Source organism: Mauremys mutica, chromosome 26, assembly GCF_020497125.1.
Source record: "Mauremys mutica isolate MM-2020 ecotype Southern chromosome 26, ASM2049712v1, whole genome shotgun sequence".
Classification (NCBI taxonomy): domain Eukaryota; kingdom Metazoa; phylum Chordata; order Testudines; family Geoemydidae; genus Mauremys; species Mauremys mutica.
The window spans coordinates 14,171,138-14,303,345 of NC_059097.1; the positions used below are offsets into that span (position 1 = coordinate 14,171,138).

Sequence of the window (132,208 nt, forward strand, 5' to 3'; positions counted from 1 at the left end):
GCGCGCGGGGCCTTCTGGACTGAGAGTCTCGGAGTCAGGAGTGGGGGAGGGGCAGACGGTGTGATATGGGGGGGTCAGGCGGGGGGGGCTGGAAAATCAGCCAAGGGGTGGGGGAGGGGCAGAGGGTGTGATATGGGGGGGGGTCAGGCGGGGGGGGCTGGAAAATCAGCCAAGGGGGGGGGAGGAGCAGATGGTGTGAAATACGGGGGATCAGGTGGGGGGGATGAGAAATCAGCCAGGGGTGGGGGGGGGCAGACAGTGTGAAATGGGGGGGGCAGGCGGGGGGGATGGAAAATCAGCCAGGGGGTGGGGGAGGGGCAGACAGTGTTAAAGGGGGCGCAGTCAGGCAGAGCGGGTGGAAAACTGTTGCTGTGAATCCGTCTCAGGATATGGGAGTGAGGGTGGCGGAAGGAGGTTTGATGCCCCTGCTGCAATGATCCCTTTAAAAGGAGTCTGGCCTCCTCCTTCCTGAGCTAGGTTTCAGGTCTCGCAGAGACGCATGTTAATCCGGAGTCACTGCAAGTGAGAACAGGGAGTGACTCCAAATTAACATGGGGGCAGATAGGATTAGGATGTGTCTCTGTGGGGAGGAGGTTTCAGTTGTTACTAAAGGGGGGAAAGTTACTCAGTTTCTCTCTGTCTCTTTCTCTGCCTCAGGATATTAGGATTGAGCTTCCTGCTTCAGACGCTGCTGCTACCATTGCGATCTGAGAGCCCAGGCTGAGCAGCTGCTGCTCCCGCAGCAGGATCGGGGCTGGGGAGTGACCGTGAGTAAAGCTTCCTCTGTGCCCAGCCAAGGTGAGGATTTTCTCCTGCTGTAATTAGCCCCATAGGTCAACCCAAGGCTCTGCCCACACCAACATCTGAGTCAGAGACGCTAGGTGATTCATAGAGACTTCAGGGACTGGGCATGAGAGTGACACTGCATGACAGCTCCTGCCCACCCCATACAGGGACGTCCTTAGGATTTAAGAAGTGAGCTATAGCTCACGCTAAAATAAATTTGTTAGTCTTTAAGGTGCCACAAGTACTCCTGTTCTTTTTGCGGATACAGACTAACACGGCTGCTACTCTGAAACTATAGGATTTATGGTGCCCTAGGCAGACTTATTAAACTGGTGCCCCTGTTAGGGTGACCAGACAGCAAGTGTGAAAAATCGGGATGGGGGTGGGGGACTGTCTCTATAAAATCGGGACATCTGGTCACCCTAAGCCCTGTGCCTGTCTTGCTCCTAGCAACACAAACATAAGCTTACAGTATTGGAAAACTTGCCACATGCATGTTATTAAAGCCAATTTAACTTAATGAAGCACACTGTAATGCTGATGGACTAGCACTAAAGAAGTAGCCCTATAGAAAAAATTCTGATTGGACAGAATGATGCAAATAATATATTTTTTTAATTTGTCAACATTTTATTGGAAATTTCTATGAAGAGGTATTGAAACAAGGATTTGTTTTTAATTAAAAGCATCTTTCCGGCTTTTTTGGCTGCAAAATCAGTAATAACGTCATCGTATGACAAAGACAAAGTGATGGCTTGTTCAATTGCAAGAATAGCAAGACCAGTCAAGTGTTCCTGACTCATTGTAGAGCGGAGATAGTTTTTAATGAGCTTTAGTTGAGTGGCAATGTACACATTAGGATAGAGATCAACAAGTTTGCTGGTATTAATAAACTGTTCAATGTCCATCATCGATTTTGCATGTGGCAACAACTCAATTCTTCGTTCAGTTAAAGTACATTTAAATCAAAAGGATCACCTTGCTTCAGAAGGCTCTCTAGGTCAGGGGTCCCCAACGCGGTGCCCGCGGGCGCCATGGCGTCCGGAGGTGCCTCTCAGTGCACCCACATACTGGCTGGAGGACGAGCATCTGCCGAAATGCTGCCAAAATTCGGCAGCATTTCGGCACCGACGCCTCTGGATGACGCCGCTTGCTGCCGACAAGCAGCGTCATCCAGAGACGTCGTCGCCGAAATGCCACCACCAAATTTCGGCAGCATTTCGGTGGATGTTCGTCTACCACCACGGTCCTTCACCTGGCGGGTGCCAGACGAAAAAGGTTGGGGACCACTGCTCTAGGTTCCTGCACTTTGTCATTAGTTGCTCTTGATTTTCTATTTCGTTAAATTTAGTCCCACTCAGCCCGCTGCCAGCTGAGTGAATGGAACCCCAAGCCAACAGTGGGTTGAGTGGCTCAGCCGGGGTCTCAGCCGCCAGCCTGCTCAGCCCGCTGCCAGCCTGGGATTCCTTGGGGGTCCCAAGGCCAGCAGCGGGTGCTGAGTGGGGCCGGAGGCCAGGACCCTGGGTGGCAATGGGGTAGCAGCCGGAACCCCAGAGCAGTGGCGGGCTGAGTGCCGCTGTGTGCCATTAAAAATCAACTCACGTGCCACCTTTGGCACATGTGCCGTAGGTTGCCCATCCCTGCTCCATACACTAGTAAGGAGATGAGCATATTACAGTTGTTGGAGGGCTCTATTTAGCAGTAACAGGGCTATAGGAAAGTCAGTCGACATTTTTTCTTTCTCTGATGAAAACTGTCCCACACCCTTCCCCATACCAAACTTGTCACAAATAATTGTCAACAACTTAATTTTCTGGTTTTGGCTAAGATATTGATTTAAAAAAAAATTGAAATTGAATTCAGGATTGTTAGCAAGCATTTTTGGCAAACAAATTTGATAAATGACACTCTAAATGGCAACACAGCACTGCTTTCATGCTTAGTTCACCCCCCAGCTTGCTGGTCCAACAGCTGCAGTAGAGGAGGAGATAGGGGGAAAACTGCAGGACCCCAAAATCCACCTCTTGGGGTGCAGAGTGGCAACAGCAGCAGCACACTCTCAGGTCCAACCACACGCCAACGGGCACCACCGCCAGCCCAACGGACCATGGTGAAGTTAGCACAGCATCTGATCTCAGGGACGGGGCACCCATGGAACCACTGCAGCTCATCCTGCCCTGTGCAGCTCCCTCTGGATGAGATGGATCACTGGCAGCTCGGGGGAGAGAGGCGCTCCCCAGCTAGGGTGACCAGATCCAGATGTCCTGATTTTATAGGGCCAGTCCTGATATTTGGAGCTTTATCTTATATAGGCACCAATTACCCCCATCTAGGGTGACCAGAGAGCAAGTGGGAAAAATCAGGACGGGTGGTGGGGGGGAATAGGAGCCTATATAAGAAAAAGACCCAAAAATTAGGACTGTCCCTATAAAAGTGGGACATCTGCTCACCCTACCCCAACCCGCGTCCTGATTTTTCGCACATGCCATCTGGCTATTCCCAGCCCAGGCCAGTGCGACCATTCCAATCCTGGCTGCCTGCCCTGCGAGGAAGTGAGTTACTTTCACTGCCATTCCTCAGCAGGCAGCCAGCCAGCCAGCCTCCCCCCGCCCCCAGCACCTCACCCAACCCAGCCCTGGGAGAGAGAAAGGCCGAGGGCTCCATGGGGCGGTGGGGGAGAAGAACAGACATTATGGGGGACAACAAAGGATACTGCCAGAGCCGCCGAGCCTGCCTCACCTCACGCCAGGGGAAAGAGTCACACCCACAGGTGAGTTCCTTCCCCCACCCCTCCTCCCAGGGCCAGCTCCAGACCCCAGTGCGCCAAGCACGCGCTTGGGGCGGCGTCCCGCGGGAGGGCGGCAGGCGGCTCCGGTGGACCTCCCGCAGACGTGCCTGCAGAGGGTCCCCTGGTCCCGCGGCTCCGGTGGAGCATCCGCAGGCACGTCTGCAGGAGGTCCACCGGAGCTGCGGGCCCGGCGACCGCCAGAGCGCCCTCCACGGTGTGCCGCCCTGCTTGGGGCGGCGCAAATCCTAGAGCCGCCCCTGCCTCCTCCCTCCCCTTCCCAGAGACTTCCCAGCAGCCAATCCCCTCCCTCAGCCTGTGCTGCATTCGGCTCTCTCTAGGACCCAGCAGCCTGCTCTTACGTGATCCACTGCTTCCCATCTGTCCGGGCTCCCAGCAGAGCAGTGCCCCCAGACCTAGTGGTGCCCTAGGCGGCTGCCTGTTCTGCCTATGGCTAAGGACGGCCCTGACCCCATATCTCTCCTCCCCTTAGTAACTGCAGGAACCGATCCAGCTATAGGAGAGCAAGCCCCCAGGGTTGGCTGTCATCCAGAGCAGGAGAAACAGGGGACGGGAGACACAAGAAGAAAAAGGAGACAGAGACTGAAAAGGGCAGTGAGAGAAATAATTGGGGAGAGAGATTCCCCAATTTTCTGACCGGCCCCCACACACTTATTGTCGCATCCCTGGGCAGATTCACTTTGCTATGATCAAGGTGAGGTGCAGGGGGAGGAAAAGCCAGTTCCTGACTCTCCCTGTTCCCCCTGCGATGGGAGTGTGCTGGTCTGGGGACGGTGTCAGGGGAAATGCCCCAATGTCACACTTTTTGTTCTGCTCTTCTCTCCCATTTGGTTCCCAGACTTTGTTACTGGGAGAGTTTCAAAATGTCTCGGTGGTTTCGGGCTAGTGGGAGGGGCTGGTCAGTGCTGTAACCAAGTGACCAAACATTTCCCCAGCATAGACTCATAGTACAGTGTCTCCTCACTTAACGTCCTCCCGCTTAACGTTGTTTCAAAGTTACGTCACTGCTCATTTAGGGAACATGCTCGTTTAAAGTTGTGCAATGCTCCCTTATAACGTTGTTTGGCTGCCTGCTCTGTCCACTGCTTGTAAGATTCTGTGGAAGAGCAGCGACTTTACAAGGGAGCATTGCCCAAGTTCCTCTTCTCCGCCTCCTCTCCCTCCCTCCCAGCGCTTCCCGTTTGGCGACGCTTAGAACTTTCTGGGAGGGAGGTGGAGGAGCGGAGAAGTGCTGCGTCTCCACTCCTCCCCCTCCCTCCCAGAAAGTCCTAAGTGCCGCCAAACAGGACGGCGGGGAGGGATGTGGCGTGCTCCGGGGAGGAGGTGGAGTGGAGGTGGGAAGAGGTGGACCTGAGGTGGAGCAGGGACAGGAAGAGGCGGCCCTGGAGCATTCCTGGCAAAGTCGGCACCTGTTCTTCTCCGGGGAAACTGCTGCTGCTGTAAAAGGTGCTTCCTGGCCTCCTTACCTGTAGCGGGCTGTGCCTGTGTGGGGTAAGCCGGGGCACTTCCCAACCACAGTACAGTACTGTATATGCCTTTTGTCTGCCCCAAAAAAATTTCCTTGGGACCTAACCTCCTGCATTTACATTAAATCTTTTGGGAAAATTGGATGTGTTTAACATTGTTTGCACTGGAAGTTGCATTTGTCAAGAACATAACTACAACGTTAAGTGAGGAGTTACAGTCCTTTAGGGCTGGAATGAACCTTGAGAGGGCAATTAGTCCAGTTCCCAGCACTGAGCTATTTGTTGTTGTTGGCAAAAGTTACTGCCTGTACAGGCTCTAGTCTCCTGTCCTTATTTCCTTTTCCTGCCTGTCCGTGTGTGTCTCGAAAAACTGTCGCTGCTCGAAAAATATCCTGCTTTAACTCTGGGTATCCCGTACCTGGATCTATGGGTCCTAGAATCACTTAAATTCATTGTTGAATTTAAACCATCGAGCAATGCAGTCTTAAAAGCCACTGTATCAAAATCAGGGGCAGTTCCTCGAACCACTGGCACAACCCCAGAGGCCATGGCCAAAATCTCCTCCTTAATCCCATACAAGTACTGCCCAATCAGAGGCATTAGTACAGGCCTGGGCCAGAACCTCATAATCTGCCAGCCTCCACCCAGTCTGGGAGAACACCTTCACCATCCAGTCCAGACATGTGTCCTTCTCTAGGGGTCCCAGGAGCTGAGCAGATGCCTGGACCTGATCTGGGGTAAAATCAGAAACCTCAGTAACGGTTTTCCTGGTTTGCCTTTGCTGTTGTGCATCATCTGGGTTAGGTTCCTCACTAGTTACCACCCTTGTGATCACTGGAGCCACAGGATTGAGCTCCTGTGTCTTTAATTTCAAATCCTGCACTTCCCTGTGTGCAGGGGCATAGGGCCCCTCAGGAAGAACATCTGGGGGGTACGGGCATCCAGGATCCTTCCAACTAGTCCTATTCCAAGTGTCTGTGTCCCTAGTGCCCATGCTCACACTCCCCTGTATCGCTGCCACAATGCCCCTCTGGGCCCCCAACATGCTTTCCGCTTCTCTATTCGCTGCCTGCAGGCTGTGTGATCACTGCCTGTCTGGGCCCGATCCTTATTTTCCTGTAACACTGCTCTGACAGCTGCCTGTGCATCTCCCAGATTCATTTGCAACTCAGAGAGCTCCCTATTCAGGCTTTCCACTGTCAGCTTTAGCTGCTCACACTCTCCCGTTTTTTGCTTGCAGAGTGGTTGCATTCTGTAATACAGAGGCTGCACTGGCCCATTCAGATGCCTTATACTGAGCCAGAGTGTCCTTGACTACAGCCAAATCAAATTTGTAATCCTCCAGTTGCCTTTCCTGGAGTGCTACCAGGCTGGAGAGATTGGTGACTGTTTTCCACAATGCCCAGGCTGCTGCTGCTTTGGTTTTGGTTTCATGCACTTACAGAATGCTTCAAACCCCTTATAAGCAGAATCCAGGGCATCTCTCCCCTGGAACAAATCTTGTCCCCATGGGCATGGACCCCTTTCTGCTACCTCCTCAGCTAATACCCACCCCTCCTGGTCCCTTTGCCTGGTTTCCATTGCCTCCTGTTGCTTCAGGGTGAACATTCTGCCAAGCAGGTGGTCGCCCTTTAACACAATGCCACAAGTACTCTGCTATTACTGTGTTTGGCTGGATCAATTCGGTCCAAATGACCTTAGGCTGCCTGCATTCTCTCCACCAAATGTGTTACCCACAAACATTTCTCTAACTCTTCCATGCTGCAGGGACACACGCACCTTTACCCAATTCCTAGGGCTCAGGGTGCACCTTCCTGCGGGTTGGCAGGATCTTTAGCCACTGAAAGAGCCTCACACAGTAATATCCTTATCCTCTCTTTATTGACAATTCCCAAACAAGCAGAATACACATACTAAGCACACAGTGTCATGCTCACCAATCCTGGTACAGGCAGGCAACCTTCCTCTGTTGGCCAGGCAAGGTCAGTCTCTGGATCTTAGCTGCCGCACATCAAGGTTGTACAGGAGAGTCCTGGCAGCTGTTATCTTAGGCTGGGTCTTGGAGGTGAATTCTTCTCCTTGGGGTTCCTTGTCTCCTTTGGTCTTCTTCAGACTTCAGACTTCAGAGAGAAACTGCTGAGCTTCAGTTCATTTGCAAATTTGACTCCATCAGGTCAGGATTAAACAAAGACTGAATGGCTAGCCAACTACAAAAGCAGTTTCTCCTCCCTTGGTGTTCACACCTCAACTGCTAGAAGAGGGCCTCATCCTCCCTGATTGAACTAACCTCGTTATCTCTAGCCTGATTCTTGCCTGCATATTTATACCTGCCTCTGGAAATTTCCACTACGTTCACCCTCGAAAGCTTATGCTCCAATACATCTGTTGGTCTATTAGGTGCGACAGGACTCTTTTTTACAGATCCAGACTAACACGGCTACCCCTCTGATACTTATCAGAGGGGTAGCCGTGTTAGTCTGGTTCTGTAGAAGCAGCAAAGAATCCTGTGGCACCTTATAGACTAACAGACGTTTTGCAGCATGAGCTTTCGTGGGTGAATACCCACTTCTTGCATCCAAAGAGGTGGGTATTCACCCACGAAAGCTCATGCTGCAAAACGTCTGTTAGTCTATAAGGTGCTACAGGATCCTCTGATACTTGACAATGTAATTTCTTACTCTAAATCTTATTTCAGGCAGGTTGCAGAGTGTCTCTGGTTCAGAGTTCCAGTTATATTTCTTTTCAGACTGGACCCCTGTCTCAATCTGGACTCCCCGCCGCCCCCCCCCCCCACCCCCGGCCTTCTCTTCAGTGGGCTTTAGCAGTCTTTCTTCTTGGGCAGACAGGCCATGGAGAAGAGGAATCTCATTTGCCTTCCTACCCTTCAATAGGATTTACATAAGCTGGAAATCCTTTCTTTCCCAAACTTGGTCCCCCTTCCCTTCCAGTGGAAAGTTACAAGAAGTCCCAGGTAATGTTGAGTATCCGGTGATGAGACCACCTGACTCTGTAGTATCACAGGGTCCAGGAGTCACTGGCAGTATGGAGCCTTTTCACAGTCCATTGTCTTCGCTGATGGCCCATCCGCCCTGTCTGGCTTTTCCATTGTTCTATCTGAAATGTTAGCAGTGGGCGTTACCCAAAGTAGCATAGTTGAAATACAAATACATAGTCAATATTCCCAGCTTCAGATACAGAAATGACATGTGCATACAAATTGGATAATCACAGTCAGTAAATTCAGCAAAGAGTCCTGTGGTACCTTATAGACTAACAGACGTATTGGAGCATGAGCTTTTGTGGGTGAGTACCCACTTCGTCGGATGCATGTCAGTAAATTATAACTTTTCCAGTGATATCTGACAAAACCCATCTTGCACAAAGTACGTCTCTGTTATCACATATTCACCTCCGTAAAGAATATTGAGGGAAATGTCGCACTCATATACCAGTTTTCAGAGTTCATTGACGTCTGTCTTTTTGAAGTCCGTTGTCCTTATTTTCCTGCTCTAACGCCTTCCTTCTCTTAGAATCACGAAATCATCATTTCATGAACGATTTTGCCCATATTGCTTTCCACTAGGGTTACCATACGTCCGCATTCTCTCGGACATGTCCGGCTTTTTGGGTTATAAAGTCCAGGGGTGAATTTGTAAAACTCTCAAAAAAGGTCTGGGATTTCCCTCCCCATGCAGAGCGAGGCGCAGCTGACAGAGAGGCCGAGCCGGATTGAGCCTCTCTCATCGCGTCCTCCAGCAGCCAGAGCCCCTCCCCTTCTCCCTGGCTCCTCCCCCTCCTCTGCAGCGTCAGGGTAGAGGGAGATGATGGGTTAGATGGGTCGGAGGTTTGGGGGGGCAGTCAGGGGACAGGGAGTGATTGGATAGGCGTGGGAGTCCCGGGGGGTCTGTCAGGGTGTGGGGGTGTGGATAGGGGGCGGGGCAGTCAGGGAACAGGTAGGGGATGGAGTCCTAGGGGAACAGTTAGGATGGGGGGGGTCTCAGGAGGGGGCAGTCGGGGACAAGGAGAAGGGAGGGTTAGATAGAGGGTGGGGTCCCGGGGGATGGTTAGGGGCAGGAGTCCCGGGAATGATCAGGGGACAAGGAGCAGGGGGGGTTGGATGGGTTGGGGGTTCTGGGGGAGGCAGTCAGGGGGAGGGAAGTGGGAGGGAGTGGATAGGGGGTGGGGCTCCCCCCCATGGAGTGTCCTCATTTTTTTGAAAGTTCAAGTATGGTAACCCTACTTTCCACCTTCTGTTTCCTAACAAACCCCTGCCTGTTAGTCAGAGTCAACCCTACAATGCCCGTCCCCCTGGTTACTACGTCCATCTTCTGAAGCAAACAGGTGTCCCCAACACATTCCAAGAACTTACTGGACACTTTGTGTTTGTTTAATTCCTTTTCTAACAGGTGTCTGGGTAGCTAACCCCCCCCCCCCGCCCAATTACTAATTCTGTTCTGAATATTTCTGTTATTTGCATGATAGAGTCTAGAACATCCGTCTGCGGGGAAAGAGCCGGGGGGAATTGAGATGTGATGTGACTGTCCTGTTCTGACACGTCCCCTTCTTGCCCTGACAGGCTGCAGCGTCACGTCCCACCCTTCCAGGGAGTAGGGAAGGGAAATGGCTGCCGTGGAGCCAGCTCAGGTAGGGATTATCGGGGAGTTGCTGGTGGGCCCCTGTTGGCAGGAGAAGGGCAGTAAAGACATAGGAGGTGGGTGCTTCTGGGGTGGTCAGGAGCTGGGAGGGGACAGGAAATACCCAGGGTGGAGAAAGGGAGGGGGACAGAGCGTGACAAACCTGCTGGGATTAGTTTACGTTGGGGCCTAGATTCTAGCAACAGACCCATGGGATTTGTGGCTGGAAATTCCCTAATTTGTCAAGAGGAAACACCCCCCCCCCCAAACTGGGCTGGGGAAACGTACCAGACTCCAATACTGGGGTCTGAACCTACTAGCCAGAGGGCAGCCCACAGTGAGGCCCAGGGAAGACACCCCATCCCTTCCCATCCAAGTGCTGGCAGTGGGGAGGGTGTTGGGATTCCTGCCAGGGGGCCTGTCCCTGGGCCCTGCTGGGGGCTCCATCTCCTGTATCAGCTTCTGGCAGGTAGGTGAGTGATGAATGTTCAGACCCCTCCCATCTCTGTCTGCTAGAAGGGGCGAGGGGCTCTCTCTCTCTTTCTCCCCTCCCCCTGATGCCTCCTGGCTGCTCTGATGGGGAGGGGGTGGGATCCTGCCTGCCTCCCAGAGCTTCCATGTGATTGGCCCTCTCCCCTGTGACCGGTGGGGTTGTCACTTGGCAGCAGGTGCAGAGTGGGGGGCTCTTGCTCTTTCAGGGGCCGGTGACCTTCGAGGAGGTGGCTGTGTATTTCACCAGGGAAGAGTGGGCTCTGCTGGACCCCGCTCAGAGAGCCCTCTACAGAGACGTCATGCAGGAGAACTACGAGAACGTGGCCTCGCTGGGTAAGGATTCCTGTCCCCTCGGTTCTTAGAAGGGGAAATGAAGAGTGAAGGTTCACAAGGCACCCTCAGCTTTGCCCTGTTTCAGCGACACCCCGACAGGCCAGTGACCCATAGACCAGCGCTCGGCCCTCCCCGCTACAGAACACTTTGGGAGCAGAGCACAGGCGCAGTAGCACAAACGCTGACACAGTCTCTTTGCTAAGGCAAAACCTGGGGATAAATCCGATGTAGGGAACAGAAGCTGCCTGCCCTGGCCTGCGCTCAGACGCTGAGCCTACTGCACACAGTCCATCTCAGACTTTCGTAATGTCACCACCTCTTTACCCTTCCAATGAGGATTCCTTCTGAGTCGTTGCCTTCGCTTACCCTCCCTGAGCCCCGGAGACCCCTAGCATGTATGGCACCAGCCTGCTGACAATCCTTGTGGCAAGAACACACCCTTGTGCACCTTTATTGACGCCGTCTACGCCAGTCAGCACTGAAATGAGGAATACCTGCTCCTTCCAGTTTCACGTGCACCTCTCTCCGTGTCACAGCTCTGCCAGGCTGCTTCAGTTAGTCCCTCCACCGTTCATGTAAAGGTACAGGGCAAGGTGCATGCTGCTGGAGTGCCTGTGGATAAATGCTGCTGTTCAGCTCTGAGGAACATAAAACACACAGTGGCATGTTCTTAGTCCTTCCTTCTGTCGATCAATAAATTTTAAGGCCAGGGGAGACTATTAGATCATCTAGTCTGACCTCCTGTGTAATACAGGCCATGGAGTTTCGTCCAGTTACCATTGCAGTGCACTGAATACCTTGTGTTTGATGAAAACATCTTCCAGAAAGGCATCCTGTCCTGACTTGAAGCCTTCAAGAGATGGAAAATTGGCCCCTTCCTTGGATAGTTTGTTAACCTTTGCACCACCCTCCCAGTGACATTTGCCAGCTCCAGGGCTAGGGGGTAAGGGGAGAGTTAAGCTTGCATTGCAGGGGTGGTGTGTAGTTTAATTCTTCATTCCCTGGTTTTCAGAGGTTTTATTTTTCACCACCATCCATGTGCTGGAAGGGCCCGAGGCAGCACTAGGCAACCTTAACTCTGCTTCATGTACTTTATGGGCGTTTAATTTCCTTGATTTTCTGTTTAATGGACTTTTTTGCCACTGTAACTGTGTCGACACTACAGCTTTTGCTGCAGTTTATGTCAGGTAGGGATGAGATTTTTCACATCGCTAACTGACAGAGCTATGGGCTCAGAGGTAGTTCCAGCATCTCAGGTGACAGTCCCAAGGGCGACTCTGTGACCCAACCCATCACAGGAGGATCTGGTGGGGGGGAGGAAGGGAAGGAGTCAGGGAGTCAGAGATTGTAGCACTTAGGGTTAGGGCTGAGGCTGCTTTTGCTGAAGTCTCTAATGACCTGTCCCTAGGCAAAGCTCAGAACCAGCATTCCATCCTCCTCCTCGACCTGTCAGCTGTCTGACACCACTGACCGTGGTCGTCTTCTTGAAATCTGGTCTTCCCTTCTCCTCGCCTGGTTAGGGTTAAGGTGGGGAGAAGTAGTAACTGGCTTGTTGTGCAGCATTGGATGTTTAGGTTGGGTCTTAGGAAAAACTTTCCAACTGTGAGTACAGATAAGTACAGGAATATGTTCCCAAGAGAGGTTGTGGAATGCTGGTCGCAGAAGGTTAGACAGATGGTCTGTGTATACTTGGTCCTGCCTCAGGGCTGGAGGATGGACTAGCTGACACCTTGAAGTCCTTTTACCCCTGTGTTTTCTGTGATTTTATGATTCATGATCCTAGCCCTTCACTTTGACCTTGTCTCCCTCTGGAGAATGGGGGCTTTATTTAGTATGCCTGGGTCAGCTTCCCTCTCAATGTGCTTTGTTAGTCACTGGGTGGGAAGGAGTGAATTCCTCTCCTGGGAAGGGGATGTAATTCATGTTGAAGTAGCATAGGCCTGTCTCCATTTACACTGAACAATGGAAGTCTCAAAGACTGGAGATTAACGTGTAATGACTGGGTTCGAGGGAAGCAGAACATGGGAACACAACTGCCCTGCCCTTTTGGACACAGGAACTAGGGTACAAACAGACTGGGCTTAAGTTTGCTGCTATCCAGGGCAAAAAGACAAGGCGACAGAGAGAGAGCGGTTGCAGATTGGGCTGGAGCTCAGTCTCTTAAGCCTGAGCTGCAGTGTCTACACCAGCGGTAGGTGTACCCCTGGGTTACGCAGAGGTCTTCCAGAGTTGCTACGGAAAAATTACTAGCCAACTCAGTACAAAGTAAAATTTCATACAGTGACTTGCTTATGCGGATCTATATACTATACACTGAAATGTAAGTACAATTTTATATTCCAGTTGTGTATTTTACAGTTATATGGTAAAAATGAGCAAGTCAGCAATTCACAGTGTGCGGTGACCCTTTTGTATTTTTATGTCTGATTTTGTAAGCAAGTCATTTTTAAATGAGGTGTAACTCGGAGGTACGCAAAACAAATCAGACTCCTGACGGGCACAGTAGTGTGGAAAGCCACCAGTCTACACAGCTGTTTTTAATGTGCCATCCCCTACAGTGGAGCACCCATAGGGAGACACATCTCAAAGAACCATCATTGATGCACAAGTTGAGTAACTTCTTCTTTTGCGTGTTACCTGATCTCACTGGTCTTCTTTCCTCTGAGCAGGGTTCCCAGTTTCCAAACCTGATGTCATCTCCCAGCTGGAACGAGGAGAAGAGCCGTGGGCCCCAGATCTCCAGGGCTCAGAGGAAAGAGAGATCCTGAGAGGCAGCTGCATGGGTGAGGGATCATTAAACCTTCTCAGTGTTTGAAGGAAACAGCTGGGATTCCCAGCAAAGACCTTGTGAGGTCTCTGGGTTCAGGATGATCCCCAGCAGGTGTCATATCTTTAGGGCAGATACTGTTCATGGCTTCCTACCCATCCTAACTCCTGGCACTAGTTCCCTCCCCAGACTCCCTTTTCTCTGGGGAATGTTTGGATGTGAACTGGATGCAGAATTGATCCCCTCCTCTCGCCCCTTTGGGGAAGAATTTGGGGAAATTCAGTCCCTGGTTTTTCTCCATCTCCAGCTATTCTCTTGGTTTGTTCCCCCCTTTTGTCTTCTGCTTTCTGAGGTTTTTCTTTCTCTGTCCCATCAGGTGAGGGGATGGTCAGAGAGACCATGGAGCAGACTCCTCAGCAGGAAGATGATCAAGTGGAAGCGCATGGGGCGTTATTGCAAAGAAGCAAAGGGAGTGTGTCCAGGAGTTGTGAGCAGGGAAAAGGCTCTCAGTGGCAGCACAGGCCAGAGAAGCGGCAGGGAAACCAGCCAGCGCAGAAAGTTGGAATATCTGTTAATTATCAGGGAACTCACAGAGGGCTGAAGGAAACCACAGCCCAGCAGAGAATCCTGACGGAAGAGAGAGAGAACATGGGCTTTGAGTGTGGGATAAAGTTCAGGAGGCGCTCACACCGTCAGAGGATCCACACAGGAAAGAAACCCTATAAATGCTGTGAGTGCGGGAAAACCTTCACTCGGAGCTCACACCTCATTGGCCATCAGAGGATCCACACAGGGGAGAGACCCCATAAATGCTGTGAGTGCGGGAAAACCTTCGCTTGGAGCTCAGCCCTTATTCGCCACCAGAGGAGTCACACAGGGGAGAAACCCCATAAATGCTGTGAGTGTGGGAAAACATTCGGTCAGAGATCAAACCTTACTGTACATCAGAGGATCCACACAGGAGAGAAACCCTATAAATGCTGTGAGTGCGGGAAAACCTTCGCTTGGCGCTCATACTTCATTGGCCATCAGAGGATCCACACAGGGGAGAAACCTTATGAATGCCGTGAGTGCGGGAAAACCTTCGCTTGGCGCTCACACCTCATTGGCCATCAGAGAATCCACACAGGGGAGAAACCTTATGAATGCCGTGAGTGCGGGAAAACCTTTGCTCAGAACTCAAGCCTTGTTATACATCAGAGTGTCCACACAGGAATGAAACCCTATAAATGCTGTGAGTGCGGGAAAACCTTCGCTCGGCGCTTACACTTCATTAGCCATCAGAGGATCCACACAGGGGAGAAACCCTACAAATGCTGTGAGTGCGGGAAAACCTTCACTCAGCGCTCACACCTTATTCGCCATCAGAGGAGTCACACAGGGGAGAAACCCCATAAATGCTGTGACTGTGGGAAAACATTCGGTCAGAGATCAGGCCTTATTGTACATCAGAGGATCCACATAGGAGAGAAACCCTATAAATGCTCTGAGTGCCGGAAAACCTTCACTGAGCGCTCAACCCTTATTCACCACGAGCAGATCCACACTGGAGAGAAATCCTATAAGTGCTGTGACTGTGGGAAAACCTTCACTCACAGATCAGGCCTTAATACACATCAGAGGATCCACACAGGAGAGAAACCTTATAAATGCTGTGAGTGCGGGAAAACTTTCAGTGTGCGCTCAAACCTTACTCGCCATCAGAGAATCCACAAAGGCTAGCGCCCCTATGAATCCTGAGTGCAGGAAAACCTTCGCTGAGAGATCCCACCTTATTCGCCATCAGGGAATCCACACAGGAGAGAAACCCTATGAATGCTGTGAGGGCGGGAAAACCTTTGCTCGGAGCTCACACCTTATTCTCCATCAGAGGAGCCACACAGGAGAGAAACCTTATGAAATTCTTCCATCACAGCTCTTCTCTTATTTATCACCAGAGAAGCCCATGGTGTTTTTCATCAACTCCTGTGTCATGGAAGTTTGTGTCCCTCCAACAGGAATGTCCCTCAGTCCCAAGTGGGGGAACCAGGAGTGACCTTTACTAGGTACATGGAGGTTAAATCTACCTGGGCTTTGGCTCCACTAGGGTTTTGCATGGAGTTAGCTAGATTGAGTTAGCAATTCTGATATAAAAACACAACTATTTTTTCAAGAAAGAAAATAGCCCATATAGTGTCCAGGGTAACATAGCAAATCTCCTCACCACTGGACACAACCTCCATCGCTTTTCCTGGTCTAACCAAATTTGGGGCATCATGTTTATACTTTTCCTCCCACTGCCAAGTGATTGTTGGTCATCAGGTTCCCCTACTAGGGACAGATTGGCTTATTCCCAATTGTTCCCACATTGCATTGGGTTCTGCTGAATAGCAGTTGGGTTTTGTACCATTTTTCTCATAAGAACATCAGAACGGCCGTACTGGGTCAGACCAAAGGTCCATCTAGCCCAGTATCTGTCTACCGACAGTGGCCAATGCCAGGTGCCCCAGAGGGAGTGAACCTAACAGGTAACGATCAAGTGATCTCTCTCCTGCCATCCCTCACCTCCTTCTGGCAAACAGAGGCTAGGGACACCATTCTTTACCCATCCTGGCTAATAGCCATTAATTAACTTAACCTCCATGAATTTATCCAGTTCTCTTTTAAACCCTGTTGTAGTCCTAGCCTTCACAACCTCCTCAGGTAAGGAGCTCCACAGGTTGACTGTGCGCTGTGTGAAGAACTTCCTTTTATTTGTTTTAAACCTGCTGCCCATTCATTTCATTTGGTGGCCCCTGATTCTTATATTATGGGAACAAGAAAATAACTTTTTGTTATTCGTTTTCTCCACACCACTCATGATTTAATATACTTCTATCATATCCCCCCCCCTTAGTCTCCTCTTTTCCAAATTGAAAAGTCCTAGTCCCTTTAATCTCTCCTCATATGGGACCAGTTCCAAACCCCTAATCATTTTAGTTGCTCTTCTCTGAACCTTTTCTAATGCCAGTATATCTTTTTTGAGATGAGGAGACCACATCTGTATGCAGTATTCAAGATGTGGGTATACAATGGATGTATATAAGGGCAATAAGATATTCTCTGTCTTATTTTCTATCCTTTTTTTAATGATTCCTAACATTGTCTGTCTTTGCTTTTTTGACTGCCACTGCACACTACGTGGACTCCTTCAGAGAACTATCCACGATGACTCCAAGAACTCTTTCCTGATTAGTTCTAGCTAAATTAGCCCCCATCATATTGTATGTATAGTTGGGGTTATTTTTTCCAGTGTGCATTACTTTACATTTAACCACATTAAATTTCATTTGCCATTTTGTTGCCCAATCACGTAGTTTTGTGAGATCTTTTTGAAGTTCTTCACAGTCTGCTTTGGTCTTAACTATCTTGAGCAGTTTAGTATCATCTGCAAATGTTGCCACCTCACTGTTTACCCCTTTGTCCAGATAATTTATGAATAAGTTGAATAGGATTGGTCCGAGGACTGATCCTTGGGGAACACCACTAGTTACCCCTCTCCATTCTGAGAATTTACCATTAATTCCTACCCTTTGTTCCGTCTTTTAACCAGTTCTCAATCCATGAAAGGACCTTCCCTTCCCTTCAGTCTGTGACTGAACCCATCACACGGTGCCTTTGTAGCCTGCGACCCAGGAATGGGTTGCAACCAGATGACTCTTTGCCCAAGAAGAGACACAAAGACAAGGAGGAGGAGCAGTGGGAGTGTCTGACTTTGGGTTGCTGGAAGCTGGCAGTTTGCTTGGGGGGCTGGAAGAGCGGGAGTCCAGGGCATCTGGCCCATGACTCCCCAAGATGGACTTGGCCAAAAGTCACTGATTTCTGTGCTAACAAGTTCTGTCCTGCGCTGTGTTCCTGTCAAATAATAAACCTTGTTTTTCCGGCTGGCTGAGAGTCACTGCTGACTGCGGAGCTGGGATGCAGGGGCCTCTGGCTTCCCCGGGAGCCCTGTCCAGGTGGACTCACTGCGGGAAGCGCACGGTGTGGAAGGGAATGCTGAATGCTTTGCGGTCAAACCCAGGAAGGTCAAAGTTGTGTAAGCTTCTTGCCCTGGTGACAGTGTGCTCAGAGAGAGGAGACAAGCTCCCCCAGAGTCCTGACTGGCTTCATATGGAGTCGTTCCAGAGCATCGCCTGGTGACTGTGTCTGACGGGGGGGGGAAGTGTTTTTTTTCAACCTCTGACACCAGAAGAAGTGGTGAGTCGGAGGATTCCCACTTTCTGAATTACCCCAGCAGTGTTTCCTCTTTTTGAGCCATGTAGAATTATTTCACTTCCTACAGTTCCACCACTGAATGTGTCCTATGATTCAGGGTTCTCAGCCCTCTGTTTGAATGGGTGTCAAATACAGTGCGATCATTTGGAGTTTAAATCTTAGATTCCGGCTGTTGGCAAAGCTTGTTGTAGGACTTTTCCTACTGAGATGGGATTGTTTGCAGATGGGGAGGCTGTCTGTTTAGTTTGTTTTTTGATTTTTTTTTCCGTTACGACAATACTAGAACTTTTGTAAGTAATATGACTCCAAACTAAGGAGTGAAGGAGGTTTGAGTGGCTCAGAGGCGAATGCAATGGGAGAATCTCCTGTCCTGATTCTGAGTCATGTAGCCTATAGGACTAACCTGCTGGCTTGCTGGGTGGAGGGCAGCTGTGGGCTACAGCTGCTGGATGGTGGAGGCTCGGGACTTCTGCCCTGTGGAGTGGGGAGCATTGGGGCTTCAGGTTTCTGACCTGTGGGAGACACGGGGACTTTGGGCTTCAGCTGTGGGGCCCTGCAGACCACCTGAAACCAGCTCACAGACCCCCGGGGGTCACACTGCCCTACACGGTATTGCAGTAATGTTTGTACAAGGTGTGATGCTGGCAGAGCAACTTACCTCAGAGTGTATTCAGGCCAATTGATGTGTGTATTAGTAGATATCAAAGCGATTGTTAAATGTAGAAGTGTATTGGGTGTTTAAGGGTCCTGAAAACGAGTGGAATGTTGTTTGCATTGTTTTCACTTATCTGTCTTCTGTTACAGTGTAATACCAAACAGTTACATTGTGTAAACCCACTAAATAACCCATCCAACGCCAATTAAGGTTTTTGGAATGCAAAGGAAGAAAAGGTTCGTTTCAAAACCAGTGGTGGTAAGAAGCAGGATTCCTGGGGCGTTTGCACTGTTGTTGCACAGGGTGGGAGTGGGGAACTGGCTCCGGCTTAAAGTGGTGTCAGGCTTAGAGAGGCTGGATTCAGAGCTAGAGATTAGGGTGGGGGTGAGGATTGGGCTACGGTTTTGGTTTAGGGTTGGGGACCAGGTTATAGGGTGAGGGTTCAAGTTGGGTTCTGGGTAGGGGGTGAGGTTGGGGTTTATATTTTGGGGGGAGGGTTTGGCCAGCAGCTGCATAGAAGTGCGGGTGATGAGGGTGCCAACCAATAGTAATTTATAAGTAGGTTTTTTGAGGTTGTTTTAGTGTCAGTAGCACCCTAGGGAGGGGGTAGGGTCATGTTTGCTACAGTGTTGGGGCAGAGGATGGCAAGTTGACCCATCATTGTTAAGCTAAGGTTTTTGTCATGGTTATTTGAATAAAAGTCAGGGACAGGTCCTGGGCACTGAATCTCAGTAATAAGGTGTAGAAAGATCTGTTTCTCCAGCAGGATTTTTACATCACAAACTACTAAACATGTGGGAAGAGGGGGCAGGTTACTCCCCTTTCCCTTCACTCTGAACCACCTGTACCGTGCTGGAGGGGAGACAGCTGCAGGTCCCCTTTTGCCCCAGCTCTGTATTGAGATGTCATAGCGGGGGCCAGGCACTAAGCAGGGGGGTGGATCGCGGGGAAAAGGGTACAGGGGTGCACTGTGAGAAGGGGCGGGGCTTGGGCAGAAGGGGTGGGGCCTCCACAAGCCAGGGGTTCACCCACCACCCATGCTTGAACTATCCTGCCTGGTAACAAGGCAGAGGCGGGAAGGTTTGAAGAAAAAGGGTGAGAAAGGGTCACATGACCAGGAGGTTATCTATCTGGCACCAGGAGATGTATACAAGGGACTTGCAGGGTATGCTGGCTGCCGAGGAAGCAGCCTGTATTTGGTCACGTAATCATCGAGAGGAAAACATCAACCGTTTACCTGTTCCATCCCACCAAGCAGTCCTGATCCCTGGTGACGTGGTCCTCGAGCTCCTGATCCTAATTCCCTTGAACAAGAGAGAGAGGAAATATGAGCTGACTCCATGCAGTCTAGAGCCATTTACAGCAACAGAGTAACACTGAAACTTTATTCATAGTTGGGTCTAAGCTTCAGGGCTGCTTGTACTCTGTAAACCACTGAGCTGTTTTGTTCTATTTTGCATTTACCGCCCTGTCTATCCTGCCCAGTTACTAAATCCCTCTTAGTTCATCCCTTTCAGAGCGTTTCAGTTTAATTTTCCCGCTGCGACCAATAGGTGAGAGGCTTCCTCTGCAGAGTGGGACACGGGCCACTTGCTGGAGGATTTTCTGCACGTTGAGGTTTTTAAACCACGATTTGAGGACTGCAGTAGCTCAGACATAGGTTAGGGGTTTGTTACAGGAGTGGATGGGTGAGATTCTGTGCAGGAGGTCAGACTAGACAATCATAACGGTCCTTTCTGACCTTAACGTCTATGAAACTCTGAGATATATGGGGTGGGGGCTGCACTGTGATGTAGAGGAGTGTCGGGTTCCCAAGGTGTGGGAATGTGGGATTCAGAAGCCCCAGGGAGTAAGGGCAAGGTGAAGGGGGCTTGGAGGACCCCAGTGGGGCTGGGAAGGGGAACCCGGCAGGTTCGAGGGGGAACAGGAATGGGAGAGGGGAACCTGGCAGGCTGTGGATGGTGTGAGGGCGTGCAGTGCTGGGAAAGTGGGGCCCAGCCATGGAGAAATAGGTTGGAGCCAACTAGGGCTGAGATGTAGGGATGGGGTGTCATGGAGGATGTTGGGGTGCCCTGAGATGGATCAGGAGGAGCAAGGGAAAATCCAGGTAAAAGGGGCAGGTCGAGGCGGGTGGGCAGATTGTTGGCAAGCCTGGGGATGTGGGAGCAGGTTGGAGGATGTTGAATGGGGCCTGGTAGCGGGCGCCGAAGGAGATGCTGGGTGCGCTACCTCGAGTAGCCACCTGGGGTCACTAAGCATTTCCCACGTGGAGCAAGAATGAAACCTGGTGGCCAATCCAGGTAATGCACCAGCCATTTCCCTCATCAAGGGACAGTGGCACCATGTGGCCATTTGCTGTCGTGCACAAAGCGTTTCCCTCACACTGCAGGAGTGACACTGGGAGAGGCGAGTGAGGGACTTGGCCCACACACCACAGGAGAGAGAGAAAAGGAGGGAGGGAGAAAGGAAAAACAGCGGAGGAAGGTAAGTCGTCCTACTAGATTCAACCTTCCGCTGCGGAGGACACACTGCTCCTGGCCAGAGAAATGAGCAGCCCCTGAAACCGGGAACGTTGTCTCCCTCGTAACCACAGCTGGTCAGGAACCTTTTCTTACACACCCAGCCAATGGGGCGTCCCTACCTGGAGCCAGGTGAGCCGTGAGCAGAGTCCTCACCAAAGCAGACACTTATCTCACTGACAATAGCGGCGGCTCCACTCCCAGATGGACGGCTTTTGCCTGGCATCAACAATTCTCGCGGTCTCGTCGCTCTGGCTCCCTTCCCATCGCAGGAGGGCAGCAGACTGACGTGTGACCTTACTTCCCTAAACCCAGCACAAGGGGGGAAAACAGCTAAGTTCCCACCTTGGCAATTGGGGTTGGGGTGTAGGGATGGAGTGGAACCCCCAGCGGCCTCAGCTGGGCGCATGGCAATGGGAGGGGGCTGCGGCTGGGCACCGAGGGTCGGAGGTTTGGGCGGGGAGGGGGCTGGGGGGACTGAGGCAGCGGGGCTATGTAGGGATGGGTTTATGGGGGGGTGAGCAGAGGGATTGGGGCTCCTGGTGGTGCTGGGAGGGGGGATTGGGGCGAGGCCCAGCTGGGGTGATGTGGTGGCAGGTTCGTTTAGGGCCCACTCAGGGGCAGGAGGGATGCAGGTGGGGGGAGGGGAGATGAGATAATTTTGGATGAGCAGGGTGGGGGGGTGAAGATGTCCCAAGGGGAGGGAATGAGAGGGGCCAGGGGGTCTTTATCTAGGTGAGTGGGGGAGGGTGTGAGTGCCTGGGGGGGCAGGAGCAGGAGGTGAAGTGGTTTCAGAGGAGGAAACTGAGACCCATAAGCCAAGGGGGGGAATGGCTAAGGCTGCCCCCCTGTAGCCTCCTGTCCCCAGTCCTGGTGGGGGGGAGGGGTGACCCATCCCTCTCACTGTGAGGTTGGCTGCTCCTCTGGGTAAATTTGGGGTAAATACTCCACTGCGCTTTTACCATTTACACTGGATCAACTCCCTCCCCACCGTGTGGGGCCCCCGAGGCCAGCATCCGAGACACCTGCGCTGCAACTGTATTGCCCCACGGCCCAAGCCCGGGGCAGCAGACCCAGGCCAGGTGCGGGTGTTTCACAGCAGTGTGAACACACCCTCACATCCTGTCTACACTGCCATTAACCCCCCCAGGTCCCCTGTCCCCAGGCCCGGGGCAGCAGACCCAGGCCAGGCGCGGGTGTTTCACCGCCGTGTGAACACAACCCCTCCCATCGCGTCTACACTGCCATTAACCCCCCCAGGGCCCCTGTCCCCAAGCCTGGGGCAGCAGACCCAGGTCATGGCGCGGGTGTTTCATGGCAGTGTGAACACACCCTCCCATCGCGTCTACACTGCCATTAACCCCCCCAGGGCCCCTGTCTCCACCAAACGTCACTTCCGCTCTGAGGAGAAGCGAGCGGTGTGACGCCTTCCGCCCTCTCGAGCCCGGGTAAGGGAGGAGCCCGGGGTCAGCCTGAGCCTCGGCCCCTCCCCCCCCCGAGACTCCCCGGGGCGCGCGCCCCTCAGACCCGCCCCCACCGGCGCCTTCCCGCGCGACCTCTTGTGTCCCTCTGGGGGGGGCCCCGCCCCCAGGAACGGGCAGTGCCCAGGGGCCGGGACCCTGCTGGGGGTGCCAAGTGTCCCCTCCTCCCCGGGTCAATATAACCCCCGTGCGCGGGGGTGTCTCTAGTGTGCTCACGTGCCCGTGCACGGGGGTGTCTCTAGTGTGCTCACGTGCCCGTGCACGGGGGTGTCGCTGGTGTGTGCTCACGTGCCCGTGTGCAGGGGTGTCGCTGGTATGTGCTCACGTGCCCGTGTGCAGGGGTGTCGCTGGTGTGTGCTCACGTGCCCGTGTGCAGGGGTGCCACTACTGTGTGCTCGCGTTCCCGTGCACGGGGGTGTCGCTAGTGTGCTCACGTGCCCATGCACAGGGGTGCCGCTAGTGTGTGCTCACGTTCCCGTGCACGGGGGTATCGCTAGTGTGTGCTCACGTGCCCGTGCACGGGGGTGCCGCCAGTGTGTGCTCACATGCCCGTGCGCGGGGGTGTCTCTAGTGTGCTCACGTGCCCGTGCACGGGGGTGTCGCTAGTGTGTGCTCACGTGCCCGTGTGCAGGGGTGTCGCTGGTGTGTGCTCACGTGCCCGTGTGCAGGGGTGCCACTACTGTGTGCTCGCGTTCCCGTGCACGGGGGTGTCGCTAGTGTGCTCACGTGCCCATGCACAGGGGTGCCGCTAGTGTGTGCTCACGTTCCCGTGCACGGGGGTATCGCTAGTGTGTGCTCACGTGCCCGTGCACGGGGGTGCCGCCAGTGTGTGCTCACATGCCCGTGCGCGGGGGTGTCTCTAGTGTGCTCACGTGCCCGTGCACGGGGGTGTCGCTAGTGTGTGCTCACGTGCCCGTGCACGGTCCGTAGCACGGCACGCACAAGTCGTGTCGGGTCACTTTGGGGTGTGACTGGCTTCGCTAGGGCTTTCTGCCTAGCCGGGTGTAAAACTCGGGCAATCCCCTGAAAGACCCCCAGGGGGGCCTGTGCCCCCCCGGTTGAGAACCACGGATGTGGGGGAGCCCGGACCCACCCGCCGTACCCACTCCCAGCCCAGGACCCCGGGTTCGTTACTTTGCATCGGCCTCAAGCCATTTGCTCTGGGTCCCCACTTCCTACCCTGCGCCCCAGGGGCCGGAGTCAAAGAAAGGGCGTCTCCGTTTAGGTGACAGTGAAGGGTCGGTGCTGATAGAGCCATTATCGACCCTTTCCCTAGTCTCCTTCTCAGCCTTTGCCCCCGTGACCCCTGGTGGCTAAGTGGAGCAGCCCCCCCGTTACTCCCCCCACAGACACACTCACGGGGGGGGCAGTGACCCCTGGTGGCTAAGTGGGGCAGCCCCCCCCGGTTACTCCCCCCACACACACACTCACGGGGGGGGGCAGTGACCCCTGGTGGCTAAGGGGGGCAGCCCCCCCCCGGTTACTCCCCCCCCACACACACACTCACGGGGGGGGCAGTGGCCCCCGGTGACCAGCCGGGCTCCCTGGGCAGCGGGGGCTGCGCTGTGGGAGGGGGGATAAAAAAGCCCCCCCAGCCCCTCCCCCTGCCGGGGTTCTGCCCCCCCCCGCTTAGCCCCAGCTCCCCTCCCCCACCCCTGACTTGGCTCCTCCCCTCTCCCCGCCTCCCGCTGTTTAACCCCCCCCCCCCCCCCCCCGCGCACGGTCAGTGTCCGCCCCCTGCCCAGACCCCGCCCATCCCCGCACGCGACTGGCCCCTGGCAGGGCAGAGTGAGGGCGCAGCGGCTTCAGCGTGTGCTACTGAGCATGCGCCTGCCGTGCTCCGCGCGCCTGCGCAGTCCCAGCCGAGTCTGAGCGCGCGCGTGGTGCGGCGTGGTGGGGGCTCAGCTCCGCCGAACCCGCCTCCCGGGTCTGACCCGGCGTCAGCGCGTCCGCAGGGGCAGGGGCAGGGGCGGGGGCGGGGCGGAGCGGGGGCGGGGCCCGAGAGTTCGGCGGCGCCCGGGGCAGGCTGGGAGACGTAGTCCCTGACGCATCTCGGGCCGGAAATGACGTTTACCCAACCGACAGGCGGAGGCGGTTAGCGGAGCGCGTGAGGCCGCCCCCCCCCCCCCCGCTCTCTGATTGGCGGAGAGACCCTGGAAGCAGCAGCGCGCGCGCGGGGCCTTCTGCACTGAGAGTCTCGGAGTCAGGAGTGGGGGAGGGGCAGACGGTGTGAAATGGGGGGGTCAGGCGGGGGGGCTGGAAAATCAGCCCGGGGTGGGGGAGGGGCAGATGGTGTGAAATGGGGGGGTCAGGCGGGGGGGGATGGAAAATCAGCCCGGGGTGGGGGAGGGGCAGATGGTGTGAAAGGCGGGGACAGGCAGGGGTGGGGGAGGGGCAGACGGTGTGAAATGGGGGAATCAAGGGGGGGATGGGGGAGGGGCAGACAGTGTGAAATGGGGGGGTCAGGTGGGAGAGGATGGAAAATCAGCCAGGGGGTGGGGGAGGGGCAGACGGTGTGAAATACGGGGGATCAGGCAGGGGGGATGAGAAATCAGTCAGAGGTGGGGGGGGCAGACAGTGTGAAATGGGGGGGCAGGCAGGAGGGAATGGAAAATCAGCCAGGGGGTGGGGGAGGGGCAGACAGTGTTAAAGGGGGGGCAGTCCGGCAGAGCGGGTGGAAAACTATTGCTGTGAATCCGTCTCAGGATATGGGAGTGAGGGTGGCGGAAGGAGGTTTGATGCCCCTGCTGCAATGATCCCTTTAAAAGGAGTCTGGCCTCCTCCTTCCTGAGCTACGTGCATGTTAATCCGGAGTCACTGCAAGTGAGAACAGGGAGTGACTCCAAATTAACATGGGGGCAGATAGGATTAGGATGTGTCTCTGTGGGGAGGAGGTTTCAGTTGTTACTAAAGGGGGGAAAGTTACTCAGTTTCTCTCTGTCTCTTTCTCTGCCTCAGGATATTAGGATTGAGCTTCCTGCTTCAGACGCTGCTGCTACCATTGCGATCTGAGAGCCCAGGTTGAGCAGCTGCTGCTCCCGCAGCAGGATCGGGGCTGGGGAGTGACCGTGAGTAAAGCTTCCTCTGTGCCCAGCCAAGGTGAGGATTTTCTCCTGCTGTAATTAGCCCCATAGGTCACAACCCAAGGCTCTGCCCACACCAACATCTGAGTCAGAGACGCTAGGTGATTCATAGAGACTTCAGGGAGTGTGCATGAGAGTGACACTGCACGAACAGCTCCTCCCCACCCCATATCTCTCCTCCCCTTAGTAACTGCAGGAACCGATCCAGCTATAGGAGAGCAAGCCCCCAGGACTGGCTGTCATCCAGAGCGGGAGAAACAGGGGACGGGAGACACAAGAAGAAAAAGGAGACAGAGACTGAAAAGGGCAGTGAGAGAAATAATTGGGGAGAGAGATTCCCCAATTTTCTGACCGGCCCCCACACACTTATTGTCGCATCCCTGGGCAGATTCACTTTGCTATGATCAAGGTGAGGTGCAGGGGGAGGGAAAGCCAGTTCCTGACTCTCCCTGTTCCCCCTGCGATGGGAGTGTGCTGGTCTGGGGACGGTGTCAGGGGAAATGCCCCAATGTCACACTTTTTGTTCTGCTCTTCTCTCCCATTTGGTTCCCAGACTTTGTTACTGGGAGAGTTTCAAAATGTCTCGGTGGTTTTGGGCTAGTGGGAGGGGCTGGTCAGTGCTCTAACCAAGTGACCAAACATTTCCCCAGCATAGACTCATAGTACAGTGTCTCCTCACTTAACGTCCTCCCGCTTAACGTTGTTTCAAAGTTACGTCACTGCTCATTTAGGGAACATGCTCGTTTAAAGTTGTGCAGTGCTCCCTTATAACATTGTTTGGCTGCCTGCTCTGTCCACTGCTTGTAAGATTCTGTGGAAGAGCAGCGACTTTACAAGGGAGCATTGCCCAAGGGACTCTAGTCCGGCCTGTGCTCCGGAGAGGAGGTGGACCTGAGGTGGAGCAGGGACAGGAAGAGGCGGGCCTGGAGCAATTCCTGGGAAATACGCACCTGTTCTTCTCCGGGGAAGCTGCTGCTGCTGTAAAAGGTGCTTCCTAGCCTCCTTGCCTGTAGCGGGCTGTGCCTGTGTGGGGTAAGCCGGGGCACTTCCCAACCACAGTACAGTACTGTATATGCCTTTTGTCTGCCCCCAAAAATTTTCCTTGGGACCTAACCTCCTGCATTTACATTAAATCTTATGGGAAAATTGGATTTGTTTAACATTGTTTCACTGGCAGTTGCATTTGTCAAGAACATAACTACAACGTTAAGTGAGGAGTTACAGTCCTTTAGGGCTGGAATTAACCTTGAGTGGGTGTGTGTGACGTTATTGATATAAATGGGGACCATATAGAACATGGGTTGCAACCAAGGTCCTGTAGTGGCACCAAATCCTAAGTAAAGGGGGTCATATAAGGTGTCTAAGACCAGGTTCTGGGTTGCTGATTATAATTATGCTGTCTATATGTCTGTATCATTTTTAGTTGAAGTTATGAATGTTGGCTCTATGCTGTCTGTATTTCAAGTTTGTGCTGTGCTTCTGGGGGAAGCCTCCCAGACAAGCTGGTGTTAGCTCTGCCTAGCCTGTTTGATGGCCCATTAAGGACCGTCAGCTACACAATGGACCCATGGAGAGAAGGCAGACACGCCTTGTGACTCAGCAAAGTATGCAGGGACTGGCCCATGTGACTCCAGGCTCCATTTTGCTGTAAATTTCCACAGTGAAGACAAAGAGATTCTTACACCTGGAAAAGTCTATATAAGGCTGATGCTTCATCTCCATCTGGTCTTCAATCCTGCTTCTGACCTCTGGAGGGATTTTTGCTACAAACTGAAGCTCTACACCAGGGACTGAATGACCCATCCCAGCGGGGGATGTTCCAGAGACTCAATTTGAACCTGCAGTTTACTCCATCTCTGCTGCAAGCCTAAACTAAGAACTTTGCCATTACTGTATGTAATTGATTCCATTTAACCAATTCTACCTCTCATCTCTACCTTTTTCCCTTTGTAAATAAACCTTTAGATTTTAGATTCTAAAGGATTGGCAACAGCGTGATTTGTGGGTAAGATCTGATGTGTATATTGACCTGGGTCTGGGGCTTGGTCCTTTGGGATCGAGAGAACCTTTTTCTTTTATTGGGGTGTTGGTTTTCATAACCATTCATCCCCAGGACGAGTGCACTGGTGGTGATGCTGGGAGACTGGAGTGTCTAAGGAAATTGCTTGTGTGACTTGTGGTTAGCCAGTGGGGTGAGACCAAAGTCCTTTTTGTCTGGCTGGTTTGGTTGGCCTTAGAGGTGGAAAAACCCCAGCCTAGGACTGTGACTGCCCAGTTTAAGCAATTGGTCCTGATTTGGCACTCTCAGTTGGGTCCCGCCAGAATCGCTCCGTCACAGTGGCGTAGTCGGCAGGATCCACAGAACCAGGTCAATTAAGCTTTGGGTCAGAACCCCACGCTATCCAAAATTTAAATGTGGGATTGAGAGTTTGGTTGGTTAAAGATCAGTGACCATGAGACAAAAAGCAAGGAAACTGCAAGCCTTGAGAGACAGCCTGCAGTTTGATTATGAGCAAGAACTGGCAAAAATTCGAATGGAAGAGAAGCAAGTCTTGGCCCAGCTGGAGAGAGAGGCGGCTGAGAGAAAGAGAGAGGCGGCTGAGAGAAAGAGAGAGGCTGCTAAGAGAGAAGAAAAAGCTCGTAAGGGACGTCTGGAGGTGCTGGCTGCTGAGGAGGAGACTCGCAAGGTGCAGCAGGAGACTCACAAAATACAACAAGAAACTGCTAGACTCCAGCTCCAAGTCAAAAAAGCAAGGGAAGAACGGCAGAAACTGTATCCTCTTGGAAATCCAGTTTATAACTGTGTTGATATATGGGGTTACTCTGGGCAGTTTTCTGTGTTTAACCAGTTTTGCTATGGCTGGGGAGATGGAAGTTCTAACCTGGGGAGAAATATCTGTTTGTCTGTACAAGAAAGCAGTTTGTCTGGGAATGAAGTTTCTGAATGTCTGTCTGATGTCTCAGAAGTTAATCTGGAGTTAGATCAAGAGCAGAAAGATCTCATTGGGGAGGAAAATGTTTCTCAGGAGCAGATTAAAGTAGATGGTCAGGTTAAATCCCTAACTGAAGAAGGAAAGGGTAAATTTGTAATGGGTAATGGATTGGTGGCTAGTGCAGCTTGTAGAAGTAAACCTGAAATGGGTAACTGTGATTTGCTAAAAGTAGCTCAGTGTAGTGAAAAAAGCAGCAGCTTATCTGTTGGGAGTGGCAATGTGCCTGGTAGGGAAAGTTTGGAGGAGCCTAGGCAGCCTTGTGAGCTGATGGCTTTGTCTAATCAGCAGTTTGGGAAGGGAGGGATAGTGGAAAATGAGTGTCCATATCCCTTACCTGTGTCCTGTGTGGAGAAATGTGACAGTGAAGGAAATGTGCCTGTGTCTGTCAGGAGTATTGACTTGCCTATGAAGGAAGCTACCCCAGTCTCCAAGCAGTTGTCTGTGAACAGCCCTGTGTGCTGGGACAAGGGAAGTGAAATCCCAAGCTGTGTGTCTGGTAAAGGAGAATGTGTCTCCGGCTCTTCTGTGTCTGTGGAGCAGACAGAAGGTGCCTTTCAGCCTGTGATGGTTGAGGGTGATTCAGTTGTCTCGAAGTTGGTTGTAAATACAGCTAAAGCCCAGGAAGGGAATGGTCCTGAGTTTGGGTCTGCTGGGGAGAATGGCACTGTGACTAGGTTGCATCCAGTTAGTGTCTTAGCAAAATCCCAGAGAACAGACAATTCTGGTGCTTGTGGTTTGCCAGTTGCTAATGTGTGGTTGGAAAAGGGTGCAGCAACTCTGTCTGATCAGGGTGATACCCCAGCCAGGGCACAAGGAGAGCATAAAGGTGATTTAATTGTGTTACCGACTGACAGTTTGACAACTTGTAGCAAGAAGGAAAAGATTCCTGAACTTGTTCATGGCCAAGGGAAGGAGATTGTTTCTAACCTGTTATCTAGAAAGTCTGTAGCATCTGTGGTTGCTCAGGGAAGTGTTCCTGTAGAGCAAGCCCTAGGTGAAGAGGGGAAGGGCAGAATTTCTGTGAGGGGTGAATTGCTGCTTAGAGAAGCTCCTAGGGAAAGGAATCCTCATGGTAGCCTGTGCAAGCAGTTTACTGCAACTGAAGGGTGTAAAAGTGATTTAATCAAGAAAGTTTCAGTTCCTAACAGCCAGAAATTTTCTGTTGTGAATGGATCTGTTAGGTAAAAAGCAAGTCCTACTCACCTCTCCAGCACCCGAGTTTGTGCGGAGTTGGTATAGGGCTCAGAAAACTGTCAGAGACCAGACAATAATTCGTTGATCAACGGGCTCACACCATCCTTAGCTTAAGAGCAAAGCTTCGGAGTAAGTGTGGCAAGTTTATTAGGGGTGAGCATCAATGTTTATACACAGAAGTAAACAAAGTGATTAACAGATCATAATGGTCATGCATAATCAATCAAGATTCTACAGGATAAAACAGGTTAAAATGTAAATTAGAAAAGACAAAGGAGGATATGACTACTTATTGGGAGGGGGGAGGTGTCAGGAGTAGTTCGCAGGTCAGAGCCTTGATTAAAAGTTTCAGACAGAGACATCAAGTCTGGATTAAGTTTAAACTCATGAAAAGTTCAGACTCAACATTCCTCCATTTGTAGCTTTGGGATAATTATTTACCAAACGCTACACCCCATTTTAAGGAGCCAAGGGCCGCTTGGCAATTTCAGCCTGGGCCAACTCAAAGAGAGTAAGGCCTTTGGCTGAAGTAGGAAAAGAATAAACTGACCCACATGAGTTTATGAGGGAGGGGACACACTGGATGCAGCAACACAGTATTATAAGGATTACTATGGCCCCAACAATACCCACCAAGAGTTTTTTAACCCACCCAAATCCAGGCAGCCAATTCCATAAGGCTCCCCACCAATCATAAGGTGGCTGGTGTGTTCCATACATTGCGTTTCGGGTATTCCATTTCTCAAAGTAGGAGGTAACCCACCACCCGTTGGACCACTGTTCCCCTGGTAACGCAGAGGGGTCGTTGTGCGAACCGCAGAGGCACAATTTGGTAGTGGTGTTTTTAAAGTGCAGTGTAGTACTGCTTGAGCAGTTGTAGAAGACAATTGTATATCCCTTAACAATTAGTTGGACACCCTCGTGATCTGAGCAGGGTTTCTTAAAAGCTGACTCTGAAGGCTTGTGGGGGATTTACATATGGGATAAGTGGGATGCACAAGGCTTGAAGCCAAGGTTTTTACTAAAGGCGGTGCCATTAAAATACATGTTGCATTTACTGGTTCCCACAAAAGTTGACCCTTTTTCTTTAACAAAACACAGTGATCCTGTCTGATTGGTTACCCTGAGATATCTGTTAATTGGCACTCCTGTTTTGTCCCATGTAAGATTGTGTTGGACTGGATCTTTTATTCTAGCCGGTGGCATCCAAGTCATATTAGCAGTGGTCAGGGGAATGGGTGTGAAGGGGAGTCCCTGTTCTGCATTTACTGGAAATTGAGTACATACCCAGCAATTACTTCTATTTCCTAAAATACGAGTTTTAACCTCGTGGGAATATCTAATAAAAGCATTATCTTTATAAGCAGAAAATAAACTAAAAAGGCATAATAAAAAACATACAGTTGTCAGAATAAAAGGTCCTCTCATTTTTTTCGTGTCAATTTAAGTCTGATGTCTGAAAGAGGTAAGCTGGTCCACTGGTCAGAGGCAGTATCCTTAGTGGTGGCAAGAGCTGCTGGTCCGTCACTGTGGTCCACTACGGCTGGCTTGACGTGGGAGTGGTGGATCCAGGATTTGCGTCCTTCCAGGAACACTGCAGTCTGGGTTGTTAAAAGAACCTGGTGGGGTCCAGTAAACCTCGGCTGGAGGGCGTCGCCACGAACGAACTTTTTGGCCCAGACGAAGTCCCCTGGTTGGAACGGGTGGATCTGTTCTTCCAGCGGCACGGTCTGGGAAAACTGTGAGGCTTTCCAAAGGGTACGGAGGCGAGCCTGTAGGGAGAGAAACTGGCACGCGGTCATATGATCCCCTCCCAATAGTGAAACATCAGCACGTGGTAGCGCCCCGCCTTTGAAAGGGGGGTGTCCATAGAGCAGTTCAAAGGGGGATAATCCCAATACACGGGTTGGGCGAGTGCGAAGGTGAAACAGGACCAAGGGAAGTACCTGAGGCCAGTTTAACCCTGTTTCCTGACAGTATTTAGCCAATGTAAGCTTAAGCTCCCTATTCATACGCTCAACTTTCCCGCTAGACTGGGGTTGGTAGGGTGTATGAAAGGAGTGTGAAATGCCCAGTCCTTGTTCTAAATGGCCAAGGACATTACCAGTAAAGTGGGGTCCGCGATCTGAATCAAGTATGAGAGGGATGCCAAAACGGGGTACAATGTCTCTAAGGAGGATCTTCGCCACTGTGGCAGCAGTACAATTAGCAGTAGGAAAAGCTTCGACCCATGAAGTCAGAGGGCAAACCAAAACAAGGAGGTGCTTTTTCCCAAAAGCCTTTGGCATATCTGCAAAGTCAATTTGAAGATGTTGAAATGGAGCAGCAGGTGGCGGTCTTCCACCCTTAATTTTGTTAAGAGGCGGAGCAGGTCCATTTCGCTGACATGTGCTGCATGCTTTCACTATTGACAGGCAGTAGGGTTGAATGCCTGGAGCATACCAAAAGCGAGCGATGGTGTCCACAAGGGCGTGTGTGCCGTAGTGACCCCCCTTATCATGGTGCCAGCGAACTGCCACGGGGTATGTGGAGCGAGGGAGGCAGGCTCGGCCATCCGGCATAAGCCAGGTCCCTTTGACCAGAGTGGCTCCGAGGCTCTCCCACGACTGTAGTTCAGCGGGTACTGGTACGGGGTAAAAGCATACTTGCTATCAGTAAAAATGGTAACGGTCTTACCAGCGGCCAACTGGCAAGCTCGGGCCAGGGCGTAGAGTTCGGCGGCTTGGGCTCCCCAGTTGCCTGGCAGTGAGGCGGCCTCTTGAATGTCCCATTCAGAGGTGACTGCATAACCGGTGAAACGCTTGCCATCAACATAGAAGGAGCTTCCGTCCGAGAAGAGGATGCAATCAGGGTTGTCCAGTGGCACGTCAAACAGGTTGTTCCTTATCTGTAAGATGCTATGAACTACTTCCACACAATCGTGCTGATCCTGGAGGACTGGCAGGTCAGGAAGCAAGGTAGCTGGATTAAGGGGCCCACACCTTTCAAAAATTAGGTTAGTGTCTTCTAGGAGTTCGGCCTCTAGCTGCTGCTGACGATGGGCCGAAAAGACTTGGGTCGTGCCCCTACGCAGAAGGGCTGACAAAGCATGAGAGGTCCAGACCGTGGTAAAATGACCCAGGGTCAGGCTCTTTGCCTTTGTGATCAGCAGGGCAGCTGCTGCCAGAGTCCGGGTGCAGGATGGGGTTCCCTGAGCGACAGGGTCGATCTGCTGGGAGTAAAAAGCAAGCGGGAAATGGTGGGGCCCGCTCAGCTGGGTAAGGACGCCACTAGCAATTCCGCCCCTCTCGTGGACAAAAAGGTGAAAGGGTTTGCTGTAATTGGGGGGGGCGGAGAGACATGGAGGAGGCCACACTGTCCTTGAGTAACTGAAAGGCTTGAATCGTGTCTGGGGACCACTGCAAAGGGTCAGGAGCAAGGTTAGCAGTCAGTCGGTGGAGCGGTTTGCTCAACTCCCCGCAGGACGGCAACCAAGGTCGACAGAAGCCAATTAATCCTAAGAAACCTCGAAGTTGTTTCTTGGTGTTTGGCAGAGGGCAGTTTTGGATAGTCTTTATGCGGGCTGGGTCCATTTGTCTCCCCTCTGGGGTTAACAGGAAGCCCAGATATCGGACCTTCTGTGAGACCCACTGAATCTTGTTAGGGTCTACCTTGTGGCCTCTGGTGTGTAGGTATAATAAAAGTGCCTTACCATCGATGCGGAGGGCGGCTTCTTCGCGGTTACCTAGTAGGATGTCATCTACGTATAGGACTAACGTGGATCCCTGCGGACTGGTGAAGCCTTCCAAGTCGTGGCGGAGGCATTGGCTGAAAATCGTGGGGCTGTCTCTGTAGCCTTGAGGAAGTCGTTGCCAGACATAACTTTGTCCCTCCCAGGTGAAGGTTGCACAGGAATGCTGAAAAAGGCTGATTTTAAGTCAATAACAGTGAACCACTCAGCATCCCAGGGGATTTGGCTGATGATAGTAGCTGGATCAGGAACTACTGCATGAAGAGGGACCACATACTGATTAATAACCCGTAGATCCTGTACAAAGCGCCAACGAATAGGGTCTCCGTCCTTTTTAGGAGGCTTTTTGACAGGCAGTATAGGGGTATTACAGGGAGTGTGCTGAGGGCGGACTAGCTTTTGTGCAATGAATACCTCGACAATGGGGCGGATGCCTTCCCGGGCTTCCAGCGACAGGGGGTATTGGGGGACTGACGGGGGGGCTAAGGAGGGCTTCACTTGAATCCTTACTGGCTCTGCCGAAAGGAGCAGGCCAACATCAGTGTCAGAAATTCCCCAGAGGGTTGAAGGCAAGTCAGTGAGGTCAGGGGAGAGAGAGGGGGGGGGTTCCCGGCTGGGCTGGTGGTGCAGGAGTGTATTCGTCCCTGGTGTAAGTATCTGCGGATGCGACCGGACCCTCTGGGCGTCCCCAGGGGCATTCACGTTTAAAGTGACCGGGTTGTCCGCACTGAAAACAATTTCCTGGTGGCTGGGGTTGCCTCACGTTTAAAGTGACCGGGCTGTCCGCACTGAAAACAATTTCCTGGTGGCTGGGGTTGCCAGGACCCTCTTCCCCGAGCACCCTGAAATCCCCTGCCACGGCCACGGCTTCTGCCTCGAATACCACCGCGAAAAGCTAAAGCCATTAACTTATATTCTTCCTTTTTCTCTTTCTTTTTACTACTTTCCCTTTTTTTTTTCCATGCAAAACTCCTCCCGAGGTGTGCCCCTCCATTTCCTCCTTATCCCTCTGCAGAGATTCCAATCTGGAGTCCTGCAGATTCCCCTCTGCGCCCTGGAGAGAGTCCCCTTGCTGAGGAATAGGGGCAGGTGCAGTGGGGACCAACTGACAAGTTAAAACACGCCGTGGTTTACACCCTTCATTGAAATAACATGGAGGGGGTTCACTCTCGGAAGAATACCTGACTGCCATAATTTTTAAAGATTTCCACAGCTCTGCTGCTGTGTCCCAACAAAACCAGTAACATAACTGTCCCGGATGGTCTTTTTCGATCTGGCTCCTTACTCCTCTTAAGGCAGCCTGTTCGAAAGAGCCATACGAAGGCCACCTCATCTCCGGGTCGGCCAATACCGCGGTATACCCAGTCCAATTCCTTACACACAGTGTGTACAACTTCCTCCTAGACATTCCTGTCTGTACTGGGAGTTTCCCTTCATTCCATAACTTATTTACAATCCCCAGCGGACTCTCAAGAGGCACGCTAGTCCCTTGACCCATGGTGTCTGACAGGAGCCCTCCAACTGGCGTTTATCCTGCTGTCCAGTACACGACCCCTCAATATTGAATTGGCTGGGAGAAATCTCCCGTGGCGCCTGCCAATTCGTATATGAGTGGTCTGACCACTGGACAGAGGCACCGCACCAGAAGGAATCCCGGACGAGCCCCCAAATTGTTAGGTAAAAAGCAAGTCCTACTCACCTCTCCAGCACCCGAGTTTGTGCGGAGTTGGTATAGGGCTCAGAAAACTGTCAGAGACCAGACAATAATTCGTTGATCAACGGGCTCACACCATCCTTAGCTTAAGAGCAAAGCTTCGGAGTAAGTGTGGCAAGTTTATTAGGGGTGAGCATCAATGTTTATACACAGAAGTAAACAAAGTGATTAACAGATCATAATGGTCATGCATAATCAATCAAGATTCTACAGGATAAAACAGGTTAAAATGTAAATTAGAAAAGACAAAGGAGGATATGACTACTTATTGGGAGGGGGGAGGTGTCAGGAGTAGTTCGCAGGTCAGAGCCTTGATTAAAAGTTTCAGACAGAGACATCAAGTCTGGATTAAGTTTAAACTCATGAAAAGTTCAGACTCAACAGATCCACTGACTTTCCTTTTGAGAGATCCAGTGTGGGCAGCTTTGAAAAGGTCTCAGGTGGAGTAGAAGCTGTTAAGGAAGTTGAGCAGCCCTATAACCACCTGGCTGTGTGTGGCCAGCTTGTTGGTGGGGAGACAATGCTGTTGGGACAGGAATGTCTCCATGCTGAATCTGTAAGTAAGCAGTCTGTGCTTCAGGATCTGAGGACAGATTCGGTTACTGGTGTTTCAGAGCAGAACAGTTGTATGGCTAAATGCTTGAGGAGGCAGGGGAGAGCAAGCCAGCTCTCACCCTCAGACTCTTTGGATTTGTGTGGTACCTCTGTGAGACAAAGTCCAGCCTTGGAATCCATAGCAGCTGAAGAGTTAAAAGCTAGTGTCTGTGTTGATGCGAATTACTTGGCTGGCAGGGAGAAGACAGAATTGCTAATAGCTGTTAGCACAGAGGGCCCGCCCCATCAGCCAGTGAATTCTGTTAAGCAAGAGAAATCAGGGTTTAATCCAGAAGGAAAGAGAAGACTGAATTTTGCAAAGGGAAGCCACAGGTTAACCCTAAAATGCCCAAACTCCAATGGTATTGAGCCAAGGGTGTGGCATGACAAACATGTTTGTAGATGGACACTTGCAATCAATTTGTTGTTATTGCTAATGCTAACTGTAACAATGTATAATGTGCCTAATCTTTTGGAAAATCCCTTGAACATGTTGAAAGGAATACATGAAAACACACTTTATGTTAAAGGGCCTTGCTATACTGATGTTTCACAGTTAATGCCTGTAAACAGTGTTGGAACTTTTCACAGGGGAAAATACATTCCAGACCTGATGTGCTGTATGAAAGGGGAAACTGAGGCACACTACCATATTGCGTTCATGGCTAAATGCCAAAAGTCCTGTACTATGAACAACATCAATATCTACATTGGTTTAATGTTAATTGGGTTCAAAACATTGGCCAAAGCTGGTATGGATAAAGTAGCTGTTTTCTTTAGCTCTTGGCAAGATCACCTGAAACATACAGGAACCATGCTGCAAAAGCTAACCAAGTTATACCTAGAGTTTGTAAAGAGATCCATTCATGTTATTGAACAGGACTTTGATAAACCATTTCGGTTATACACTGGTACGGCCTCTAGCCCAACACTAGCTGTAGTGAGACAGACCCAAGGAAAGGGGGCTCTTGGGATGCAGTCAGCGATGTTTTGTCATCCCTTCCTGCATCAATTTTGCGTTGGGGGTGTGACGTTATTGATATAAATGGGGACCATATAGAACATGGGTTGCAACCAAGGTCCTGTAGTGGCACCAAATCCTAAGTAAAGGGGGTCATATAAGGTGTCTAAGACCAGGTTCTGGGTTGCTGATTATAATTATGCTGTCTATATGTCTGTATCATTTTTAGTTGAAGTTATGAATGTTGGCTCTATGCTGTCTGTATTTCAAGTTTGTGCTGTGCTTCTGGGGGAAGCCTCCCAGACAAGCTGGTGTTAGCTCTGCCTAGCCTGTTTGATGGCCCATTAAGGACCGTCAGCTACACAATGGACCCATGGAGAGAAGGCAGACACGCCTTGTGACTCAGCAAAGTATGCAGGGACTGGCCCATGTGACTCCAGGCTCCATTTTGCTGTAAATTTCCACAGTGAAGACAAAGAGATTCTTACACCTGGAAAAGTCTATATAAGGCTGATGCTTCATCTCCATCTGGTCTTCAATCCTGCTTCTGACCTCTGGAGGGATTTTTGCTACAAACTGAAGCTCTACACCAGGGACTGAATGACCCATCCCAGCGGGGGATGTTCCAGAGACTCAATTTGAACCTGCAGTTTACTCCATCTCTGCTGCAAGCCTAAACTAAGAACTTTGCCATTACTGTATGTAATTGATTCCATTTAACCAATTCTACCTCTCATCTCTACCTTTTTCCCTTTGTAAATAAACCTTTAGATTTTAGATTCTAAAGGATTGGCAACAGCGTGATTTGTGGGTAAGATCTGATGTGTATATTGACCTGGGTCTGGGGCTTGGTCCTTTGGGATCGAGAGAACCTTTTTCTTTTATTGGGGTGTTGGTTTTCATAACCATTCATCCCCAGGACGAGTGCACTGGTGGTGATGCTGGGAGACTGGAGTGTCTAAGGAAATTGCTTGTGTGACTTGTGGTTAGCCAGTGGGGTGAGACCAAAGTCCTTTTTGTCTGGCTGGTTTGGTTGGCCTTAGAGGTGGAAAAACCCCAGCCTAGGACTGTGACTGCCCAGTTTAAGCAATTGGTCCTGATTTGGCACTCTCAGTTGGGTCCCGCCAGAATCGCTCCGTCACAGTGTGACAATGCGGTTCTGGCGGGACCCAACTGAGAGTGCCAAATTAGGACCAATTGCTTAAACAGGGCAGTCACAGCCCTAGGCTGGGGTTTTTCCACCTCTAAGGCCAACCAAACCAGCCAGACAAAAAGGACTTTGGTCTCACCCCACTGGCTAACCACAAGTCACACAAGCAATTTCCTTAGACACTCCAGTCTCCCAGCATCACCACCAGTGCACTCGTCCTGGGGATAAATGGTTATGAAAACCAACACCCCAGTAAAAGAAAAAGGTTCTCTCGATCCCAAAGGACCAAGCCCAGACCCAGGTCAATATACACATCAGATCTTACCCATAAATCACGCTGTTGCCAATCCTTTAGAATCTAAAATCTAAAGGTTTATTTACAAAGGGAAAAAGGTAGAGATGAGAGGTAGAATTGGTTAAATGGAATCGATTACATACAGTAATGGCAAAGTTCTTAGTTCAGGCTTGCAGCAGTGATGGAGTAAACTGCAGGTTCAAATTAAGTCTCTGGAGTACATCCCCCGCTGGGATGGGTCATCAGTCCTTTGTGCAGAGCTTCAGCTTGTAGCAAAGTCCCTTCAGAGGTATGAAGCAGGATTGAAGACAAAATGGAGATGATGCATCAGCCTTATATAGACTTTTCCAGGTGTAAGAATCTCTTTGTCCTCACTGTGGAACATTACAGCAAAATGGAGTCTGCAGTCACATGGACAAGTCTCTGCATACTTTGCTGAGTCACAAGGCATGTCTGCCTTCTCTCCATGGGTCAATTGTATAGCTGATGGTCCTTAATGGGCCATCAAGCCAACTAGGCAGGGCTAACACCAGCTTGTCTGGGATATTTCCCAGAAGCAGAGCATAATACAAAATACAGACAGTACAGAGCCAATACTTATAACTTCAACTACAAAATGATACACAGACATACAGACAGCATAATCATAACCAGCAACCCAGAACCTGGTCTTAGACACCCTATATGACCCCCTTTTACCTAAGATTTGGTGCCACTACAGGACCTTGGTTGCAACCCATGTTCTATATGGTCCCCATTTATATCAATAACGTCACAGAGGGCAATTAATCCAGCGCCCAGCACTTAGCTGTTTGTTGTTGTTGGCAAAAGTTATTGCCTGTACAGGCTCTAGTCTTCTGTCCTTATTTCCTTTTCCTGCCTGTCCGTGTGTGTCTCGAAAAACTGTCGCTGCTCGAAAAATATCCTGCTTTAACTCTGGGTATCCCGTACCTGGATCTATGGGTCCTAGAATCACTTTCATTGTTGAATTTAAACCATCGAGCAATGCAGTCTTAAAAGCCACTGTATCAGGGGCAGTTCCTCGAACCACTGGCACAACCCCAGAGGCCATGGCCAAAATCTCCTCCTTAATCACATACAAGTACTGCCCAATCAGAGGCATTAGTACAGGCCTGGGCCAGAACCTCATAATCTGCCAGCCTCCACCCAGTCTGGGAGAACACCTTCAGCATCCAGTCCAGACACGTGTCCTTCTCTAGGGGTCCCAGGAGCTGAGCAGATGCCTGGACCTGATCTGGGGTAAAATCAGAAACCTCAGTAACGGTTTTCCTGGTTTGCCTTTGCTGTTGTGCATCATCTGGGTTAGGTTCCTCACTAGTTACCACCCTTGTGATCACTGGAGCCACAGGATTGAGCTCCTGTGTCTTTAATTTCAAATCCTGCACTTCCCTGTGTGCAGGGGCATAGGGCCCCTCAGGAAGAACATCTGGGGGGTACGGGCATCCAGGATCCTTCCAACTAGTCCTCTTCCAAGTGTCTGTGTCCCTAGTGCCCATGCTCACACTCCCCTGTATCGCTGCCACAATGCCCCTCTGGGCCCCCAACATGCTTTCCAGCTTCTCTCTTCGCTGCCTGCAGGCTGTGTGATCACTGCCTGTCTGGGCCCGATCCTTATTTTCCTGTAACACTGCTCTGACAGCTGCCTGTGCATCTCCCAGATTCATCTGCAACTCAGAGAGCTCACTATTCAGGCTTTCCACTCTGAGGCTTTAGCTGCTCACACTCTCCCGTTTTTTGCTTGCAGAGTGGTTGCATTCTGTAATACAGAGGCTGCACTGGCCCATTCAGATGCCTTATACTGAGCCAGAGTGTCCTTGACTACAGCCAAATCAAATTTGTAATCCTCCAGTTGCCTTTCCTGGAGTGCTACCAGGCTGGAGAGATTGGTGACTGTTTTCCACAATGCCCAGGCTGCTGCTGCTTTGGTTTTGGTTTCATGCACTTACAGAATGCTTCAAACCCCTTATAAGCAGAATCCAGGGCATCTCTCCCCGGGAACAAATCTTGTCCCCATGGGCATGGACCCCTTTCTGCTACCTCCTCAGCTAATACCCACCCCTCCTGGTCCCTTTGCCTGGTTTCCATTCCCTCCTGTTGCTTCAGGGTGAACATTCTGCCAAGCAGGTGGTTGCCCTTTAACACAATGCCACAAGTACTCTGCTATTATTGTGTTTGGCTGGATCAATTCGGTCCAAATGACCTTAGGCTGCCTGCATTCTCTCCACCAAATGTGTTACCCACAAACATTTCTCTGACTCTTTCATGCTGTAGGGACACACACACCCTTACCCAATTCCTAGGGCTCAGGGTGCACCTTCCTGCGGGTTGGGAGGATCTTTAGCCACTGAAAGAGCCTCACACAGAGAGTCCTGGCAGCTGTTATCTTAGGCTGGGTCTTGGAGGTGAATTCTTCTCCTTGGGGTTCCTTGTCTCCTTTGGTCTTCTTCAGACTTCAAAGAGAAACTGCTGAGCTTCAGTTCATTTGCAAATTTGACTCCATCAGGTCAGGATTAAACAAAGACTGAATGGCTAGCCAACTACAAAAGCAGTTTCTCCTCCCTTGGTGTTCACACCTCAACTGCTAGAAGAGGGCCTCATCCTCCCTGATTGAACTAACCTCGTTATCTCTAGCCTGATTCTTGCCTGCATATTTATACCTGCCTCTGGAAATTTCCACTACGTTCACCCTCGAAAGCTTATGCTCCAATACATCTGTTGGTCTATTAGGTGCGACAGGACTCTTTTTTACAGATCCAGACTAACACGGCTACCCCTCTGATACTTATCAGAGGGGTAGCCGTGTTAGTCTGGTTCTGTAGAAGCAGCAAAGAATCCTGTGGCACCTTATAGACTAACAGACGTTTTGCAGCATGAGCTTTCGTGGGTGAATACCCACTTCTTGCATCCGAAGAAGTGGGTATTCACCCACGAAAGCTCATGCTGCAAAACGTCTGTTAGTCTATAAGGTGCCACAGGATCCTCTGATACTTGACAATGTAATTTCTTACTCTAAATCTTATTTCAGGCAGGTTGCAAAGTGTCTCTGGTTCAGAGTTCCAGTTATATTTCTTTTCAGACTGGACCCCTGTCTCAATCTGGACTCCCCGCCGCCCCCCCCCCCCCCAGCCTTCTCTTCAGGGGGCTTTAGCAGTCTTTCTTCTTGGGCAGACAGGCCATGGAGAAGAGGAATCTCATTTGCCTTCCTACCCTTCAATAGGATTTACATAAGCTGGGAATCCTTTGTTTCCCAAACTTGGTCCCCCTTCCCTTCCAGTGGAAAGTTACAAGAAGTCCCAGGTAATGTTGAGTATCCGGTGATGAGACCACCTGACTCTGTAGTATCACAGGGTCCAGGAGTCACTGGCAGTATGCAGCCTTTTCACAGTCCATTGTCTTCGCTGATGGCCCATCCGCCCTGTCTGGCTTATCCATTGTTGTATCTGAAATGTTAGCAGTGGGCGTCACCCAAAGTAGCATAGTTGAAATACAAATACATAGTCAATATTCCCAGCTTCAGATACAGAAATGACATGTGCATACTGATTGGATAATCACAGTCAGTAAATTCAGCAAAGAGTCCTGTGGTACCTTATAGACTAACAGACGTATTGGAGCATGAGCTTTCGTGGGTGAATACCCACTTCGTCGGATGCATGTCAGTAAATTATAACTTTTCCAATGATATCTGACGAGACCCATCTTGCACAAAGTACGTCTCTGTTATCACATATTCACTTCCGTAAAGAATATTGAGGGAAATGTCGCACTCATATACCAGTTTTCAGAGTTCATTGACGTCTGCCTTTTTGAAGTCCGTTGTCCTTATTTTCCTGCTCTAACGCCTTCCTTCTCTTAGAATCACGAAATCATCATTTCATGAACGATTTTGCCCATATTGCTTTCCACTAGGGTTACCATACGTCCGCATTCTCTCGGACATGTCCGGCTTTTTGGGTTATAAAGTCCAGGGGGGAATTTGTAAAACTCTCAAAAAAGGTCTGGGATTTCCCTCCCCATGCAGAGTGTGGCGCAGCTGACAGAGAGGCCGAGCCGGATTGAGCCTCTCGCATCGCGGCCTCCGGCAGCCAGAGCCCCTCCCCTTTTCCCTGGCTCCTCCCCCTCCTCTGCAGCCTCAGGGTAGAGGGAGGTAGGGGGTTAGATGGGTCGGAGGTTCGGGGGGGCAGTCAGGGGACAGGGAGTGATTGGATAGGTGTGGGAGTCCCGGGGGTCTGTCAGGGTGTGGGGGTGTGGATAGGGGGTGGGGCAGTCAGGGAACAGGTAGGGGATGGAGTCCTAGGGGAACAGTTAGGATGGGGGGGGTCTCAGGAGGGGGCAGTCGGGGACAAGGAGAAGGGAGGCTTAGATAGAGGGTGGGGTCCCGGGGGATGGTTAGGGGCAGGAGTCCCGGGAATGATCAGGGGACAAGGAGCAGGGGGGGTTGGATGGGTTGGGGGTTCTGGGGGAGGCAGTCAGGGGGAGGGAAGTGGGAGGGAGTGGATAGGGGGTGGGGCTCCCCCCCCCATGGAGTGTCCTCATTTTTTGAAAGTTCAGGTATGGTAACCCTACTTTCCACCTTCTGTTTCCTAACAAACCCCTGCCTGTTAGTCAGACTCAACCCTACAATGCCCGTCCCCCTGGTTACTACGTCCATCTTCTGAAGCAAACAGGTGTCCCCAACACATTCCAAGAACTTACTGGCCGCTTTGTGTTTGTTTAATTCCTTTTCTAACAGGTGTCTGGGTAGCTAAAGCCCCCTCCCCGCCCCCAATTACTAATTGTGTTCTGAATATTTCTGTTATTTGCATGACAGAGTCGAGAACATCCGTCTGCGGGGAAAGAGCCGGGGGGAATTGAGATGTGATGTTACTGTCCTGTTCTGACACGTCCCCTTCTTGCCCTGACAGGCTGCACCGTCACGTCCCACCCTTCCAGGGAGCAGGGAAGGGAAATGGCTGCCTTGGAGCCAGCTCAGGTAGGGATTATCGGGGAGTTGCTGGTGGGCCCCTGTTGACAGGAGAAGGGCAGTAAAGACATAGGACGTGGCTGCTTCTGGGGTGGTCAGGAGCTGGGAGGGGGGCAGGAAATACCCAGGGTGGAGAAAGGGAGGGGACAGAGCGTGACAAACCTGGTGGGATTAGTTTACGTTGGGGCCTAGATTCTAGCAACAGACCCATGGGATTTGTGGGTGGAAATTCCCTAATTTGTCAAGAGGAAACACCCCCCCCCCCAAACTGGGCCGGGGAAACGTACCAGCCTCCAGTACTGGAGTCTGAACTTACTAGCCAGAGGGCAGCCCACAGTGAGGCCCAGGGAAGACACCCCATCCCTTCCCATCCAAGTGCTGGCAGTGGGGAGGGTGTTGGGATTCCTGCCAGGGGGCCTGTCCCTGGGCCCTGCTGGGGGCTCCATCTCCTGTATCAGCTTCTGGCAGGTAGGTGAGTGATGAATGTTCAGACCCCTCCCATCTCTGTCTGCTAGAAGGGGCGAGGGGCTCTCTCTCTCTTTCTCCCCTCCCCCTGATGCCTCCTGGCTGCTCTGATGGGGAGGGGGTGGGATCCTGCCTGCCTCCCAGAGCTTCCATGTGATTGGCCCTCTCCCCTGTGACCGGTGGGGTTGTCACTTGGCAGCAGGTGCAGAGTGGGGGGCTCTTGCTCTTTCAGGGGCCGGTGACCTTCGAGGAGGTGGCTGTGTATTTCACCAGGGAAGAGTGGGCTCTGCTGGACCCCGCTCAGAGAGCCCTCTACAGAGACGTCATGCAGGAGAACTACGAGAACGTGGCCTCGCTGGGTAAGGATTCCTGTCCCCTCGGTTCTTAGAAGGGGAAATGAAGAGTGAAGGTTCACAAGGCACCCTCAGCTTTGCCCTGTTTCAGCGACACCCCGACAGGCCAGTGACCCATAGACCAGCGCTCGGCCCTCCCCGCTACAGAACACTTTGGGAGCAGAGCACAGGCGCAGTAGCACAAACGCTGACACAGTCTCTTTGCTAAGGCAAAACCTGGGGATAAATCCGATGTAGGGAACAGAAGCTGCCTGCCCTGGCCTGCGCTCAGACACTGAGCCTACTGCACACAGTCCATCTCAGACTTTCGTAATGTCACCACCTCTTTACCCTTCCAATGAGGATTCCTTCTGAGTCGTTGCCTTCGCTTACCCTCCCTGAGCCCCGGAGACCCCTAGCATGTATGGCACCAGCCTGCTGACAATCCTTGTGGCAAGAACACACCCTTGTGCACCTTTATTGACGCCGTCTCTGCCAGTCAGCACTGAAATGAGGAATACCTGCTCCTTCCAGTTTCACGTGCACCTCTCTCCGTGTCACAGCTCTGCCAGGCTGCTTCAGTTAGTCCCTCCACCGTTCATGTAAAGGTACAGGGCAAGATGCATGCTGCTGGAGTGCCTGTGGATAAATGCTGCTGTTCAGCTCTGAGGAACATAAAACACACAGTGGCATGTTCTTAGTCCTTCCTTCTGTCGATCAATAAATTTTAAGGCCAGGGGAGACTATTAGATCATCTAGTCTGACCTCCTGTGTAATACAGGCCATGGAGTTTCGTCCAGTTACCATTGCAGTGCACTGAATACCTTGCGTTTGATGAAAACATCTTCCAGAAAGGCATCCTGTCCTGACTTGAAGCCTTCAAGAGATGGAAAATTGGCCCCTTCCTTGGATAGTTTGTTAACCTTTGCACCACCCTCCCAGTGACATTTGCCAGCTCCAGGGCTAGGGGGTAAGGGGAGAGTTAAGCTTGCATTGCAGGGGTGGTGTGTAGTTTAGTTCTTCATTCCCTGGTTTTCAGAGGTTTTATTTTTCACCACCATCCATGTGCTGGAAGGGCCCGAGGCAGCACTAGGCAACCTTAACTCTGCTTCATGTACGTTATGGGCGTTTAATTTCCATGATTTTCTGTTTAATGGACTTTTTTGCCACTGTAACTGTGTCGACACTACAGCTTTTGCTGCAGTTTATGTTAGGTAGGGATGAGATTTTTCACATCGCTAACTGACAGAGCTATGGGCTCAGAGGTAGTTCCAGCATCTCAGGTGACAGTCCCAAGGGCGACTCTGTGACCCAACCCATCACAGGAGGATCTGGTGGGGGGGAGGAAGGGAAGGAGTCAGGGAGTCAGAGATTGTAGCACTTAGGGTTAGGGCTGAGGCTGCTTTTGCGGAAGTCTCTAATGACCTGTCCCTAGGCAAAGCTCAGAACCAGCATTCCATCCTCCTCCTCGACCTGTCAGCTGTCTGACACCACTGACCGTGGTCGTCTTCTTGAAATCTGGTCTTCCCTTCTCCTCGCCTGGTTAGGGTTAAGGTGGGGAGAAGTAGTAACTGGCTTGTTGTGCAGCATTGGATGTTTAGGCTGGGTCTTAGGAAAAACTTTCCAACTGTGAGTACAGATAAGTACAGGAATACGTTCCCAAGAGAGGTTGTGGAATGCTGGTCGCTGGAGGTTTTTAAGAAGAGGTTAGACAGATGGTCTGTGTATACTTGGTCCTGCCTCAGGGCTGGAGGATGGACTAGCTGACATCTCAAGGTCCTTTCACCCCTGTGTTTCTGTGATTTTATGATTCATGATCCTAGCCCTTCACTTTGACCTTGTCTCCCTCTGGAGAATGGGGGTGTCATGAATAGTTAGTAAAGGGTTAAAGCATAGTACCTGGTGGGCACCTGACCTGAGGACCAATCAGGGAAGAGAATTTGAAATTCCTAGGAGGGAACTTTTCCCTCTGTGTGTGTGTGTATTGTTCTTAGCCGTCTGGAGTTACAAGAGTCCAGATGGTTTAATCAAGTCTACAAGTTTCTACCTTTCTGAACTAATTTCTTCTAGTCAAGATAGTGAGTATTAGAAAGATACTTGGTGTCCTCACCTAATAATCCTATGCTTGCAATTCTGTGTGTTTGTTATTGATTATTCTTAATTCTGCTTGTACTGGTTGTACTGAGAAGGAGAGGGGATTCTCTCCAGAACTTAGCAAGATTATACCCTATGAGTGTCCAGCTTGGACTCATAGAGATTCTGTATTTTCTTGTTTTCTTTTAATAAATTCTTCCTATAAAGATTTGATTAAATTCCTTCCACTGTGGATAGCGGAAGGGGCTAAGACGCTCTCTCTCGGTGATTCACAGAGTGGCTAGCAGAGAGGGAGGGGGGAAGTGGGCTGCTTCCCTGTGTGTGGGAGATTCAAGGAGTTTGAATCAAGGTATCTCTCTCTCCGGAGCAGGCTGGAGAGAGGGGAGGGGGAAGGTTCCTCCTCTGTGAGTTGATCTGTGTTCCCAGGGAGTGTCTTTGAAGGGAGACAGGGGGGAAACAGGGTGTCCCGGCCCACGTATTGACCGCGGTGGTGGCGGCAAAGGGGACCTACCCTAGGATTTTGGGGTGGGGGAAGACATGCGGGTCCTCACTTTGAAACCCCCCATTTTCAAGTGAGGGTGCAGACTCTGACAGGGGGCTTTATTTAGTATGCCTGGGTCAGCTTCCCTCTCAATGTGCTTTGTTAGTCACTGGGTGGGAAGGAGTGAATTCCTCTCCTGGGATGGGGATGTAATTCCTGTTAAAGTAGCATAGGCCTGTCTCCATTTACACTGAACAATGGAAGTCTCAAAGACTGGAGGTTAACGTGTAATGACTGGGTTCGAGGGAAGCAGAACATGGGAACACAACTGCCCTGCCCTTTTGGACACAGGAACTAGGGTACAAACAGACTGGGCTTAAGTTTGCTGCTATCCAGGGCAAAAAGACAAGGCGACAGTCGCGGTCGCTGGTCGCTGGAGGTTTTTAAGAAGAGGTTAGACAGATGGTCTGTGTATACTTGGTCCTGCCTCAGGGCTGGAGGATGGACTAGCTGACACCTTGAGGTCCTTTCACCCCTGTGTTTCTGTGATTTTATGATTCATGGTCCTAGCCCTTCACTTTGACCTTGTCTCCCTCTGGAGAATGGGGGCTTTATTTAGTATGCCTGGGTCAGCTTCCCTCTCAATGTGCTTTGTTAGTCACTGGGTGGGAAGGAGTGAATTCCTCTCCTGGGAAGGGGATGTAATTCATGTTGAAGTAGCATAGGCCTGTCTCCATTTACACTGAACAATGGAAGTCTCAAAGACTGGAGGTTAACGTGTAATGACTGGGTTTGAGGGAAGCAGAACATGGGAACACAACTGCCCTGCCCTTTTGGACACAGGAACTAGGGTACAAACAGACTGGGCTTAAGTTCGCTGCTATCCAGGGCAAAAAGACAAGGCGACAGAGAGAGAGCGGTTGCAGATTGGGCTGGAGCTCAGTCTCTGAAGCCTGAGCTGCAGTGTCTACACCAGCGGTATGTGTACCCCTGGGTTACGCAGAGATCTTCCAGAGTTGCTATGGAAAACTTACTAGCCAACTCAGTACAAAGTAAAATTTCATACAGTGACTTGCTTATGCTGATCTATATACTATACACTGAAATGTAAGTACAATTTTATATTCCAATTATGTATTTTACAGTTTATATGGTAAAAATGAGCAAGTCAGCAATTCACAGTGTGCGGTGACCCTTTTGTGTTTTTATGTCTGATTTTGTAAGCAAGTCATTTTTAAATGAGGTGTAACTCGGAGGTACGCAAAACAAATCAGACTCCTGACAGGAGCACAGTAGTGTGGAAAGCCACCAGTCTACACAGCTGTTTTTAATGTGCTAGCACCTACAGTGGAGCACCCATAGGGAGACACATCTCAAAGAACCATCATTGATGCACAAGTTGAGTAACTTCTTCTTTTGCGTGTTACCTGATCTCACTGGTCTTCTTTCCTCTGAGCAGGGTTCCCAGTTTCCAAACCTGATGTCATCTCCCATCTGGAACGAAGGGAAGAGCTGTGGGCCCCAGATCTCCAGGGCTCAGAGGAAAGAGAGATCCTGAGAGGCAGTTGCATGGGTGAGAGATCATTAAACCTTCTCAGTGTTTGAAGGAAACAGCTGGGATTCCCAGCAAAGACCTTGTGAGGTCTCTGGGTTCAGGATGATCCCCAGCAGGTGTCATATCTTTAGGGCAGATACTGTTCATGGCTTCCTACCCATCCTAACTCCTGGCACTAGTTCCCTCCCCAGACTCCCTTTTCTCTGGGGAATGTTTGGATGTGAACTGGATGCAGAATTGATCCCCTCCTCTCGCCCCTTTGGGGAAGAATTTGGGGAAATTCAGTCCCTGGTTTTTCTCCATCTCCAACTATTCTCTTGGTTTGTTCCCCCCTTTTGTCTTCTGGTTTCTGAGGTTTTTCTTCCCCTGTCCCATCAGATGAGGGGATAGTGAGAGAGACCATGGAGCAGAAGCTTCAGCAGGAAGAGGAGCAAGTGGAAGCGCGTGGGGCATTGTTGCAAAGAAGTAAAGGGAGTGTGTCCAGGAGTTGTGAGCAGGGAAAAGGCTCTCAGTGGCAGCACAGGCCAGAGAAGCGGCAGGGAAAGCAGCCAGCGCAGAAGGTTGGAATATCTGTTAATTATCAGGGAACTCACAGAGGGCTGAAGGAAACCACAGCCCAGCAGAGAATCCTGATGGAAGAGAGAGAGAACATGGGCTTTGAGTGTGGGATAAAGTTCAGGAGGCGCTCACACCATCAGAGGATCCACACAGGGGAGAAACCTTATGAATGCCGTGAGTGCGGGAAAACCTTTGCTCGGAACTCAAGCCTTGTTATACATCAGAGCGTCCACACAGGAAAGAAACCCTATAAATGCTGTGAGTGCAGAAAAACCTTCGCTCGGCGCTCACACTTCATTAGCCATCAGAGGATCCACACAGGGGAGAAACCTTATGAATGCAGTGAGTGCGGGAAAACTTTCACTGAGCGATCAAACCTTATTCGCCATCAGAGGAGTCACACAGGGGAGAAACCCTATAAATGCTGTGAGTGCGGGAAAACCTTCACTCAGCGCTCACACCTTATTCACCATCAGCGGATCCACACAGGAGAGAAACCCTATGAATGCTGTGAGTGTGGGAAAACCTTCACTCGGAGTTCAGCCCTTATTCGCCATCAGAGGAGTCACACAGGGGAGAAACCCCATAAATGCTGTGAGTGTGGGAAAACCTTCACTCAGCGCTCAACCCTTATTTGCCATCAGAGGAATCACACAGGGGAGAAACCCTATAAATGCTGTGAGTGCGGGAAAACCTTCACTCAGCGCTCACACCTCATTGGCCATCAGAGGATCCACACAGGAGAGAAACCCTATAAGTGCTGTGACTGTGGGAAAACCTTCACTCACAGATCAGGCCTTAATACACATCAGAGGATCCACACAGGAGAGAAACCCTATAAATGCTGTGAGTGCGGGAAAACCTTCGCTCGGCACTCAAACCTTATTCACCATCAGCAGATCCACACTGGAGAGAAATCCTATAAGTGCTGTGACTGTGGGAAAACCTTCACTCACAGATCAGGCCTTAATACACATCAGAGGATCCACACAGGAGAGAAACCTTATAAATGCTGTGAGTGCGGGAAAACTTTCAGTGTGCGCTCAAAGCTTACTCGCCATCAGAGAATCCACAAAGGCTAGCGCCCCTCTGAATCCTGAGTGCAGGAAAACCTTCGCTGAGAGATCCCACCTTATTCGCCATCAGGGAATCCACACAGGAGAGAAACCCTATGAATGCTGTGAGGGCGGGAAAACCTTCGCTGAGAGATCCCACCTTATTCTCCATCAGAGGAGCCACACAGGAGAGAAACCTTATGAAATTCTTCCATCACAGCTCTTCTCTTATTTATCACCAGAGAAGCCCATGGTGTTTTTCATCAACTCCTGTGTCATGGAAGTTTGTGTCCCTCCAACAGGAATGTCCCTCAGTCCCAAGTGGGGGAACCAGGAGTGACCTTTACTAGGTACATGGAGGTTAAATCTACCTGGGCTTTGGCTCCACTAGGGTTTTGCATGGAGTTAGCTAGATTGAGTTAGCAATTCTGATATAAAAACACAACTATTTTTTTCAAGAAAGAAAATAGCCCATATAGTGTCCAGGGTAACATAGCAAATCTCCTCACCACTGGACACAATCTTCATCACTTTTCCTGGTCTAACCAAATTTGGGGCATCATGTTTATACTTTTCCTCCCACTGCAAAGTGATTGTTAATCATCAGATTCCCCTACTAGGGACAGATTGGCTTATTCCCAGTTGTTCCCACATTGCCCTGGGTTCTGCTGAATAGCAGTTGGGTTTTGTACCATTTTTCTCATAAGAACATCAGAACGGGGGCTTTGGGCTTCAGCTGTGGGGCCCTGCAGACCATCTGAAACCAGCTCACAGACCCCCGGGGGTCACACTGCTCTGCACGGTATTGCAGTAATGTTTGTACAAGGTGTGATGCTGGCAGAGCAACTTACGTCAGAGTGTATTCAGGCCAATTGATGTGTGTATATATCAAAGCGATTGTTAAATGTAGAAGTGTATTGGGTGTTTAAGGGTCCTGAAAACGAGTGGAATGTTGTTTGCATTGTTTTCACTTATCTGTATTCTGTTACAGTGTAATAGCAAACAGTTACATTGTGTAAACTCACTAAATAACCCATCCAACGCCAATTAAGGTTTTTGGAATGCAAAGGAAGAAAAGGTGCATTTCAAAGCCAGTGGTGGTAAGAAGCAGGATTCCTGGGGCGTTTGCGCTGTTGTTGCACAGGGTGGGAGTGGTGTCAGGCTTAGAGAGGCTGGGTTCAGAGCTAGAGATTAGGGTGGGGGTGAGGATTGGGCTACGGTTTTGGTTTAGGGCTGGGAACCAGGTTATAGGGTGAGGGTTCAACTTGGGTTCCGGGTAGGGGGTGAGGTCGGGGTTTATATTTTGGGAGGAGGGTTTGGCCAGCAGCTGCATAGAAGTGTGGGTGACAAGGGTGCCAACCAATAGTAATTTATAAGTAGGTTTTTTGAGGTTGTTTTAGTGTCAGTAGCACCCTAGGGAGGGGGTAGGGTCATGTTTGCTACAGTGTTGGGGCAGAGGATGGCAAGTTGACCCATCATTGTTAAACTAAGGTTTTTGTCATGGTTATTTTAATAAAAGTCATGGAAAGGTTGTGGGCACTGAATCTCAGTAATAAGGTGTAAAAAGATCTGTTTCTCCAGCAGGATTTTTACATCACAACCTACTAAACATGTGGGAAGAGGGGGCAGGTTACTCCCCTTTCCCTTCACTCTGAACCACCTGTACCGTGCTGGAGGGGAGACAGCTGCAGGTCCCCTTTTGCCCCAGCTCTGTATTGAGATGTCATAGCGGGAGCCAGGCACTAAGCAGGGGGGTGGATTGCGGGGAAAAGGGTACAGGGGTACACTGTGAGAAGGGGCGGGGCTTGGGCAGAAGGGGTGGGGCCTCCACAAGCCAGGGGTTCACCCACCACCCATGCTTGAACTATCCTGCCTGGTAGCAAGGCAGAGGTGGGAAGGTTTGAAGAAAAAGGGTGAGAAAGGGTCACATGACCAGGAGGTTATCTGTCTGGCACCAGGAGATGTATACAAGGGACTTGCAGGGTATGCTGGCTGCCGAGGAAGCAGCCTGTATTTGGTCACGTAATCATCCAGAGGAAAACATCAACCGTTTACCCGTTCCATCCCACCAAGCGGTCCTGATCCCTGGTGACGTGGTCCTCGAGCTCCTGATCCTAATTCCCTTGAACAAGAGAGAGAGGAAACATGAGCTGACTCCATGCAGTCTAGAGCCATTTACAGCAACAGAGTAACACTGAAACTTTATTCATAGTTGGGTCTAAGCTTCAGGGCTGCTTGTACTCTGTAAACCACTGAGCTGTTTTGTTCTATTTTGCATTTACCGCCCTGTCTATCCTTTATCCTGCCCAGTTACTAAATCCCTCTTAGTTCATCCCTTTCAGAGCGTTTCAGTTTAATTTTCCCGCTGCGACCAATAGGTGACAGGCTTCCTCTGCAGAGTGGGACACGGGCCACGTGCTGGAGGATTTTCTGCACGTTGAGGTCTTTAAACCACGATTTGAGGACTTCAGTAGCTCAGCCATAGGTTAGGGGTTTGTTACAGGAGTGGATGGGTGAGATTCTGTGCAGGAGGTCAGACTAGACAATCATAACAGTCCTTTCTGACCTTAACATCTATGAAACTCTGAGATATATGGGGTGGGGGCTGCACTGTGATGTAGAGGAGTGTCGGGTTCCCAAGGTGTGGGAATGTGGGATTCAGAAGCCCCGGGGAGTAAGGGCAAGGTGAAGGGGGCTTGGAGGACCCCAGTGGGGCTGGGAAGGGGAACCCGGCAGGCTCGAGGGGGAACAGGAATCGGAGAGGGGAACCTGGCAGGCTGTGGATGGTGTGAGGGCGTGCAGTGCTGGGAAAGCGGGGCCCAGCCCATGGAGAAATAGGTTGGAGCCAACTAGGGTTGAGATGTAGGGATGGGGTGTCACGGAGGATGTTGGGGTGCCCTGAGATGGATCAGGAGGAGCAAGGGAAAATCCAGGTAAAAGGGGCAGGTCGAGGGGGCTGGGCAGATTGTTGGCAAGCCTGGGGATGTGGGAGCAGGTTGGAGGATGTTGAATGGGTTCTGGTAGCGGGTGCCGAAGGAGATGCTGGGTGCGCTACCTCGAGTAGCCACCTGGGGTCACTAAGCATTTCCCACATGGAGCAAGAATGAAACCTGGTGGCCAATCCAGGTAATGCACCAGCCATTTCCCTCATCAAGGGACAGTGGCACCATGTGGCCATTTGCTGTCGTGCACAAAGCGTTTCCCTCACACTGCAGGAGTGACACTGGGAGAGGCGAGTGAGGGACTTGGCCCACACACCACAGGAGAGAGAAAAGGAGGGAGGGAGAAAGGAAAAACAGCGGAGGAAGGTAAGTCGTCCTACTAGATTCAACTTTCCGCTGCGGAGGACGCACTGCTCCTGGCCAGAGAAATGAGCACCCCCTGAAACCGGGCACGTTGTCTCCCTCGTAACCACAGCTGGTCAGGAACCTTTTCTTACACACCCAGCCAATGGGGCCTCCCTACCTGGAGCCAGGTGAGCCGTGAGCAGAGTCCTCACCAAAGCAGACACTTATCTCACTGACAATAGCGGCTGCTCCGCTCCCAGATGGACGGCTTTTGCCTGGCATCAACAATTCTCACGGTCTCCTCGCTCTGGCTCTCTTCCTATCGCAGGAAGGCAGCAGACTGATGTGTGACCTTACTTCCCTAAACCCAGCACAAGGGGGAAAACAGCTAAGTTACCACCTTGGCAATTGGGGTTGGGTGTAGGGATGGAGTGGAACCCCCAGCGGCCTCAGCTGGGCGCATGGCAATGGGAGGGGGCTGCGGCTGGGCACCGAGGGTCGCAGGTTGGGCGGGGAGGGGGCTGGGGGGACTGAGGCTGCGGGGCAATGTAGGGATGGGTTTATGGGGGGGTGAGAAGAGGGATTGGTGCTCCTGGTGGTGCTGGGAGGGGGGATTGGTGTGAGGCCCAGCTGGGGTGATGTGGTGGCAGGTTGGTTTAGGGCCCACGTGGGGACAGGAGGGATGCAGGTGGGTGGAGGGGAGATGAGATAATTTTGGATGAGCAGGGTGGGGGGGTGAAGATGTCCCAAGGGGAGGGAATGAGAGGGGCCAGGGGGTCTTTATCTAGGTGAGTGGAGGAGGGTGTGAGTGCCTGGGGGGGTAGGAGCAGGAGGTGAAGTGGTTTCAGAGGAGGAAACTGAGACCCATAAGCCAAGGGGGGGAATGGCTAAGGCTGCCCCCCGGTAACCTACTATCCCCAGTCCTGGTGCGAAGGAGGGGTGACCCATCCCCCTCACTGTGAGGTTGGCTGCTCCTCTGGGTAAATTTGGGGTAAATACTCCACTGCGCTTTTACCATTTACACTGGATCAACTCCCTCCCCACCTTGTGGGGCCCCCGAGCCCAGCATCTAAGACACCTGCGCTGCAACTATATTGCCCCACGGCCCAAGCCCGGGGCAGCAGACACGGGCCAGGCGTGGGTGTTTCACAGCAGTGTGAACACACCCTCACATCGCGTCTACACTGCGATTAACCCCCCCAGGGCCCCTGTCCCCAGGCCCGGGGCAGCAGACCCAGGCCAGGCGTGGGTGTTTCACAGCAGTGTGAACACACCCTCCCATCGCGTCTACACTGCCATTAACCCCCCCCCCCCAGGGCCCCAGGCCCGGGGCAGCAGACACAGGCCAGCCGTGGGTGTTTCATGGCAGTGTGAACACACCCTCACATCACGTCTACACTGCGATTAACCCCCCCAGGGCCTCTGTCTCCACCAAACGTCACTTCCGCTCTGAGGAGAAGCGAGCAGTGTGACGCCTTCCGCCCTCTCGAGCCCAGGTAAGGGAGGAGCCCGGGGTCAGCCTGAGCCTCGGCCCCTCCCCCCCGAGACTCCCCGGGGCGCGCGCCCCTCAGACCCGCCCCCACCGGCTCGTGTCCCTCGGGGGGGCCCCGCCCCCAGGAACGGGCAGTGCCCAGGGGCCGGGACCCTGCTGGGGGCGGTGCGGAGCCTCCTGCCCCGGTGCGGGGGGGCGCCCGGGTTGAGCAGCGGGTCGCTCCGGGTGACCGGCCCCGCCCGGGCTGGTGGGACAGCGCCAAGTGTCCCCTCCTCCCCGGCTCATTATAACCCTCGTGCACGGGGGTGTCACTAGTGTGCGCTCACGTGCCCGTGCGCGGGGGTGTCACTAGTGTGCTCACGTACCCGTGCGCGGGGGTGTCGCTAGTGTGTGCTCACGTGCCCGTGTGCGGGGGTGTCTCTAGTGTGCTCACGTGCCCATGCACGGGGGTGTTGCTCTTGTGTGCTCACATGCCCGTGCGCGGGGTGTCACTAGTGTGCTCACGTGCCCGTGCACGGGGGTGTTGCTCTTGTGTGCTCACGTGCCCGTGCGCGGGGTGTCACTAGTGCGCTCACATGCCCGTGCACGGTCCGTAGCACGGCGCGCACAAGTCGTGTCGGGTCACGTTGGGGTGTGACTGGCTTCGCTAGGGCTTTCTGCTTAGCCGGGTGTAAAACTCGGGCAATCCCCTGAAAGACCCCCAGGGGGGCCTGTGCCCCCCTGGTTGAGAACCACGGATGTGGGGGAGCCCAGACCCACCCGCCGTACCCACTCTTTGCATCGGCCTCAAGCCATTTGCGCTGGGTCCCCGCTTCCTACCCTGCGCCCCAGGGGCCGGAGTCGAAGAAAGGGCGTCTCCGTTTAGGTGACAGTGACGGGTCGGTGCTGACAGAGCCATTATCGACCCTTTCTCTAGTCTCCTTCTCAGACTTTCCCCAGTGACCCCTGGTGGCTAAGTGGGGCAGCCCCCCCCCCGTTACTCCCCCCCCACACACACACTCACGGGGGGGGGCAGTGACCCCTGGTGGCTAAGTGGGGCAGCCCCCCCCCCGTTACTCCCCCCCCACACACACAATCACGGGGGGGGCAGTGACCCCTGGTAGCTAAGTGGGGCAGCCCCCGGGGGGGGCAGTGACCCCCGGTGACCAGCCGGGCTCCCTGGGCAGCGGGGGCTGCGCTGTGGGAGGGGGGATAAAAAAGCCCCCCCCAGCCCCTCCCCCTGCCGGGGTTCTGCCCCCCCCCCGCTTAGCCCCAGCTCCCCTCCCCCACCCCTGACTTGACTCCTCCCCTCTCCCCGCCTCCCGCTCTTTGACACCCCGCCCCCGCGCACGGTCAGTGTCCGCCCCCTGCCCAGACTCCGCCCATCCCCGCACGCGATTGGCCCCTGGCAGGGCAGAGTGAGGGCGCAGCGGCTTCAGCGTGTGCTACTGAGCATGCGCCTGCCGTGCTCCGCGCGCCTGCGCAGTCCTAGCCAAGGCTGAGCGCGCGCGTGGGGCGGCGTGGTGGGGGCTCAGCTCCGCCGAACCCGCCTCCCGGGTCTGACCTGACGTCAGCGCGTCCGCAGGGGCAGGGGCAGGGGCGGGGCGGGGCCCGAGAGTTCGGCGGCGCCCGGGGCAGGCTGGGAGACGTAGTCCCTGACGCACCTCGGGCCGGAAATGACGTTTGCCCAACCGACGGGCGGAGGCGGTTAGCGGTGCGCGTGAGGGCGCCCCCCCCCCGCTCTCTGATTGGCGGAGAGACCCTGGAAGCAGCAGCGCGCGCGCGGGGCCTTCGGGACTGAGAGTCTCGGAGTCAGGAGTGGGGGAGGGGCAGACGGTGTGAAATGGGGGGGGGTCAGGAGGGGGGGGATGGAAAATCAGCCAAGGGTGGGGGAGGGGCAGAGGGTGTGAAATACGGGGGATCAGGCGGGGGGGGGGGATGAGAAATCAGTCAGAGGTGGGGGAGGGGCAGACAGTGTGATATGGGGGGGCAGGCAGGAGGGAATGGAAAATCAGCCAGGGGGTGGGGGAGGGGCAGACGGTGTGAAATACGGGGGATCAGGTGGGGGGGATGAGAAATCAGTCAGAGGTGGGGGGGGGCAGACAGTGTGAAATGGGGGGGCAGGCAGGGGGGGGATGGAAAATCAGCCAGGGGGTGGGGGAGGGGCAGACAGTGTTAAAGGGGGCGCAGTCAGGCAGAGCGGGTGGAAAACTATTGCTGTGAATCCGTCTCAGGATATGGGAGTGAGGGTGGCGGAAGGAGGTTTGATGCCCCTGCTGCAATGATCCCTTTAAAAGGAGTCTGGCCTCCTCCTTCCTGAGCTACGTTTCAGGTCTCGCAGAGACGCTTGTTAATCCGGAGTCACTGCAAGTGAGAACAGGGAGTGACTCCAAATTAACATGGGGGCAGATAGGATTAGGATGTGTCTCTGTGGGGAGGAGGTTAGTTACTCAGTTTCTCTCTGTCTCTTTCTCTGCCTCAGGATATTAGGATTGAGCTTCCTGCTTCAGACGCTGCTGCTACCATTGCGATCTGAGAACCCAGGTTGAGCAGCTGCTGCTCCCCCAGCAGGATCGGGGCTGGGGAGTGACCGTGAGTAAAGCTTCCTCTGTGCCCAGCCAAGGTGAGGATTTTCTCCTGCTGTAATTAGCCCCATAGGTCACAACCCAAGGCTCTGCCCACACCAACATCTGAGTCAGAGACGCTAGGTGATTCATAGAGACTTCAGGGAGTGTGCATGAGAGTGACACTGCACGAACAGCTCCTCCCCACCCCATATCTCTCCTCCCCTTAGTAACTGCAGGAACCGATCCAGCTATAGGAGAGCAAGCCCCCAGGACTGGCTGTCATCCAGAGCGGGAGAAACAGGGGACGGGAGACACAAGAAGAAAAAGGAGACAGAGACTGAAAAGGGCAGTGAGAGAAATAATTGGGGAGAGAGATTCCCCAATTTTCTGACCGGCCCCCACACACTTATTGTCGCATCCCTGGGCAGATTCACTTTGCTATGATCAAGGTGAGGTGCAGGGGGAGGAAAAGCCAGTTCCTGACTCTCCCTGTTCCCCCTGCGATGGGAGTGTGCTGGTCTGGGGACGTTGTCAGGGGAAATGCCCCAATGTCACACTTTTTGTTCTGCTCTTCTCTCCCATTTGGTTCCCAGACTTTGTTACTGGGAGAGTTTCAAAATGTCTCGGTGGTTTCGGGCTAGTGGGAGGGGCTGGTCAGTGCTGTAACCAAGTGACCAAACATTTCCCCAGCATAGACTCATAGTACAGTGTCTCCTCACTTAACGTCCTCCCGCTTAACGTTGTTTCAAAGTTACGTCACTGCTCATTTAGGGAACATGCTCGTTTAAAGTTGTGCAATGCTCCCTTATAACATTGTTTGGCTGCCTGCTCTGTCCACTGCTTGTAAGATTCTGTGGAAGAGCAGCGACTTTACAAGGGAGCATTGCCCAAGGGACTCTAGTCCGGCCTGTGCTCCGGAGAGGAGGTGGGAAGAGGTGGACCTGAGGTGGAGCAGGGACAGGAAGAGGCGGGCCTGGAGCAATTCCTGGCAAATCCGCACCTGTTCTTCTCCGGGGAAGCTGCTGCTGCTGTAAAAGGTGCTTCCTGGCCTCCTTGCCTGCAGCGGGCTGTGCCTGTGTGGGGTAAGCCGGGGCACTTCCCAACCACAGTACAGTACTGTATATGCCTTTTGTCCGCCCCAAAAATTTTCCTTGGGACCTAACCTCCTGCATTTACATTAAATCTTATGGGAAAATTGGATTTGTTTAACATTGTTTCACTGGCAGTTGCATTTGTCAAGAACATAACTACAACGTTAAGTGAGGAGTTACAGTCCTTTAGGGCTGGAATGAACCTTGAGAGGGCAATTAGTCCAGCGCCCAGCACTGAGCTGTTTGTTGTTGTTGGCAAAAGTTACTGCCTGTACAGGCTCTAGTCTCCTGTCCTTATTTCCTTTTCCTGCCTGTCCGTGTGTGTCTCGAAAAACTGTCGCTGCTCGAAAAATATCCTGCTTTAACTCTGGGTATCCCGTACCTGGATCTATGGGTCCTAGAATCACTTTCATTGTTGAATTTAAACCATCGAGCAATGCAGTCTTAAAAGCCACTGTATCAAAATCAGGGGCAGTTCCTCGAACCACTGGCACAACCCCAGAGGCCATGGCCAAAATCTCCTCCTTAATCACATACAAGTACTGCCCAATCAGAGGCATTAGTACAGGCCTGGGCCAGAACCTCATAATCTGCCAGCCTCCACCCAGTCTGGGACAACACCTTCACCATCCAGTCCAGACATGTGTCCTTCTCTAGGGGTCCCAGGAGCTGAGCAGATGCCTGGACCTGATCTGGGGTAAAATCAGAAACCTCAGTAACGGTTTTCCTGGTTTGCCTTTGCTGTTGTGCATCATCTGGGTTAGGTTCCTCACTAGTTACCACCCTTGTGATCACTGGAGCCACAGGATTGAGCTCCTGTGTCTTTAATTTCAAATCCTGCACTTCCCTGTGTGCAGGGGCATAGGGCCCCTCAGGAAGAACATCTGGGGGGTACGGGCATCCAGGATCCTTCCAGCTAGTCCTCTTCCAAGTGTCTGTGTCCCTAGTGCCCATGCTCACACTCCCCTGTATCGCTGCCACAATGCCCCTCTGGGCCCCCAACCTGCTTTCCAGCTTCTCTCTTCGCTGCCTGCAGGCGGTGTGATCACTGCCTGTCTGGGCCCGATCCTTATTTTCCTGTAACACTGCTCTGACAGCTGCCTGTGCATCTCCCAGATTCATCTGCAACTCAGAGAGCTCGCTGTTCAGGCTTTCCACTGTCAGCTTTAGCTGCTCACACGCTCCCGTTTTTTGCTTGCAGAGTGGCTGCATTCTGTAATACAGAGGCTGCACTGGCCCATTCAGATGCCTTGTACTGAGCCAGAGTGTCCTTGACTACAGCCAAATCAAATGTGTAATCCTCCAGTTGCCTTTCCTGGAGTGCTACCAGGCTGGAGAGATTGGTGACTGTTTTCCACAATGCCCAGGCTGCTGCTGCTTTGGTTTTGGTTTCATGCACTTACAGAATGCTTCAAACCCCTTATAAGCAGAATCTAGGGCATCTCTCCCCTGGAACAAATCATGGGCATGGACCCCTTTCTGCTACCTCCTCAGCTAATACCCACCCCTCCTGGTCCCTTTGCTTGGTTTCCATTCCCTCCTGTTGCTTCAGGGTGAACATTCTGCCAAGCAGGTGGTCGCCCTTTAACACAATGCCACAAGTACTCTGCTATTACTGTGTTTGGCTGGATCAATTCGGTCCAAATGACCTTAGGCTGCCTGCATTCTCTCCACCAAATGTGTTACCCACAAACATTTCTCTAACTCTTCCATGCTGTAGGGAGACACACACCCTTACCCAATTCCTAGGGCTCAGGGTGCACCTTCCTGCGGGTTGGCAGGATCTTTAGCCACTGAAAGAGCCTCACACAGTAATATCCTTATCCTCTATTTATTGACAATTCCCAAACAAGCAGAATACACATACTAAGCACACAGTGTCATGCTCACCAATCCTGGTACAGGCAGGCAACCTTCCTCTGTTGGCCAGGCAAGGTCAGTCTCTGGATCTTAGCTGCCGCACATCGCGGCTGTGCAGGAGAGTCCTGGTAGCTGTTATCTTAGGCTGGGTCTTGGAGGTGAATTCTTCTCCTTGGGGTTCCTTGTCTCCTTTGGTCTTCTTCAGCCTTCAGACTTCAAAGAGAAACTGCTGAGCTTCAGTTCATTTGCAAATTTGACTCCATCAGCTCAGGATTAAACAAAGACTGTGAATGGCTAGCCAGCTACAAAAGCAGTTTCTCCTCCCTTGGTGTTCACACCTCAGCTGCTAGAAGAGGGCCTCATCCTCCCTGATTGAACTAACCTCGTTATCTCTAGCCTGATTCTTGCCTGCATATTTATACCTGCCTCTGGAAATTTCCACTACGTTCACCCTCGAAAGCTTATGTTCCAATACATCTGTTGGTCTATTAGGTGCGACAGGACTCTTTTTTACAGATCCAGACTAACACGGCTACCCCTCTGATACTTATCAGAGGGGTAGCCGTGTTAGTCTGGTTCTGTAGAAGCAGCAAAGAATCCTGTGGCACCTTATAGACTAACAGATGTTTTGGAGCATGAGCTTTCGTGGGTGAATACCCACTTCTTGCATCCGAAGAAGTGGGTATTCACCCACGAAAGCTCATGCTGCAAAACGTCTGTTAGTCTATAAGGTGCCACAGGATCCTCTGATACTTGACAATGTAATTTCTTACTCTAAATCTTATTTCAGGCAGGTTGCAAAGTGTCTCTGGTTCAGAATTCCAGTTATATTTCTTTTCAGACTGGACCCCTGTCTCAATCTGGACTCCCCGCCGCCCCCCCCCCCCCCCGGCCTTCTCTTCAGGGGGCTTTAGCAGTCTTTCTTCTTGGGCAGACAGGCCATGGAGAAGAGGAATCTCATTTGCCTTCCTACCCTTCAATAGGAAATAAGCTGGAAATCCTTTGTTTCCCAAACTTGGTCCCCCTTCCCTTCCAGTGGAAAGTTACAAGAAGTCCCAGGTAATGTTGAGTATCCGGTGATGAGACCACCTGACTCTGTAGTATCACAGGGTCCAGGAGTCACTGGCAGTATGGAGCCTTTTCACAGTCCATTGTCTTCGCTGATGGCCCATCCGCCCTGTCTGGCTTTTCCATTGTTGTATCTGAAATGTTAGCAGTGGGCGTTACCCAAAGTAGCATAGTTGAAATACAAATACATAGTCAATATTCCCAGCTTCAGATACAGAAATGATATGTGCACATAAATTGGATAATCACAGTCAGTAAATTCAGCAAAGAGTCCTGTGGCACCTTATAGACTAACAGACGTATTGGAGCATGAGCTTTTGTGGGTGAGTACCCACTTCGTCGGATGCATGTCAGTAAATTATAACTTTTCCAATGATATCTGACAAGACCCATCTTGCACAAAGTACGTCTCTGTTATCACGTATTCACTTCCGTAAAGAATATTGAGGGAAATGTCGCACGCATATACCAGTTTTCAGAGTTCATTGACGTCTGCCTTTTTGAAGTCTGTTGTCCTTATTTTCCTGCTCTAACGCCTTCCTTCTCTTAGAATCACGAAATCATCATTTCATGAACGATTTTGCCCATATTGCTTTCCACTAGGGTTACCATACGTCCGCATTCTCTCGGACATGTCCGGCTTTTTGGGTTATAAAGTCCAGGGGGGAATTTGTAAAACTCTCAAAAAAGGTCTGGGATTTCCCTCCCCATGCAGAGCGAGGTGCAGCTGACAGAGAGGCCGAGCCGGATTGAGCCTCTCGCATTGCGGCCTCCAGCAGCCAGAGCCCCTCCCCTTCTCCCTGGCTCCTCCCCCTCCTCTGCAGCCTCAGGGTAGAGGGTGATGGGGGGTTAGATGGGTCGGAGGTTCGGGGGGACAGTCAGGGGACAGGGAGTGATTGGATAGGCGTGGGAGTCCCAGAGGTCTGTCAGGGTGTGGGGGTGTGGATAGGGGGCGGGGCAGTCAGGGAACAGGTAGGGGATGGAGTCCTAGGGGAACAGTTAGGATGGGGGGGGGTCTCAGGAGGGGGCAGTCGGGGACAAGGAGAAGGGAGGCTTAGATAGAGGGTGGGGTCCCGGGGGATGGTTAGGGGCAGGAGTCCCGGGAATGATCAGGGGACAAGGAGCAGGGGGGGTTGGATGGGTTCGGGGTTCTGGGGGAGGCAGTCAGGGGGAGGGAAGTGGGAGGGAGTGGATAGGGGGTGGTGCTCCCCCCCCCCCCCCATGGAGCGTCCTCATTTTTTGAAAGTTCAAGTATGGTAACCCTACTTTCCACCTTCTGTTTCCTAACAAACCCCTGCCTGTTAGTCAGAGTCAACCCTACAATGCCCGTCCCCCTGGTTACTACGTCCATCTTCTGAAGCAAACAGGTGTCCCCAACACATTCCAAGAACTTACTGGATGCTTTGTGTTTAATTCCTTTTCTAACAGGTGTCTGGGTAGCTAAAGCCCCCGCCCCCCCGCCCAATTACTAATTGTGTTTTGAATATTTCTGTTTGCATGACAGAGTCTGCGGGGAAAGAGCCGGGGGGAATTGAGATGTGATGTTACTGTCCTGTTCTGACACGTCCCCTTCTTGCCCTGACAGGCTGCAGCGTTACGTCCCATCCTTCCAAGGAGCAGGGAAGGGAAATGGCTGCCGTGGAGCCAGCTCAGGTAGGGATTATCGGGGAGTTGCTGGTGGGCCCCTGTTGGAGGGAGACGGGCAGTAAAGACATGGGAGCTGGGTGCTTCTGGGGTGGTCAGGAGCTGGGAGGGGGGCAGGAAATACCCTGGGTGGAGAGAGAGAGAGGATGTGACAAACCTGGTGGGATTAGTTTACGTTGGGGCCTAGATTCTAGCAACAGACCCATGGGATTTGTGGGTGGAAATTCCCTAATTTGTCAAGAGGAAACACCCCCCCAAACTGGGCTGGGGAAACGTACCAGACTCCAATACTGGAGTCTGAACCTACTAGCCAGAGGGCAGCCCACAGTGAGGCCCAGGGAAGACACCCCATCCCTTCCCATCCAAGTGCTGGCAGTGGGGAGGCTGTTGGGATTCCTGCCAGGGGGCCTGTCCCTGGGCCCTGCTGGGGGCTCCATCTCCTGTATCAGCTTCTGGCAGGTAGGTGAGTGTTGAATGTTCAGACCCCTCCCATCTCTGTCTGCTAGAAGGGGCGAGGGGCTCTCTCTCTCTTTCTCCCCTCCCCCTGATGCCTCCTGGCTGCTCTGATGGGGAGGGGGTGGGATCCTGCCTGCCTGCCTCCCAGAGCTTCCATGTGATTGGCCCTCGCCCCTGTGACCGGTGGGGTTGTCACTGGGCAGCAGGTGCAGAGTGGGGGGCTCTTGCTCTTTCAGGGGCCGGTGACCTTCGAGGAGGTGGCTGTGTATTTCACCAGAGAAGAGTGGGCTCTGCTGGACCCCGCTCAGAGAGCCCTCTACAGAGACGTCATGCAGGAGAACTACGAGAACGTGGCCTCGCTGGGTAAGGATTCCCGTCCCCTCGGTTCTTAGAAGGGGAAATGAAGAGTGAAGGTTCACAATGCACCCTCAGCTTTGCCCTGTTTCAGCGACACCCCGACAGGCCAGTGACCCATAGACCAGCGCTCGGCCCTCCCCGCTACAGAACACTTTGGGAGCAGAGCACAGGCGCAGTAGCACAAACGCTGACACCGTCTCTTTGCTAAGGCAAAACCTGGGGATAGATCCGATGTAGGGAACAGAAGCTGCCTGCCCTGGCCTGCGCTCAGACGCTGAGCCTACTGCACACAGTCCATCTCAAACTTTCATAATGTCACCACCTCTTTACCCTTCCAATGAGGATTCCTTCTGAGTCGTTGCCTTCGCTTACCCTCCCTGAGCCCCGGAGATCCCTAGCATGTATGGCACCAGCCTGCTGACAATCCTTGTGGCACGAACACACCCTTGTGCGCCTTTATTGACGCCGTCTCTGCCAGTCAGCACTGAAATGAGGAATACCTGCTCCTTCCAGTTTCACGTGCACCTCTCTCCGTGTCACAGCTCTGCCAGGCTGCTTCAGTTAGTCCCTCCACCGTTCATGTAAAGGTACAGGGCAAGATGCATGCTGCTGGAGTGCCTGTGGATAAATGCTGCTGTTCAGCTCTGAGGAACATAAAACACACAGTGGCATGTTCTTAGTCCTTCCTTCTGTCGATCAATAAATTTTAAGGCCAGGGGAGACTATTAGATCATCTAGTCTGACCTCCTGTGTAATACAGGCCATGGAGTTTCGTCCAGTTACCATTGCAGTGCACTGAATACCTTGTGTTTGATGAAAACATCTTCCAGAAAGGCATCCTGTCCTGACTTGAACCCTTCAAGAGATGGAAAATTGGCCCCTTCCTTGGATAGTTTGTTAACCTTTGCACCATCCTCCCAGTGACATTTGCCAGCTCCAGGGCTAGGGGGTAAGGGGAGACTTAAGCTTGCATTGCAGGGGTTGTGTGTAGTTTAATTCTTCATTCCCTGGTTTTCAGAGGTTTTATTTTTCACCACCATCCATGTGCTGGAAGGGCCCGAGGCAGCACTAGGCAACCTTAACTCTGCTTCATGTACTTTATGGGCGTTTAATTTCCTTGATTTTCTGTTTAATGGACTTTTTTGCCTCTGTAACTGTGTCGACACTACAGCTTTTGCTGCAGTTTATGTCAGGTAGGGATGAGATTTTTCACATCGCTAACTGACAGAGCTATGGGCTCAGAGGCAGTTCCAGCATCTCAGGTGACAGTCCCAAGGGCGACTCTGTGACCCAACCCATCACAGGAGGATCTGGTGGGGGGTAGGAAGGGAAGGAGTCAGGGAGTCAGAGATTGTAGCACTTAGGGTTAGGGCTGAGGCTGCTTTTGCGGAAGTCTCTAATGACCTGTCCCTAGGCAAAGCTCAGAACCAGCATTCCATCCTCCTCCTCGACCTGTCAGCTGTCTGACACCACTGACCGTGGTCGTCTTCTTGAAATCTGGTCTTCCCTTCTCCTCGCCTGGTTAGGGTTAAGGTGGGGAGAAGTAGTAACTGGCTTGTTGTGCAGCATTGGATGTTTAGGCTGGGTCTTAGGAAAAACTTTCCAACTGTGAGTACAGATAAGTACAGGAATACGTTCCCAAGAGAGGTTGTGGGATGCTGGTCGCTGGAGGTTTTTAAGAAGAGGTTAGACAGATGGTCTGTGTATACTTGGTCCTGCCTCAGGGCTGGAGGATGGACTAGCTGACACCTTGAGGTCCTTTTACCCCTGTGTTTCTGTGATTTTATGATTCATGATCCTAGCCCTTCACTTTGACCGTGTCTCCCTCTGGAGAATGGGGGCTTTATTTAGTATGCCTGGGTCAGCTTCCCTCTCAATGTGCTTTGTTAGTCACTGGGTGGGAAGGAGTGAATTCCTCTCCTGGGATGGGGATGTAATTCCTGTTAAAGTAGCATAGGCCTGTCTCCATTTACATGGAAACACTATCAAGGACTGTCCACATATGTATGAAGCACACTGAACAATGGAAGTCTCAAAGACTGGAGATTAACGTGTAATGACTGGGTTCGAGGGAAGCAGAACATGGGAACACAACTGCCCTGCCCTTTTGGACACAGGAACTAGGGTACAAACAGACTGGGCTTAAGTTTGCTGCTATCCAGGGCAAAAAGACAAGGCGACAGAGAGAGAGCGGTTGCAGATTGGTCTGGAGCTCAGTCTCTGAAGCCTGAGCTGCAGTGTCTACACCAGCGGTAGGTGTACCCCTGGGTTACGCAGAGGTCTTCCAGAGTTGCTATGGAAAACTTACTAGCCAACTCAGTACAAAGTAAAATTTCATACAGTGACTTGCTTATGCTGATCTATATACTATACACTGAAATGTAAGTACAATTTTATATTCCAATTATGTATTTTACAGTTATATGGTAAAAATGAGCAAGTCAGCAATTCACAGTGTGCGGAGAACCTTTTGTATTTTTATGTCTGATTTTGTAAGCAAGTCATTTTTAAATGAGGTGTAACTCGGAGGTACGCAAGACAAATCAGACTCCTGACAGGGGCACAGTAGTGTGGAAAGCCACCAGTCTACACAGCTGTTTTTAATGTGCCATCCCCTACAGTAGAGCACCCATAGGGAGACACATCTCAAAGAACCATCATTGATGCACAAGTTGAGTAACTTCTTCTTTTGCGTGTTACCTGATCTCACTGGTCTTCTTTCCTCTGAGCAGGGTTCCCAGTTTCCAAACCTGATGTCATCTCCCAGCTGGAACGAGGGGAAGAGCCGTGGGCCCCAGATCTCCAGGGCTCAGAGGAAAGAGAGATCCTGAGAGGCAGTTGCATGGGTGAGGGATCATTAAACCTTCTCAGTGTTTGAAGGAAACAGCTGGGATTCCCAGCAAAGACCTTGTGAGGTCTCTGGGTTCAGGATGATCCCCAGCAGGTGTCATATCTTTAGGGCAGATACTGTTCATGGCTTCCTACCCATCCTAACTCCTGGCAGTAGTTCCCTCCCCAGACTCCCTTTTCTCTGGGGAATGTTTGGATGTGAACTGGATGCAGAATTGATCCCCTCCTCTCGCCCCTTTGGGGAAGAATTTGGGGAAATTCAGTCCCTGGTTTTTCTCCATCTCCAGCTATTCTCTTGGTTTGTTCCCCCCTTTTGTCTTCTGCTTTCTGAGGTTTTTCTTTCTCTGTCCCATCAGGTGAAGGGATAGTGAGAGAGACCATGGAGCAGACTCCTCAGCAGGAAGATGATAAAGTGGAAGCGCATGGGGCGTTATTGCAAAGAAGCAAAGGGAGTGTGTCCAGGAGTTCTGAGCAGGGAAAAGGCTCTCAGTGGCAGCACAGGCCAGAGAAGCGGCAGGGAAACCAGCCAGCGCAGAAAGTTGGAATATCTGTTAATTATCAGGGAACTCACAGAGGGCTGAAGGAAACCACAGCCCAGCAGAGAATCCTGACGGAAGAGAGAGAGAACACGGGCTTTGAGGGTGGGATAAAGTTCAGGAGGCGCTCACACCGTCAGAGGATCCACACAGGGGAGAAACCCTATAAATGCTGTGAGTGCGGGAAAACCTTTACTCGGAGCTCAGCCCTTATCTACCATCAGAGGAGTCACACAGGGGAGAAACCCCATAAATGCTGTGAGTGTGGGAAAACCTTCACTTGGAGCTCAGTCCTTATTCGCCATCAGAGGAGTCACACAGGGGAGAAACCCTATAAATGCTGTGACTGTGGGAAAACATTCGGTCAGAGATCAGGCCTTACTGTACATCAGAGGATCCACACAGGAGAGAAACCCTATAAATGCTGTGAGTGCGGGAAAACCTTCGCTTGGCGCTCATACCTCATTCGCCATCAGAGGATGCACACAGGGGAGAAACCTTATGAATGCTGTGAGTGCGGGAAAACCTTCGCTTGGCGCTCACACCTCATTGGCCATCAGAGGATCCACACAGGGGAGAAACCTTATGAATGCCGTGAGTGCGGGAAAACCTTTGCTCAGAACTCAAGCCTTGTTATACATCAGAGCGTCCACACAGGAACGAAACCCTATAAATGCTGTGAGTGCAGAAAAACCTTCGCTCGGCGCTTATACTTCATTAGCCATCAGAGGATCCACACAGGGGATAAATCCTATAAATGCAGTGAGTGCGGAAAAAACCTTCACTCAGCACTCAAACCTTATTCACCATCAGAGGAGTCACACAGGGGAGAAACCCCATAAATGCTGTGACTGTGGGAAAACTTTCACTGAGCGATCAAACCTTATTCGCCATCAGAGGAGTCACACAGGGGAGAAACCCTACAAATGCTGTGAGTGCGGGAAAACCTTCACTCAGCGCTCACACCTTATTCGCCATCAGAGGAGTCACACAGGGGAGAAACCCTATAAATGCTGTGAGTGCGGAAAAACCTTCACTGAGCGCTCAACCCTTATTCACCATCAGCGGATCCACACAGGGGAGAAACCCTATAAATGCTGTGAGTGCGGGAAAACCTTCACTCGGAGCTCAGCCCTTATTCACCATCAGAGGAGTCACACAGGGGAGAAACCCCATAAATGCTGTGAGTGTGGGAAAACCTTCACTCAGCGCTCAACCCTTATTTGCCATCAGAGGAGTCACACAGGGGAGAAACCCTATAAATGCTGTGAGTGTGGGAAAACCTTCACTCACAGATCAGGCCTTACTGTACATCAGAGGATCCACACAGGGGAGAAACCCTATAAATGCTGTGAGTGCGGGAAAACCTTCGCTTGGCGCTCATACCTCATTCGCCACGAGCAGATCCACACAGGGGAGAAACCCTATAAATGCGGTGAGTGCCGGAAAACCTTCACTGAGCGCTCAACCCTTATTCACCACGAGCAGATCCACACTGGAGAGAAATCCTATAAGTGCTGTGACTGTGGGAAAACATTCGCTCGGGGATCAGGCCTTATTGTACATCAGAGGATCCACACAGGGGAGAAACCCTATAAATGCTCTGAGTGCGGGAAAACCTTCGCTTGGCGCTCATACCTCATTCGCCACGAGCAGATCCACACAGGGGAGAAACCCTATAAATGCGGTGAGTGCCGGAAAACCTTCACTGAGCACTCAACCCTTATTCACCACGAGCAGATCCACACTGGAGAGAAATCCTATAAGTGCTGTGACTGTGGGAAAACCTTCACTCACAGATCAGGCCTTACTGTACATCAGAGGATCCACACAGGAGAGAAACCCTATAAATGCTGTGAGTGCGGGAAAACCTTCGCTTGGCGCTCATACCTCATTCGCCATCAGAGGATCCACACAGGAGAGAAACCTTATAAATGCTGTGAGTGCGGGAAAACTTTCAGTGTGCGCTCAAACCTTACTCGTCATCAGAGAATCCACAAAGGCTAGCGCCCCTATGAATCCTGAGTGCAGGAAAACCTTCGCTGAGAGATCCCACCTTATTCGCCATCAGGGAATCCACACAGGAGAGAAACCCTATGAATGCTGTGAGGGCGGGAAAACCTTTGCTCGGAGCTCACACCTTATTCTCCATCAGAGGAGCCACACAGGAGAGAAACCTTATGAAATTCTTCCATCACAGCTCTTCTCTTATTTATCACCAGAGAAGCCCATGGTGTTTTTCATCAACTCCTGTGTCATGGAAGTTTGTGTCCCTCCAACAGGAATGTCCCTCAGTCCCAAGTGGGAGAACCAGGAGTGACCTTTACTAGGTACATGGAGGTTAAATCTACCTGGGCTTTGGCTCCACTAGGGTTTTGCATGGAGTTAGCTAGATTGAGTTAGCAATTCTGATATAAAAACACAACTATTTTTTCAAGAAAGAAAATAGCCCATATAGTGTCCAGGGTAACATAGCAAATCTCCTCACCACTGGACACAACCTCCATCGCTTTTCCTGGTCTAACCAAATTTGGGGCATCATGTTTATACTTTTCCTCCCACTGCCAAGTGATTGTTAGTCATCAGGTTCCCCTACTAGGGACAGATTGGCTTATTCCCAGTTGTTCCCACATTGCATTGGGTTCTGCTGAATAGCAGTTGGGTTTTGTACCATTTTTCTCATAAGAACATAAGAATGGCCGTACTGGGTCAGACCAAAGGTCCATCTAGCCCAGTATCTGTCTACCGACAGTGGCCAATGCCAGGTGCCCCAGAGGGAGTGAACCTAACAGGTAACGATCAAGTGATCTCTCTCCTGCCATCCATCACCTCCTTCTGCAAACAGAGGCTAGGGACACCATTCTTTACCCATCCTGGCTAATAGCCATTAATTAACTTAACCTCCATGAATTTATCCAGTTCTCTTTTAAACCCTGCTGTAGTCCTAGCCTTCACAACCTCCTCAGGTAAGGAGTTCCACAAGTTGACTGTGCGCTGCGTGAAGAACTTCCTTTTATTTGTTTTAAACCTGCTGCCCATTCATTTCATTTGGTGGCCCCTGATTCTTATATTATGGGAACAAGAAAATAACTTTTCGTTATTCGTTTTCTCCACACCACTCATGATTTAATATACTTCTATCATATCCCCCCTTAGTCTCCTCTTTTCCAAATTGAAAAGTCCTAGTCCCTTTAATCTCTCCTCACGTGGGACCAGTTCCAAACCCCTAATCATTTTAGTTGCTCTTCTCTTAACCTTTTCTAATGCCAATATATCTTTTTTGAGATGAGACCACCACATCTGTATGCAGTATTCAAGATGTGGGTATACAATGGATGTATATAAGGGCAATAAGATATTCTGTCTTATTTTCTATCCTTTTTTTAATGATTCCTAACATTGTCTTTGCTTTTTTGACTGCCACTGCACACTACGTGGACTCCTTCAGAGAACTATCCACGATGACTCCAAGAACTCTTTCCTGATTAGTTCTAGCTAAATTAGCCCCCATCATATTGTATTTATAGTTGGGGTTATTTTTTCCAATGTGCATTACTTTACATTTAACCACATTAAATTTCATTTGCCATTTTGTTGCCCAATCACGTAGTTTTGTGAGATCTTTTTGAAGTTCCTCACAGTCTGCTTTGGTCTTAACTCTCTTGAGCAGTTTAGTATCATCTGCAAACATTGCCACCTCACTGTTTACCCCTTTCTCCAGATCATTTATGAATAAGTTGAATAGGATTGGTCCTAGGACTGACCCTTGGGGAACACCACTAGTTACCCCTCTCCATTCTGAGAATTTACCATTAATTCCTACCCTTTGTTCCGTCTTTTAACCAGTTCTCAATCCATGAAAGGACCTTCCCTTCCCTTCAGTCTGTGACTGAACCCATCACACGGTGCCTTTGTAGCCTGCGACCCAGCAATGGGTTGCAGCCAGATGACTCTTTGCCCAAATCTGATCTCACAAAACTATGTGATTGGGCAACAAAATGGCAAATGTAAAGTAATGTTGGTGTCCCTAGGCCTAAGTAAACCAAAGTTCTTCCATGCTGTGACCTTTAACCAGCCTACGATGTGTTAACAGCCTAAAAGCAGAATATGTGAGAGCCAGCTTTTCTAGCAGACAGCTGCAGTCCTGCTTAAACTAGCAAAAGTCGTGACAAGGGGGGGAGGAAAGGGGGAGAAGGCTTCATGTGCCTGAGCTGACAAGTCCAACAGATAAACATGCGAATGGGAACTTTTCTAACACGCTAGAATGTAATGCTTAAAGTAACTGCTGTTGGGAAGGGAGGGGTGAGGGGGAAAACCGAACAAAAGGCTTACACAAACAGCGTAAGGTATAAATGCTGGGACCCCGCCTGCGCGCGGGTGTGCAGGATTTGAGAATGCTTTTTTTTCTCCCTAGCACCTTTTTTTGAGCTCAAGTAAACTTGGTTTGCTTCTCCACCCTGGTGTGTTAATTAGTGTGACGCACACCGGGCAACGAACCCCCATTTGCTGGAAGCTGGCAGTCTGCTTGGGGGGCTGGAAGAGCGGGAGTCCAGGGCATCTGGCCCATGACTCCCCAAGATGGACTTGGCCAAAAGTCACTGATTTCTGTGCTAACAAGTTCTGTCCTGCGCTGTGTTCCTGTCAAATAATAAACCTTGTTTTTCCGGCTGGCTGAGAGTCACTGCTGACTGCGGAGCAGGGATGCAGGGGCCTCTGGTTTCCCCGGGAGCCCTGTCCAGGTGGACTCACTGCGGGAAGCGCACGGTGTGGAAGGGAATGCTGAATGCTTTGAGGTCAAACCCAGGAAGGTCAAAGTTGTGTAAGCTTCTTGCCCTGGTGACTGTGTGCTCAGAGAGAGGAGACAAGCTCCCCCAGAGTCCTGACTGGCTTCATATGGAGTCGTTCCAGAGCATCGCCTGGTGACTGTGTCTGACGGGGGGAAAAAGTGTTTTTTTTCAACCTCTGACACCAGAAGAAGTGGTGAGTCGGAGGATTCCCACTTTCTGAATTACCCCAGCAGTGTTTCCTCTTTTTGAGCCATGTAGAATGATTTCACTTCCTACAGTTCCACCACTGAATGTGTCCTATGATTCAGGGTTCTCAGCCCTCAATTTGAATGGGTGTCAAATACAGTGAGATCATTTGGAGTTTAAATCTTAGATTCCGGCTGTTGGCAAAGCCTGTTGTAGGACTTTTCCTACTGAGATGGGATTGTTTGCAGATGGGGAGGTTGTCTGTTTAGTTTGTTTTTTGATTTTTTTTTCCGTTACGACAATACTAGAACTTTTGTAAATAATAAGACTCCAAACTAAGGAGTGAAGGAGGTTTGAATGGCTCAGAGGCGAATGCAATGGGAGAATCTCCTGTCCTGATTCTGAGTCATGTAGCCTATAGGACTAACCTGCTGGGTGGAGGGCAGCTCTGGGCTACAGCTGCTGGGTCGTGGAGGCTCGGGACTTCTGCCCTGTGGAGTGAGGAGCATTGGGGCTTCAGGTTTCTGTCCTGTGGGAGACACGGGGGCTTTGGGCTTCAGCTGTGGGGCCCTGCAGACCACCTGAAACCAGCTCACAGACCCCCCGGGGGTCACACTGCCCTACACGGTATTGCAGTAATGTTTGTACAAGGTGTGATGCTGGCAGAGCAACTTACGTCAGAGTGTATTCAGGCCAATTGATGTGTGTATATATCAAAGCGATTGTTAAATGTAGAAGTGTATTGGGTGTTTAAGGGTCCTGAAAACTAGTGGAATGTTGTTTGCATTGTTTTCACTTATCTGTATTCTGTTACAGTATAAGAGCAAACAGTTACATTGTGTAAACCCACTAAATAACCCATCCAACGCCAATTAAGGTTTTTGGAATGCAAAGGAAGAAAAGGTTCGTTTCAAAACCAGTGGTGGTAAGAAGCAGGATTCCTGGGGCGTTTGCGCTGTTGTTGCACAGGGTGGGAGTGGTGTCAGGCTTAGAGAGGCTGGGTTCAGAGCTAGAGATTAGGGTGGGGGTGAGGATTGGGCTACGGTTTTGGTTTAGGGTTGGGGACCAGGTTATAGGGTGAGGGTTCAAGTTGGGTTCTGGGTAGGGGGTGAGGTTGGGGTTTATATTTTGGGGGGAGGGTTTGGCCAGCAGCTGCATAGAAGTGCGGGTGATGAGGGTGCCAACCAATAGTAATTTATAAGTAGGTTTTTTGAGGTTGTTTTAGTGTCAGTAGCACCCTAGGGAGGGGGTAGGGTCATGTTTGCTACAGTGTTGGGGCAGAGGATGGCAAGTTGACCCATCATTGTTAAGCTAAGGTTTTTGTCATGGTTATTTGAATAAAAGTCAGGGACAGGTCCTGGGCACTGAATCTCAGTAATAAGGTGTAGAAAGATCTGTTTCTCCAGCAGGATTTTTACATCACAAACTACTAAACATGTGGGAAGAGGGGGCAGGTTACTCCCCTTTCCCTTCACTCTGAACCACCTGTACCGTGCTGGAGGGGAGACAGCTGCAGGTCCTCTTTTGCCCCAGCTCTGTATTGAGATGTCATAGCGGGGGCCAGGCACTAAGCAGGGGGGTGGATCGCGGGGAAAAGGGTACAGGGGTGCACTGTGAGAAGGGGCGGGGCTTGGGCAGAAGGGGTGGGGCCTCCACAAGCCAGGGGTTCACCCACCACCCATGCTTGAACTATCCTGCCTGGTAACAAGGCAGAGGCGGGAAGGTTTGAAGAAAAAGGGTGAGAAAGGGTCACATGACCAGGAGGTTATCTATCTGGCACCAGGAGATGTATACAAGGGACTTGCAGGGTATGCTGGCTGCCGAGGAAGCAGCCTGTATTTGGTCACGTAATCATCGAGAGGAAAACATCAACCGTTTACCTGTTCCATCCCACCAAGCAGTCCTGATCCCTGGTGACGTGGTCCTCGAGCTCCTGATCCTAATTCCCTTGAACAAGAGAGAGAGAGGAAATATGAGCTGACTCCATGCAGTCTAGAGCCATTTACAGCAACAGAGTAACACTGAAACTTTATTCATAGTTGGGTCTAAGCTTCAGGGCTGCTTGTACTCTGTAAACCACTGAGCTGTTTTGTTCTATTTTGCATTTACCGCCCTGTCTATCCTGCCCAGTTACTAAATCCCTCTTAGTTCATCCCTTTCAGAGCGTTTCAGTTTAATTTTCCCGCTGCGACCAATAGGTGAGAGGCTTCCTCTGCAGAGTGGGACACGGGCCACTTGCTGGAGGATTTTCTGCACGTTGAGGTTTTTAAACCACGATTTGAGGACTTCAGTAGCTCAGACATAGGTTAGGGGTTTGTTACAGGAGTGGATGGGTGAGATTCTGTGCAGGAGGTCAGACTAGACAATCATTACGGTCCTTTCTGACCTTAACGTCTATGAAACTCAGAGATATATGGGGTGGGGGCTGCACTGTGATGTAGAGGAGTGTCGGGTTCCCAAGGTGTCCTGAGGGAATGCGGAATTCAGAAGCGTAAGGGCAAGGTGAAGGGGGCGTGGAGGACCCCAGTGGGGCTGGGAAGGGGAACCCGGCAGGCTCGAGGGGGAACAGGAATCGGAGAGGGGAACCTGGCAGGCTGTGGATGGTGTGAGGGCGTGCAGTGCTGGGAAAGTGGGGCCCAGCCATGGAGAAATAGGTTGGAGCCAACTAGGGTTGAGATGTAGGGATGGGGTGTCATGGAGGATGCTGGGGTGCCCTGAGATGGATCAGGAGGAGCAAGGGAAAATCCAGGTAAAAGGGGCAGGTCGAGGGGGGTGGGCAGATTGTTGGCAAGCCTGGGGGTGTGGGAGCAGGTTGGAGGATGTTGAATGGGGCCTGGTAGCGGGCGCTGAAGGAGATGCTGGGTGCGCTACCTCGAGTAGCCACCTGGGGTCACTAAGCATTTCCCACGTGGAGCAAGAATGAAACCTGGTGGCCAATCCAGGTAATGCACCAGCCATTTCCCTCATCAAGGGACAGTGGCACCATGTGGCCATTTGCTGTCCTGCACAAAGCGTTTCCCTCACACTGCAGGAGTGACACTGGGAGAGGCGAGTGAGGGACTTGGCCCACACACCACAGGAGAGAGAGAAAAGGAGGGAGGGAGAAAGGAAAAACAGCGGAGGAAGGTAAGTCGTCCTACTAGATTCAACCTTCCGCTGCGGAGGACGCACTGCTCCTGGCCAGAGAAATGAGCAGCCCCTGAAACCGGGAACGTTGTCTCCCTCGTAACCACAGCTGGTCAGGAACCTTTTCTTACACACCCAGCCAATGGGGCGTCCCTACCTGGAGCCAGGTGAGCCGTGAGCAGAGTCCTCACCAAAGCAGACACTTATCTCACTGACAATAGCGGCTGCTCCGCTCCAAGATGGACGGCTTTTGCCTGGCATCAACAATTCTCGCGGTCTCGTCCCTCTGGCTCCCTTCCTATCGCAGGAGGGCAGCAGACTGACGTGTGACCTTACTTCCCTAAACCCAGCACAAGGGGGAAAACAGCTAAGTTACCACCTTGGCAATTGGGGTTGGGGTGTAGGGATGGAGTGGAACCCCCAGCGGCCTCAGCTGGGCGCATGGCAATGGGAGGGGGCTGCGGCTGGGCACCGAGGGTCGGAGGTTTGGGCGGGGAGGGGGCTGGGGGGACTGAGGCTGCGGGGCAATGTAGGGATGGGTTTATGGGGGGGTGAGCAGAGGGATTGGGGCTCCTGGTGGTGCTGGGAGGGGGGAGTTGGGCGAGGCCCAGCTGGGGTGATGTGGTGTCAGGTTCGTTTAGGGCCCACTCAGGGGCAGGAGGGATGCAAGTGGGGGGAGGGGAGATGAGATAATTTTGGATGAGCAGGGTGGGGGGGGTGAAGATGTCCCAAGGGGAGGGAATGAGAGGGGCCAGGGGGTCTTTATCTAGGTGAGTGGGGGAGGGTGTGAGTGCCTGGGGGGTAGGAGCAGGAGGTGAAGTGGTTTCAGAGGAGGAAACTGAGACCCATAAGCCAAGGGGGGGAATGTCTAAGGCTGCCCCACTGTAACCTCCTGTCCCCAGTCCTGGTGGGGGGGAGGGGTGACCTATCCCTCTCACTGTGAGGTTGGCTGCTCCTCTGGGTAAATTTGGGGTAAATACTCCACTGCGCTTTTACCATTTACACTGGATCAACTCCCTCCCCACCGTGTGGGGCCCCCGAGCCCAGCATCCGAGACACCTGCGCTGCAACTGTATTGCCCCACGGCCCAAGCCCGGGGCAGCAGACCCAGGCCAGGTGCGGGTGTTTCACAGCAGTGTGAACACACCCTCACATCCTGTCTACACTGCCATTAACCCCCCCAGGTCCCCTGTCCCCAGGCCCGGGGCAGCAGACCCAGGCCAGGCGCGGGTGTTTCACCGCCGTGTGAACACAACCCCTCCCATCGCGTCTACACTGCCATTAACCCCCCCAGGGCCCCTGTCCCCAAGCCTGGGGCAGCAGACCAAGGCCAGGTGCGGGTGTTTCATGGCAGTGTGAACACACCCTCCCATCGCGTCTACACTGCCATTAACCCCCCCAGGGCCCCTGTCCCCACCAAACGTCACTTCTGCTCTGAGGAGAAGCGAGCGGTGTGACGCCTTCCGCCCTCTCGAGCCCGGGTAAGGGAGGAGCCCGGGGTCAGCCTGAGCCTCGGCCCCTCCCCCCCCCGAGACTCCCCGGGGCGCGCGCCCCTCAGACCCGCCCCCCCCCGGCGCCTTCCCGCGCGAACTCTCGTGTCCCTCGGGGGGGCCCCGCCCCCAGGAACGGGCAGTGCCCAGGGGCCGGGACCCTGCAGGGGGCGCCAAGTGTCCCCTCCTCCCCGGGTCATTATAACCCCCGTGCGCGGGGGTGTCTCTAGTGTGCTCACGTGCCCGTGCACGGGGGTGTCTCTAGTGTGCTCACGTGCCCGTGCGCGGGGGTGTCATAGTGTGTGCTCACGTGCCCGTGCACGGGGGTGTCGCTAGTGTGTGCTCACGTGCCCGTGCGCAGGGGTGTCTCTAGTGTGCTCACGTGCCCGTGCGCAGGGGTGTCGCTGGTGTGTGCTCACGTGCCCGTGTGCAGGGGTGCCGCTACTGTGTGCTCGCGTTCCCGTGCACGGGGGTGTCGCTAGTGTGCTCACGTGCCCGTGCACAGGGGTGCCGCTAGTGTGTGCTCACGTTCCCGTGCACGGGGGTATCGCTAGTGTGTGCTCACGTGCCCGTGCACGGGGGTGCCGCTAGTGTGTGCTCACATGCCCGTGCGCGGGGGTGTCTCTAGTGTGCTCACGTGCCCGTGCACAGGGATGTCGCTAGTGTGTGCTCACGTGCCCGTGCGCGGGGTGTCACTAGTGTGTGCTCACGTGCCTGTGGAAGCCAGTAAATAATTAACAAGGTTTTGAAGAGATCTTAATGAATGTTAGTTAGCATGAGTTAGGTTAACTGTGACCCTGGTGACGTGAGGAAGCAAGATAATGTAAGACAGAGTGAATTGTGTGAAAGTTATTACGACCTTGCAATATGCAGTCTTGCAGTCTTGTTTTTCTAGTGAGATAGCAGGAAAGCTTATGTATAAACAAAATGTATTTGTTGCTTTTTACTGTCTGTATTATTGCTAGAAATTGTCTGAAACAACGGTATAAAGGCTTGATGTAATTGTTTACCAGTTGAGAGACCTGTCCAGGACTGGGGTGACTCTGTGTCCTATGGCACTCTCTCCCTCCATGGTAATTACTGGAGAAATAATAAAGAATTTGATTTTGCTGCACCCAAACAAAAAGCGAGAACTGAGTTTTTCTTCGACATGCCCGTGCACGGTCCGTAGCACGGCACGCACAAGTCGTGTCGGGTCACTTTGGGGTGTGACTGGCTTCGCTAGGGCTTTCTGCGTAGCCGGGTGTAAAACTCGGGCAATCCCCTGAAAGACCCCCAGGGGGGCCTGTGCCCCCCCGGTTGAGAACCACGGATGTGGGGGAGCCCAGACCCACCCGCCGTACCCACTCCCAGCCCAGTACCCCGGGTTCGTTACTTTGCATCGGCCTCAAGCCATTTGCGCTGGGTCCCCACTTCCTACCCTGCGCCCCAGGGGCCGGAGTCGAAGAAAGGGCGTCTCCGTTTAGGTGACAGTGACGGGTCGGTGCTGACAGAGGCATTATCGACCCTTTCCCTAGTCTCCTTTTCAGCCTTTGCCCCCGTGACCCCTGGTGGCTAAGGGGGGCAGCCCCCCCCCGGTTACTCCCCCCCCCACAGTCATGGAGGGGGGGCAGTGACCCCTGGTGGCTAAGTGGAGCAGCCCCCCCCGGTTACTCCCCCCCACACACACACTCACGGGGGGGGCAGTGCCCCTGGTGACTAAGTGGGGCAGCCCCCCCCGGTTACTCCCCCCACAGACACACTCATGGGGGGGGGCAGTGACCCCCGGTGACCAGCCGGGCTCCCTGGGCAGCGGGGGCTGCGCTGTGGGAGGGGGGATAAAAAAGCCCCCCCAGCCCCTCCCCCTGCCGGGGTTCGGCCCCCCCCCCCCCCGCTTAGCCCCAGCTCCCCTCCCCCACCCCTGACTTGGCTCCTCCCCTCTCCCCGCCTCCCGCTGTTTACCCCCCCCCCCTCCCGCGCACGGTCAGTGTCCGCCCCCTGCCCAGACTCCGCCCATCCCCGCACGCGACTGGCCCCTGGCAGGGCAGAGTGAGGGCGCAGCGGCTTCAGCGTGTGCTACTGAGCATGCGCCTTCCGTGCTCCGCGCGCCTGCGCAGTCCCAGCCAAGGCTGAGCGCGCGCGTGGGGCGGCGTGGGGGGGCTCAGCTCCGCCGAACCCGCCTCCCGGGTCTGACCCTGCGTCGGGGCGTCCGCAGGGGCAGGGGCAGGGGCAGGGGCCCGAGAGTTCGGCGGCGCCCGGGGCAGGCTGGGAGACGTAGTCCCTGACGCAACCCGGGCCGGAAATGACGTTAGCCCAACCGACGGGCGGAGGCGGTTAGCGGTGCGCGTGAGGGCGCCCCCCCCCCCCGCTCTCTGATTGGCGGAGAGACCCTGGTACCAGCAGCGCGCGCGCGGGGCCTTCTGGACTGAGAGTCTCGGAGTCAGGAGTGGGGGAGGGGCAGACGGTGTGAAATGGGGGGGTCAGGAGGGGGGGCTGGAAAATCAGCCAGGGTGGGGGAGGGGCAGAGGGTGTGAAATGTGGGAATCAAGGGGGGGTGGGGGAGGGGCAGACAGTGTGAAATGGGAGAATCAAGGGGGGGATGGGGGAGGGGCAGAGGGTGTGAAGTGGGGGGGGGTCAGGCAGGGGGTCTGGAAAATCAGCCAGGGTGGGGGAGGGGCAGACAGTGCAAAAGGCGTTGACAGGCGGGGGTGGAATAGGGGCAGATGGTGTGAAATGGGGGGGTTAGGCGGGGGGGCTGGAAATCAGCCAGGGTGGGGGAGGGGCAGACGGTGTGATATGGGGGGGGTCAGGTGGGGGAGGATGGAAAATCAGCCAAGGGGTGGGGGAGGAGCAGACGGTGTGAAATACGGGGGATCAGGCGGGGGGGATGAGAAATCAGTCAGAGGTGGCGGAGGGGCAGAGGGTGTGAAATGGGGGGGCAGGCAGGAGGGAATGGAAAATCAGCCAGGGGGTGGGGGAGAGGCAGACAGTGTTAAAGGGGGCGCAGTCAGGCAGAGCGGGTGGAAAACCGTTGCTGTGAATCCGTCTCAGGATATGGGAGTGAGGGTGGCGGAAGGAGCTTTGATGCCCCTGCTGCAATGATCCCTTTAAAAGGAGTCTGGCCTGCTCCTTCCTGAGCTACGTTTCAGGTCTCGCAGAGACGCATGTTAATCCGGAGTCACTGCAAGTGAGAACAGGGAGTGACTCCAAATTAACATGGGGGCAGATAGGATTAGGATGTGTCTCTGTGGGGAGGAGGTTTCAGTTGTTACTAAAGGGGGGAAAGTTACTCAGTTTCTCTCTGTCTCTTTCTCTGCCTCAGGATATTAGGATTGAGCTTCCTGCTTCAGACGCTGCTGCTACCATTGCGATCTGAGAGCCCAGGTTGAGCAGCTGCTGCTCCCGCAGCAGGATCGGGGCTGGGGAGTGACCGTGAGTAAAGCTTCCTCTGTGCCCAGCCAAGGTGAGGATTTTCTCCTGCTGTAATTAGCCCCATAGGTCACAACCCAAGGCTCTGCCCACACCAACATCTGAGTCAGAGACGCTAGGTGATTCATAGAGACTTCAGGGAGTGTGCATGAGAGTGACACTGCACGAACAGCTCCTCCCCACCCCATATCTCTCCTCCCCTTAGTAACTGCAGGAACCGATCCAGCTATAGGAGAGCAAGCCCCCAGGACTGGCTGTCATCCAGAGCGGGAGAAACAGGGGACGGGAGACACAAGAAGAAAAAGGAGACAGAGACTGAAAAGGGCAGTGAGAGAAATAATTGGGGAGAGAGATTCCCCAATTTTCTGACCGGCCCCCACACACTTATTGTCGCATCCCTGGGCAGATTCACTTTGCTATGATCAAGGTGAGGTGCAGGGGGAGGAAAAGCCAGTTCCTGACTCTCCCTGTTCCCCCTGCGATGGGAGTGTGCTGGTCTGGGGACGGTGTCAGGGGAAATGCCCCAATATCACACTTTTTGTTCTGCTCTTCTCTCCCATTTGGTTCCCAGACTTTGTTACTGGGAGAGTTTCAAAATGTCTCGGTGGTTTCGGGCTAGTGGGAGGGGCTGGTCAGTGCTGTAACCAAGTGACCAAACATTTCCCCAGCATAGACTCATAGTACAGTGTCTCCTCACTTAACGTCCTCCTGCTTAACGTTGTTTCAAAGTTACGTCACTGCTCATTTAGGGAACATGCTCGTTTAAAGTTGTGCAGTGCTCCCTTATAACATTGTTTGGCTGCCTGCTCTGTCCACTGCTTGTAAGATTCTGTGGAAGAGCAGCGACTTTACAAGGGAGCATTGCCCAAGGGACTCTAGTCCGGCCTGTGCTCCGGAGAGGAGGTGGACCTGAGGTGGAGCAGGGACAGGAAGAGGCGGGCCTGGAGCAATTCCTGGCAAATACGCACCTGTTCTTCTCCGGGGAAGCTGCTGCTGCTGTAAAAGGTGCTTCCTAGCCTCCTTACCTGTAGCGGGCTGTGCCTGTGTGGGGTAAGCCGGGGCACTTCCCAACCACAGTACAGTACTGTATATGCCTTTTGTCTGCCCCCAAAAATTTTCCTTGGGACCTAACCTCCTGCATTTACATTAAATCTTATGGGAAAATTGGATTTGTTTAACATTGTTTCACTGGCAGTTGCATTTGTCAAGAACATAACTACAACGTTAAGTGAGGAGTTACAGTACTTTAGGGCTGGAATTAACCTTGAGTGGGTGTGACAATGCGGTTCTGGCGGGACCCAACTGAGAGTGCCAAATTAGGACCAATTGCTTAAACAGGGCAGTCACAGCCCTAGGCTGGGGTTTTTCCACCTCTAAGGCAAACCAAACCAGCCAGACAAAAAGGACTTTGGTCTCACCCCACTGGCTAACCACAAGTCACTCAAGCAATTTCCTTAGACACTCCACTCTCCCAGTATCACCACCAATGCACTCGTCCTGGGGATAAATGGTTATGAAAACCAACACCCCAGTAAAAGAAAAAGGTTCTCTCGATCCCAAAGGACCAAGCCCAGACCCAGGTCAATATACACATCAGATCTTACCCATAAATCACGCTGTTGCCAATCCTTTAGAATCTAAAATCTAAAGGTTTATTTACAAAGGGAAAAAGGTAGAGATGAGAGGTAGAATTGGTTAAATGGAATCGATTACATACAGTAATGGCAAAGTTCTTAGTTCAGGCTTGCAGCAGTGATGGAGTAAACTGCAGGTTCAAATTAAGTCTCTGGAGTACATCCCCCGCTGGGATGGGTCATCAGTCCTTTGTGCAGAGCTTCAGCTTGTAGCAAAGTCCCTTCAGAGGTATGAAGCAGGATTGAAGACAAAATGGAGATGATGCATCAGCCTTATATAGACTTTTCCAGGTGTAAGAATCTCTTTGTCCTCACTGTGGAACATTACAGCAAAATGGAGTCTGCAGTCACATGGACAAGTCCCTGCATACTTTGCTGAGTCACAAGGCATGTCTGCCTTCTCTCCATGGGTCAATTGTATAGCTGATGGTCCTTAATGGGCCATCAAGCCAACTAGGCAGGGCTAACACCAGCTTGTCTGGGATATTTCCCAGAAGCAGAGCATAATACAAAATACAGACAGTACAGAGCCAATACTTATAACTTCAACTACAAAATGATACACAGACATACAGACAGCATAATCATAACCAGCAACCCAGAACCTGGTCTTAGACACCCTATATGACCCCCTTTTACCTAAGATTTGGTGCCACTACAGGACCTTGGTTGCAACCCATGTTCTATATGGTCCCCATTTATATCAATAACGTCACAGAGGGCAATTAATCCAGCGCCCAGCACTTAGCTGTTTGTTGTTGTTGGCAAAAGTTATTGCCTGTACAGGCTCTAGTCTTCTGTCCTTATTTCCTTTTCCTGCCTGTCCGTGTGTGTCTCGAAAAACTGTCGCTGCTCGAAAAATATCCTGCTTTAACTCTGGGTATCCCGTACCTGGATCTATGGGTCCTAGAATCACTTTCATTGTTGAATTTAAACCATCGAGCAATGCAGTCTTAAAAGCCACTGTATCAGGGGCAGTTCCTCGAACCACTGGCACAACCCCAGAGGCCATGGCCAAAATCTCCTCCTTAATCACATACAAGTACTGCCCAATCAGAGGCATTAGTACAGGCCTGGGCCAGAACCTCATAATCTGCCAGCCTCCACCCAGTCTGGGAGAACACCTTCAGCATCCAGTCCAGACATGTGTCCTTCTCTAGGGGTCCCAGGAGCTGAGCAGATGCCTGGACCTGATCTGGGGTAAAATCAGAAACCTCAGTAACGGTTTTCCTGGTTTGCCTTTGCTATTGTGCATCATCTGGGTTAGGTTCCTCACTAGTTACCACCCTTGTGATCACTGGAGCCACAGGATTGAGCTCCTGTGTCTTTAATTTCAAATCCTGCACTTCCCTGTGTGCAGGGGCATAGGGCCCCTCAGGAAGAACATCTGGGGGGTACGGGCATCCAGGATCCTTCCAACTAGTCCTCTTCCAAGTGTCTGTGTCCCTAGTGCCCATGCTCACACTCCCCTGTATCGCTGCCACAATGCCCCTCTGGGCCCCCAACATGCTTTCCAGCTTCTCTCTTCGCTGCCTGCAGGCTGTGTGATCACTGCCTGTCTGGGCCCGATCCTTATTTTCCTGTAACACTGCTCTGACAGCTGCCTGTGCATCTCCCAGATTCATCTGCAACTCAGAGAGCTCACTGTTCAGGCTTTCCACTCTCAGCTTTAGCTGCTCACACTCTCCCGTTTTTTGCTTGCAGAGTGGTTGCATTCTGTAGTACAGAGGCTGCACTGGCCCATTCAGATGCCTTATACTGAGCCAGAGTGTCCTTGACTACAGCCAAATCAAATTTGTAATCCTCCAGTTGCCTTTCCTGGAGTGCTACCAGGCTGGAGAGATTGGTGACTGTTTTCCACAATGCCCAGGCTGCTGCTGCTTTGGTTTTGGTTTCATGCACTTACAGAATGCCTCAAACCCCTTATAAGCAGAATCCAGGGCATCTCTCCCCGGGAACAAATCTTGTCCCCATGGGCATGGACCCCTTTCTGCTACCTCCTCAGCTAATACCCACCCCTCCTGGTCCCTTTGCCTGGTTTCCATTCCCTCCTGTTGCTTCAGGGTGAACATTCTGCCAAGCAGGTGGTTGCCCTTTAACACAATGCCACAAGTACTCTGCTATTATTGTGTTTGGCTGGATCAATTCGGTCCAAATGACCTTAGGCTGCCTGCATTCTCTCCACCAAATGTGTTACCCACAAACATTTCTCTGACTCTTTCATGCTGTAGGGACACACACACCCTTACCCAATTCCTAGGGCTCAGGGTGCACCTTCCTGCGGGTTGGGAGGATCTTTAGCCACTGAAAGAGCCTCACACAGAGAGTCCTGGCAGCTGTTATCTTAGGCTGGGTCTTGGAGGTGAATTCTTCTCCTTGGGGTTCCTTGTCTCCTTTGGTCTTCTTCAGACTTCAAAGAGAAACTGCTGAGCTTCAGTTCATTTGCAAATTTGACTCCATCAGGTCAGGATTAAACAAAGACTGTGAATGGCTAGCCAACTACAAAAGCAGTTTCTCCTCCCTTGGTGTTCACACCTCAACTGCTAGAAGAGGGCCTCATCCTCCCTGATTGAACTAACCTCGTTATCTCTAGCCTGATTCTTGCCTGCATATTTATACCTGCCTCTGGAAATTTCCACTACGTTCACCCTCGAAAGCTTATGCTCCAATACATCTGTTGGTCTATTAGGTGCGACAGGACTCTTTTTTACAGATCCAGACTAACACGGCTACCCCTCTGATACTTATCACAGGGGTAGCCGTGTTAGTCTGGTTCTGTAGAAGCAGCAAAGAATCCTGTGGCACCTTATAGACTAACAGACGTTTTGCAGCATGAGCTTTCGTGGGTGAATACCCACTTCTTGCATCCGAAGAAGTGGGTATTCACCCACGAAAGCTCATGCTGCAAAACGTCTGTTAGTCTATAAGGTGCCACAGGATCCTCTGATACTTGACAATGTAATTTCTTACTCTAAATCTTATTTCAGGCAGGTTGCAAAGTGTCTCTGGTTCAGAGTTCCAGTTATATTTCTTTTCAGACTGGACCCCTGTCTCAATCTGGACTCCCCGCCGCCCCCCCCCCCCCCCGGCCTTCTCTTCAGGGGGCTTTAGCAGTCTTTCTTCTTGGGCAGACAGGCCATGGAGAAGAGGAATCTCATTTGCCTTCCTACCCTTCAATAGGATTTACATAAGCTGGGAATCCTTTGTTTCCCAAACTTGGTCCCCCTTCCCTTCCAGTGGAAAGTTACAAGAAGTCCCAGGTAATGTTGAGTATCCGGTGATGAGACCACCTGACTCTGTAGTATCACAGGGTCCAGGAGTCACTGGCAGTATGGAGCCTTTTCACAGTCCATTGTCTTCGCTGATGGCCCATCCGCCCTGTCTGGCTTATCCATTGTTGTATCTGAAATGTTAGCAGTGGGCGTCACCCAAAGTAGCATAGTTGAAATACAAATACATAGTCAGTATTCCCAGCTTCAGATACAGAAATGACATGTGCATACAAATTGGATAATCACAGTCAGTAAATTCAGCAAAGAGTCCTGTGGCACCTTATAGACTAACAGACGTATTGGAGCATGAGCTTTCGTGGGTGAGTACCCACTTCGTCGGATGCATGTCAGTAAATTATAACTTTTCCAATGATATCTGACGAGACCCATCTTGCACAAAGTACGTCTCTGTTATCACATATTCACTTCCGTAAAGAATATTGAGGGAAATGTCGCACTCATATACCAGTTTTCAGAGTTCATTGACGTCTGCCTTTTTGAAGTCCGTTGTCCTTATTTTCCTGCTCTAACGCCTTCCTTCTCTTAGAATCACGAAATCATCATTTCATGAACGATTTTGCCCATATTGCTTTCCACTAGGGTTACCATACGTCCGCATTCTCTCGGACATGTCCGGCTTTTTGGGTTATAAAGTCCAGGGGGGGAATCTGTAAAACTCTCAAAAAAGGTCTGGGATTTCCCTCCCCATGCAGAGTGTGGCGCAGCTGACAGAGAGGCCGAGCCGGATTGAGCCTCTCGCATCGCGGCCTCCGGCAGCCAGAGCCCCTCCCCTTTTCCCTGGCTCCTCCCCCTCCTCTGCAGCCTCAGGGTAGAGGGAGATGGGGGGTTAGATGGGTTGGAGGTTCGGGGGGGCAGTCAGGGGACAGGGAGTGATTGGATAGGTGTGGGAGTCCCGGGGGTCTGTCAGGGTGTGGGGGTGTGGATAGGGGGTGGGGCAGTCAGATAACAGGTAGGGGATGGAGTCCTAGGGGAACAGTTAGGATGGGGGGGGGGTCTCAGGAGGGGGCAGTCGGGGACAAGGAGAAGGGAGGCTGAGATAGAGGGTGGGGTCCCGGGGGATGGTTAGGGGCAGGAGTCCCGGGAATGATCAGGGGACAAGGAGCAGGGTGGGTTGGATGGGTTGGGGGTTCTGGGGGAGGCAGTCAGGGGGAGGGAAGTGGGAGGGAGTGGATAGGGGGAGGGGCTCCCCCCCCCATGGAGTGTCCTCATTTTTTTAAAGTTCAGGTATGGTAACCCTACATTCCACCTTCTGTTTCCTAACAAACCCCTGCCTGTTAGTCAGACTCAACCCTACAATGCCCGTCCCCCTGGTTACTACGTCCATCTTCTGAAGCAAACAGGTGTCCCCAACACATTCCAAGAACTGACTGGACGCTTTGTGTTTGTTTAATTCCTTTTCTAACAGGTGTCTGGGTAGTTAAAGCCCCCCCCCCCCAAATTACTAATTGTGTTCTGAATATTTCTGTTATTTGCATGATAGAGTTGAGAACATCCATCTCCGGGGAAAGAGCCGGGGGGAATTGAGATGTGACGTGACTGTCCTGTTCTGACACGTCCCCTTCTTGCCCTGACAGGCTGCAGCGTCACGTCCCATCCTTCCGGGGAGCAGGGAAGGGAAATGGCTGCCGTGGAGCCAGCTCAGGTAGGGATTATCGGGGAGTTGCTGGTGGGCCCCTGTTGGAGGGAGAAGGGCAGTAAAGACATAGGAGGTGGGTGCTTCTGGGGATGGTCAGGAGCTGGGAGGGGGGCAGGAAATACCCAGGGTGGAGAGAGAGAGAGGATGTGACAAACCTGCTGGGATTAGTTTACGTTGGGGCCTAGATTCTAGTAACAGACCCATGGGATTTGTGGGTGGAAATTCCCTAATTTGTCAAGAGGAAACACCCCCCCAAACTGGGCCGGGGAAACGTACCAGACTCCAATACTGGAGTCTGAACCTACTAGCCAGAGGGCAGCCCACAGTGAGGCCCGGGGAAGACACCCCATCCCTTCCCATCCAAGTGCTGGCAGTGGGGAGGCTGTTGGGATTCCTGCCAGGGGGCCTGTCCCTGGGCCCTGCTGGGGGCTCCATCTCCTGTATCAGCTTCTGGCAGGTAGGTGAGTGTTGAATGTTCAGACCCCTCCCATCTCTGTCTGCTAGAAGGGGCGAGGGGCTCTCTCTCTCTTTCTCCCCTCCCCCTGATGCCTCCTGGCTGCTCTGATGGGGAGGGGGTGGGATCCTGCCTGCCTGCCTCCCAGAGCTTCCATGTGATTGGCCCTCGCCCCTGTGACCGGTGGGGTTGTCACTGGGCAGCAGGTGCAGAGTGGGGGGCTCTTGCTCTTTCAGGGGCCGGTGACCTTCGAGGAGGTGGCTCTGTATTTCACCAGGGAAGAGTGGGCTCTGCTGGACCCCGCTCAGAGAGCCCTCTACAGAGACGTCATGCAGGAGAACTATGAGAACGTGACCTCGCTGGGTAAGGATTCCCGTCCCCTCGGTTCTTAGAAGGGGAAATGAAGAGTGAAGGTTCACAAGGCACCCTCAGGTTTTTTGCCCTGTTTCAGCGACACCCCGACAGGCCAGTGACCCATAGACCAGCGCTCGGCCCTCCCCGCTACAGAACACTTTGGGAGCAGAGCACAGGCGCAGTAGCACAAACGCTGACACCGTCTCTTTGCTAAGGCAAAACTTGGGGATAGATCCGATGTAGGGAACAGAAGCTGCCTGCCCTGGCCTGCGCTCAGACACTGAGCCTACTGCACACAATCCATCTCAGACTTTCATAATGTCACCACCTCTTTACCCTTCCAATGAGGATTCCTTCTGAGTCGTTGCCTTCGCTTACTCCTCCCTGAGCCCCGGAGATCCCTAGCATGTATGGCACCAGCCTGCTGACAATCCTTGTGGCACGAACACACCCTTGTGCACCTTTATTGACGCCGTCTCTGCCAGTCAGCACTGAAATGAGGAATACCTGCTCCTTCCAGTTTCACGTGCACCTCTCTCCGTGTCACAGCTCTGCCAGGCTGCTTCAGTTAGTCCCTCCACCGTTCATGTAAAGGTACAGGGCAAGATGCATGCTGCTGGAGTGCCTGTGGATAAATGCTGCTGTTCAGCTCTGAGGAACATAAAACACACAGTGGCATGTTCTTAGTCCTTCCTTCTGTCGATCAATAAATTTTAAGGCCAGGGGAGACTATTAGATCATCTAGTCTGACCTCCTGTGTAATACAGGCCATGGAGTTTCGTCCAGTTACCATTGCAGTGCACTGAATACCTTGTGTTTGATGAAAACATCTTCCAGAAAGGCATCCTGTCCTGACTTGAAGCCTTCAAGAGATGGAAAATTGGCCCCTTCCTTGGATAGTTTGTTAACCTTTGCACCACCCTCCCAGTGACATTTGCCAGCTCCAGGGCTAGGGGGTAAGGGGAGAGTTAAGCTTGCATTGCAGGGGTGGTGTGTAGTTTAATTCTTCATTCCCTGGTTTTCAGAGGTTTTATTTTTCACCACCATCCATGTGCTGGAAGGGCCCGAGGCAGCACTAGGCAACCTTAACTCTGCTTCAGGTACTTTATGGGCGTTTAATTTCCTTGATTTTCTGTTTAATGGACTTTTTTGCCACTGTAACTGTGTCGACACTACAGCTTTTGCTGCAGTTTATGTCAGGTAGGGATGAGATTTTTCACATCGCTAACTGACAGAGCTATGGGCTCAGAGGTAGTTTCAGCATCTCAGGTGACAGTCCCAAGGGCGACTCTGTGACCCAACCCATCACAGGAGGATCTGGTGGGGGGGAGGAAGGGAAGGAGTCAGGGAGTCAGAGATTGTAGCACTTAGGGTTAGGGCTGAGGCTGCTTTTGCGGAAGTCTCTAATGACCTGTCCCTAGGCAAAGCTCAGAACCAGCATTCCATCCTCCTCCTCGACCTGTCAGCTGTCTGACACCACTGACCGTGGTCGTCTTCTTGAAATCTGGTCTTCCCTTCTCCTCGCCTGGTTAGGGTTAAGGTGGGGAGAAGTAGTAACTGGCTTGTTGTGCAGCATTGGATGTTTAGGCTGGGTCTTAGGAAAAACTTTCCAACTGTGAGTACAGATAAGTACAGGAATACGTTCCCAAGAGAGGTTGTGGAATGCTGGTCGCTGGAGGTTTTTAAGAAGAGGTTAGACAGATGGTCTGTGTATACTTGGTCCTGCCTCAGGGCTGGAGGATGGACTAGCTGACATCTGGAGGTCCTTTCACCCCTGTGTTTCTGTGATTTTATGATTCATGATCCTAGCCCTTCACTTTGACCTTGTCTCCCTCTGGAGAATGGGGGTGTCATGAATAGTTAGTAAAGGGTTAAAGCATAGTACCTGGTGGGCACCTGACCTGAGGACCAATCAGGGAAGAGAATTTGAAATTCCTAGGAGGGAACTTTTCCCTCTGTGTGTGTGTGTATTGTTCTTAGCCGTCTGGAGTTACAAGAGTCCAGATGTTTTAATCAAGTCTACAAGTTTCTACCTTTCTGAACTAATTTCTTCTAGTCAAGATAGTGAGTATTAGAAAGATACTTGGTGTCCTCACCTAATAATCCTATGCTTGCAATTCTGTGTGTTTGTTATTGATTATTCTTAATTCTGCTTGTACTGGTTGTACTGAGAAGGAGAGGGGATTCCCTCCAGAACTTAGCAAGGTTATACCCTATGAGTGTCCAGCTTGGACTCATAGAGATTCTGTATTTTCTTGTTTTCTTTTAATAAATTCTTCCTATAAAGATTTGATTAAATTCCTTCCACTGTGGATAGCGGAAGGGGCTAAGACGCTCTCTCTCGGTGATTCACAGAGTGGCTAGCAGAGAGGGAGGGGGGAAGTGGGCTGCTTCCCTGTGTGTGGGAGATTCAAGGAGTTTGAATCAAGGTATCTCTCTCTCCGGAGCAGGCTGGAGAGAGGGGAGGGGGAAGGTTCCTCCTCTATGAGTTGATCTGTGTTCCCAGGGAGTGTCTTTGAAGGGAGACAGGGGGGAAACAGGGTGTCCCGGCCCACGTATTGACCGCGGTGGTGGCAGCAAAGGGGACCTACCCTAGGATTTTGGGGTGGGGGAAGACATGCGGGTCCTCACTTTGAAACCCCCCATTTTCAAGTGAGGGTGCAGACTCTGACAGGGGGCTTTATTTAGTATGCCTGGGTCAGCTTCCCTCTCAATGTGCTTTGTTAGTCACTGGGTGTGAAGGAGTGAATTCCTCTCCTGGGATGGGGATGTAATTCCTGTCGAAGTAGCATAGGCCTGTCTCCATTTACACTGAACAATGGAAGTCTCAAAGACTGGAGGTTAACGTATAATGACTGGGTTCGAGGGAAGCAGAACATGGGAACACAACTGCCCTGCCCTTTTGGACACAGGAACTAGGGTACAAACAGACTGGGCTTAAGTTTGCTGCTATCCAGGGCAAAAAGACAAGGCGACAGAGAGAGAGCGGTTGCAGATTGGGCTGGAGCTCAGTCTCTGAAGCCTGAGCTGCAGTGTCTACACCAGCGGTATGTGTACCCCTGGGGTACGCAGAGGTCTTCCAGAGTTGCTATGGAAAACTTACTAGCCAACTCCGTACAAAGTAAAATTTCATACAGTGACTTGCTTATGCTGATCTATATACTATACACTGAAATGTAAGTACAATTTTATATTCCAGTTGTGTATTTTATAATTATATGGTAAAATGAGCAAGTCAGCAATTCACAGTGTGCGGAGAACCTTTTGTATTTTTATGTCTGATTTTGTAAGCAAGTCGTTTTTAAATGAGGTGTAACTCGGAGGTACGCAAAACAAATCAGACTCCTGACAGGGGCCCAGTAGTGTGGAAAGCCACTGGTCTACACAGCTGTTTTTAATGTGCCATCCCCTACAGTGGAGCACCCATAGGGAGACACATCTCAAAGAACCATCATTGATGCACAAGGTGAGTAACTTCTTCTTTAGCCTGTTACCTGATCTCACTGGTCTTCTTTCCTCTGAGCAGGGTTCCCAGTTTCCAAACCTGATGTCATCTCCCAGCTGGAACGAGGGGAAGAGCCGTGGGCCCCAGATCTCCAGGGCTCAGAGGAAAGAGAGATCCTGAGAGGCAGTTGCATGGGTGAGGGATCATTAAACCTTCTCAGTGTTTGAAGGAAACAGCTGGGATTCCCAGCAAAGACCTTGTGAGGTCTCTGGGTTCAGGATGATCCCCAGCAGGTGTCATATCTTTAGGGCAGATACTGTTCATGGCTTCCTACCCATCCTAACTCCTGGCAGTAGTTCCCTCCCCAGACTCCCTTTTCTCTGGGGAATGTTTGGATGTGAACTGGATGCAGAATTGATCCCCTCCTCTCGCCCCTTTGGGGAAGAATTTGGGGAAATTCAGTCCCTGGTTTTTCTCCATCTCCAGCTATTCTCTTGGTTTGTTCCCCCCTTTTGTCTTCTGCTTTCTGAGGTTTTTCTTCCCCTGTCCCAGCAGGTGAGGGGATAGTGAGAGAGACCATGGAGCAGACTCCTCAGCAGGAAGATGATCAAGTGGAAGCGCATGGGGCGTTATTGCAAAGAAGCAAAGGGAGTGTGTCCAGGAGTTGTGAGCAGGGAAAAGGCTGTCAGTGGCAGCACAGGCCAGAGAAGCGGCAGGGAAACCAACCAGCGCAGAAAGTTGGAATATCTGTTAATTATCAGGGAACTCACAGAGGGCTGAAGGAAACCACAGCCCAGCAGAGAATCCTGACGGAAGAGAGAGAGAACATGGGCTTTGAGTGTGGGATAAAGTTCAGGAGGCGCTCACACCATCAGAGGATCCACACAGGGGAGAAACCTTATGAATGCTGTGAGTGCGGGAAAACCTTCGCTTGGCGCTCACACCTCATTGGCCATCAGTGGATCCACACAGGGGAGAAACCCTATAAATGCCGTGAGTGCGGGAAAACCTTTGCTCGGAGCTCAGCCCTTATCTACCATCAGAGGAGTCACACAGGGGAGAAACCCCATAAATGCTGTGACTGTGGGAAAACCTTCACTTGGAGCTCAGTCCTTATTCGCCATCAGAGGAGTCACACAGGGGAGAAACCCTATAAATGCTGTGACTGTGGGAAAACATTCGGTCAGAGATCAGGCCTTACTGTACATCAGAGGATCCACACAGGAGAGAAACCCTATAAATGCTGTGTGTGCGGGAAAGCCTTCGCTTGGCGGTCATACCTCATTCGCCATCAGAGGATCCACACAGGGGAGAAACCGTATGAATGCCGTGAGTGCGGGAAAACCTTCGCTTGGCGCTCAAACCTTGTTATACATCAGAGCGTCCACACAGGGGATAAACCCTATAAATGCTGTGAGTGCGGAAAAACCTTCACTGAGCGCTCAACCCTTATTCACCATCAGCGGATCCACACAGGGGAGAAACCGTATAAATGCAGTGAGTGCGGGAAAACTTTCACTGAGCGATCAAAACTTATTCGCCATCAGCGGAGTCACACAGGGGAGAAACCCTACAAATGCTGTGAGTGCGGGAAAACCTTCACTCAGCGCTCACACCTTATTCGCCATCAGAGGAGTCACACAGGGGAGAAACCCTATAAATGCTGTGAGTGCGGAAAAACCTTCACTGAGCGCTCAACCCTTATTCACCATCAGCGGATCCACACAGGGGAGAAACCCTATAAATGCTGTGAGTGCGGGAAAACCTTCACTCGGAGCTCAGCCCTTATTCACCATCAGAGGAGTCACACAGGGGAGAAACCCCATAAATGCTGTGAGTGTGGGAAAACATTCGCTCGGAGATCAGGCCTTATTTTACATCAGAGGATCCACACAGGGGAGAAACCCTATAAATGCTGTGAGTGTGGGAAAACCTTCACTCAGCACTCAAACCTTATTCACCATCAGAGGAGTCACACAGGGGAGAAACCCCATAAATGCTGTGACTGTGGGAAAACATTCGGTCAGAGATCAGGCCTTATTGTACATCAGAGGATCCACACAGGAGAGAAACCCTATAAATGCTGTGAGTGCGGGAAAACCTTCGCTCGGCACTCAAACCTTATTCACCATCAGCAGATCCACACTGGAGAGAAATCCTATAAGTGCTGTGACTGTGGGAAAACCTTCACTCACAGATCAGGCCTTAATACACATCAGAGGATCCACACAGGAGAGAAACCTTATAAATGCTGTGAGTGCGGGAAAACTTTCAGTGTGCGCTCAAACCTTACTCGCCATCAGAGAATCCACAAAGGCTAGCGCCCCTATGAATCCTGAGTGCAGGAAAACCTTCGCTGAGAAATCCCACCTTATTCGCCATCTGAGAATCCACACAGGAGAGAAACCCTAGGAATGCTGTGAGGGCGGGAAAACCTTTGCTCGGAGCTCACACCTTATTCTCCATCAGAGGAGCCACACAGGAGAGAAACCTTATGAATGCCGTGAGGGTGGGAAATTCTTCCATCACAGCTCTTCTCTTATTTATCACCAGAGAAGCCCATGGTGATTTTCATCAACTCCTGTGTCATGGAAGTTTGTGTCCCTCCAACAGGAATGTCCCTCAGTCCCAAGTGGGGGAACCAGGAGTGACCTTTACTAGGTACATGGAGGTTAAATCTACCTGGGCTTTGGCTCCACTAGGGCTTTCCATGGAGTTAGCTAGATTGAGTTAGCAATTCTGATATAAAAACACAACTATTTTTTCAAGAAAGAAAATAGCCCATATAGTGTCCAGGGTAACATAGCAAATCTCCTCACCACTGGACACAACCTCCATCGCTTTTCCTGGTCTAACCAAATTTGGGGCATCATGTTTATACTTTTCCTCCCACTGCCAAGTGATTGTTGGTCATCAGGTTCCCCTACTAGGGACAGATTGGCTTATTCCCAATTGTTCCCACATTGCATTGGGTTCTGCTGAATAGCAGTTGGGTTTTGTACCATTTTTCTCATAAGAACATCAGAACGGCCGTACTTGGTCAGACCAAAGGTCCATCTAGCCCAGTATCTGTCTACCGACAGTGGCCAATGCCAGGTGCCCCAGAGGGAGTGAACCTAACAGGTAACGATCAAGTGATCTCTCTCCTGCCATCCATCTCCACCCTCTGACAAACAGAGGCTATGGACACCATTCCTTACCCAGCCTGGCTAATAGCCATTAATTAATTTAACCTCCATGAATTTATCCAGTTCTCTTTTAAACCCTGTAATAGTCCTAGCCTTCACAACCTCCTCAGGTAAGGAGTTCCACAGGTTGACTGTATGCTGTGTGAAGAAGAACTTCCTTTTTTGTTTTAAATCTGCTGCCCATTCATTTCATTTGGTGGCCCCTGATTCTTAAGGGGACAAGAAAATAACTTTTCGTTATTCGTTTTCTCCACACCACTCATGATTTAATATACTTCTATCATATGCCCCCCTTAGTCTCCTCTTTTCCAAATTGAAAAGTCCTAGTCCCTTTAATCTCTCCTCATATGGGACCAGTTCCAAACCCCTAATCATTTTAGTTGCTCTTCTCTGAACCTTTTCTAATGCCAGTATATCTTTTTTGAGATGAGACCACATCTGTATGCAGTATTCAAGATGTGGGTATACAATGGATGTATATAAGGGCAATAAGATATTCTCGGTCTTATTTTCTATCCTTTTTTTAATGATTCCTAACATTGTCTGTCTTTGCTTTTTTGACTGCCGCTGCACACTACGTGGACTCCTTCAGAGAACTATCCACGATGACTCCAAGAACTCTTTCCTGATTAGTTCTAGCTAAATTAGCCCCCACCATATTGTATGTATAGTTGGGTTTTTTTTTTCCAGTGTGCATTACTTTACATTTAACCACATTAAATTTCATTTGCCATTTTGTTGCCCAATCACGTAGTTTTGTGAGACCTTTTTGAAGTTCTTCACAGTCTGCTTTGGTCTTAACTATCTTGAGCAGTTTAGTATCATCTGCAAATGTTGCCACCTCACTGTTTACCCCTTTTTCCAGATAATTTATGAATAAGTTGAATAGGATTGGTCCTAGGACTGATCCTTGGGGAACACCACTAGTTACCTCTCTCCATTCTGAGAATTTACTATTAATTCCTACCCTTTGTTCCCTGTCCTTTAACCAGTTCTCAATCCATGAAAGGACCTTCCCTTCCCCTCAATCTGTGACTGAACCCATCACACGGTGCCTTTGTAGCCTGCGACCCAGCAATGGGTTGCAACCAGATGACTCTTTGCCCAAGAAGAGACACAAAGACAAGGAGGAGGAGCAGTGGGAGTGTCTGACTTTGGGTTGCTGGAAGCTGGCAGTTTGCTTGGGGGGCTGGAAGAGCGGGAGTCCAGGGCATCTGGCCCATGACTCCCCAAGATGGACTTGGCCAAAAGTCACTGATTTCTGTGCTAACAAGTTCTGTCCTGCGCTGTGTTCCTGTCAAATAATAAACCTTGTTTTTCCGGCTGGCTGAGAGTCACTGCTGACTGCGGAGCTGGGATGCAGGGGCCTCTGGCTTCCCCGGGAGCCCTGTCCAGGTGGACTCACTGCGGGAAGCGCACGGTGTGGAAGGGAATGCTGAATGCTTTGCGGACAAACCCAGGAAGGTCAAAGTTGTGTAAGCTTCTTGCCCTGGTGACAGTGTGCTCAGAGAGAGGAGACAAGCTCCCCCAGAGTCCTGACTGGCTTCATATGGAGTCGTTCCAGAGCATTGCCTGGTGACTGTGTCTGACGGGGGGAAAAAGTGGGTTTTTTCAACCTCGCACACCAGAAGAAGTGGTGAGTCGGAGGGATTCCCACTTTCTGAATTACCCCAGGGGTGTTTCCTCTTTTTGAGCCATGTAGAATGACTCCACTTCCTACAGTTCCACCACTGAATGTGTCCTGTGATTCAGGGTTCTCAGCCCTCTGTTTGTGAATCACGATTTGTTTTCTTTGCTCCTAAAACAGTCATTTAGGGCCTGAGATGAAAGTGTCACAGACCTCGATGGGGAATTTGAATGGATCTCAAATACAGTGCGATCATTTGGAGTTTACATCGCAGTTTCCAACTGTTGGCCAAGCCTGTTGTAGGACTTTTCCTACTGAGATGAGATTGTTTGCAGATGGGGAGGCTGGCTGGTTGGTTTGTTTTTTTGTTTTTTTTCCATTATGACGATGCTAGAACTTTTGTAAATAATAAGACTCCAAACTAAGGAGTGAAGGAGGTTTGAGTGGCTCAAAGGCGAATGCAATGGGAGAATCTCTTGTCCTGATTCTGAGTCATGTAGCCTATAGGACTAACCTGCTGGCTTGCTGGGTGGAGGGCAGCTCTGGGCGACAGCTGCTGGGTCGTGGAGGCTCGGGACTTCTGCCCTGTGGAGTGGGGAGCATTGGGGCTTCAGGTTTCTGTCCTGTGGGAGACACGGGGGCTTTGGGCTTCAGCTGTGGGGCCCTGTAGACCACCTGAAACCAGCTCACAGACCCCCGGGGGTCACACTGCCCTACACGGTATTGCAGTAATGTTTGTACAAGGTGTGACGCTGGGGGTACGTCTACACTACGGGACTATTCCGAATTTGCATAAACCGGTTTTGTAAAACAGATTTTATAAAATCGAGTGTGCGCGGCCACACTAAACACATTAAATCGGTGGTGTGCGTCCATGGTCCGAGGCTAGCGTCGATTTCTGGAGCGTTGCACTGTGGGTAGCTATCCCGTAGCTATCCCATAGTTCCCGCAGCCTCCCCCGCCCCTTGGCATTTCCGGGTTGAGATCCCAGTGCCTGATGGGGCAAAAATCATTTTCGCGGGTGGTTCTGGGTACAGCCTCACCCCTCCCTCCCTCCCTGACAGCGGCAGACAACCGTTTCGCGCCTTTTTTGCTTGGTGAACCGTGCAGACGCCATAGCACAGCAAGCATGGACCCTGCTCAGCTCCATACCGCAATCGTGAATGTTTTAAACACCTCGCGCACTCTCGTGCAGTATATGCTGAACCAGGACCTTCGAACCGAGGCGAGTAAGAGGCGGATACGGCAGCGCGGCGATGACAGTGATGAGGACGTGGACACAGAATTATCTCAAACCGCGGGCCCCGGCGCTTTGGAGATCCTGATGGTAATGGGGCAGATTCTATCCATTGAACGCCGATTTTGGGCCCGGGAAACAAGCACTGACTGGTGGGACCGCATTGTGTTGCAGGTGTGGGACGATTCCCAGTGGCTGCGAAACTTTCGCATGCGTAAGGGCACTTTCATGGAACTTTGTGACTTGCTTGCCCCTGCCCTGAAACGCCATAATACCAAGATGAGAGCAGCCCTCACAGTAGAGAAGCGAGTGGCGATAGCCCTGTGGAAGCTTGCAACGCCAGACAGCTACCGGTCAGTCGGGAATCAATTTGGAGTTGGAAAATCTACTGTGGGGGCTGCTGTGATGCAAGTAGCCAAAGCAATCACTAAGCTGCTGCTACGAAAGGTTGTGACTCTGGGAAACGTGCAGGCCATAGTGGATGGCTTTGCTGCAATGGGATTCCCTAACTGTGGGGGGGCGATAGATGGAACCCATATCCCTATCTTGGCACCGCAGCACCAGGGCACCCAGTACGTAAACCGGAAGGGGTACTTTTCAATGGTGCTGCAAGCACTGGTGGATCACAAGGGACGTTTCACAAACATCCACGCGGGATGGCCAGGGAGGGTTCATGACGCTCGCGTATTCAGAAGCACTACTCTGTTTAAACGGCTGCAACAAGGGACTTACTTCCCAGACCAGAAAATAACAGTTGGGGATGTTGAAATGCCTGTCGTTATCCTGGGGGACCCAGCCTACCCCTTGATGCCATGGCTCATGAAGCCATACACAGGCAGCCTGGACAGTGGTCAGGATCTGTTCAATTACAGGCTGAGCAAGTGCAGAATGGTGGTGGAATGTGCATTTGGCCGTTTAAAGGCGCGCTGGCGCACATTACTGACTCGCTCAGACCTCAGCCAAACCAATGTCCCCTATGTTATTGCTGCTTGCTGTATTCTCCACAATCTCTGTGAGAGTAAGGGGGAGACCTTTATGGCGGGGTGGGAGGCTGAGGCAAATCACCTGGCCGCTGATTACGCGCAGCCAGACACCAGGGAGATTAGAAGAGCACACCAGGAAGCGGTGCGCATCAGAGAAGCTTTGAAAACGAGCTTCATCAATGGCCAGGGTACAGTGTGACTGCTGTGTTTGTTGATGAACACCCAACCCCCTTGATTGACTCAGTCCCTGTAAGCAACTCCCCCTCCCCCTTCGAGTACAGCTTACTTATGCAAATAAAGTCACTCATTTAAAAAGCATGAATTCTTTATTGATTCATTATAAAAAGAGGGAGAGAAGTAAGGGTGTGCTTTGGGAGGAGGAAAGGAGGGATGGAGAAGGCCATTAAAAAAATAAAATTCAGAGTAACGACATCCTTCTGGTTGGGCTGTCCACGGGGGTGGAGTGGGCGGGTGCACGGAGCCTCCCCCCACGCGTTCTTACACGTCTGGGTGAGGAGGCTAAGGAACATGGTGAGGGGGGAGGGTGGTTATACAGGGGCTGCAGCGGCACTCTGTGATCCTGCTGCCGTTCCTGAAGCTCCACAAGACGCTGGAGCATGTCAGTTTGATCACGCAGCAGCCCCAGAGTTGCATCCCGCCACCGCTGATCTTCCTGCCGCCACCGCTGATTTTCCTGCCGGTCTTCCTGCCGCCACCTCTCATCTCGGTTGTCCCTCCTGTCCTCACGTTCATCCCTCCTGTCCTCACGTTCACTGGCCTCTTTCCTGTAATTTGAAACCACGTCCTTCCACTCATTCAGATGAGCTCTTTCATTGCGTGTAACTTCCATAATATCCGAGAACATCTCATCTCGCGTCTTCTTTTTCCTCCGCCTTATCTGTGCTAGCCTTTGGGATGGAGGAGGGACGCTTGAAATATTTGCAGCTGCATGAGGGAGATAAATATTTAGAAAGATACATTTTACAGAACAATGGTTATACTCTTTCACAGTGAAAAGCACTATTCACCTTACATAGCACATGTGATTTCCCTACAAGGTCGCATTTTTCATCTTAATAGTGCCTGCTTGCAACTCTTGGGTTACAGATCTCAGACACAGGTCCAGGCATCAGGATTCAGCTTGCATGCGGCCATGGTAAGCCACTGTCTCAGTGATTTACCCCTCCCCCCCCAACGCATGGCTAATACCACGCTAGCTCCCTGCTAATCAACAACCTTCCCCCTCCCCCCCACCCACTGCTTGTCCGGTAGCTTGGGGAAGATCGCCTCGCCGGTGACCAAACAGAAAAGATCATCGGCATTTCACTCCTCCCCTACCCCCGCTTCGCTACGTGCAGGAAAGTGTTTTTTTTAAGCTGCTGCATTCCACGAACCCAGTAGAAAAATGGCCACCCCCCCTTACTTAAATTCCTGATTTCTAACCAGGTTATCCTGAACGATATCACTTTGCTGAGGATAACAGAACAAGATAAAGAGCGGATGCTTCTTGAATGCCAGCAGTCACCGGGACCATACGCCGCTATGCTTTGCCACGCAATGATACCTGATTACTTGCTACATGCATGGCATGGTAAAGTGTCCTACCATGGTGGGCGGAACAAGGATGCTTTGCCCAGAAACCTTCTGCAAAGGCTTCTGGAGTACCTACAGGAGCGCTTCATCGAGATGTCCCTGGAGGATTTCCTCTCAATCCCCGGACATGTTAACAAACTTTTCTAAGTAACTATACTGTCTGCGAATGCGTCCCAAGTCCTCAGGGCAAATCAATCATTAAAAAAGGCTTGCTTAAAAAACACTGTTTGCTATTTGCAAAGGTACACTCACCAGAGCTCCCTTCCATGGCGTCATTCTCTGGAATAGTTGCTTGTGAGGGCTGGGAGCAGGGTAATTCCGTCAGGGTGATAAAAAGCTCCTGGCTGCTGGGGGTCACGGAGTGCTGTGTGCTCTCTGCGAGGTCTTCCTCCTCTTCTTCATCTTCCCCGTCTGACATGGCAGAGATTACAACCCCCACCTCGGAATCCACGGTCAGGGGTGGGGTACTTGTGGCGCAGCCCCCTAAAATTGCATGCAGCTCAGCATAGAAGCGGCATGTTTTTCGACCTGCCCCGGACCTTCCGTTTGCTTCTTTGGTTTTCTGGTAGGCTTGTCTGAGCTCCTTAACTTTCACTCTGCACTGCACGGAGTCCCTGCTGTGGCCTTTATCCGTCATAGACTTAGAAATTCTTTCAAATACTTTTTCATTTCGTCTTTTGGAACGCAGTTCTGTTAGCACTGAATCCTCTCCCCATATAGCGATCAGATCCATTACCTCCCGAGCGGTCCATGCTGGGGCTCTTTTTCGATTCTCAGGAGACTGCATTGTTAACTGTGCTGATGAGCTGTGCGTGGTCACCTGTGATGATGAGCTCTCCACGCTGGGGAAGCAGGAAATGAATTTCAAAAGTTCGCGGGGCTTTTCCTGTCTACCTGGCCAGTGCATCCGAGTTGAGAATGCTGTCCAGAGCGGTCAGTGGTGCACTGTGGGATAGCTCCCGGAGGCCAATACCGTCGATTGCGGCCACACTAACCCTATTCCGATATGTTAATACCGATATTAGCGCTACTCCTCTCGTCGGGCAGGAGTACAGAAACCGATTTAAAGAGCCATTAAAATCGATATAAGGTGCCTCCTAGTGTGGACGGTTGTGGCGTTAAATCGGTTTTAGGCTCCTAAAACCGATTTAAACGCCTAGTGTAGACCAGGCCTGGCAGAGCAACTTACCTCAGAGTGTATTCAGGCCAATTGATGTGTGTATTAGTATATATCAAAGCGATTGTTAAATGTAGAAGTGTATTGGGTGTTTAAGGGTCCTGAAAACGAGTGGAATGTTGTTTGCATTGTTTTCACTGATCTGTCTTCTGTTACAGTGTAATAGCAAACAGTTACATTGTGTAAACCCACTAAATAACCCATCCAACGCCAATTAAGGTTTTTGGAATGCAAAGGAAGAAAAGGTTCGTTTCAAAGCCAGTGGTCGTAAGAAGCAGGATTCCTGGGGCGTTTGCGCTGTTGTTGCACAGGGTGTGAGTGGTGTCAGGCTTAGAGAGGCTGGGTTCAGAGCTAGAGATTAGGGTGGGGGTGAGGATTGGGCTACGGTTTTGGTTTAGGGTTGGGGACCAGGTTATAGGGTGAGGGTTCAAGTTGGGTTCTGGGTAGGGGGTGAGGTTGGGGTTTATATTTTGGGGGGAGGGTTTGGCCAGCAGCTGCATAGAAGTGCGGGTGACGAGGGTGCCAACCAATAGTAATTTGTAAGTAGGTTTTTTGAGGTTGTTTTAGTGTCAGTAGCACCCTAGGGAGGGGGTAGGGTCATGTTTGCTACAGTGTTGGGACAGAGGATGGCAAGTTGACCCATCATTGTTAAGCTAAGGTTTTTGTCATGGTTATTTGAATAAAAGTCAGGGACAGGTCGTGGGCACTGAATCTCAGTAACAAGGTGTAAAAAGATCTGTTTGTCCAGCAGGATTTTTACATCACAAACTACTAAACATGTGGGAAGAGGGGGCAGGTCACTCCCCTTTCCCTTCACTCTGAACCACCTGTACCGTGCTGGAGGGGAGACAGCTGCAGGTCCCCTTTTGCCCCAGCTCTGTATTGAGATGTCATAGCGGGGGCCAGGCACTAAGCAGGGGGGTGGATCGCGGGGAAAAGGGTACAGGGTTGCAGTGTGAGAGAAGGGGCGGGACTTGGGCAGAAGGGGTGGGGCATCCACAAGCCAGGGGTTCACCCACCACCGATGCTTGAACTATCCTGCCTGGTAACAAGGCAGAGGCGGGAAGGTTTGAAGGAAAAGGGTGAGAAAGGGTCACATGACCAGGAGGTTATCTGTCTGGCACCAGGAGATGTATACAAGGGACTTGCAGGGTATGCTGGCTGCCGAGGAAGCAGCCTGTATTTGGTCACGTAATCATCGAGAGGAAAACATCAACTGTTTACCTGTTCCATCCCACCAAGCAGTCCTGATCCCTGGTGGCGTGGTCCTCGAGCTCCTGATCCTAATTCCCTTGAACAAGAGAGAGAGGAAACATGAGCTGACGCCATGCAGTCTAGAGCCATTTACAGCAACAGAGTAACACTGAAACTTTATTCATAGTTGGGTCTAAGCTTCAGGGCTGCTTCTACTCTGTAAACCACTGAGCTGTTTTGTTCTATTTTGCATTTACCGCCCTGTCTATCCTTTATCCTGCCCAGTTACTAAATCCCTCTTAGTTCATCCCTTTCAGAGCGTTTCAGTTTAATTTTCCCGCTGCGACCACTAGGTGACAGGCTTCCTCTGCAGAGTGGGACACGGGCCACTTCCTGGAGGATTTTCTGCACCTTGAGGTCTTTAAACCACGATTGGAAGACTGCAGTAGCTCAGACATAGGTTAGGGGTTTGTTACAGGAGTGGATGGGTGAGATTCTGTGCAGGAGGTCAGACTAGACAATCAACGGTCCTTTCTGACCTTAACGTCTATGAAACTGACTGAGATATATGGGGTGGGGGCTGCACTGTGATGTAGAGGAGTGTCGGGTTCCCAAGGTGTGGGAATGGGGGATTCAGAAGCCCCAGGGAGTAAGGGCAAGGTGAAGGGGGCTTGGAGGACCCCAGTGGGGCTGGGAAGGGGAACCCGGCAGGCTCGAGGGGGAACAGGAATCGGAGAGGGGAACCTGGCAGGCTGTGGATGGTGTGAGGGCGTGCAGTGCTGGGAAAGTGGGGCCCAGCCATGGAGAAATAGGTTGGAGCCAACTAGGGTTGGGGTGTAGGGATGGGGTGTCATGGAGGATGCTGGGGTGCCCTGAGATGGGGTGGATCAGGAGGAGCAAGGGAAAATCCAGGTAAAAGGGGCAGGTCGAGGGGGGTGGGCAGATTGTTGGCAAGCCTGGGGATGTGGGAGCAGGTTGGAGGATGTTGAATGGGTCCTGGTAGCGGGCGCTGAAGGAGATGCTGGGTGCGCTACCTCGAGTAGCCACCTGGGGTCACTAAGCATTTCCCACGTGGAGCAAGAATGAAACCTGGTGGCCAATCCAGGTAATGCACCAGCCATTTCCCTCATCAAGGGACAGTGGCACCATGTGGCCATTTGCTGTCGTGCACAAAGCGTTTCCCTCACACTGCAGGAGTGACACTGGGAGAGGCGAGTGAGGGACTTGGCCCACACACCACAGGAGAGAGAGAAAAGGAGGGAGGGAGAAAGGAAAAACAGCGGAGGAAGGTAAGTCGTCCTACTAGATTCAACCTTCCGCTGCGGAGGACGCACTGCTCCTGGCCAGAGAAATGAGCAGCCCCTGAAACCGGGCACGTTGTCTCCCTCGTAACCACAGCTGGTCAGGAACCTTTTCTTACACACCCAGCCAATGGGGCCTCCCTACCTGGAGCCAGGTGAGCCGTGAGCCGAGTCCTCACCAAAGCAGACACTTATCTCACTGACAATAGCGGCTGCTCCGCTCCCAGATGGACGGCTTTTGCCTGGCATCCACAATTCTCGCGGTCTCGTCCCTCTGGCTCCCTTCCCATCGCAGGAGGGCAGCAGACTGACGTGTGACCTTACTTCCCTAAACCCAGCACAAGGGGGAAAACAACTAAGTTACCATCTTGGCGGTTGGGGTTGGGGTGTAGGGATGGAGTGGAACCCCCAGCGGCCTCAGCTGGGCGCATGGCAATGGGAGGGGGCTGCAGCTGGGCACCGAGGGTCGGAGGTTGGGCGGGGGGGGGGGCGGGGGGGACTGCGGCAGCGGGGCAATGTAGGGATGGGTTTATGGGGGGGTGAGCAGAGGGATTGGGGCTCCTGGTGGTGCTGGGAGGGGGGAGTTGGGCGAGGCCCAGCTGGGGTGATGTGGTGTCAGGTTCGTTTAGGGCCCACTCAGGGGCAGGAGGGATGCAAGTGGGGGGAGGGGAGATGAGATAATTTTGGATGAGCAGGGTGGGGGGGGTGAAGATGTCCCAAGGGGAGGGAATGAGAGGGGCCAAGGGGTCTTTATCTAGGTGAGTGGGGGAGGGTGTGAGTGCCTGGGGGGGTAGGAGCAGGAGGTGAAGTGGTTTCAGAGGAGGAAACTGAGACCCATAAGCCAAGGGGGGGAATGGCTAAGGCTGCCCCCCTGTAGCCTCCTGTCCCCAGTCCTGGTGGGGGGGAGGGGTGACCCATCCCTCTCACTGTGAGGTTGGCTGCTCCTCTGGGTAAATTTGGGGTAAATACTCCACTGCGCTTTTACCATTTACACTGGATCAACTCCCTCCCCACCGTGTGGGGCCCCCGAGCCCAGCATCCGAGACACCTGCGCTGCAACTGTATTGCCCCACGGCCCAAGCCCGGGGCAGCAGACCCAGGCCAGGTGCGGGTGTTTCACAGCAGTGTGAACACACCCTCACATCCTGTCTACACTGCCATTAACCCCCCCCCAGGTCCCCTGTCCCCAGGCCCGGGGCAGCAGACCCAGGCCAGGCGCGGGTGTTTCACCGCCGTGTGAACACACCCTCCCATCGCGTCTACACTGCGATTAACGCCCCCAGGGCCCCTGTCTCCACCAAACGTCACTTACGCTCTGAGGAGAAGCGAGCGGTGTGACGCCTTCCGCCCTCTCGAGCCCGGGTAAGGGAGGAGCCCGGGGTCAGCCTGAGCCTCGGCCCCTCCCCCCCCCGAGACTCCCCGGGGCGCGCGCCCCTCAGACCCGCCCCCACAGGCGCCTTCCCGCGCGAACTCTCCTGTCCCTCAGGGGGGGCCCCGCCCCCAGGAACGGGCAGTGCCCAGGGGCCGGGACCTTGCTGGGGGCGCCAAGTGTCCCCTCCTCCCCGGGTCATTATAACCCCCATGCGCGGGGGTGTCTCTAGTGTGCTCACGTGCCCGTGCACGGGGGTGTCTCTAGTGTGCTCACGTGCCCGTGCGCGGGGGTGTCATAGTGTGTGCTCACGTGCCCGTGCGCAGGGGTGTCGCTAGTGTGTGCTCACATGCCCGTGCGCAGGGGTGTCTCTAGTGTGCTCACATGCCCGTGCGCAGGGGTGTCTCTAGTGTGCTCACGTGCCCGTGTGCAGGGGTGTCTCTAGTGTGCTCACGTGCCCGTGCACGGGGGTGTCGCTGGTGTGTGCTCACGTGCCCGTGTGCAGGGGTGCCGCTACTGTGTGCTCGCGTTCCCGTGCACGGGGGTGTCGCTAGTGTGCTCACGTGCCCGTGCACAGGGGTGCCGCTAGTGCGTGCTCACGTTCCCGTGCACGGGGGTATCGCTAGTGTGTGCTCACGTGCCCGTGCACGGGGGTGCCGCTAGTGTGTGCTCATATGCCTGTGCGCGGGGGTGTCTCTAGTGTGCTCACGTGCCCGTGCACAGGGGTGCCGCTAGTGTGTGCTCACGTTCCTGTGCACGGGGGTATCGCTAGTGTGTGCTCACGTGCCCGTGCACGGGGGTGCCGCTAGTGTGTGCTCACATGCCCGTGCGCGGGGGTGTCTCTAGTGTGCTCACGTGCCCGTGCACGGGGGTGTCGCTAGTGTGTGCTCACGTGCCCGTGCGCGGGGTGTCACTAGTGTGTGCTCACGTGCCTGTGGAAGCCAGTAAATAATTAAGAAGGTTTTGAAGAGATCTTAATGAATGTTAGTTAGCATGAGTTAGGTTAACTGTGACCCTGGTGACGTGAGGAAGCAAGATAATGTAAGACAGAGTGAATTGTGTGAAAGTTATTACGACCTTGCAATATGCAGTCTTGCAGTCTTGTTTTTCTAGTGAGATAGCAGGAAAGCTTATGTATAAACAAAATGTATTTGTTGCTTTTTACTGTCTGTATTATTGCTAGAAATTGTCTGAAACAACGGTATAAAGGCTTGATGTAATTGTTTACCAGTTGAGAGACCTGTCCAGGAGTGGGGTGACCCTGTGTCCTATGGCACTCTCTCCCTCCATGGTAATTACTGGAGAAATAATAAAGAATTTGATTTTGCTGCACCCAAACAAAAAGCGAGAACTGAGTTTTTCTTCGACATGCCCGTGCACGGTCCGTAGCACGGCGCGCACAAGTCGTGTCGGGTCACGTTGGGGTGTGACTGGCTTCGCTAGGGCTTTCTGCCTAGCCGGGTGTAAAACTCGGGCAATCCCCTGAAAGACCCCCAGGGGGGCCTGTGCCCCCCCGGTTGAGAACCACGGATGTGGGAAAGCCCAGACCCACCCGCCGTACCCACTCCCAGCCCAGGACCCCGGGTTCGTTACTTTGCATCGGCCTCAAGCCATTTGCGCTGGGTCCCCACTTCCTACCCTGCGCCCCAGGGGCCGGAGTCGAAGAAAGGGCGTCTCCGTTTAGGTGACAGTGAAGGGTCGGGGCTGACAAAGCCATTATCGACCCTTTCCCTAGTCTCCTTTTCAGACTTTGCCCCAGTGGCCCCTGGTGGCTAAGTGGGGCAGCCCCCCCCCCGGTTACTCCCCCCACAGACACACTCACGGGGGGGGGCAGTGGACCCCGGTGACCAGCTGGGCTCCCTGGGCAGCGGGGGCTGCGCTGTGGGAGGGGGGATAAAAAAGCCCCCCCAGCCCCTCCCCCTGCCGGGTTCTGCCCCCCCACCCCGCTTAGCCCCAGCTCCCCTCCCCCACCCCTGACTTGGCTCCTCCCCTCTCCCCGCCTCCCGCTGTTTACCCCGCCCCCCCCCCGCGCTCGGTCAGTGTCCGCCCCCTGCCCAGACTCCGCCCATCCCCGCACGCGATTGGCCCCTGGCAGGGCAGAGTGAGGGCGCAGCGGCTTCAGCGTGTGCTACTGAGCATGCGCCTTCCGTGCTCCGCGCGCCTGCGCAGTCCCAGCCAAGGTTGAGCGCGCGCGTGGGGCGGCGTGGGGGGGCTCAGCTCCGCCGAACCCGCCTCCCGGGTCTGACCCGGCGTCAGCGCGTCCGCAGGGACAGGGGCGGGGCCCGAGAGTTCGGCGGCGCCCGGGGCAGGCTGGGAGACGTAGTCCCTGACGCACCTCGGGCCGGAAATGACGTTTGCCCAACCGACGGGCGGAGGCGGTTAGCGGTTCCCGTGAGGCCGCCCCCCCCCCCCCGCTCTCTGATTGGCGGAGAGACCCTGGAAGCAGCAGCGCGCGCGCGGGGCCTTCCGGACTGAGAGTCTCGGAGTCAGGAGTGGGGGAGGGGCAGAGGGTGTGAAATACGGGGGATCAGGTGGGGGGGATGAGAAATCAGTCAGAGGTGGGGGAGGGGCAGAGGGTGTGAAATGGGGGGGCAGGCAGGAGGGAATGGAAAATCAGCCAGGGGGTGGGGGAGGGGCAGACAGTGTTAAAGGGGGCGCAGTCAGGCAGAGCGGGTGGAAAACTATTGCTGTGAATCCGTCTCAGGATATGGGAGTGAGGGTGGCGGAAGGAGGTTTGATGCCCCTGCTGCAATGATCCCTTTAAAAGGAGTCTGGCCTCCTCCTTCCTGAGCTACGTTTCAGGTCTCGCAGAGACGCATGTTAATCCGGAGTCACTGCAAGTGAGAACAGGGAGTGACTCCAGATTAACATGGGGGCAGATAGGATTAGGATGTGTCTCTGTGGGGAGGAGGTTTCAGTTGTTACTAAAGGGGGGAAAGTTACTCAGTTTCTCTCTGTCTCTTTCTCTGCCTCAGGATATTAGGATTGAGCTTCCTGCTTCAGACGCTGCTGCTACCATTGCGATCTGAGAGCCCAGGTTGAGCAGCTGCTGCTCCCCCAGCAGGATCGGGGCTGGGGAGTGACCGTGAGTAAAGCTTCCTCTGTGCCCAGCCAAGGTGAGGATTTTCTCCTGCTGTAATTAGCCCCATAGGTCACAACCCAAGGCTCTGCCCACACCAACATCTGAGTCAGAGACGCCAGGTGATTCATAGAGACCTCAGGGAGTGGGCATGAGAGTGACACTGCACGAACAGCCCCTCCCCACCCCATATCTCTCCTCCCCTTAGTAACTGCAGGAACAGATCCAGCTATAGGAGAGCCAGCCCCCAGGACTGGCTGTCAGCCATAGCGGGAGAAACAGGGGATGGGAGACACAAGAAGAAAAAGGAGACAGAGACTGAAAAGGGCAGTGAGCGAAATAATTGGGGAGAGAGATTCCCCAATTTTCTGACCGGCCCCACACTTATTGTCGCATCCCTGGGCAGATTCACTTTGCTATGATCAAGGTGAGGTGCAGGGGGAGGAAAAGCCAGTTCCTGACTCTCCCTGTTCCCCCTGCGATGGGAGTGTGCTGGTGTGGGGACGGTGTCAGGGGAAATGCCCCAATGTCACACTTTTTGTTCTGCTCTTCTCTCCCATTTGGTTCCCAGACTTTGTTACTGGGAGAGTTTCAAAATGTCTCGGTGGTTTCGGGCTAGTGGGAGAGGCTGGTCAGTGCTGTAACCAAGTGACCAAACATTTCCCCAGCATAGACTCATAGTACAGTGTCTCCTCACTTAACGTCCTCCCGCTTAACGTTGTTTCAAAGTTACGTCACTGCTCATTTAGGGAACATGCTCGTTTAAAGTTGTGCAGTGCTCCCTTATAACGTTGTTTGGCTGCCTGCTCTGTCCACTGCTTGTAAGATTCTGTGGAAGAGCAGCGACTTTACAAGGGAGCATTGCCCAAGGGACTCTAGTCCGGCCTGTGCTCCGGAGAGGAGGTGGGAAGAGGTGGACCTGAGGTGGAGCAGGGACAGGAAGAGGCGGGCCTGGAGCAATTCCTGGCAAATCCGCACCTGTTCTTCTCCGGGGAAGCTGCTGCTGCTGTAAAAGGTGCTTCCTGGCCTCCTTGCCTGCAGCGGGCTGTGCCTGTGTGGGGTAAGCCGGGGCACTTCCCAACCACAGTACAGTACTGTATATGCCTTTTGTCTGCCCCCAAAAATTTTCCTTGGGACCTAACCTCCTGCATTTACATTAAATCTTATGGGAAAATTGGATTTGTTTAACATTGTTTCACTGGCAGTTGCATTTGTCAAGAACATAACTACAACGTTAAGTGAGGAGTTACAGTCCTTTAGGGCTGGAATGAACCTTGAGAGGGCAATTAGTCCAGCGCCCAGCACTGAGCTGTTTGTTGTTGTTGGCAAAAGTTACTGCCTGTACAGGCTCTAGTCTCCTGTCCTTATTTCCTTTTCCTGCCTGTCCGTGTGTGTCTCGAAAAACTGTCGCTGCTCGAAAAATATCCTGCTTTAACTCTGGGTATCCCGTACCTGGATCTATGGGTCCTAGAATCACTTTCATTGTTGAATTTAAACCATCGAGCAATGCAGTCTTAAAAGCCACTGTATCAAAATCAGGGGCAGTTCCTCGAACCACTGCCACAACCCCAGAGGCCATGGCCAAAATCTCCTCCTTAATCACATACAAGTACTGCCCAATCAGAGGCATTAGTACAGGCCTGGGCCAGAACCTCATAATCTGCCAGCCTCCACCCAGTCTGGGACAACACCTTCACCATCCAGTCCAGACACGTGTCCTTCTCTAGGGGTCCCAGGAGCTGAGCAGATGCCTGGACCTGATCTGGGGTAAAATCAGAAACCTCAGTAACGGTTTTCCTGGTTTGCCTTTGCTGTTGTGCATCATCTGGGTTAGGTTCCTCACTAGTTACCACCCTTGTGATCACTGGAGCCACAGGATTGAGCTCCTGTGTCTTTAATTTCAAATCCTGCACTTCCCTGTGTGCAGGGGCATAGGGCCCCTCAGGAAGAACATCTGGGGGGTACGGGCATCCAGGATCCTTCCAGCTAGTCCTCTTCCAAGTGTCTGTGTCCCTAGTGCCCATGCTCACACTCCCCTGTATCGCTGCCACAATGCCCCTCTGGGCCCCCAACATGCTTTCCAGCTTCTCTCTTCGCTGCCTGCAGGCTGTGTGATCACTGCCTGTCTGGGCCCGATCCTTATTTTCCTGTAACACTGCTCTGACAGCTGCCTGTGCATCTCCCAGATTCATCTGCAACTCAGAGAGCTCGCTATTCAGGCTTTCCACTGTCAGCTTTAGCTGCTCACACGCTCCCGTTTTTTGCCTGCAGAGTGGCTGCATTCTGTAATACAGAGGCTGCACTGGCCCATTCAGATGCCTTATACTGAGCCAGAGTGTCCTTGACTACAGCCAAATCAAATGTGTAATCCTCCAGTTGCCTTTCCTGGAGTGCTACCAGGCTGGAGAGATTGGTGACTGTTTTCCACAATGCCCAGGCTGCTGCTGCTTTGGTTTTGGTTTCATGCACTTACAGAATGCTTCAAACCCCTTATAAGCAGAATCCAGGGCATCTCTCCCCTGGAACAAATCATGGGCATGGACCCCTTTCTGCTACCTCCTCAGCTAATACCCACCCCTCCTGGTCCCTTTGCTTGGTTTCCATTCCCTCCTGTTGCTTCAGGGTGAACATTCTGCCAAGCAGGTGGTCGCCCTTTAACACAATGCCACAAGTACTCTGCTATTACTGTGTTTGGCTGGATCAATTCGGTCCAAATGACCTTAGGCTGCCTGCATTCTCTCCACCAAATGTGTTACCCACAAACATTTCTCTAACTCTTCCATGCTGTAGGGAGACACACACCCTTACCCAATTCCTAGGGCTCAGGGTGCACCTTCCTGCGGGTTGGCAGGATCTTTAGCCACTGAAAGAGCCTCACACAGTAATATCCTTATCCTTTATTTATTGACAATTCCCAAACAAGCAGAATACACATACTAAGCACACAGTGTCATGCTCACCAATCCTGGTACAGGCAGGCAACCTTCCTCTGTTGGCCAGGCAAGGTCAGTCTCTGGATCTTAGCTGCCGCACATCGCGGCTGTGCAGGAGAGTCCTGGCAGCTGTTATCTTAGGCTGGGTCTTGGAGGTGAATTCTTCTCCTTGGGGTTCCTTGTCTCCTTTGGTCTTCTTCAGCCTTCAGACTTCAAAGAGAAACTGCTGAGCTTCAGTTCATTTGCAAATTTGACTCCATCAGCTCAGGATTAAACAAAGACTGTGAATGGCTAGCCAGCTACAAAAGCAGTTTCTCCTCCCTTGGTGTTCACACCTCAGCTGCTAGAAGAGGGCCTCATCCTCCCTGATTGAACTAACCTCGTTATCTCTAGCCTGATTCTTGCCTGCATATTTATACCTGCCTCTGGAAATTTCCACTACGTTCACCCTCGAAAGCTTATGTTCCAATACATCTGTTGGTCTATTAGGTGCGACAGGACTCTTTTTTACAGATCCAGACTAACACGGCTACCCCTCTGATACTTATCACAGGGGTAGCCGTGTTAGTCTGGTTCTGTAGAAGCAGCAAAGAATCCTGTGGCACCTTATAGACTAACAGATGTTTTGCAGCATGAGCTTTCGTGGGTGAATACCCACTTCTTGCATCCGAAGAAGTGGGTATTCACCCACGAAAGCTCATGCTGCAAAACGTCTGTTACTCTATAAGGTGCCACAGGATCCTCTGATACTTGACAATGTAATTTCTTACTCTAAATCTTATTTCAGGCAGGTTGCAAAGTGTCTCTGGTTCAGAGTTCCAGTTATATATCTTTTCAGACTGGACCCCTGTCTCAATCTGGACTCCCCCCCCTTTCCGGCCGCCCCCCCCCCCCCCCCCCCCCCCCCCCCGGCCTTCTCTTCAGGGGGCTTTAGCAGTCTTTCTTCTTGGGCAGACAGGCCATGGAGAAGAGGAATCTCATTTGCCTTCCTACCCTTCAATAGGATTTACATAAGCTGGGAATCCTTTGTTTCCCAAACTTGGTCCCCCTTCCCTTCCAGTGGAAAGTTACAAGAAGTCCCAGGTAATGTTGAGTATCCGGTGATGAGGCCACCTGACTCTGTAGTATCACAGGGTCCAGGAGTCACTGGCAGTATGGAGCCTTTTCACAGTCCATTGTCTTCGCTGATGGCCCATCCGCCCTTTCTGGCTTTTCCATTGTTGTATCTGAAATGTTAGCAGTGGGCGTCACCCAAAGTAGCATAGTTGAAATACAAATACATAGTCAATATTCCTAGCTTCAGATACAGAAATGACATGTGCACATAAATTGGATAATCACAGTCAGTAAATTCAGCAAAGAGTCCTGTGGCACCTTATAGACTAACAGACGTATTGGAGCATGAGCTTTTGTGGGTGAATACCCACTTCGTCGGATGCATGTCAGTAAATTATAACTTTTCCAATGATATCTGACAAAACCCATCTTGCACAAAGTACGTCTCTGTTATCACGTATTCACTTCCGTAAAGAATATTGAGGGAAATGTCGCACTCATATACCAGTTTTCAGAGTTCATTGACGTCTGCCTTTTTGAAGTCCGTTGTCCTTATTTTCCTGCTCTAACGCCTTCCTTCTCTTAGAATCACGAAATTATCATTTCATGAACGAGTTTGCCCATATTGCTTTCCACTAGGGTTACCATACGTCCGCATTCTCTCGGACATGTCCGGCTTTTTGGGTTATAAAGTCCAGGGGGGAATTTGTAAAACTCCCCATGCAGAGCGAGGCGCAGCTGACAGAGAGGCCGAGCCGGATTGAGCCTCTCGCATCGCGGCCTCCGGCAGCCAGAGCCCCTCCCCTTCTCCCTGGCTCCTCCCCCTCCTCTGCAGCCTCAGGGTAGAGGGAGATGGGGGGTTGGATGGGTCGGGGGTTCGGGGGGGCAGTCAGGGGACAGGGAGTGATTGGATAGGCGTGGGAGTCCCGGGGGTCTGTCAGGGGGCGGGGGTGTGGATAGGGGGCGGGGCAGTCAGGGAACAGGTAGGGGATGGAGTCCTAGGGGAACAGTTAGGATGGGGGGGGTCTCAGGAGGGGGCAGTCGGGGACAAGGAGAAGGGAGGCTGAGATAGAGGGTGGGGTCCCGGGGGATGGTTAGGGGCAGGAGTCCCGGGAGAGGGTGGTCAGGGGACAAGGAGCAGGGGGGGTTGGATGGGTTGGGGGTTCTGGGGGAGGCAGTCAGGGGGAGGGAGTGGATAGGGGGTGGGGCTCCCCCCCCCCCCATGGAGTGTCCTCATTTTTTGAAAGTTCAGGTATGGTAACCCTACTTTCCACCTTCTGTTTCCTAACAAACCCCTGCCTGTTAATCAGAGTCAACCCTACAATGCCCGTCCCCCTGGTTCCTACGTCCATCTTCTGAAGCAAACAGGTGTCCCCAACACATTCCAAGAACTTACTGGACGCTTTGTGTTTGTTTAATTCCTTTTCTAACAGGTGTCTGGGTAGCTAAAGCCCCCCCCCCCCCCGCCCAATTACTAATTGTGTTCTGAATATTTCTGTTATTTGCATGATAGAGTTGAGAACATCCGTCTGCGGGGAAAGAGCCGGGGGGAATTGAGATGTGACGTGACTGTCCTGTTCTGACACATCCCCTTCTTGCCCTGACAGGCTGCAGCGTCACGTCCCACCCTTCCAGGGAGCAGGGAAGGGAAATGGCTGCCGTGGAGCCAGCTCAGGTAGGGATTATCGGGGAGTTGCTGGTGGGCCCCTGTTGGCGGGAGAAGGGCAGTAAAGACATAGGAGGTGGGTGCTTCTGGGGTGGTTAGGAGCTGGGAGGGGGGCAGGAAATACCCTGGGTGGAGAGAGAGAGAGGATGTGACAAACCTGGTGGGATTAGTTTACAGTGGGGCCTAGATTCTAGCAACAGACCCATGGGATTTGTGGGTGGAAATTCCCTAATTTGTCAAGAGGAAACACCCCCCCCCCCAAACTGGGCTGGGGAAACGTACCAGACTCCAATACTGGGGTCTGAACCTACTAGCCAGAGGGCAGCCCCCAGTGAGGCCCGGGGAAGACACCCCATCCCTTCCCATCCAAGTGCTGGCACTGGGGAGGGTGTTGGGATTCCTGCCAGGGGGCTTGTCCCTGGACCCTGCTGGGGGCTCCATCTCCTGTATCTGCTTCTGGCAGGTAGGTGAGTGTTGAATGTGAAGACCCCTCCCATCTCTGTCTGCTAGAAGGGGCGAGGGGCTCTCTCTCTCTTTCTCCCCTCCCCCTGGTGCCTCCTGGCTGCTCTGATGGGGAGGGGGTGGGATCCTGCCTGCCTCCCAGAGCTTCCATGTGATTGGCCCTCTCCCCTGTGACCGGTGGGGTTGTCACTGGGCAGCAGGTGCAGAGTGGGGGGCTCTTGCTCTTTCAGGGGCCGGTGACCTTCGAGGAGGTGGCTGTGTATTTCACCAGGGAAGAGTGGGCTCTGCTGGACCCCGCTCAGAGAGCCCTCTACAGAGACGTCATGCAGGAGAACTACGAGAACGTGGCCTCGCTGGGTAAGGATTCCTGTCCCCTCGGTTCTTAGAAGGGGAAATGAAGAGTTAAGGCACCCTCAGCTTTGCCCTGTTTCAGCGACACCCCGACAGGCCAGTGACCCATAGACCAGCGCTCGGCCCTCCCCGCTACAGAACACTTTGGGAGCAGAGCACAGGCGCAGTAGCACAAACGCTGACACCGTCTCTTTGCTAAGGCAAAACTTGGGGATAGATCCGATGTAGGGAACAGAAGCTGCCTGCCCTGGCCAGCGCTCAGACCCTGAGCCTACTGCACACAATCCATCTCGGACTTTCATAATGTCACCACCTCTTTACCCTTCCAATGAGGATTCCTTCTGAGTCGTTGCCTTCGCTTACTCCTCCCTGAGCCCCGGAGATCCCTAGCATGTATGGCACCAGCCTGCTGACAATCCTTGTGGCACGAACACACCCTTGTGCGCCTTTATTGACGCCGTCTCTGCCAGTCAGCACTGAAATGAGGAATACCTGCTCCTTCCAGTTTCACGTGCACACCTCTCCGTGTCACAGCTCTGCCAGGCTGCTTCAATTAGTCCCTCCACCGTTCATGTAAAGGTACAGGGCAAGATGCATGCTGCATGCATGCTGGAGTGCCTGTGGATAAATGCTGCTGTTCAGCTCTGAGGAACATAAAACACACAGTGGCATGTTCTTAGTCCTTCCTTCTGTCGATCAATAAATTTTAAGGCCAGGGGAGACTATTAGATCATCTAGTCTGACCTCCTGTGTAATACAGGCCATGGAGTTTCGTCCAGTTACCATTGCAGTGCACTGAATACCTTGTGTTTGATGAAAACATCTTCCAGAAAGGCATCCTGTCCTGACTTGAAGCCTTCAAGAGATGGAAAATTGGCCCCTTCCTTGGATAGTTTGTTAACCTTTGCACCAGCCTCCCAGTGACATTTGCCAGCTCCAGGGCTAGGGGGTAAGGGGAGAGTTAAGCTTGCATTGCAGGGGTGGTGTGTAGTTTAATTCTTCATTCCCTGGTTTTCAGAGGTTTTATTTTTCACCACCATCCATGTGCTGGAAGGGCCCGAGGCAGCACTAGGCAACCTTAACTCTGCTTCATGTACTTTATGGGCGTTTAATTTCCTTGATTTTCTGTTTAATGGACTTTTTTGCCACTGTAACTGTGTCGACACTACAGCTTTTGCTGCAGTTTATGTCAGGTAGGGATGAGATTTTTCACATCGCTAACTGACAGAGCTATGGGCTCAGAGGTAGTTCCAGCATGTCAGGTGACAGTCCCAAGGGCGACTCTGTGACCCAACCCATCACAGGAGGATCTGGTGGGGGGGAGGAAGGGAAGGAGTCAGGGAGTCAGAGATTGTAGCACTTAGGGTTAGGGCTGAGGCTGCTTTTGCTGAAGTCTCTAATGACCTGTCCCTAGGCAAAGCTCAGAACCAGCATTCCATCCTCCTCCTCGACCTGTCAGCTGTCTGACACCACTGACCGTGGTCGTCTTCTTGAAATCTGGTCTTCCCTTCTCCTCGCCTGGTTAGGGTTAAGGTGGGGAGAAGTAGTAACTGGCTTGTTGTGCAGCATTGGATGTTTAGGTTGGGTCTTAGGAAAAACTTTCCAACTGTGAGTACAGGAATACGTTCCCAAGAGAGGTTGTGGGATGCTGGTCGCTGGAGGTTTTTAAGAAGAGGTTAGACAGATGGTCTGTGTATACTTGGTCCTGCCTCAGGGCTGGAGGATGGACTAGCTGACATCTGGAGGTCCTTTCACCCCTGTGTTTCTGTGATTTTATGATTCATGATCCTAGCCCTTCACTTTGACCTTGTCTCCCTCTGGAGAATGGGGGTGTCATGAATAGTTAGTAAAGGGTTAAAGCATAGTACCTGGTGGGCACCTGACCTGAGGACCAATCAGGGAAGAGAATTTGAAATTCCTAGGAGGGAACTTTTCCCTCTGTGTGTGTGTGTATTGTTCTTAGCCGTCTGGAGTTACAACAGTCCAGATGTTTTAATCAAGTCTACAAGTTTCTACCTTTCTGAACTAATTTCTTCTAGTCAAGATAGTGAGTATTAGAAAGATACTTGGTGTCCTCACCTAATAATCCTATGCTTGCAATTCTGTGTGTTTGTTATTGATTATTCTTAATTCTGCTTGTACTGGTTGTACTGAGAAGGAGAGGGGATTCCCTCCAGAACTTAGCAAGGTTATACCCTATGAGTGTCCAGCTTGGACTCATAGAGATTCTGTATTTTCTTGTTTTCTTTTAATAAATTCTTCCTATAAAGATTTGATTAAATTCCTTCCACTGTGGATAGCGGAAGGGGCTAAGACGCTCTCTCTCGGTGATTCACAGAGTGGCTAGCAGAGAGGGAGGGGGGAAGTGGGCTGCTTCCCTGTGTGTGGGAGATTCAAGGAGTTTGAATCAAGGTATCTCTCTCTCCGGAACAGGCTGGAGAGAGGGGAGGGGGAAGGTTCCTCCTCTGTGAGTTGATCTGTGTTCCCAGGGAGTGTCTTTGAAGGGAGACAGGGGGGAAACAGGGTGTCCCGGCCCACGTATTGACCGCGGTGGTGGCAGCAAAGGGGACCTACCCTAGGATTTTGGGGTGGGGGAAGACATGCGGGTCCTCACTTTGAAACCCCCCATTTTCAAGTGAGGGTGCAGACTCTGACAGGGGGCTTTATTTAGTATGCCTGGGTCAGCTTCCCTCTCAATGTGCTTTGTTAGTCACTGGGTGTGAAGGAGTGAATTCCTCTCCTGGGATGGGGATGTAATTCCTGTCGAAGTAGCATAGGCCTGTCTCCATTTACACTGAACAATGGAAGTCTCAAAGACTGGAGGTTAACGTATAATGACTGGGTTCGAGGGAAGCAGAACATGGGAACACAACTGCCCTGCCCTTTTGGACACAGGAACTAGGGTACAAACAGACTGGGCTTAAGTTTGCTGCTATCCAGGGCAAAAAGACAAGGCGACAGAGAGAGAGCGGTTGCAGATTGGGCTGGAGCTCAGTCTCTGAAGCCTGAGCTGCAGTGTCTACACCAGCGGTATGTGTACCCCTGGGGTACGCAGAGGTCTTCCAGAGTTGCTATGGAAAACTTACTAGCCAACTCCGTACAAAGTAAAATTTCATACAGTGACTTGCTTATGCTGATCTATATACTATACACTGAAATGTAAGTACAATTTTATATTCCAGTTGTGTATTTTATAATTATATGGTAAAATGAGCAAGTCAGCAATTCACAGTGTGCGGAGAACCTTTTGTATTTTTATGTCTGATTGTGTAAGCAAGTCGTTTTTAAATGAGGTGTAACTCGGAGGTACGCAAAACAAATCAGACTCCTGACAGGGGCCCAGTAGTGTGGAAAGCCACTGGTCTACACAGCTGTTTTTAATGTGCCATCCCCTACAGTGGAGCACCCATAGGGAGACACATCTCAAAGAACCATCATTGATGCACAAGGTGAGTAACTTCTTCTTTAGCCTGTTACCTGATCTCACTGGTCTTCTTTCCTCTGAGCAGGGTTCCCAGTTTCCAAACCTGATGTCATCTCCCAGCTGGAACGAGGGGAAGAGCCGTGGGCCCCAGATCTCCAGGGCTCAGAGGAAAGAGAGATCCTGAGAGGCAGTTGCATGGGTGAGGGATCATTAAACCTTCTCAGTGTTTGAAGGAAACAGCTGGGATTCCCAGCAAAGACCTTGTGAGGTCTCTGGGTTCAGGATGATCCCCAGCAGGTGTCATATCTTTAGGGCAGATACTGTTCATGGCTTCCTACCCATCCTAACTCCTGGCAGTAGTTCCCTCCCCAGACTCCCTTTTCTCTGGGGAATGTTTGGATGTGAACTGGATGCAGAATTGATCCCCTCCTCTCGCCCCTTTGGGGAAGAATTTGGGGAAATTCAGTCCCTGGTTTTTCTCCATCTCCAGCTATTCTCTTGGTTTGTTCCCCCCTTTTGTCTTCTGCTTTCTGAGGTTTTTCTTCCCCTGTCCCAGCAGGTGAGGGGATAGTGAGAGAGACCATGGAGCAGACTCCTCAGCAGGAAGATGATCAAGTGGAAGCGCATGGGGCGTTATTGCAAAGAAGCAAAGGGAGTGTGTCCAGGAGTTGTGAGCAGGGAAAAGGCTGTCAGTGGCAGCACAGGCCAGAGAAGCGGCAGGGAAACCAACCAGCGCAGAAAGTTGGAATATCTGTTAATTATCAGGGAACTCACAGAGGGCTGAAGGAAACCACAGCCCAGCAGAGAATCCTGACGGAAGAGAGAGAGAACATGGGCTTTGAGTGTGGGATAAAGTTCAGGAGGCGCTCACACCATCAGAGGATCCACACAGGGGAGAAACCTTATGAATGCTGTGAGTGCGGGAAAACCTTCACTTGGCGCTCACACCTCATTGGCCATCAGAGGATCCACACAGGGGAGAAACCTTATGAATGCAGTGAGTGCGGGAAAACCTTCGCTCGGCGCTTACACTTCATTGGCCATCAGAGGATCCACACAGGGGAGAAACCTTATGAATGCAGTGAGTGCGGGAAAACTTTCACTGAGCGATCAAACCTTATTCGCCATCAGAGGAGTCACACAGGGGAGAAACCCTATAAATGCTGTGAGTGCGGGAAAACCTTCACTCAGCGCTCACACCTTATTCACCATCAGCGGATCCACACAGGAGAGAAACCCTATGAATGCTGTGAGTGTGGGAAAACCTTCACTCAGCGCTCAGCCCTTATTCGCCATCAGAGGAGTCACACAGGGGAGAAACCCCATAAATGCTGTGAGTGTGGGAAAACCTTCACTCAGCGCTCAACCCTTATTTGCCATCAGAGGAGTCACACAGGGGAGAAACCCTATAAATGCTGTGAGTGCGGGAAAACCTTCACTCAGCACTCACACCTTATTCAACATCAGCGGATCCACACAGGAGAGAAACCCTATGAGTGCTGTGAGTGTGGGAAAACCTTCACTTGGAGCTTAGGCCTTATTCGCCATCAGAGGATCCACACAGGAGAGAAACCCTATAAATGCTGTGAGTGCGGGAAAACCTTCGCTCGGCGCTCACACCTCATTGGCCATCAGAGGATCCACACAGGAGAGAAACCCTATAAGTGCTGTGACTGTGGGAAAACCTTCACTCACAGATCAGGCCTTAATACACATCAGAGGATCCACACAGGAGAGAAACCTTATAAATGCTGAGAGTGCGGGAAAACCTTCGCTCGGCACTCAAACCTTATTCACCATCAGCAGATCCACACTGGAGAGAAATCCTATAAGTGCTGTGACTGTGGGAAAACCTTCACTCAAAGATCAGGCCTAAATACACAACAGAGGATTCACACAGGAGAGAAACCTTATAAATGCTGAGAGTGCGGGAAAACTTTCAGTGTGCGCTCAAACCTTACTCGCCATCAGAGAATCCACAAAGGCTAGCGCCCCTATGAATCCTGAGTGCAGGAAAACCTTCGCTGAGAGATCCCACCTTATTCGCCATCTGAGAATCCACACAGGAGAGAAACCCTATGAATGCTGTGAGGGCGGGAAAACCTTTGCTCAGAGCTCACACCTTATTCTCCATCAGAGGAGCCACACAGGAGAGAAACCTTATGAAATTCTTCCATCACAGCTCTTCTCTTATTTATCACCAGAGAAGCCCATGGTGTTTTTCATCAACTCCTGTGTCATGGAAGTGTGTGTCCCTCCAACAGGAATGTCCCTCAGTCCCAAGTGGGGGAACCAGGAGTGACCTTTACTAGGTACATGGAGGTTAAATCTACCTGGGCTTTGGCTCCACTAGGGTTTTGCATGGAGTTAGCTAGATTGAGTTAGCAATTCTGATATAAAAACACAACTATTTTTTTCAAGAAAGAAAATAGCCCATATAGTGTCCAGGGTAACATAGCAAATCTCCTCACCACTGGACACAACCTCCATCACTTTTCCTGGTCTAACCAAATTTGGGGCATTATGTTTATACTTTTCCTCCCACTGCAAAGTGATTGTTAATCATCAGGTTCCCCTACTAGGGACAGATTGGCTTATTCCCAGTTGTTCCCACATTGCCCTGGGTTCTGCTGAATAGCAGTTGGGTTTTGTACCATTTTTCTCATAAGAACATCAGAACGGGGGCTTTGGGCTTCAGCTGTGGGGCCCTGCAGACCATCTGAAACCAGCTCACAGACCCCTGGGGGTCACACTGCCCTACACGGTATTGCAGTAATGTTTGTACAAGGTGTGACGCTGGCAGAGCAACTTACCTCAGAGTGTATTCAGGCCAATTGATGTGTGTATATATCAAAGCGATTGTTAAATGTAGAAGTGTATTGGGTGTTTAAGGGTCCTGAAAACGAGTGGAATGTTGTTTGCATTGTTTTCACTGATCTGTCTTCTGTTACAGTGTAATAGCAAACAGTTACATTGTGTAAACCTACTAAATAACCCATCCAACGCCAATTAAGTTTTTTGGAATGCAAAGGAAGAAAAGGTTCATTTCAAAGCCAGTGGTGGTAAGAAGCAGGATTCCTGGGGCGTTTGCGCTGTTGTTGCACAGGGTGGGAGTGGGGAACTGGCTCCGGCTTAAAGTGGTGTCAGGCTTAGAGAGGCTGGGTTCAGAGCTAGAGATTAGGGTGGGGGTGAGGATTGGGCTATGGTTTTGGTTTAGGGTTGGGGACCAGGTTATACGGTGAGGGTTCAAGTTGGGTTCCGGGTAGGGGGTGAGGTCGGGGTTTATATTTTGGGGGGAGGGTTTGGCCAGCAGCTGCATAGAAGTGCGGGTGACAAGGGTGCCAGCCAATAGTAATTTATAAGTAGGTTTTTTGAGGTTGTTTTAGTGTCAGTAGCACCCTAGGGAGGGGGTAGGGTCATGTTTGCTACAGTGCTGGGGCAGAGGAAGGCAAGTTGACCCATCATTGTTAAGCTAAGGTTTTTGTCATGGTTATTTGAATAAAAGTCAGGGACAGGTCGTGGGCACTGAATCTCAGTAATAAGGTGTAAAAAGATCTGTTTCTCCAGCAGGATTTTTACATCACAAACTACTAAACATGTGGAAAGGGGGGGCAAGTCACTCCCCTTTCCCTTCACTCTGAACCACCTGTACCGTGCTGGAGGGGAGACAGCTGCAGGTCCCCTTTTGCCCCCGCTCTGTATTGAGATGTCATAGTAGGGGCCAGGCACTAAGCAGGGGGGTGGATCGCGGGGAAAAGGGTACAGGGGTGCACTGTGAGAAGGGGCGGGGCTTGGGCAGAAGGGGTGGGGCCTCCCCAAGCCAGGGGTTCACCCACCACCCATGCTTGAACTATCCTGCCTGTAACAAGGCAGAGGCGGGAAGGTTTGAAGAAAAAGGGTGAGAAAGGGTCACATGACCAGGAGGTTATCTGTCTGGCACCAGGAGATGTATACAAGGGACTTGCAGGGTATGCTGGCTGCCGAGGAAGCAGCCTGTATTTGGTCACGTAATCATCGAGAGGAAAACATCAACCGTTTACCTGTTCCATCCCATCAAGCAGTCCTGATCCCTGGTGACGTGGTCCTCGAGGTCCTGATCCTAATTCCCTTGAACAAGAGAGAGAGGAAACATGAGCTGACTCCATGCAGTCTAGAGCCATTTACAGCAACAAACTGAGTAACACTGAAACTTTATTCATAGTTGGGTCTAAGCTTCAGGGCTGCTTGTACTCTGTAAACCACTGAGCTGTTTTGTTCTATTTTGCATTTACGGCCCGTCTATCCTTTATCCTGCCCAGTTACTAAATCCCTCTTAGTTCATCCCTTTCAGAGCGTTTCAGTTTAATTTTCCCGCTGCGACCAATAGGTGACAGGCTTCCTCTGCAGAGTGGGACACGGGCCACTTGCTGGAGGATTTTCTGCACCTTGAGGTTTTTAAACCACGATTTGAGGACTTCAGTAGCTCAGACATAGGTTAGGGGTTTGTTACAGGAGCGGATGGGTGAGATTCTGTGCAGGAGGTCAGACTAGACAATCATAACGGTCCTTTCTGACCTTAACGTCTATGAAACTCTGAGATATATGGGGTGGGGGCTGCACTGTGATGTAGAGGAGTGTCGGGTTACCAAGGTGTGGGAATGGGGGATTCAGAAGCCCCAGGGAATAAGGGCAAGGTGAAGGAGGCTTGGAGGACCCCAGTGGGGCTGGGAAGGGGAACCCGGCAGGCTCGAGGGGGAACAGGAATCGGAGAGGGGAACCTGGCAGGCTGTGGATGGTGTGAGGGCGTGCAGTGCTGGGAAAGTGGGGCCCAACCATGGAGAAATAGGTTGGAGCCAACTAGGGTTGAGATGTAGGGATGGGGTGTCACGGAGGATGTTGGGGTGCCCTGAGATGGATCAGGAGGAGCAAGGGAAAATCCAGGTAAAAGGGGCAGGTCGAGGAGGGTGGGCAGATTGTTGGCAAGCCTGGGGATGTGGGAGCAGGTTGGAGGATGTTGAATGGGTCCTGGTAGCGGGCGCCGAAGGAGATGCCATGTGCACTACCTCGAGTAGCCACCTGGGGTCACTAAGCATTTCCCACGTGGAGCAAGAATGAAACCTGGTGGCCAATCCAGGTAATGCACCAGCCATTTCCCTCATCAAGGGACAGTGGCACCATGTGGCCATTTGCTGTCGTGCACAAAGCGTTTCCCTCACACTGCAGGAGTGACACTGGGAGAGGCGAGTGAGGGACTTGGCCCACACACCACAGGAGAGAGAGAAAAGGAGGGAGGGAGAAAGGAAAAACAGCGGAGGAAGGTAAGTCGTCCTACTAGATTCAACCTTCCGCTGCGGAGGACACACTGCTCCTAGCCAGAGAAATGAGCAGCCCCTGAAACCGGGAATGTTGTCTCCCTCGTAACCACAGCTGGTCAGGAACCTTTTCTTACACACCCAGCCAATGGGGCGTCCCTACCTGGAGCCAGGTGAGCCGTGAGCCGAGTCCTCACCAAAGCAGACACTTATCTCACTGACAATAGCGGCGGCTCCGCTCCCAGATGGACGGCTTTTGCCTGGCATCAACAATTCTCGCGGTCTCGTCCCTCTGGCTCCCTTCCCATCGCAGGAGGGCAGCAGACTGACGTGTGACCTTACTTCCCTAAACCCAGCACAAGGGGGAAAACAACTAAGTTACCATCTTGGCGGTTGGGGTTGGGGTGTAGGGATGGAGTGGAACCCCCAGCGGCCTCAGCTGGGCGCATGGCAATGGGAGGGGGCTGCAGCTGGGCACCGAGGGTCGGAGGTTGGGCGGGGAGGGGGCTGGGGGGACTGAGGCAGCGGGGCAATGTAGGGATGGGTTTATGGGGGGGTGAGCAGAGGGATTGGGGCTCCTGGTGGTGCTGGGAGGGGGGATTGGGGCGAGGCCCAGCTGGGGTGATGTGGTGTCAGGTTCGTTTAGGGCCCACTCAGGGGCAGGAGGGATGCAAGTGGGGGGAGGGGAGATGAGATAATTTTGGATGAGCAGGGTGGGGGGGGTGAAGATGTCCCAAGGGGAGGGAATGAGAGGGGCCAGGGGGTCTTTATCTAGGTGAGTGGGGGAGGGTGTGAGTGCCTGGGGGGTAGGAGCAGGAGGTGAAGTGGTTTCAGAGGAGGAAACTGAGACCCATAAGCCAAGGGGGGGAATGGCTAAGGCTGCCCCCCTGTAGCCTCCTGTCCCCAGTCCTGGTGGGGGGGAGGGGTGACCCATCCCTCTCACTGTGAGGTTGGCTGCTCCTCTGGGTAAATTTGGGGTAAATACTCCACTGCGCTTTTACCATTTACACTGGATCAACTCCCTCCCCACCGTGTGGGGCCCCCGAGCCCAGCATCCGAGACACCTGCGCTGCAACTGTATTGCCCCACGGCCCAAGCCCGGGGCAGCAGACCCAGGCCAGGTGCGGGTGTTTCACAGCAGTGTGAACACACCCTCACATCCTGTCTACACTGCCATTAACCCCCCCCCAGGTCCCCTGTCCCCAGGCCCGGGGCAGCAGACCCAGGCCAGGCGCGGGTGTTTCACCGCCGTGTGAACACAACCCCTCCCATCGCGTCTACACTGCCATTAACCCCCCCAGGGCTCCTGTCCCCAAGCCTGGGGCAGCAGACCAAGGCCAGGTGCGGGTGTTTCATGGCAGTGTGAACACACCCTCCCATCGCGTCTACACTGCGATTAACGCCCCCAGGGCCCCTGTCTCCATCAAACGTCACTTCCGCTCTGAGGAGAAGTGAGCAGTGTGACGCCTTCCGCCCTCTCGAGCCCAGGTAAGGGAGGAGCCCGGGGTCAGCCTGAGCCTCGGCCCCTCCCCCCCCCGAGACTCCCCGGGGCGCGCGCCCCTCAGACCCGACCCCCCCCCGGCGCCTTCCCGCGCGAACTCTCATGTCCCTCAGGGGGGGGCGCCGCCCCCAGGAACGGGCAGTGCCCAGGGGCCGGGACCCTGCTGGGGGCGCCAAGTGTCCCCTCCTCCCCGGGTCATTATAACCCCCGTGCGCGGGGGTGTCTCTAGTGTGCTCACGTGCCCGTGCACGGGGGTGTCTCTAGTGTGCTCACATGCCCGTGCGCGGGGGTGTCATAGTGTGTGCTCACGTGCCCGTGCACGGGGGTGTCGCTAGTGTGTGCTCACGTGCCCGTGCGCAGGGGTGTCTCTAGTGTGCTCACGTGCCCGTGCACGGGGGTGTCTCTAGTGTGCTCACGTGCCCGTGCACGGGGGTGTCGCTGGTGTGTGCTCACGTGCCCGTGTGCAGGGGTGCCGCTACTGTGTGCTCGCGTTCCCGTGCACGGGGGTGTCGCTAGTGTGCTCACGTGCCCGTGCACAGGGGTGCCGCTAGTGTGTGCTCACGTTCCCGTGCATGGGGGTATCGCTAGTGTGCTCACGTGCCCGTGCACGGGGGTGTCGCTAGTGTGTGCTCACGTGCCCGTGCGCGGGGTGTCACTAGTGTGTGCTCACGTGCCTGTGGAAGCCAGTAAATAATTAACAAGGTTTTGAAGAGATCTTAATGAATGTTAGTTAGCATGAGTTAGGTTAACTGTGACCCTGGTGACGTGAGGAAGCAAGATAATGTCAGACAGAGTGAATTGTGTGAAAGTTATTACGACCTTGCAATATGCAGTCTTGCAGTCTTGTTTTTCTAGTGAGATAGCAGGAAAGCTTATGTATAAACAAAATGTATTTGTTGCTTTTTACTGTCTGTATTATTGCTAGAAATTGTCTGAAACAACGGTATAAAGGCTTGATGTAATTGTTTACCAGTTGAGAGACCTGTCCAGGACTGGGGTGACCCTGTGTCCTATGGCACTCTCTCCCTCCATGGTAATTACTGGAGAAATAATAAAGAATTTGATTTTGCTGCACCCAAACAAAAAGCGAGAACTGAGTTTTTCTTCGACATGCCCGTGCACGGTCCATAGCACGGCGCGCACAAGTCGTGTCGGGTCACTTTGGGGTGTGACTGGCTTCGCTAGGGCTTTCTGCCTAGCCGGGTGTAAAACTCGGGCAATCCCCTGAAAGACCCCCAGGGGGGCCTGTGCCCCCCCGGTTGAGAACCACGGATGTGGGGGAGCCCGGACCCACCCGCCGTACCCACTCCCAGCCCAGGACCCCGGGTTCGTTACTTTGCATCGGCCTCAAGCCATTTGCTCTGGGTCCCCACTTCCTACCCTGCGCCCCAGGGGCCGGAGTCAAAGAAAGGGCGTCTCCGTTTAGGTGACAGTGAAGGGTCGGTGCTGATAGAACAGTTACCGACCCTTTCCCTAGTCTCCTTCTCAGCCTTTGCCCCAGTGACCCCTGGTGGCTAAGTGGAGCAGCCCCCCCCCGGTTACTCCCCCCACACACACACTCACGGGGGGGGCAGTGACCCCTGGTGGCTAAGTGGGGCAGGCCCCCCCGGTTACTCCCCGCCACACACACACTCATGGGGGGGGCAGTGGCCCCCGGTGACCAGCCGGGCTCCCTGGGCCGCGGGGGCTGCGCTGTGGGAGGGGGGATAAAAAAGCCCCCCCAGCCCCTCCCCCTGCCGGGGTTCTGCCCCCCCCCCGCTTAGCCCCAGCTCCCCTCCCCCACCCCTGACTTGGCTCCTCCCCTCTCCCCGCCTCCCGCTGTTTGACACCCCCCCCCCGCGCGCGGTCAGTGTCCGCCCCCTGCCCAGACTCCGCCCATCCCCGCACGCGACTGGCCCCTGGCAGGGCAGAGTGAGGGCGCAGCGGCTTCAGCGTGTGCTACTGAGCATGCGCATGCCGTGCTCCGCGCGCCTGCGCAGTCCCAGCCAAGGCTGAGCGCGCGCGTGGGGCGGCGTGGCGGGGGCTCAGCTCCGCCGAACCCGCCTCCCGGGTCTGACCCGGCGTCAGCGCGACCGCAGGGACAGGGGCGGGGCGGGGCCCGAGAGTTCGGCGGCGCCCGGGGCAGGCTGGGAGACGTAGTCCCTGACGCACCTCGGGCCGGAAATGACGTTGTCCCAACCGACGGGCGGAGGCGGTTAGCGGTGCGCGTGAGGGCGCCCCCCCCCCCCGCTCTTTGATTGGCGGAGAGACCCTGGAAGCAGCAGCGCGCGCGCGGGGCCTTCTGGACTGAGAGTCTCGGAGTCAGGAGTGGGGGAGGGGCAGACGGTGTGAAATGGGGGGGTCAGGAGGGGGCGGGGCTGTGAAATGGGGGGGGTCAGGTGGGGGGGATGGAAAATCAGCCAGGGTGGGGGAGGGGCAGAGGGTGTGATATGGGGGGGGTCAGGCAGGGGGGGGATGGAAAATCAGCCAGGGGTGGGGGAGGGGCAGACTGTGAAATAGGGGGGTCAGGTGGGGGAGGATGGAAAATCAGCCAGGGTGGGGGAGGGGCAGAGGGTGTGATATGGGGGGGGGTCAGGTGGGGGAGGATGGAAAATCAGCCAAGGGTGGGGGAGGAGCAGACGGTGTGCAATATGGGGGATCAGGCAGGGGGGATGAGAAATCAGTCAGAGGTGGGGGGGGCAGACAGTGTGATATGGGGGGGGGCAGGCAGGAGGGAATGGAAAATCAGCCAGGGGGTGGGGGAGGGGCAGACAGTGTTAAAGGGGGCGCAGTCAGGCAGAGCGGGTGGAAAACCGTTGCTGTGAATCCGTCTCAGGATATGGGGAGTGAGGGTGGCGGAAGGAGGTTTGATGCCCCTGCTGCAATGATCCCTTTAAAAGGAGTCTGGCCTCCTCCTTCCTGAGCTACGTTTCAGGTCTCGCAGAGACGCATGTTAATCCGGAGTCACTGCAAGTGAGAACAGGGAGTGACTCCAGATTAACATGGGGGCAGATAGGATTAGGATGTGTCTCTGTGGGGAGGAGGTTTCAGTTGTTACTAAAGGGGGGAAAGTTACTCAGTTTCTCTCTGTCTCTTTCTCTGCCTCAGGATATTAGGATTGAGCTTCCTGCTTCAGACGCTGCTGCTACCATTGCGATCTGAGAGCCCAGGTTGAGCAGCTGCTGCTCCCGCAGCAGGATCGGGGCTGGGGAGTGACCGTGAGTAAAGCTTCCTCTGTGCCCAGCCAAGGTGAGGATTTTCTCCTGCTGTAATTAGCCCCATAGGTCACAACCCAAGGCTCTGCCCACACCAAATCTGAGTCAGAGACGCCAGGTGATTCATAGAGACCTCAGGGACTGGGCATGAGAGTGACACTGCACGAACAGCTCCTCCCCACCCCATATCTCTCCTCCCCTTAGTAACTGCAGGAACCGATCTAGCTATAGGAGAGCAAGCCCCCAGGACTGGCTGTCATCCAGAGCGGGAGAAACAGGGGACGGGAGACACAAGAAGAAAAAGGAGACAGAGACTGAAAAGGGCAGTGAGAGAAATAATTGGGGAGAGAGATTCCCCAATTTTCTGACCGGCCCCCACACACTTATTGTCGCATCCCTGGGCAGATTCACTTTGCTATGATCAAGGTGAGGTGCAGGGGGAGGAAAAGCCAGTTCCTGACTCTCCCTGTTCCCCCTGCGATGGGAGTGTGCTGGTCTGGGGACGGTGTCAGGGGAAATCCCCCAATGTCACACTTTTTGTTCTGCTCTTCTCTCCCATTTGGTTCCCAGACTTTGTTACTGGGAGAGTTTCAAAATGTCTCGGTGGTTTCGGGCTAGTGGGAGGGGCTGGTCAGTGCTGTAACCAAGTGACCAAACATTTCCCCAGCATAGACTCATAGTACAGTGTCGCCTCACTTAACGTCCTCCCGCTTAACGTTGTTTCAAAGTTACGTCACTGCTCATTTAGGGAACATGCTCGTTTAAAGTTGTGCAGTGCTCCCTTATAACATTGTTTGGCTGCCTGCTCTGTCCACTGCTTGTAAGATTCTGTGGAAGAGCAGCGACTTTACAAGGGAGCATTGCCCAAGGGACTCTAGTCCGGCCTGTGCTCCGGAGAGGAGGTGGACCTGAGGTGGAGCAGGGACAGGAAGAGGCGGGCCTGGAGCAATTCCTGGCAAATCCGCACCTGTTCTTCTCCGGGGAAGCTGCTGCTGCTGTAAAAGGTGCTTCCTAGCCTCCTTACCTGTAGCGGGCTGTGCCCGTGTGGGGTAAGCCGGGGCACTTCCCAACCACAGTACAGTACTGTATATGCCTTTTGTCTGCCCCCAAAAATTTTCCTTGGGACCTAACCTCCTGCATTTACATTAAATCTTATGGGAAAATTGGATTTGTTTAACATCGTTTCACTGGCAGTTGCATTTGTCAAGAACATAACTACAACGTTAAGTGAGGAGTTACAGTCCTTTAGGGCTGTAATGAACCTTGAGTCACTTTCATTGTTGAATTTAAACCATTGAGCAATGCAGTCTTAAAAGCCACTGTATCAAAATCAGGGGCAGTTCCTCGAACCACTGGCACAACCCCAGAGGCCATGGCCAAAATCTCCTCCTTAATCACATACAAGTACTGCCCAATCAGAGGCACTAGTACAGGCCTGGGCCAGAACCTCATAATCTGCCAGCCTCCACCCAGTCTGGGAGAACACCTTCAGCATCCAGTCCAGACATGTGTCCTTCTGTAGGGGTCCCAGGAGCTGAGCAGATGCCTGGACCTGATCTGGGGTAAAATCAGAAACCTCAGTAACGGTTTTCCTGGTTTGCCTTTTCTGTTGTGCATCATCTGGGTTAGGTTCCTCACTAGTTACCACCCTTGTGATCACTGGAGCCACAGGATTGAGCTCCTGTGTCTTTAATTTCAAATCCTGCACTTCCCTGTGAGCAGGGGCATAGGGCCCCTCAGGAAGAACATCTGGGGGGTACGGGCATCCAGGATCCTTCCAGCTAGTCCTCTTCCAAGTGTCTGTGTCCCTAGTGCCCATGCTCACACTCCCCTGTATCGCTGCCACAATGCCCCTCTGGGCCCCCAACATGCTTTCCAGCTTCTCTCTTCGCTGCCTGCAGGCTGTGTGATCACTGCCTGTCTGGGCCCGATCCTTATTTTCCTGTAACACTGCTCTGACAGCTGCCTGTGCATCTCCCAGATTCATCTGCAACTCAGAGAGCTCGCTATTCAGGCTTTCCACTCTCAGCTTTAGCTGCTCACACTCTCCCGTTTTTTGCTTGCAGAGTGGTTGCATTCTGTAATACAGAGGCTGCACTGGCCCATTCAGATGCCTTATACTGAGCCAGAGTGTCCTTGACTACAGCCAAATCAAATTTGTAATCCTCCAGTTGCCTTTCCTGGAGTGCTACCAGGCTGGAGAGATTGGTGACTGTTTTCCACAATGCCCAGGCTGCTGCTGCTTTGGTTTCGGTTTCATGCACTTACAGAATGCTTCAAACCCCTTATAAGCAGAATCCAGGGCATCTCTCCCCGGGAACAAATCTTGTCCCCATGGGCATGGACCCCTTTCTGCTACCTCCTCAGCTAATACCCACCCCTCCTGGTCCCTTTGCCTGGTTTCCATTCCCTCCTGTTGCTTCAGGGTGAACATTCTGCCAAGCAGGTGGTCGCCCTTTAACACAATGTCACAAGTACTCTGCTATTACTGTGTTTGGCTGGATCAATTCGGTCCAAATGACCTTAGGCTGCCTGCATTCTCTCCACCAAATGTGTTACCCACAAACATTTCTCTGACTCTTTCATGCTGTAGGGACACACACACCCTTACCCAATTCCTAGGGCTCAGGGTGCACCTTCCTGCGGGTTGGGAGGATCTTTAGCCACTGAAAGAGCCTCACACAGAGAGTCCTGGCAGCTGTTATCTTAGGCTGGGTCTTGGAGGTGAATTCTTCTCCTTGGGGTTCCTTGTCTCCTTTGGTCTTCTTCAGACTTCAGAGGGAAACTGCTGAGCTTCAGTTCATTTGCAAATTTGACTCCATCAGGTCAGGATTAAACAAAGACTGTGAATGGCTAGCCAACTACAAAAGCAGTTTCTCCTCCCTTGGTGTTCACACCTCAACTGCTAGAAGAGGGCCTCATCCTCCCTGATTGAACTAACCTCGTTATCTCTAGCCTGATTCTTGCCTGCATATTTATACCTGCCTCTGGAAATTTCCACTACGTTCACCCTCGAAAGCTTATGCTCCAATACATCTGTTGGTCTATTAGGTGCGACAGGACTCTTTTTTACAGATCCAGACTAACACGGCTACCCCTCTGATACTTATCACAGGGGTAGCCGTGTTAGTCTGGTTCTGTAGAAGCAGCAAAGAATCCTGTGGCACCTTATAGACTAACAGACGTTTTGCAGCATGAGCTTTCGTGGGTGAATACCCACTTCTTGCATCCGAAGAAGTGGGTATTCACCCTCGAAAGCTCATGCTGCAAAACGTCTGTTAGTCTATAAGGTGCCACAGGATCCTCTGATACTTGACAATGTAATTTCTTACTCTAAATCTTATTTCAGGCAGGTTGCAAAGTGTCTCTGGTTCAGAGTTCCAGTTATATTTCTTTTCAGACTGGACCCCTGTCTCAATCTGGACTCCCCGCCGCCCCCCCCCCCCCCTGCCTTCTCTTCAGGGGGCTTTAGCAGTCTTTCTTCTTGGGCAGACAGGCCATGGAGAAGAGGAATCTCATTTGCCTTCCTACCCTTCAATAGGATTTACATAAGCTGGGAATCCTTTGTTTCCCAAACTTGGTCCCCCTTCCCTTCCAGTGGAAAGTTACAAGAAGTCCCAGGTAATGTTGAGTGTCCGGTGATGAGACCACCTGACTCTGTAGTATCACAGGGTCCAGGAGTCATTGGCAGTATGGAGCCTTTTCACAGTCCATTGTCTTCGCTGATGGCCCATCCGCCCTGTCTGGCTTATCCATTGTTGTATCTGAAATGTTAGCAGTGGGCGTCACCCAAAGTAGCATAGTTGAAATACAAATACATAGTCAATATTCCCAGCTTCAGATACAGAAATGACATGTGCACATAAATTGGATAATCACAGTCAGTAAATTCAGCAAAGAGTCCTGTGGCACCTTATAGACTAACAGACGTATTGGAGCATGAGCTTTTGTGGGTGAATACCCACTTCGTCGGATGCATGTCAGTAAATTATAACTTTTCCAGTGATATCTGACAAAACCCATCTTGCACAAAGTACGTCTCTGTTATCACGTATTCACTTCCGTAAAGAATATTGAGGGAAATGTCGCACTCATATACCAGTTTTCAGAGTTCATTGACGTCTGCCTTTTTGAAGTCCGTTGTCCTTATTTTCCTGCTCTAACGCCTTCCTTCTCTTAGAATCACGAAATTATCATTTCATGAACGAGTTTGCCCATATTGCTTTCCACTAGGGTTACCATACGTCCGCATTCTCTCGGACATGTCCGGCTTTTTGGGTTATAAAGTCCAGGGGGGAATTTGTAAAACTCCCCATGCAGAGCGAGGCGCAGCTGACAGAGAGGCCGAGCCGGATTGAGCCTCTCGCATCGCGGCCTCCGGCAGCCAGAGCCCCTCCCCTTCTCCCTGGCTCCTCCCCCTCCTCTGCAGCCTCAGGGTAGAGGGAGATGGGGGGTTGGATGGGTCGGGGGTTCGGGGGGGCAGTCAGGGGACAGGGAGTGATTGGATAGGCGTGGGAGTCCCGGGGGTCTGTCAGGGGGCGGGGGTGTGGATAGGGGGCGGGGCAGTCAGGGAACAGGTAGGGGATGGAGTCCTAGGGGAACAGTTAGGATGGGGGGGGTCTCAGGAGGGGGCAGTCGGGGACAAGGAGAAGGGAGGCTGAGATAGAGGGTGGGGTCCCGGGGGATGGTTAGGGGCAGGAGTCCCGGGAGAGGGTGGTCAGGGGACAAGGAGCAGGGGGGGTTGGATGGGTTGGGGGTTCTGGGGGAGGCAGTCAGGGGGAGGGAGTGGATAGGGGGTGGGGCTCCCCCCCCCCCATGGAGTGTCCTCATTTTTTGAAAGTTCAGGTATGGTAACCCTACTTTCCACCTTCTGTTTCCTAACAAACCCCTGCCTGTTAATCAGAGTCAACCCTACAATGCCCGTCCCCCTGGTTCCTACGTCCATCTTCTGAAGCAAACAGGTGTCCCCAACACATTCCAAGAACTTACTGGACGCTTTGTGTTTGTTTAATTCCTTTTCTAACAGGTGTCTGGGTAGCTAAAGCCCCCCCCCCCCCCCCGCCCAATTACTAATTGTGTTCTGAATATTTCTGTTATTTGCATGATAGAGTTGAGAACATCCGTCTGCGGGGAAAGAGCCGGGGGGAATTGAGATGTGACGTGACTGTCCTG

At 52.3% G+C, this 132,208-nt stretch overlaps 2 pseudogenes; both read left to right on the forward strand.

The window, feature by feature from the left end:
- The first annotated feature begins 319 nt into the window (after positions 1-319).
- LOC123356627 lies at positions 320-69,398 on the forward strand (annotated as a pseudogene).
- Positions 69,399-85,720: 16,322 nt separating this feature from the next.
- LOC123356628 lies at positions 85,721-120,205 on the forward strand (annotated as a pseudogene).
- The last annotated feature ends 12,003 nt before the right edge of the window (positions 120,206-132,208 follow it).